The 143480-nt window shown below is 45.7% G+C and overlaps 4 protein-coding genes across 4 annotated transcripts in view; 2 read left to right on the top strand and 2 right to left on the bottom strand.

The window, feature by feature from the left end:
- The first annotated feature begins 14275 nt into the window (after positions 1–14275).
- Positions 14276–80019, top strand: MAN1A2 (mannosidase alpha class 1A member 2). Its single transcript, XM_056848295.1, has 13 exons — positions 14276–14592; positions 43706–43961; positions 49701–49797; positions 60567–60685; positions 64944–65024; positions 67759–67853; positions 68643–68766; positions 69849–69942; positions 72261–72376; positions 74803–75022; positions 76367–76539; positions 77534–77649; positions 79819–80019. The coding sequence occupies exons 1-13, from the start codon at positions 14276–14278 to the stop codon at positions 79949–79951; spliced, it is 1941 nt and encodes a 646-aa protein (XP_056704273.1). The 3' UTR covers positions 79952–80019.
- A 27696-nt stretch (positions 80020–107715) lies between these two features.
- ZNF697 (zinc finger protein 697) lies at positions 107716–108496 on the top strand. The gene is given in 2 exon segments (XM_056848394.1): positions 107716–108153; positions 108155–108496. Coding segments are annotated over 2 exon segments (780 nt in total).
- A 4444-nt stretch (positions 108497–112940) lies between these two features.
- Positions 112941–122181, bottom strand: HSD3B2 (hydroxy-delta-5-steroid dehydrogenase, 3 beta- and steroid delta-isomerase 2). The gene is made up of 4 exons (XM_056848397.1): positions 122028–122181; positions 117423–117587; positions 114668–114987; positions 112941–113435 (listed from the first exon to the last, which is right to left on the bottom strand). Exons 1-4 carry the CDS (start codon positions 122179–122181, stop codon positions 112941–112943), a joined length of 1134 nt encoding a protein of 377 aa, XP_056704375.1.
- A 9476-nt stretch (positions 122182–131657) lies between these two features.
- HAO2 (hydroxyacid oxidase 2) overlaps positions 131658–143480 on the bottom strand; it is a 12113-nt gene continuing 290 nt past the window's right edge. The window contains exons 2-7 of the mRNA XM_056848293.1: positions 142258–142409; positions 141249–141532; positions 135660–135875; positions 133286–133444; positions 132227–132296; positions 131658–131713 (exon numbers count right to left, since the gene is read on the bottom strand). Coding sequence (XP_056704271.1) covers positions 131658–131713; positions 132227–132296; positions 133286–133444; positions 135660–135875; positions 141249–141532; positions 142258–142409 — 937 coding nt within the window. The remainder of the gene's footprint in view (positions 131714–132226; positions 132297–133285; positions 133445–135659; positions 135876–141248; positions 141533–142257; positions 142410–143480) is intronic.

The raw sequence follows: 143480 nt of genomic DNA on the forward strand, positions 1-143480 counted from the left end.
TGCAGGGACCCCAAGGTTCAAAATAAAAATTCCAGGAATTTGAAAATAAACTTTAATCATAACTGTTAGTTAAACATTAAACTTAGAATAATATTTGAATATATATATATTTTATAATAGAGAACTTTTAATTGAAAATATTAATTTATTATGGGTTTATAACTTTGTTTCACGGACATTCATTTAGTTCTCGCGGACCCCTGGGGGTCCACGGACCCCTGGTTGGGAACCAGTGTACTAGAGCATGTAGTAGATTTGAAACGACGGCTGCTGGAAGTTAAAAGAGAAAGTGCCAAAGCAGGACTACAAGAAGGCAAAAGTAATGGCTACAGGAGAATGACACAACTTTGAGGTTGACAATGAGGAAACTGAAATGGTTCAAGACTTTCTATTCCTGGGCTCCGCCATCAACCCAAAGCACTGGTTCCCAACCAGGGGTCCATGGACCCCCAGGGGCCCGTGAGAACTAAATTAAGGTCTGCGAAACAAAATTATAAACCCATAATAAATTAATATTTTCAATTAAAAGTTCTCTATTATAAAAATATATATTCAAATATTATTCTAAGTTTAATGTTTAACTAACAGTTATGATTAAAGTATATTTTCAAATTCTTGGAATTTTTATTTTGAACCTTGGGGTCCCTGCACCGAACAAAAAAGTCCTAGTGGTCCCTGGTCAAAAAAAGGTTGGGAACCACTGACCCAAAGGGAGGCTGCAGCCAAGAAATCGGGAGGAGACTGAGACTGGGAAGGGCAGCCGGGAAGGAGCTAGAAAAGATTTTAAAGTGTAAGGATGTGTCACTGGCCACCAAGACTAGGTTAATTCATGCCATCGTATTCCCCATTACTATGTATGGGTGTGAAAGCTGGACAGTGCAGAAAGCTGATAGGAAGAAAGTACATTCCTTTGAAATGTGGTGTTGGAGGAGAGTGTGACGGATACCCTGGACTGCCAAAAAAACAAATCAGTGGGTTATCGATCAAATCAAGCCTGAACTGACCCTAGAAGCTAAAATGACTAAACTGAGGCTGTCGTATTTTGGTCATGTCATGAGATGACAAGAGTCACTGGAAAAGACAGTCATGCTAGGAAAAGTTGAGGGCAGCAGGAAAAGAGGAAGACCCAACAAGAGATGGAGTGATTCAATAAAGGAAGCCACAGCCTTCAGTTTGCAAGATCTGAACAAGGCTGTCAAAGATAGGACATTTTGGAGGACTTTCATTCATAGGGTCGCCATGAGTCGGAAGCGACTTGATGGCACTTAACACACACACACACACAGAATGTAGTGGCTTAGCCCATTTGGCCCATCCTCTGAAGCGCTAGCTTTCTGCATGCAGGGAGCCGTTTAATGATAGAAAAATTGCTAGGGCTTTAAACAGGGTTTGAGCTGCCAGTATTTTCATGGTGCCGGGGTGTGTGTGTGTTCTAAGAGGGCTGCCAGCTCTGGGTTGGGAAATACCTGGAGATTTTGGGGGTGGAGCCTGAGGAGGGCAGGGTTTGGGGAGGGACTCCAGTTGCATATAATGCCATAGAATCTCCAGCCATTACCTGGAGACTCAACCAAAACCAGTATAAGGCTCAAATATCAATAGAAACTTAATGCAATTTACTATTCTTAGCCTCAGTGAAACAAAACAATACTTAGTGCATAATGACATACATGGAACATGGAAACGTATATACAATATATACAGTGTTACAAACAATCTATGTCCTGGAAAAGAATGGTGTAGCGTCTTGACATAAATAAGTCCAGGCAGTTGCTGGTCAATGAAATTCAACAGGTAAGTCCAAAGGCTTCAATAATGCCTTTGCCAAAGAAGTTTTTCTTGAGGTTATTTGGCGTTCTTTGGTACTTGGTCTTAAACAGAGAAAAAATTCCCTCGTATTCTATATATAATTATCAAGCAGGCTTTAACTTGAAACTGTCTCCGGATTGAATATCTCGTTTTCACCACAACTGTGGCTTCTTCAGCCAATTCTAAGATAAATATAATACCATACCAATAATAATAATAACAACAATAATTTTAAACTTAATTTCCAGGGTTAAATTATTCTTTGTATGTTGGCGCGAACACAAAAAAGATTTTGTTTTCTCAAGACGCTATACCATTCTTTCCAGGACATAGGTTGTCTGTAAAACTGTATATATTGTATATATGTTTCCATGTTCCATGTATGTCATTATGCACTAAGTATTTTATTCACAGTGGGTAGCCGTGTTAGTCTGTTTGCAGTAGTCAAAAAGGGCAAGAATCCAGTAGTTTGTTAGTCTTTAAGGTGCTACTGGACTCTTGCCCTTTTTGACTAAGTATTTTATTGTTTTGTTTCACTGACCCTAACCCTAACCAGGTGCCTCCAGAAAGCCCATGAACAAGACGACTGCAGCTGCATCCTGCCTGTGTTCCACAGTATCTAATACTGCTCCTCTGATCCTGGAGAGAATAGGTATGCATCATGGCTAGTTGCCATTTTGACTAGTAGCCATGGATAGCCCTGCCCTCCGTGAACATGTCCACGCCCCTCTTCAAGCCTTCCAAGGTCCTCATGTCTCCCCTGGGGCCATCACAAAGGCTTTTGCTTTCTTCGTTGTTCACCTTTCTCACTGAGACTCAAGGCGGATTTTTTTTAATTTTTGCAGTCAAGTCACAGCTGATTTACGGCAACCCTGTAGGGTTTTCCAGACAGAGAGAGGTGGTTTGCCATTGCCAGCCTCTGCATATCAACCCTGGTAATCCATGGTGGTCTCACGCCCAAATACTAACCAGGGCTGACCCTGCTTAGCTTCCGAGATCTGTCAAGACCAAGCTAGCCTGGGCTATCCATGTCAGGGCACCTCTGTATAGTGACCCTGGGCCTGGACTTCCTTGGTGGTCTCCCATCCAAGTACTAACCAGGGCTGATCTTTCTTATCTTCTGAGATCTGAAGCGATGGGGCTAGCCTAGGCCATTGAGGTCAGGGACAAGGCAGAGTACAGAACTGGGAAACAATGCGGTGAAAAGTATAAGACGTGCAGCATTGGCAAAACAAAATGCGGTATGACTGGGTGACAGAATTAGGAAAGAATGCAGTGAAAAGCGAGATATTACTACAATGAACAGTGCAGTGAACAATGTCCTTGTTTCCAAGATAAAAAGTGCCCTCCTCCTGAAGAACTGCGTTTTACACATTCTGTGGAATGATAGAAATGCGGGAGCCTTCCTGACCTCCGCAGGTAGACCGTTCCAGCAGGTGTGAACAAGAGACCATGCTCAGGTGGGTAGGGTTGCTGACTCTAGGTTGGGGAATTCCTGGAGATTTGGAGGTGGAGACTGGGGAGGATGGTGTTTGAGGAGGAGGAGTTGGAAGAGAAGGAGAAGAAGAGTTGATTTTTATATGCCGGCTTACAATCACCTCCCCCTCCCCACCAAAGACACCCTGTGAGGCAGGTGAGGCTGGAGAGCTGTGACTAGCCCAAGGTCACCCAGCTGGCTTCATGTGTAAGAGTGGGGAAACCAACCCGGTTCACCATATTAGAGTCTGCCCCGTGGTGCAGAGTGGTAAGCTGCAGTACTGCAGTCCAAGCTCTGCTCACGACCTGAGTTCGATCTCTACCCTTATTTATATGTCTATTATATTAATTAAATAATGTGAGAACAGCACATACTTCTGTTCAGCACTTTCTGTTGGCTCAGTTAAGACTTGTACAGTCAAGAACTGCTACACCAGTTAATACAATCAATTAATAGTATTGACAGTTTAACTTCATTACATTTCATTATATTGGTTAACTCTGATAATAGTTTAATAACAGGTACATATAAGTTAATTTTGCTAGCTTAATCTAACTTTTTAAGAGCCCCATGGCACAGAGTGGTAAGCTGCAGTACTGCAGTCCAAGCTCTGCTCAAGACCTAAGTTCGATCCCGATGGAAGTCGGTTTCAGGCAGCCGGCTCAAGGTTGACTCACCCTTCCATCCTTCCGAGGTCGGTAAAATGAGTACCCAGCATGCTGGGGGTAAAGGGAAGATGACTGGGGAAGGCACTGGCAAACCACCCTGTAAACAAAGTCTGCCTAGTAAACGTCGGGATGTGATGACACCCCATGGGTCAGGAATGACCCCGTACTTGCACAGGGGACCTTTACCTTTACCTTTTTTTTTAACTCATGTGGAGGAGTGGGGAATCAAACCCAGTTCTCCAGATTATTGTCCACAGCTCCAAACCACCACACCACACTGGCTCTCTTGAAGAGGGGAGAAACCTCAATGGGCTATGATGCCATAGAGTCCACCCTTGAGAGCAGCCTTTTTCTCTGGGGAAAACTGATCTTTGTAGTCTGGAGATCCGTTGTAATTCCAGGAGATCTCCAGGCCCCACCTGGAGGTTGGCAACCCTATCAGGAACAGACCTTTACAACAATATCTCTCAGGATAGGATGGAAACTAGATGGACAACAAGCAGTGGTATTTCTGCACGACCATTTTTGAAAAAGCTCACCTATGTATCTCCCAGCTGCGCTGGAATAGTAGCTTCACCCAACATCCTACCCCTATCAGAAGTCAACACCAACAAACCCAGGAAACCCACAGCATCTGACAACCCCCAAGTAGCAGTACAAAGCAGTTTGGAGGTTAAATAGTGTGGAGTCCGGGCTGATGCTGTCCACAGTCTCTTGGTATAGTCCATTCCTAGGCCAGGGCTTTTCCTGACTTCTAGGAGGAAGTTTGGTTTTTGTCTTTACCCACTGGTGGAACTTAGAATCACAGAATCATAGAGTTGGAAGGGACCACCAGGATCATCTAGTCCACTGGTTCCCAACCAGGGGTCCATGGACCCCCAGGGGTCCACGAGAACTAAATTAAGGTCTGTGAAACAAAGTTATAAACCCATAATAAATTAATATTTTCAATTAAAAGTTCTCTATTATAAAAATATATATTCAAATATTATTCTAAGTTTAATGTTTAACTAACTGTTATGATTAAAGTTTATTTTCAAATTCTCAGAATTTTTATTTTGAACCTTGGGGTCCCTGCACCGAACAAAAAAGTCCTAGTGGTCCCTGGTCAAAAAAAGGTTGGGAACCACTGATCTAGTCCAACCCCCTGCACAATGCAGGAAATTCACAACTACCTCCCCCCCCACACCTCCCCAGTGACCCCTACTTAAGGTTGCCAGTTCCAGATTGGGAAATACCTGGAGATTTTTGGCATGAAGCCTGAGGAGGGCGGGGTTTAGTGAGGGGAGGGACTTCAATGCCGTAGAGTCCAATGGCAAAAGCAGCCATTTTCTCCAGATGAACTGATCTTGATCAGCTAGAGATCAGTTGTAATAGCGGGAGATCTCCAGCTAGTACCTGCAGGTTAGTAACCCTACCCCTAATCCATGCCCAGAAGATGGCAACAAAACCCTTCCAGGATCCCTGGCCAATGTGGCCTGGAACTTTAACCCAAAAATACAACACTAGGCTATTATAATATTATATACTATGTCCACTACAAATTTCTATCACACATGACAGTAATGTATAGAAACTAAAGTATTCGTACAATATTTTACAAACAATTTCACAGAACCCAACCTTCTAAGGCTGGCAACCATATTCCTTCATCTTGTAGGGTTTCCAATTCCAGGTTGGGAAATTCCATGTAGGATCCCACAATCAAAGCACTCCCGACAGATGGCCATCCAACCTCTGCTTAAAGACCTCCAAAGACGGGGACTCCTCCCCCAAGAAGCGCATTCCACTGTTGAACCACCCTTACCATCAAAAACGTTCTTCCTAATGTTTAGGTGGAATCGCTTTTCTCTTAGTTTAAATCCATTACTCCATGTCCTAGTCTCTTGAGCAACAGAGAACAAGCTAGTTCCCTCATCAACATGACATCCCCTCAAATATTTAAACATGGCTATCATGTCACCCCTTAACCGTCTCTTCTCCAGACTAAACAAACCCAGCTCCTTAAGTCTCTCCTCATAGGGCATGGATTCCAGACCCTTGACCATTCTGGTCGCCCTCCTCTGGACACGCTCCAACTTGTCAACACCCTTCTTAAATTGTAACTTTGTGAAAGATTGAAGAGAGGAGAAGAAGCAAAACCAATGCAAACCAAGCGGAACACGATTTCGGTGTTCGTTGCAATCTTCATGGCAGCCTGCTGTTGCACAGGGAAACTCGGGTGATGAGTGTGGAGTTTGGATTTCTTTGAAATTTAATATCCGCTCTGAATATTCAGGGCTTGCAACATGTACTACAGTTTAAAATGCACTTTCGTGGTGAGTCACGGGTGCAATGCTTTCATTCCGTAAGTCACTCAAAAACTGTGTGCGAGAAGTCAATGCAATAAACTTCAGACGTGGGCGTCGGGTTTCTGCGGCCACAAATGGGCAGCGGCTGCCCACTACTGGTTCCTCGCCGTCTGTGCTGGCGAAAGGGACGCCTGGGGCTTTTATCAGTGTAGTACAGAAAACACGGAGAAGCGCATCGTTTGGCTTTGCAGAAGCATCAGGTAAGAAAAGATCCTCTGCCAGGAGCATTGTTAAGTGATACACAGTGGAGGGCAGACCACTCAGAGCTTCCTGGAGGCTTGATACATGAACGCACAACTTACATTAGCTGTGACTCAGCATTAGAGCATCTGCTTGGCCTACAGAAGATCCAAGGTTCAATCCGTAGCATCGCTAGCTAAAAGAATTAGTTAATAGGTGATGTGAAAGCTTTGAAGAAGAAGAGTTGGTTTTTATATGCCGACTTTCTCTACCACTTAAGGATGAATCAAACCGGCTTACAACCACCTTCCCCTCCCCACAACAGACACCCTGTGAGGTAGGTGGAGCTGAGAGAGCTGTGACTAGCCCAAGGTCACCCAGCTGGCTTCATGTGTAGGAGTGGGGAAACCAGCCCGGTTCACCAGATTAGCTCACGTGGAGGAGTGGGGAATCATACCCGGTTCTCCAGATCAAAGTCCAATCCACCGCTCCAATCCACCGCTCTTAAATACTACACCATGCTGGCTTTGTGTGCATGCAATTATGCAATGGATGTTCTTAGCAGATGATTGGATTGGGAATAAACCCAAAATAATAAGTGACACAGCGTGTTTGCTCACGGGGTCACCTTGCCATCTGTGTGCTGCTCTATTCAATGCTGGCTTCTTTGTGCATTGTCTGTGGCACCCAGTGCCAAAAAGGTTGGGCCTGCTAAACTTGGTCATCGTGATTTCCTTCTTCTGCCCTGCTGGATGATTTTGCCTTGTTGACAGTTCTCTGATATTACACTTTTTTTGGGGGGGGAATCCCCCATGTGGTGTAGCTGCGTTGAAATTATTTATTCGTACCTATGTGGCTTTAGGGACAATGAAGAAGAAGAATTGGTTTTTATATGCTGACTTTCTCTACTGCTTAAGGCAGAATCAAACCGGCTTACAATCACCTTCCCTTCCCCTCCCCACAACAGACACCCTGGGAGGTAGGTGGGGCTGAGAGACCTCTGACAGAGCTGTGACTCGCCTAAGGTCACCCAGCTGGCTTTGTATGTAGGAGTGGGGAAACAAATCCAGTTCATCAGATTAGCCTCCGCCGCTCATGTGGAGGAGTGGGGAATCAGAGCCGGTTCTCCCGATCAGAGTCCACCGCTCCAAACCACCGCTCTTAACCACTACACCACACTGGCTCTCCAAGTGGCAAAAACAATTAAACAAGAAAGCGTTACTCTTTAAATGCAACAGTGTTTATTTAATGAGAAAATGTGCATGTTGCTTTTCCACCTAACAGACACACATACTTGCTTGTAATACTGAATGATAATACAGAACGATAACAGATTAAAACCTGCAGTTAACGTAACACCCCCCTGTCAAGAAGTTGAGGCCTCTCAATTTCTTAGATTGTATTATTTCTTTTGGTTCAGGCCTGGGAGGCCTATGAATTCTGTGTTATTGGGATTTTAGACCAGCAAAATAAGTTTCCTTTTGAAAACTGCTTCTGTGGAGGGAGTAAGCCCCAGCTGGTGCTAGTTAACCTCTCCCCTTTTTGGAATGCAAGGCCGTGCATTGCCATGGTAAGTAAATGGTCAGCCATCATGACAATGTCCAGGTGCAGGTAGTTCTGCCGGCTTCCTCACCTGAACACATCTCTGAGTGAGTCAGCAATTCTGACCAAGCGATTAATTAACAACTAAGTGCTTGCGTTTTCTCAATTGGCCTCTATGAGCTCATGCCACTGAGAAAACGAATATAAGGACAAACCAACCCTTGAGAAAACGATGCATGCTTTGGGGTACAGCAAGAGAGCTGTGCTGGCTGCATCACAACCCATTTGATTTTGGCCCTTGAGGGGAAAACTCTGGTCAACTTGACCTGCTTGGAGAAACCTTTTGGACAACCTTTTGAAACTTTTGAATGCTGGAAGCATCTTTGGAAGTTGGTAACTATAAACCTGATGCAAGAAACCTTTGCCAATCCTTTTGAATTAAAAAAGGCTTTTGAATGTATTTATTAGCTAAGCTAAATAGTTTATTATTTTCTTGCTTAACACTTCATGACTTTTTCTTTCCTGTAAACCAGCTTGAATCTTATAAATAAATTGTTAGCCTTTAAATGGCTTGTGTCTGTGATTTTGGGATTCCTAGCCTAAATTCTAAGTGCCGTGTGAGTGTAAAACCACCTACCAAAAACCTAAGACATTTTGGGAGTGTAATCTTTCCCTGGTAGGCCTCTACCTTGCAGGGTAAGCGTTGCACCCAATTTTGGAGTGAGTTGGGAGAGGATTGCCCTTATCTTCCCCCTGGAGCTCAACCTTTTGAAAGGGCTGGTGGCAGCTACTCCTTGGACTTAGCGCGAAAGCCTGGAGTTCAAGGTTTTGTCTTTTGGAAAACTTTTGACCAAACCAAAGCAGCCTCCAACTGGTGGAGACAGGTTGGGGAGCTCTTTGATACCCCCCCCCCCTGGAACATAAATTTAAACAACCAACACAATGGTGTAGATAGAGCACAAAGAAAGAGAGAGGGTGGTGGAAACTCATACACAAACAAAACTCAGTTGCCAAAGGCTCTGACAATTAGGGCAGACTTCACGTGCCTAAGAAATTATGGGGGAGGAGAACAGATAACAACACTTGTAGGGGTTCTCTCTCTCTTGAGCCAGCGTGGTGTAGTGGTTAAGAGCTAGGGTTGCCAGGTCCCTCTTTGCCACCGGCAGGAGATTTTTGGGGCGGAGCCTGAGGAGGGTGGGGTTTGGGGAGGGGAGGGACTTCAATGCCATAGAGTTCAATTGCCAAAGTGGCCATTTTTCTCCAGGTGATCTGATCTCTATCGGCTGGAGATCAGTTGAATTAGCAGGAGATCTCCTGCTACTACCTGGCAGTTTGAAAAAAATATATGCACAAGTACTAGCTGGATAGTTATAGAAACTATAGTACTAGCTCAAAAGTAATAATACACAAGCAACTATGCAAACATATATTGTGAAACACTTATAACATCTACAGGTAAGTGAACACGCAGGTGAATATCAATACAATAAGTGAACAAACAAGTCCAAAAGAGGACCACTGAGCAAAAGAGTCTCTTCAAAGGTAAATGTAAATTCTTATCTTTGTTACTTCTTAGAGCCTTGACTCAAGGAAGGTTGAAGATGGAACAATAAACAGTAACGCCGTCTGGATGTCATCAAGCGTTTTCACTGCAAAATTGCAGCTTCATCAGCTGACATCTTCATAAATATTAAATAACTTGTCTTAGTAGATGCAATAATAGCAAACTTATGCAGAAAAGTGAGTTAGTTCTAACTGCGTCAGAAGGCTGCTCCAAATGGCTGTAGCTCAATGCCATAGAGTTCAATTGCCAAAGCGGCCATTTTTCTCCAGGGGATCTGATCTCTATCGGCTGGAGATCAGTTGAATTAGCAGGAGATCTCCTACTACTACCTGGCAGTTGGCAACCCTATTAAGAGCGGTGGTTTGGAGTGGTGATCTGGGGTTTGATTCCCCACTCCTCCACATGGGCGGTGGAGGCTAATGTGGTGAACTGGATTTGTTTCCCCTCTCCTACACACGAAGCCAGCTGGGTGACCTTGGGCTAGTCACATTCTCTCAGCCCCACCTACCTCACAGGGTATCTGTTGTGGGGAGGGGAAGGGAAAGCGATTGTAAGCCGGTCTCCCTTAAGTGGTAGAGAAGGTTGGCATATAAAAGACAACTCTTCTTCTTGTAGACACCTGTGTCACTTACAAAGGCCTGGGGAAGTATCTCTGATAATGTTTCAAGGAGCAGCCATGTTCACATAGGAGAAGATGGTCGTTTAGGCACTAGAGCAGGATCCCCTACCTTTCTGAGCCTGTGGGCGCCTGTGGGAATTCTGACATGGCATGGTGTGTACAGCCACAAAAGGGCCGCTGCAGGAGGTGGAAGCAGGAGGTGGGAGAGGAAGCAAGATAATGGAGGAAACAGCTGGCTATGCAAATGGTACAGCTGGGAAGGGTTTGGTTTCTTGGCTCATGACCTGCGCAATCAGAATGTGAGATTGCTGACGACAAGAGATCGGATACACTTCCTGAAGACTGGGAAGAATGTGTTGGCGGAGAGCCTTGCAAACATGGTGGGGTATCCAAGAGACCATGTCATCTCACCAATGTGGAGGGAGGAAGAAGAGTTGGTTTTTATACCCTGATTTGCTCTACCAAAAGTAATCTCCAATCACCTTCCCTTCCGCTTCCCACAACAGACACCTTGTGAGGTAGGTGGGGCTGAGAGAGTTTGGGGAGCTGTGACTAGCCCAAGGTCACCAAGCAGAATTAATGTGTAGGAGCCACTGCTCACGAAAGCTCATACCCTGCCAGAAATTTTGAGAACGTTCTTTAAGAACGTAAAAAAAGCCCTGCTGGATCAGACGAAGGCCCATCCAGTCCAGCAGTCTGTTCACACAGTGGCCAACCAGGGGCCTCTAGGAAGCCCCCAAACAAGATGACTGCAGCAGCACCATCCTACCTGTGTTCCACAGCACCTAATATAATAGGCATGGTCCTCTGATCCTGGAGAGAATAGGTATGCATCATGACTAGTATCCATTTTTACTAGTAGCCATGAATACCTCACCTCTCCATGAACATGTATGTCCACTCCCCTCTTAAAGCCTTCCAAGTTGGCAGCCATCTCCACATCCTGGGGCAGGGAGTTCCACAATTTAACTATGCATTGTGTGAAAAAATACTCCCTTTTATCTGTTTTGAATCTCTCCCCCTCCAGCTTCAGCAGATGACCCCTTGTTCCAGTATTCTGAGAGAGGGAGAAAAGTTTCTCCCTGTCCACTCTCCCTGTACCATGCATAATTTTATAGACCTCTATCATGTCTCCCCTTAACTCCCTTCTTTCCAAGCTAAACATTCCTAAGCGTTTTAACTGCTCCTAATAGGGCTATTGCAACCGGTACTATTAGACTCTTGCTGTTTTCTATTGCTAGTGACAGACTATCACGGCCAACCATCGTGCTCCTTTGTGAAGAAGATATTTTTTAAAAAGGAGCAATCTTCTTCTTTCACGGGGAGAGGCTACGGCTCAGTGGTAGAGCATCTGCTTGGCATGCAGAAGGTCCGAGGTTCAATCCCCGGCATCTCCAGTTCAAGGGACTAGGCAAGCAGGTGATGTGAAAGACCTCCGCCGGAGAGCCGCTGCCAGTCTGAGCAGACAATACTGACTTTGATGGACCGAGGGTCTTATTCAGTAGAAGGCTGCTTCATGTGTTCATCTGTCACATTAACACATGTTTGGGGAGGGTGTGTGGCTCAGTGGTAGAGCATCCGCTTGGCATGCAGAAGGTCCCAGGTTCAATCCCCAGCATCTCCAGTTAAAGGGACCAGGCAAAGTAGGTGATGTGAAAGACCCCTGCCTGAAAACCACTGCCGGTCTGAGTAGACAACACTGACTTTGATAGACGGAGGGTCTACCGGAGGTTAGGCTGGTACGACGACCAAGGAGAGGGGCCATGGCTCAGTTTGTAGAGCCTCTGCTTGGCATGCAGAAGGTCCCAGGTTCAATCCCCAGCATCTCCAGTTAAAGGGACCAGGCAAATTAGGTGATGTGAAAGACCTCCGCCTGAGACCCTGGACTGCCGCTGCTGGTCTTGTTGTGTAGACAACACTGACTTGGATGGACCAAGGGTCTGATAATCTGATTTCAGTATAAGGCAGCTTCATGTGTGTTCAGGGCGGGATTTAGGTTTGATGAGGCCCTATGCTATTGAAGGTAATGGGGCCCTTTATAGGTCCAGCTGTCCTTTGTCAACAACAAATTGTCGCTTTTTGTGTTGAATATATGCTATATGGTAATTTATGGACCTAATAGGTATCTGAAGCCATTTGCACATAACAAAATATGTATTTTATCAAAGTAATTGTTGATTTTGGAAATGTACATCCAGTTTTTTTTTCCTTTAAATTTTTTTGGGGGCCCCCAAGAGAGCGGAGCCCTAAGCTATAGCTTGTTTAGCTTATACGTAAATCCGGCACTGTGTGTTGATGTGGTAAAATGGTTCGTAGAGGAGAAGGAGACCCAAGACCGTTGTTTGCAAGAAAACAGTTATTTATTCGGAGCAGCTACTACCCAGAGCACTCTACTGAGTAAAAATCTCTGAGCCCCGATTGTACTGAGGAAGGGATATTTATCCAAATTCAAGATATGACAACCCATCAACATTCAGGGTAAAGCTGATAGCACTCCAGACATGGAGGCAGCAGGATAGTAACAGTTTCACCCAGTTCTTGTTATGGTTTACTGTAACCCTCCATGACTCTTGCCCCAATTCCTTAGCACACACACAGAGATATTCTGCCCAGCAACAAGCTATTCCCTGGCTATCCTAATACATTCTACAGAAAGGAAAAGAGATTATTGCAAATTGCTAAATCAGTGGATCTTCCATAGTCAGGGGAAGTCTACCCTGCTGTCTCACCACCATATTCCCAGGCTGTCCTAATACATTTCAATACATTTTACAGAAAGGAAAAGAGATTATTGCAAATTGCTAAATCAGTGGATCTTCCATAGTCAGGGAAGTCTACCCTGCTGTCTCACCACCATATTCCCAGGCTGTCCTAATACATTTCAATACATTTTACAGAAAGGAAAAGAGATTATTGCAAATTGCTAAATCAGTGGATCTTCCATAGTCAGGGGAAGTCTACCCTGCTGTCTCACCACCATATTCCCAGGCTGTCCTAATACATTTCAATACATTTTACAGAAAGGAAAAGAGATTATTGCAAATTGCTAAATCAGTGGATCTTCCATAGTCAGGGGAAGTCTACCCTGCTGTCTCACCACCATATTCCCAGGCTGTCCTAATACATTTCAATACATTTTACAGAAAGGAAAAGAGATTATTGCAAATTGCTAAATCAGTGGATCTTCCATAGTCAGGGGAAGTCTACCCTGCTGTCTCACCACCATATCCCCAGGCTGTCCTAATACATTTCAATACATTTTACAGAAAGGAAAAGAGATTATTGCAAATTGTTAAATCAGTGGATCTTCCATAGTCAGGGGAAGTCTACCCTGCTGTCTCACCACCATATTCCCAGGCTGTCCTAATACATTTCAATACATTTTACAGAAAGGAAAAGAGATTATTGCAAATTGCTAGATCAGTGGATCTTCCATAGTCAGGGGAAGTCTACCCTGCTGTCTCAGTGTGTTCTTCCTAACCCCCCCCCCCAAAAAAAAACCCATCCGGAAACGCAGCCTGGAAACGGCCCCTCCCTCAAGGCGGAGCATCGAGTTTTGACCAGCGACGCCGCTCCACCCGTCCAACTCTATGGCCATCCTCGCCCAGCGCCGGGGAGAGGAGAGGAGAGGGGAGGGGGGAGAGGGAGGACGCGGCGCATCCGCTTCCGCTCAGCCAGCGCGCGCAGGCGCACTAGGGCCGCGCCGCTCTCCTGCCTGAGGAGAAGCCCGAGAGCCGCCTTCGCCCGCTTGTTGACCGACGACGGAGGAGGAGGAGGAGCAGGAGGGGCCCGGCCGGGGCCTGAGGCGACCCCCCACCCCGGGGGGCCTGAGGCGACCCCCCACCCCCACCCCGGGGGGCCAGGCATGCGGCCCGGCCCTCGCCCAGCCTCGGCCCCTCCGAAGCCCTGCCGGGCCTAGGCCCATGAGGGGCCTCCCTGCCGGGCTGGGGAGGGGCCTCCCTGCCGGGGGGAGGGGTCTCCCATGAGCTGAGCCCGGGGCCGGCTCCGGGGACCCGCTCCCTCGCCGCCGCCGCCGCCTTCACCCCCCCTCCCCTCCCCTCCCCCACCATGACCACCCCCGCCCTGCTGCCCCTCTCCGGCCGCCGCATCCCGCCCCGCAGCCTGGGGCCCTCCTCGTCCTCCCCCTTCCCGCACCACCGGGCCACCCTGCGGCTCTCGGAGAAGTTCATCCTGCTGCTGATCCTCAGTGCCTTCATCACGCTGTGCTTCGGGGCCTTCTTCTTCCTGCCGGACTCCTCCAAGCACAAGCGCTTCGATCTGGGCCTGGAGGACGTCCTGATCCCCCACGTGGACCCCGGCAAGGGGGGGAAGGGCGCGGGCGGCTACCTGGTCCACGGGCAGGGGCACGACCAGCACCGGCACAGGTGAGCCCGCCGGGTGGGCCTGGGGGGGGCGCGCGCGGGCGGTAGAGTTGCCGGCCTCCAGGTGGTAGTAAAGAAACAACAGCGCCGTGTACCTGAAGAAGGGAGCTGTGGCTCACGAAAGCTCATACCTTGCCAGAAAAATATTCTTGTTAGTCTTTAAGGTGCCACTGGACTCTTGCTCTTTTCTACTACTACAGACAGACTAACACGGCTACCCACTGTGAATGATCTCTGTCTGCGAGAGATCAGTTGTAATAGCAGGAGAACTCCAGATATTACCTGGAGATGTTCTTATATATTTTTATATTAAATATCATGTTGTTGGCCGCCCTGTGGCCTGGCCTAGAAATCTAAATAAATGAAATAAATATCTCAGCCCTCTGCCATTTCCCCTTCTGCCCAGCCCTCGGCTGCCACTTACGGAGTCTTTATTCTGTCGAGTCTTCATTCTTTTGGGTGTAGGATCCCCATTCTCCTTTGTCCGGGTGGATGAAAACATGAACTTGTATGCCTTCCCTCACGCTGCTTGTTCGGTGGGAAGACCTGAGGTGTGGAGGCCTCGAGGAATCACACAAACGCCGCTCCTTCGGGGAAGGGGCAGCAGGAGACCGAATTCTAAAAGAGAAAGTTTGGATAGTTTGGAGGAAAGTGTACCTGAAGAAGTGAGCTGTGGCTCACGAAAGCTCCTACCCTGCCAGAAAAATATTCTTGTTAGTCTTTAAGGTGCTACTGGGCTCTTGCCCTTTTCTACTACAACAGCACCGTGAGGACCCCAAGTTTACAGGAGATCCTAAATGACAATTTTGTAATGCAATCCCAAAATGTCAATGCACAGCTCTATACCATTAAAGGTAAAGGTCCCCTGCGCAAGCACCGGGTCGTTCCTGACCCATGGGGTGACGTCACATCCCGACGTTTCCTAGGCAGACTTTGCTTGCGGGGTGGTTTGCCCGTACCTTCCCCAGTTGTCTTCCCTTTACCCCCAGCAAGCCGGGTACTCGTTTTACCAACCTCGGAAGGATGGAAGGCGGAGTCAACCTGAGGCCAGCTACCTGAAACCAACTTCCGTCGGGATTGAACTCAGGTTGTGGAAGAGCTTGGACTGCAGTACTGCAGCTTACCACTCTGCGCCACGGGGCTTCTTCTATACCATTACTACTAAGAATAACATTGCAGATGCCATTCAGAATTCAAGTCCAATGTGCATGGTTGAAAATTGGAGGTAGAATTGTAGACGAAAGTCACAGGCTGAAGGCAAGCTGAAGACGACACCCCGGTATTCAGTTATTTCGCATAGCTTCCTCAGCTCTAACTATATCCACTAGAAAGGAGATGTGTATGCATGAAACATCTTCCCTGGAATTCACAGCATAAATTAACAGCTTTAGAGTTGCAGGTAGTAGCTGGAGATCTCCCGCTATTACAACTGATCTCCAGGTGACAAGGATCAGTTCAATTGGACTCTGTGGCATTGAAGTCCCTCCCCTTCCCAAGCCCTGCCCTCCTCAGGCTCCACCCCAAAAATCTCCAATTATTTCCCAACCCAGAGCTGGCAACCCTAGGGTGCTGTGGGCTATGAAGAAGAGGAGTTGATTTTTATATGCCGACATTCTCTACCACTTGAGGAAGAATCAAACCAGCGTACTATCACCTTCCCCTCCTCACAACAGACACCCTGTGAGGTAGGTGAGGCTGAGACAGCTCTCAGAGAACTGTGACTAGCCTGAGGTTACTTAGCTGGCTTCATGTGTAGGAGTGGGGCAACCAACCCGGTTTTACTTTGGGGGAGGAAAATAAAAAGGCCGAAGAATTGCTGTGTGGCATTGGATCTTGAGCACATAAGAATGCATGAAAGCGCCTTCCACTGATTTGGGTTTTTCAAGCACATTATTGTCTACGCTAGCTGGTGGTGGCTCTTCAGAGTTTCAGGCAGAGGTCTTCTGCATCCCATGCTACCTGATCAGGTCACCTGGAGGTACTGAGGATTAAACATGGGAGCTTCTGCCTGCAAAGCAGGGGGCCCTACCAATGACAAAGCCCCTCCATAAAGGTAGCTTCTTTATACTAAGTCAGACTCATTTGTCTGTTGAGGTCTGTGTTGACTACTCTGACTGGCAAATTGCTTTCAGGTAAAGATACTTCATATCACTTATGACCTGCTTCTTCTACAAAGATATGCTGGGGCTTGAACCTGGAACTTCTCAGGGCTTTACATCCCTCATCAAACCAATGGTTTTTTTGAAGGCGTCCGATCTTTTATATAGACTTGATTTAATATACTGGTTTTAAAATTGTCAGAGGTTATCCAAAACGGTCAGATTTTGTACTGTTGAAGGATTGCCCCTAATTTGTTCAGCCATATTGAAATATAAACTTGAAAACAAATCAGCCTTCGCTTCTTTTTCTAGCTCTAATGTCGGGGTTCTTTTATTTTAACATCATCTTGCAGCAGGGGATTGCCAGGAGGCTTTAGGAGGTCACAAAGATCTAACAGTTGAATTTTCAGTAGTAGGGGAAGATGGTCACTCCCCAATAAATCTCCCACCAAGAAAGCTGCCACCAGTTGGGGAGCATTCTCATTGGCCAGTATGTAATCAATGGTACTAGCCCCCATGAATTAATATATGTAAAATCACCAAGATTGTCAAGGTGAGGATGGCCATTAATAATTGCTAGTCCATTTCTAACCTGGGACTTTCTGTATGCCAAGCAGATGCTCCCCCTTTGAGCCGTGGTGGCTCCTCCCCAGCATAATGCATGGAGTTGCCTTGTAGAAGAAGAAGAGTTGGTTTTTAAGTACCGACTTTCTCTACCAGTTAAGGGAGAATCAAACCGGCTTACAATCACCTTCCCTTCCCCCCTCCCACAACAAACACCCTGTGAGGTAGGTGGGGCTGAGAGAGTTCGAAGAGAGCTGAGACTAACCCAAGGACCCAGCTGGCTTCATGTGTAGGAGCAGGGAAACCAAATCCAGTTCACCAGATTAGCCTCCGCCGCTCATGTGGAGGAGCGGGGAATCAAACCCGGTTCTCCAGATCAGAGTCCACTCCTCCAAACCAGCGCTCTTAACCACTATACCACTCTGGCTTGGAGCGAGTGAGAACGCTGGTTAGTCCTGTTTGTTCTGACTGGCAGCAGGTCTCCTGAGTCTCAGAAAGAGCTCTTTCACAACATTTTCTGCTCAATTATTTTAATTGCAGCTGGGGGGTGGAAATTGAACATGGCACCTTCTGCATGTAAAGCAGGTGCTCTACCACTGTGCCATGGCTCCTCTGCTAAATCTCGGGCCAAAACTAGGGGTGGTTGGAGAGCGGAATCATTTCTCCTATTAATGATGTAGCTGTTCCACAGGTGACCTGTTAGTTGTCAGGCGCCTGTTACAGATGACAGGTGTTCTTTCCCACTCCTGGTAAACCATGTGCTAGGACCCCAGTAGACTGGGCGTTTCAGCCCTGTGCCGAAGAAATGCCCTTTGCGGAAGGGAAGGGCTTTTTTTACTTGGAATGTGTCTGTGGTTGATATTTGAGAACGGAAGCAGTGAGGTTTGCCTGGATGGTGGTGTTCCTCTGGCTGTTCTTACGTGGACCCTGTATGAACTGTCATTGATCAAACCTTCCTCAAGTGTCAATTCTGAGAATCTGGAGTAGAGAGTCTAATTCCCTGAATGACAACTGACAAGTAACTTCAAGAAGGAGTTTGTCCAGATGAACCGCCATGTATATTGAATGGCCCTTTATAAAAGCGTGTTGTAATACGTACGTTTGTCTAATGTTCCAAGCAAATGGAATCGAAAAGTTACACTGATGAAAAGTGGATGGTGTATTTTTCTTTATTGGCCAAGATGTATAGACTACCGAAAGCAAAGGCCCACAGCAAAATTGTAACAGTGATAAAGTGGCTTATAGTCACAAAGGGCAAGACTCTTGCCCTTTGTGACTACTGCAAACAGACTAACACGGCTACCCACTGTGAAATATATATATATATATATATATATATATATATATATATATATATATATATATATATATATATATATATATATAAAATTTCAGTTTCCCAATAAGAACTGCATGTGTGCATTTTGTGTGGCTGTTTATGCTTCTTTGTTCCTTGGCTATTTACAAACAAAACATTTAAACAGCTACCTTTCTACCTGTAGGACAGGGGGGCCACAGGAAGGAAACAAGGTCGGAAGGGGGCCATGGTTGGAAAAAGGTTGAGAACCACTGCTCTAAATGATTTTGGCCCCATTTTATACATAAAATTGCTAGTGATAAAAGTTGAGTATTTCAGGTAATAAGCCTTTTTCATTTTCATAGCACACGTTTTGTGACCTTTTCGACTGAGTTGTTAAAGCTTGTGGGATAAGCTGGAAGTAGGAGATCCGCCATGCCAGGTTTCTGATGAATTTTAAATCCCTTTTAAATCAGGTTTATTGGGAATATTAGCTTCCTGAACATTTTCCAATTGTTCTCGTTTTGTGACTGCTGTTGTAGTACGTAACCTGCTTTTATCAAAAATATATTGCCGAATTACTGACTGTTGTAATGCTGAATTTGTAAATTGACAACGATGTTTGTTGAATTCATTACGCTTCCTACAGTAAACTGAATGCTCCGTCAAGAGCTTGGGAGTGGCCCTTGATGCCTCTCTTTCTTTGGAGGCACTGCCAGGATGGCATTTTTTCATCTTTGCCAGGTCCGGCACCTGACCCCTTACCTCTCCTGTACCGATCTAGACACAGTGATCCATGCAACAGTCACCTCTAGACTAGACTACTGTAACCCACTCTACGCAGAGCTGTCCTTGACACTGATCTAGAAACTCCAGCTGGTCCAGAATTCAGTGGTACGGGTCCTGACTGGCACCCCCAGGATGGAACACAGGCCAATACCATGTCTGCCTTGGTTTCTTCCCATCTCTCAGTTAACCCTTGTCCTCTCCTACTAGTAGCATGTAAATTAGGCTAGGTGGTTGTATTTAAGTTGTAGAGGTGGCTCAGTCATTGAGCTCCCTGTGAACGAGGGCTCCACAAATGTTGACTGGCCTTAGGTCCCCCCCCTAAAAAAAAACTAGTTAGGATTGCTCCCTTACAGTGCAGTCCTAAGTAGAATTACATCCTTTCTTTTCCTTTGAAGTCAATGGAATTAGAAGGGTGTAACTCTGGTTAGGATTGCATTGTTGTTTTATTTTGTGATAAATATAGAATGATACAAAGAAGTATAAAAGATACAAAGCTTACAATGATAAATATAGAAAGATACAAAGACGTATAAAAGATAAAAAAAACTTACAAAGAAAAGAAAGAATATAAAAGACCTTTAAATGCAGAGTGGTAAGCTGCAGTACATCAGTCAAAAGCTCTGCTCACGACCTGAGTTCAATCCCGATGGAAGTTGGGTTCAGGTAGCTGGCTCAAGGTTGACTCAGCCTTCCATCCTTCCTAGGTCAGTAAAATGAGTACCCAGCTTGCTGGGGGTAAAGGGAAGACGACTGGGGAAGGCAATGGCAAACCACCCCGTAAACATAGTCTGCCTAGTAAACATCGGGATTTGACGTCACCCCATGGGTCAGTAATGACCCAGTGCTTGCACAGGGGACTACCTTTATCTTTAAATGAGATCAAACTGAGATTTCAACGATACATACAGTTAATCTAGCATACTAATATTACTACTATACAGTTAAACTGACCTATTAACCTCACAATATCTAACCACCACCATCTATACATTCTTTAATAGATCCAGCTTACTACTTTAGATTTTATATATCTAAAAGGGTATTACATTATGTTTAAAATCCTCTACATTTTTCCTCATTACCTTCACATCAAGTTTATAACGTCTTGTTTACAGTTTCTGAACAGTGTTTATGCCATTAATTTTAATTGATTAAAATTTCAACAAATAAATTACATTTCTCTTAAGATTAATCTTTGCCTTCAGTTCAGATTTTAAGAGGAGTATAGGTAATAAAAATTTCCATTTATCTTGGACTGCATTGTTAATTCTCTTGCTCCTTACTTTCAGTAAGAAAGTTATGCGCTAGACTACGTGTGTCTTTGGTCATGTTCAGAATTCTCAAAAAGACCATAAATATTATTTAAAGGTAACTTGAATAATGAGCACTTGATGTTAAAGCAAGTTAGGGCAGCTTAAACCTTTTAGGCGTTTCTGTTATTATGCAGAAGCTTTCTGGTGCCATTCCTTTCTTGATTTCTGAGTACACAAACTGCAGTGATGAGTGACAGGTAGGTGGGGCTGAGAGAGCTCTAAGAGAGCTGTGACTAGCCCAAGGTCGCCCAGCTGGCTTCATGTGTAGGAGTGGGGAAACAAACCCAGTTCACCAGATTAGCATCTGCCGCTCATGTGGAAGGGTGGGGGATCAAACCCAGTTCTCCAGATTAGAGTCCACCACTCCAAACCACCGCTCTTAACCACTACACCACGCTGGCTCTTCATGCGACTACTCCCTCACAGTGAAAGTTGCGTAGCCTTCCAAATCATCAGCCTCCTTGCTGGTTGCGAACTGCTTAACCCGTTCAGTTGGTCAACTGCTTCTTTCTGCCCTCTTTCCCAGCAGGCTTTAAGGAAGCTGGCGGAGGCTAGACTGACCCTCCTGTCTTGCCTGGGACTGTCACAAGACGTCTGGGTCTTCCTGGTCTTATCGCAGTGTTGCATCTGCTCTGGGAAACTGGGTTGTTGCAGGGAGCCTTATTTTTGGTGCAAGACAGCACCACTTTTTTTTCTGTCTCGGGTGGCTGTGGCTTTGTGCAAACTTGCTGGACGCCACGGTGCCCTTGATGACTGCATCGTGCTTTCCCTTCTGACCCTCCCAAGTGGGGCTCATCATGTGACCCTGCCAGTATACTAAATTTAATTCTGGCATCATGAAAGTCATTGTGTTTGAAACGAGAGGATGCTGAATTAGATGGCTGAACTAGAGGCCTTGCTGTGCTCGGCCAAAAAGCTGTGAAATCTCATCGCAAGAGAATTTTTAAAACATTTGAACATAGATTAAAAACCTATTTTGGGGACGGAGAAAGGCAAACTGAAATACATTTCTTGCTCACTGAGTGTCTTTAAAAATGCATGCGACAGGTGGAGAAATAATTGGCTCATATAAAAGCTGGGTAAATGTGTGATTGACGGTTTTTTTGTTGTTGTTGTTCTTTTAAAGAAAGAAAATTTACCAGAATCTTTCAATCACAAAGTGCCTTTGGGTTAATGATGTGGCCAATTCTTTTCACTGGGTTTATTAAAATAACTTAATCTGTGATTCCCCCCCCCCCACTTTAAGTATGACTCTATAAAGTATTTACTCTATAAAGGAAGTCACGGCCCTCAGTTTGCAAGATCTGAGCAAGGCTGTTAAGGATAGGGCACTTTCATAGAATAGAATCATAGAGTTGGAAGGGACCACCAGGGTCATCTAGTCCAACCCCCTGCACCATGCAGGAAATTAACAGCTACCTCCCCCAACATCCCCAGTGACCCACTTTGGAGGACATTGATTCATAGGGTCACCTGAGTCGGAAACGACTTGACGGCACTTAAAACACACACACACACACACACACACTGTAAGTATGACAGTCACAACCAGTAGTGTTCTAGATTCTGGCGTTAACCTAGAAATGGAGTTGGAGGTCCAGAAGCATTTGTCACCGTGATAAATTTTTTAAAAACTCTTGGAACACTACATACATTTTCTGATACCTCCAGTTCTTACTTAATAGTTACCATACAACCCCACGTAGGGTTGCCAACTCCAAGCTGGGAAATTCTTAGAGATTTTTTTTGGGGGGGGAGCCTGGGGAGGGACCTCAGCAGGGTATAATGCTACAGAATCCACCCTCCAAAGCAGCCATTTCCTCTAGGGGAACTGATCTGTGGAGGTCAGTTGTAATTCCAGGAGCACTTACCCGTAGGGTGGCATTCCTAATTCTGCTATCTGCATTTTAGAAGAAAAGAACCTCCAACATTTTGGTCATATGTATTGCATAAACCTTTTACACATTTCAGTGAATGTGGTGATGGAAGCTAAGCTCAGTAGATCAAGAGGTTTTGCTGTGTATGTTAAGCAACTTTTCCTGAGGCTGTGCTGGGAATGGGAGCTCGACTGAATTGTATTAATTACACATGGATTGTGTGATGATTCATGTTATGTAGCCCATCGTGCTTCACAAATATCTTGGTGGTCCTTACAAAAGCCCTAAAAGGTAGTTGAATATTATCCATTCTATTACCACTGGAGGATTTGAGCGCAGCGCAGCTTGCCTGAGGCTATCTAAAATGTTTTATGGCTGAGATAAAATTTGAGCTGAGGATTTACTTCTCACGTAGCCTCCATGCTGCCCCAGCTCTGTTGGCATGCATAATCAGAATACTGAGCAATGAATCATACTGTCAAGAATTCATTTGACTTGCCTTCTGAACTGTCTTCCTGTTAATAACGCCTAGAAGTCTGGCTAGTTGGAATGTATGTGTTTGAAATCAATCTGTAGCCTCATACTGCTTCCTGGTACCCTTTTGAGGTTGCCGGATCACAACTGGCAGAATTCCCCTAACAGTGTGCCGGCTGCAGACCCAGCAACCCTGTACTGTTCTGGGTCCCTGGAACGCAGTCCCAAGCCCTCTTGTCCCCTTTATCTGCTCCTTCCTGCTGCCCGTGGTGCCCAGCCTCTCCTGTCTCTAGGCTTTGTGAGAGGTCCGCTGCTTTCTCCTTTCCTCCGTTCCATCTTTCCACCACCCATCTTTCCACTTATTTTCTCAGGTTCCTGCTTTAAAAAAAAAATCCCATTTGTCCCATTAGCCTCCATAGTACTTCCATAGAGAGCCAGCGTGTTGTAGTTAGTGGTTAAGAGCGGTGGTTTGGAGCGGTGGACTCTGATGTGGAGAACCGGGTTTGATTCCCCACTCCTCCACACAAAGCCAGCTGGGTGACCTTGGGCTAGTCACAGCTTTGTCAGAGCTCTCTCAGCCCCACCTTCCTCACAAGGTGTCTGTTGTGGGGAGGGGAAGGCGATTGTCAGCCGGTTTGATTCTGCCTTAAGTGGTAGAGAAAGTCGGCATATAAAAACCAACTCTTCTTCTCTCCTCCTGATCTTGTGGTTTGGTATTTCTGATCCTTCTTTGAGAGTTCTTTCTTGCCTGGTCGACATCCTTTCTTGTCTCTACTCATCCTTTCAGCTTCCCTGTAGCCGGCCCAGAGCATCTTCCAACTCCCCTCTACGCTGTTCCTGTAGGAGGTTTTAAGTCAGTCAAATTGACAACTGTCCCTTCCCCCACAGAAACTGGGTTGTAAACTGGTTATTTCATTGGGCAACTTAGTACTATAACCCCTCGTGCTTGTCAGAGGCCTCACCGCTGTGAGCGCAGTGCCATTTGGATTGTTTAATGTGGATTTGTTCGTTGCTGGAGCTGCTAGGTTGATAACCCCAAAAGCATTGCACAAATAAAAAGTGTAGTTGTGCAGCTGACCTTTTTCTTCCAGTCGGTGGGCATGAGGATTGTGACAGAGCAGTGATTATCCTGATCGATTATAAAGGCACGGGACGTCCGGTAACGAGCTGGTCCCAAGCACACGTCCCTTGGGATAGCTCCCAAGGGAATCCAAGAAACGCTTTGAATTGGAGTGCTTTAGCACACCAACCCTGTCCTAAATAGTGGACCGGGACGCAGGAATTCCTCTGCAGCCCGAAGAAAGCAGTGTGACTCCCACATTCTCCGAGGGAGCTTTTTTAAGCCCCCTGGAGGTGTGGATGCTTGTCCCGCTGGCATCGAGTGGAGATTGCATCGCCGCAAGCATTCTCTTTGGCATTAGGCTTGGACCTCCCTTACCTATAACCATCTTATGAACTGTTTTAATGAAGAAAAACCTCACCCACCGAAATCTAAGTGAGTAACAAGAATTCTTTTGATCTTACCGGGAATAGAAGGTTGAACTGATTAGCAGAATTAACTGGGAACTCCACACCCTTCTCCCCCATTGTATAAAAACTTCTCTGCTAAGATATCAGATAAAGCGGCAAGGACTCTGTCAAGTTGATCTGGGGGTAGACTAAACAAGTGAACTCTCTGACAGACGTGGCAAGTACCAATCAGCTCCCGTGACGTTTGAGGGGAAGGGAGAAATAAAACCGTCCCTCCCCTTGGTCACGCTACCTTTTCTGGGCCGGGAAGATCCTCCAGCCATGTTCTTAAGATCCATTTTGAAGTACCGGAAGACCTCTAAAAAACAACACTATCGCATTGCAGGACGCCTGTCGACAACAGGGAGAAGGGAAGTACAGAAGCACGCAGGACCGGAAGTGAATTCCCTTGGTGTACCAACTAAAAGGTTTGCTATCTAAAACTACAAAAAGGGGACGACGGAAGGTCCGCAGCTACACAGTTTCCGGGCGACTTCCTACTTCCTGCTTCTTGTCTACCTAGAGCGTCCAAAACTACTCGGTACTTCAAATTTTAAAAACTTATTTTCTAGCTGTTTTTTGAGGATTTCTAGGGGAACATCTTAGTGATTAGGTTCAGCATGAACCACTAATCTACCCATATTTTGGAAAAACACTTTTTAAGACTTGCCAAAATCGCTGAAATAAAACATCAAAAATATCTTCAACTCGTCAAGCCCTCACAAGTAAATATGAAAAAAAATTCAAGACGTGTTTGCTCAGCAAAATGAGACAGCTGCAAGACAGCACAAACAGCTGTCAAAACAACAGGAGCAGATGTCAAAACAGATGGAACGGATGATTATTATGATGAATACTTTTACCCAGTCAATTACTCAAAAAATGAACAAGGAAGACCTTAAAGACCTTAAAGAAGTGCCTCTAGATGACAAGATAGACGAAGAACAGAAGAATTCTGTAGAGGAAATTGGAAACTTCAATAAGCAAAGTGCAACAATCCAGCTGTCAACAAGAGATTTGAATGTGGGTGACTTTGATCTCTGTTTTTTTAACCTGCTTGATGAACTTTTCAAGGTCTGCTTGGAGGACTTAACGAGTAGGAAAACTGGAGCTGACAGGATTTTCTTTTTTGAATTTGGGATGGAACAGACTACAACGTGGATGAAGCCCATCTATCTGCAGAAGGGGCTTTACTAACAACCTCCAAGGATGATCTCCGATGCTTACTGTTAATGGGGAAAAGAAGGAAATGCTGGAAATTCCGGGCAAAGGGACTAATTTAAAAGAGTTTGGTCTTTCTTGGCGATATGATTAAAAGGAACTGGTTAAAAGGACTGGCTTAAACGGAAACACAATTTGATATTGATTTACCAGAACTACAAGATGTTTGAATTTAGAAGAGTTTGGTTTCTCTTGTGGATATGATTAAAAGGAACTGGTTAAAAGGACTGGCCTTAACGGAAATAGCACCATATATGATTATGATTTACTAGAACTGATATGTTTGAAATGAGTGCTAGGGTGAAATGCAAAAATTAATAAAGCAACTAATTTTTAATGGAAAAGGAGGGAGGTGTAGGGGAAGTTAATACGCTTTTTATTTTTTTGACTATATACAAACACTTTTTAATGGTTCCTATTTGTTTTTATCTTTTAAGGAGTACCCTAACTGTTAAACTGTGTGTTTACTTTTGGAAAAAATTAACTTTCAATGGGACCATTTTAAGAATAATTTTGATCTAATCCCTTATGTACACCTTTTATTAATTTTATATTAAGCATTGATTTAATGATGTTAGATAGGATAAGAGTATGTTAATTAAAATAGTAAAGGGATTAGTTCCGTTAGCAAAAGTTTATATAATTTATTTTTAGACGGAAGAGGGAGAGGGGGAAGTCAATTTATTGTTAATTTAGAAACCTTAATTGTGTTTTTTTAGTATTATTATTATTTTAAATATTGGATATTGTTTTATATGTCAATATGTCAAATTAAGAAAAATAAAAAAAATTATAAAAAAAATTATAAAAAAAAGATTATAAAGGCACGGGAAATGTTATTTCTCCTGTTGAATCTTGACAGGCGTTACAGTACACCCTGCATGTTTATATGTGTAGCAGACACCCTGCTGCAGCTCTTGGTTGGGCATACAGGAGGGGACATGGCTCAGTGGTAGAGCGTCTGCTTGGCAGGCAGAAAGTCCTAGGTACAATCCCTGGCATCTCCACTTAAAAGGATCAGGTAGTAGGTGATACGGAAGACCTCTGCCTGAGGCCCTGGAGAGCCACTGCCAATCTGAGTAGACCATGCTGACCTAGATGTGATAGGAGGTGAAAACGCATGGGAGATTTTGCCTTGGATTTGCCGCTCTCTAGATGCACATTTCCCCCATCTGAATTCTCAAAACTCTGCACTTGTGCTTATTTTTGAGATTTGGGAATTTGGCTGGGGAAAATGTACATTTAGAGAGTGGCAAATCCAAGACAAAACCTCCCATGTGTTTTTGCCCTCAGTATAAGGCAGCTTCATGTGTCCACATTCATACACTGGAGCACTGTTTGATATGAGTATTTGACATATTTTTTTTCCTGCTGTGGAGGGAATCCTGTGTCTAGGAGGGTTTTTGCTGGAGCTCCAGGTTCCCCTGAGTTCGTGGGCTAGATGGCTTGAGTGGCTGATGTTCAGATCTGCAGAGAAAGAGAGAATTGAACAATCTAAAACAATTTATTATACCACATAACACACTGAAAAGAAACACGCATAGCAGTTACAACCCAAGAAAACCTAATACTGCATACTATAATAAGATTAATAAGGAATGTATTCCGTCTGCATACCAACCATGAGCAACACACTTTCAACTTTGGCATGCAGCCCCAGAGTAAAGAGAGCCGTTAGTTTATGCACCCTTTTGAGCCCATAGGAGAGACAACAAATGTCAATAACAGTAGAAAAGAGTAAGAGTCCAGTAGCACATAAAGTCTAACAAAAATTCTGGCAGGGTATGAGCTTCCATGAGCCACAGCTCACTACTTCAGTTCTGAAGCTCGTACCCTGACAGAAATGCTGCTATGTGGCTCACTTAAGCTCATACCCTGCTAGAAATGTTCATAGAATCATAGAGTTGGAAGGGACCACCAGGGTCATCTAGTCCAACCCCTTGCACAATGCAGGAAGTTCACAACTACCTCCCTCACACACACCCAGTGACCCCTACTCCATGCCCAGAAGATGGCCAAGATGCCCTCCCTCTCATCATCTGCTTAAGGTCATAGAATCAGCATTGCTGACATATGGCTATCGAGCCTCTTCTTTAAAACCTACAGGGAAGGAGAGCTCACCATCTCCCAAGGAAGCCTATTCCACTGAGGAACTGCTCTGTTAGAAAATTCTTCCTAATGTCTAGATGGAAACTCTTGATTTAATTTCAACCTGTTGGTTCTGGTCCAACCTTCTGGGGCAACAGAAAACAACTCAGCACCATCCTCTATATTTTGTTAGTCTTTAAAGTGCTACTGGACTCTTGCTCTATTCTACTGCTACAGATAGACTAACGCAGCTACCCACCGTGATAAATGTCAATAAAAAATATACAGGATCCAGGCATTGCAAGAGGATGTGGCTGAGGAGGGGAGTACACGCGTCATGTGAGAATTATGGCCAAGCCCCTTGCCCTTTCTCAAAGAACGTTGGGCCACTGTCAGGTCACCATCAGTGATAATCTCTGATGCCAGTGTCTCTTGGATGTTTAAACTTTTAGGCTAGTACAACTAGCCTCTGGAGTGTCTGGAATAACTTAGCCAAAGGGCAACTTCAAGGGATGGCATTCTTGCAGTTCACAGCAGTATATGTGCAAAGGATTATAAGAAGAGGAACCAAAGGTGGAAATCCAAAGGGAGACAAAAAGGCCTAGTCTCAATACAGTAAAATCCCGCAATACCTGCACTCTTAACCAACTAGCCATATGTGACACGGCATGGTTTACGATCTCCCTCCAGCCAAAATTCAAATCCTATGATTGGTGCCTAGTAAGAGTTTTATTTGTTGGGGTCTGTGAAGGTTAGCTACTATTGCTGGCCTCCATTTTAACACAAGAACATTGCAAACCAATTTTCCTATGAATGCCTTTGTTATGGGATTTTACACAAATTCAGACACCAAAGAAAAGTTGTCAGTCTTCTCCCATAAAGGACCCCCCTCAATATTTGTTAAATTATCTTTTCTCCAAATACTGGAAACTGCAGTACAAGGGATGTGGGACAACTGAGGGGACTAAGTTTTTTGTGTCACGGGATAAGCAGAAATAAGAATCTTGATCTGGCAGAAGGCATTTGGAGGTAAGGCTTAGGGGTGTGTGAGAGTTGGGAATCACTATCCTTGCTTTGAATCACTTTGTCCACCACCCTCTTGGGAAGGGACTGTGCTTGAAAATTGTTTGCAGAGACTTTGCTACCTGATAACATATTCCAGAGGGTAGACGTGATAATCTGTTTTGACCGAACAAAGAGCCTTGTGCAGGTTTAAAGATTAACAAAAGTACTCCAGCATATAACTTCTGCGAGCCATTTCTTCAGTTGCCTGAAGAGATTCAGTCAGTAGACAGAAGTGGACCTGTGCATGTGGGCTGGGGTTCAAAATAATGTGAGCAGAGCTTGGAGAGAACAAAGAGAGTTTCCTGGCTCTCCTTTCCCGCCATTCCCTCTGGGAAGCCCGGTAGTAGGACTGCGGGGGTCCCCAGTTGGAGAGTGGTGAAAATGAGATTTGCAACCAAGCCACTGGCACAGACAGAAGACGAGCAAGGTTGTTATTTCAAAGAGAGGCCAGAAGACCTGGCAATCTGCATCCTAATAAATTGCAATACAGTCCTTTGCTGTATTGTATTGCTTTACTTTGCAGAGCACAGAAGGATAATGCTGCTGCAGTCGTCTTGTTTGTGGTCTTCCTAGAGGCACCTGGTTGGCAGCTGTGTGAACAGACTGCTGGACTTGATAGACCTTGTTCTGATCCAGCAGGGCTTTTCTTATGTTCTTATCATAATTATAATATACATATAATTATATTAGGTGCTCTGGGACACAGGCAGGATAATGTTGCTGCAGTCGTCTTGCTTGTGGGCTTCCTAGAGGTACCTGGTTGGCCACTGTGTGAACAGACTGCTGGACTTGATGGGCCTTGGTCTGATCCAGCATGGCCTGCCTTATGTTCTTATGGAAATGGGCCGGTAAAAAGAGTAAGCTGCCCACTCAGAATCTGTGCGTGGACCACTCCGGACTGGTGATGAATTTGCAAAGTAAATTTATTCCAGTACATGGCCACTCTGTTGCTGCTATGTGGAAATCTGATTCTTTTGTCTATCGGTCCTCTCCTGCTTTTATATTATACCTAACTGTTGAAGAGCCATGGAATCGCACTTTTTGTTGCCTATTATATGCAGTGCTGTGGGACACAGGCAGGACAATGCTGCTTCAGTCGTCTTGTTTGTGGGCTTCCTAGAGGCACCTGGTTGGCCCCTGTGTGAACAGACTACTGGACTTGATGGGCCTTGGTCTGATCCAGCAGGGCTACTCTTATATTCTTTTGTTGTCCCTGATGTATGAGTGGATGCAACAGTTACCATTCGGTCCCTCCTTGCATGAAAGAAAACTTGCTTACAAGAAACATGTATCTGGCTTTATCTTGTGAATTTATGGGGCCTTAGGCCAAACACTGCCAAGAAAAAGGATGGAAGGGTTGTTTTTTTAATCAACGGTTGTCATTGGTGAGACAGTATCTGTCCCTACTGCGAACATGGCAGTGGTATTTGAGTATTTGCGTCCATGGGCACTTGTTGGTGTCATTCAAGTTATCAGAAAAATACTTTCTAGGAGAAGAGTAGACGCTCTTAAGTCCTTTCTGTTGTCATAAAGTAACAACAGGGAAATTTGCCATTTATGACTTTTGTCGCAAAACCAGCAATTAAGAAGAAGAAGGTTAGGGAAAACAAGCGGAGATGTGTCCCTGGAGTTGGAGTCCCAGGTCTCCTCTGTGTCATGGAGAGCCTATTTACTGTGTGTATGGTGTGCTGGCCTGCCCTAGATTTGGCTCTTGTTAGCCATGCTCTGATCACATCCAAGTTAAGTTACTGAGGGTCACTTTATGTGAAGGCTACCTTCAAAGGCTGTCCAGAATCTTCAGCTGGGTCCAAAGTGCAGCTGCTGGTTTATTTACCTGGGTGAGCTTTAAAGGCTGCGTTGTGCCAGTCCTAAAAGAACTCTTCCGGCTGCCAGTTTTCCGGGCACAAAGAACTTGTTTTGTTTCCTGGCACCAGGCTGTTTTGAAGGGCGGATCACCTTCTCCTGTGTCAGCTTGCCCCTCAGTTTGGATTGGCATAAATGAGGTGGGTGGCAACCAAGCGGCAGGATTATTTTTCAGTGGTGGATCACTGGTGAAGAAAGAAGAAGCGTTGGTTTTTTATATGCCAGCTCCCTCTACCGCTTAAGGAAGAATCATACCTGCTTACAATCACCTTCCCTTCCCCTCCCCACAACAGACACCTTGGCTGAGAGAGTTCAGAGAGAACTGTAACTGGCCCTAGGTCACCCGGCAGGCTTCATGTGTAGGTGTGGGGAAACCAACCCGGTTCACCAGATTAGCCTCCACCACTCATGTGGAGGAGTGACGAAGCAAACCTCCAGATCAGAGTCCACCGTTCCAAACCACTGCTTTTAACCACTACACCACACTGGCTCTGTGGGGAAAGAAACACTTTCCCCACAGAGGTTTGCCTAGTGCTTGGGCTTTTACATTTTATCAATGTCATGAAAATGCCTTAAATTGCCCAGGCATCTTGTCTATTGTTTGGGCAGCCCTGCTGATTGTTTTACTTCTATTTCTGTTCCACTTTTCTGCCAGAATTGGCTCCCAGAGCAGTTCGCAGAATTTTTGTTAAAAAATGCATTAAAACAACAGAATCATAGAGCTGGAAAGGACCACCAGGGTTATCTAGTCCAACTCCCTGTACAATGCAGGAAATTCACAACTACCTCCCTTCCCCCACGCCCCCAGTGACCCCCTACTCCACTCTCAGAAGATTGCAAAAAACACAACCCTCCAGGATCCCTGGCCAATCTGGGCTGGAGGAAAATTGCCTCCTGACTCCAAAGCTGCGATCGGCATGCAAGAAAGGGCCATGAGAGCTGAACACTGATGCAAACCTTCCTGCCCTCCCTCGATGCAGATGTTCGGTAGGGAGGGGATTCTCAGCAGAACATGATCCAGGCACAATGGAGGGATGTCTGGCAGCTTCCTGTCCTTCCAGATCACAGTGGGTCTCTCAGCTGGATCCATGTGCATCATTGTGGTACCTGGTTACTCCCTCCCCCTTGACTGGTCAGAGGCCATTAGAGGCTGTTTCATTGCTAAAGCTAGTGTTCTTGACCTCCCTGCTGAACTTCTACTTTTATACCACTGTTCTGTTTTACAGTTTAGAGATCTGAATGTATCTATTTGAGGGCATATTGATTTTGTGAGCCTGCTTCAGGTATCGATTATGGAGAGGCAGGCTACATATAGTCTAAGTAAGCTAACACCTTAAACTAAAGGACTAGGAAGTAATGATGAAATGCTGCCGCAACACAGAGCGGAATCAGTCGACCGGTCATTGCAACGGATGACCAGTAAAGGAGCAACCACGGAATACTGCCCAGGCAGCCTCTATAATCTGTACTGCTGTATTTCAGCACACATTTCAGAAGTGACCAGAATGTCCCTTCTGGTAACTGGTTGTCTATGTTCAGCCTTATTCTGCGAGCATTTGCTTAGAAGTGGAACTTAAGTGTCTGGCGCTTTGTTTATCCTTTTGTTAAGTCCAAACCTTAGATCAGTTAATTGTTGCGGAACTGAGTATCTGACGGTGTATTTAACAAACTTGCTGAACTCGTATTTGTAGGAAGCAACTTTACTCCGTTGTCTTATGTTATTTATTATTGTTTAAAAAATCTGGATGTCTTGGAGAGCTCGCAAGATTTCTGAGAGGAGTTAATTTGGCTCAGTTTTCAAGTGAGGCAATCATGCCTCCCTCCATGTTTCAGGCTATAAAAATTATTCCTTTGGAGCATTTATAGCAGTGTGTATGTGAAGTATTATAGCAGTGTGTGTGTGTGTGCAGTACTCACACAACTTTTGATCTTAAATTATGTGTCTTTTGCAGTTTAGTCCGGAAAGTATCTAAGACCAGGCTCTTGAATCTTTCTGTGAATCTTGTCCCCACCCCCATTCCCCGGCCATGGTGCCCTGGGATAAAATTCAAGTGGGACTTTGTAGAATAGTCCTTAGTTAGAGAATAGTACTTAGTTATGAGATGTCAAGAGGCGCTGGAAAAGACAGTCATGCTAGGAAAAGTTGAGGGCAGCAGGAAAAGAGGAAGACCCAACAAGAGATGGACTGACTCACTAAAGGAAGCCACAGCCCTCAATTTGCAAGATCTGAGCAAGGCTGTCAAAGATAGGACATTGATTGATTCATAGGGTCACCATGAGTCGGAAGCGACTTGACACACTTAACACACACCACTTAGTTAGATGCTGTGTCCATGGTTTCAATGCATGGTCAAGACCTCCAGTGGGTCATACAGCCCCGCCTGTTGGGTTGGGGAGCCCCTACTGAGCTGCCATTTCTGGCTGCTTTGTAGAAGTACCTGCTGTTGGTGTGCCTACATAAAAAGCCACCGCTCCATAGTTCCTGCTTCTCTTGATGTGTTCTCTGAAAAGAGCTGCAGGATAGCTTTTTTAGCCCAGGCAGGGTCAGAGATTCTGGCTCCACCTCTTCCTGTCACGTGACTTATTGTGGTGCTGTGTGCTTCTGCCGCTCCTTGGATTCCATGCTGCAGCCTGCCCGTGGCTGACTGTGGGTCCTGGCTCTGCAAAGATTGAAGACCACTGTTCCATGCCCCAGGGAAGCTGTGTTTAGCCCGTCACTATTTTCCCGTAAGGGTTATTGCCATGTATACTCCCCGTTTGTGTGCCTCCTGTACACCCACACAAATGCTGAAGATTTAAGTTTAGCTTTGGATCTGCAAAATGTTTTACTAGAAACTCACCCCCATGTTTAATCTGGAAAGCAAATAGAGGAAGATGATATCCTTTCCTGTCAAGCAAGGTGTCTCGTTTTGACAGTTCATAAATACCCAAGTCATTTTCAGTTGCTAAATGTCATGAATATTGGTTCTCTTGTGATGATTCTACCTACACTTCGGCCATTCTCTTATTTTTGTATTGTTTGGGCTGATCTTTCCTATTCTGTAACTTCTGGTTAGCTTTCGGTTTGCTTTCTCTGTATTTGCATTCTGCTTGTTTTTGTTTTTTGTTCAGCATTTTCTTCTGTTTCATATCCTGCTTTGTGTTTTAATTCTTGTTATGTTTTCATATGTATTTAAGCTCTGGCTTTAATTTTTTTTAACAATGTCTTTTTTGTTTGTTTTAATGGCGATTAAGATGTGATTTTATTATGTTTGTTTTGATTTGTTAGCTGCCTTGGTGGCCTTTATGAGGGCAGAAAGATGGAATACAAATTTTGTTAAATAAAATAAATCCTTTGCCAGCCAGCTGGTTAAATAAACTATATCTTTTGCCAGCCAGTGGCCTGGGGAAGTTGTCCTTTCCTCAGGTTGTGATGAAGGGTACATAACACTGGAGGGGAGAGTCCCCTAGTGGGAGAAACAGAGTGTAATGGCTTCTACTGGATATAGAAAACATCGATTTAAGCAGGTACCTTTCACTGCTAGCTGACTGGCTCCAGTATAGTGACCTGTGCCAACCCCAGAGAGGGGAAAAGAAGAAAAAATGCCTTTGACATGAGGGATTATCCCTTTTTCTGCAGTTCTGAGTAACTTGCCCGAGAGGTGTTCAGAAAATGTGTCCAATCCCAAAGGAAAGAGAAATGTAGCATGCTTATTTTAAGTAAAAAAGTAAGGTGCTTAGGTATGAGAAAAAGAGTTAAGACCAAAAAAAAAGGCGGAGGCTTGGAATAAGTCCAGATCTAACTGTGATCTGGTGAAAAGGGCAAGAGTCTGCCCTCTGTTCTCATAAGAACATAAGAAAAGCCCTGCTGGATCAGACCCAGGTCCATCAAGTCCAGCCGTCTGTTCACACAGTGGCCAACCAGGTGCCTCTAGAAAGCCCACAAACAAGACCGCTGCAGCAGCACCATCCTGCCTGTGTTCCACAGCACCTAAGATAATAGGTATGTTCCTCTGGTCCTGGAGAGAATTGGTATGCATCATGACTAGTATCCATTTTAATTAGTAGCCATGAATACCCCTTTCCTCCATCTGCGATTGTCGGGAACAAAACAAAGAACCAGTGGCTTTGAGATTCTTTATATAGAAAAGTGACACTTGGTGCCAAGGTCCCCTTTTGGCTTAATCTTCCGTGGAAAACTGGGGCTCATCCCCTTTCATCTCGATGTACAGGAGTGTATGTGTGTGTGCCTAGTCCATTGAAAAAGTGTGGGGAGACTAGTTCACATTGCTGAGTTGTCTAGTGATCACAGCTGCCAGACTTGATAATCTCCCCAGGCTGCAATGCTTCTCCCTCTCAGCTCCTGGGCCATACTAGGGTTTGGTTACATAGATAAGCTGCTTTGTCTTAGATAAAATAGAAAAGGGGAATTTGAGAATGGAATGCTTTAGCCTTGCAGCACAAAAATACACAGAGTTGATTTTCTTCCTTTCAGAACTCCTATTTCAACTAGGCTAAGTGCCCTGACCTGAAGGCTCCAGGCTAGACTGATCTTAGAAGCTAAGCAGGGTTGGCCCTGGTAAGTATTTGAATGGGAGACCTCCAAGGAATACCAGGGTCATGATGCAGAGGCAGGCAATGGCAAACCACCTCTGTTAGTCTCTTGCCTTGAAAACCCTATTGGGTTGCCATAAGTCAGCTGTGACTTGATGGCACTTTCCATCACGAAATACTGCAGATTGCTAGAAATAATCTGCCTGACTTTCTGGCTCTGAAAGCCCTGTGAAGGCTATTCTGATGTTGTTTTCATCCAGCTGAATTAGGAAAGCCAGACAAAAAGCTGTGCCCCATGTACATGAAAGACTGTGTAACCATAAATGTGCAGGCAAACAAGAGTTGCATGATCCCATTTTTATGTCTCTGTGCCTCCAAGGAGCTCAAGATGATATGGGGTTTTACCCTCCTTCAACTGGTCTTCCCAACGATCTTCTGTGGTACCTTAGGTTAAGAAAGTGTGGCTGGCCCAAAGCCATCCGGTGTGATTTATGGTTTAGAGCAGGGGTGTCAAACATACAGCCCGATTCGGCCCCCTGAGAGCTCTTATCCGGCCTGCGATCCAGCCAAGGCAGCCACACATACCTCGGTCTGGGCTGGGGGCCCTGCTGTGGGGTCGCCAGTCAAGGCAGCCACCTCCCCCCAGTCCCTATATGGGCTGGCGAGGCATGGCCTGGCCTGACCAAGTGACATTAATGTCGTATGTAGCCCTCGTAACAAAATGAATTCAACACCCCGGTTTAGAGGGTATTTGAATTCATGTCTCTTTGAGTTCAGCATCCTAACCGCTGCACCATGTTGGCTATGTAAGCTTTTAGATTTGATTTGTCATCTCTTGGTGTTCTGCTTATTTTCCCCACATTTATTCTAAACCTTTTAGAACTCTATGGAAATGTTTCATTCTTTCAATTATTACTCAGGTGTTGTTGCTCAACCAAGTATCTATAGTGAAGTTGTGCTTTATTCATAATCTGTGTACTCTAATATAGTCATCGTTCTGTGGTTGCCAAACACAGCAACAGATTTCTGTTGATTTTCTTATTCCTTGACAGAAATAATTTTAATTTGTTCGTGTTTCACTGACACAGGGAGATAATTTGCAAAAACTCACCTGTATAAGAGGGTTTGACAAATCCCAGACACCAGTTTGCCATGGTGCCTAGAATTTTAACTTAAGGTGCCTGGTATTTTCAACAAACACAACCTGCCACTCCCCTCAGCAGATCTTATTCACTCTCTTTACCTAGTCATAAACTGGGGGGACTCTGATAGTTTTTGAAAACTCTGTCCCACCCGAACTATGAGAATGAGGCAGACAGAGCTTCCAGTTCACCCAAAGACCTGATGGCTGCCTGGGAAACAATTGCTGTTTTGCATGGGTGTGTGTGCCCTGACCTGGATGGCCCAGGCTAGCCTGATCTCGTCAGATCTCAGAAGCTAAGCAGGGTCAATCCTGGTTAGTAATTGAATGGGATTCCACCAAGAAATACCAGGATCACTATACAGAAGAAGGCACTGGCAAACCACCTCTGTTAGTCTCCTGCCTTGGAAACCCTACGGGGTTGCCATAAGTCGGCTGCGACTTGACGGCACTTTACACACACACACACACACACACACACACACACACGTGTGTGTGTAATTGAACCCAGCATTCTTCCACAAGATTCTCCATTTCATTTTCTGGGATTCATTTTCTTTCATATTTTAAGAATTATTTAGATACCCCAGTAGTTTGTATAAAACCAGACAGATGACAATTGCCTACTAGTTATTCGAAAATTGCTACTGTGATGGTAGCTTTTGTTTTTGTATTAATATTAAATTTAATTAAAACAATTTTTGAAAGAGAAAGAGGTGGAGCTGGTTTCTAAATTTTTGGGCTGTTTCTTGGATCTGAACAAAAGTTGTTGAGACTGCCTTAGGACTGGTCTAAAATATGTTAACGTGACGACCTTACATATTTCATGGTAAGTGTAATGTAAGTGTTTACACAAGGGCTCAATGTGAACTGCTGCACGCTGGGCCCAGATTGGATCATACCCTTAACTGTTGGCCATTGAAGCAACTACTGAGTGTTCCATGAATTTGCATTAAGAAAAAGCATAGGTGTTATCCTTCATGTATATTATGACGTTTTCCCCAAGTACTGTACATTAAATTTGACAGAACTGTTTGAGGTTGGATCCAGATGAAACACCATTAAGAACATAAGAAAGGCCCTGCTGGATCAGAACAAGGCCCATCAAATCCAGCAATCTGTTCACACAGTGGCCAACCAGGTGCCTCTAGGAAGCCACAAACAAGACGACTGCAGCAGCACCATCTTGCCTGTGTTCCACAGCACCTAATGTAATAGTCATGCTCCTCTGATACTAGAGAGAATAGGTATGCAGCACGACTAGTATCCATTTTGACTGGTAGCCATGGATAGCCCTTTCCTCCATGAATATGTCCACTCCCCTCTTAAAGCCCTCCAAGCTGGCAGCCATCACCACATCCTGGGGCAGGGAGTTCCACAATTTAACTATGCGTTGTGTGAAAAAATACTTCCTTTTATCGGTTTTGAATCTCTCACCCTCCAGCTTCAGCAGATGACCCCGTGTTCTAGTATTATGGGAGAGGGAGAAAAACCTTTCCCTGTCCACTCTCTCCAAACCATGCCTAATTTTATTGATCCTTATCATGTCTCCCCTTAGCCGCCTTCTTTCCAAGCTAAACAACCCTAAGCGTCCTAACCGCTCCCCATAGGACAGTTGCTGTTGTTCCCTAATAATTTTGGTTGCTCTTTTCTGCACCTTCTCAAGCTCTGTAGTATCCTTTTTAAGTGTGGTGACCAAAACTCTACACAGTATTCCAAGTGTGATCTCACCATAGATTTGTACGGCAGTATGATATCAGCAGTTTTATTCTCTATTCCTCATCTAATTATGGCCAGCATGGAATTTGCCTTTTTTGCAGCAGCCGCACACTGGGGTGACATCTTCATTGAGCTATCCACTACCACCCCAAGATCCCTTTCTTGGTCTGTCGCTGCCAGCACAGATCCCATCAGTGTATATGTGAAGTTGGGATTTTTTGTCCCAATATGCATCACTTTACATTTATTCACGTTGAATCTCATTTGCCATTTTAATGCCCATTCTTCCAGTATGTAGAGATCCTTCTGGAGCTCTTCACAGTCCGATTTTGTTTTAACCACCCTAAATAATTCGGTGTCATCTGCAAACTTGGCTACTTCACTGTTTAACCCCAACTCCAGGTCATTGATGAACAGGTTGAAAAGCACCGGTCGCATCACATCCCTGAGGCACCCCACTGCTCACATCCCTCCATTGTGAGAACTGACCATTGATTCCTACTCTCTGCTTCCTATTTTTCAGCCAGCTCTCAATCCATAAGAGGACTTGTCCTCTTATCCCATGACTATGAAGTTTGCTTAGCAATCTTTGGTGGGGGACTTTGCCAAAAACCTTTTGGAAATCGAAATACACAATATCCACAGGCTCATTCCTGTCCACATGCTTATTGACGCTTTCAAAAAACTCTTAATAGGTTAGTGAGACAGGACCCACCCTTACGGAAGCCATGTTGGGTTTTGCCCAGCAGACCTTGTCCTTCTATATGCTTGACAATTCTATCTTTAATAATGCTTTCCACCAATTTACCCGGAACAGACATTAAGCTAACTGCCTGTAATTTCCTGGGTCCCCCCTGGAACCTTTTTAATAAATGGGTGTTCCATTGGCCATTCTCCAGTCCTCTGGTACAGAGGCTGATCGAAGGGACATATTACGTATCTTTGTTAGAAGTTCAGCAATTTCCCATTTGAGTTCTTGAAGAACTCTAGGATGAATACCGTCTGGTCCCTGTGACTTGTTAGTTTGCAGTTTGTCTAGACATTCTAGGACTTCCTGCCTTGTTACCACTATTCATTATATTGTATATGTTGTGGTGGCGGCAATCTTGCCAGATATAGCATTTTTTCCCTTCCAACATAAGAGCGGAGAGCTTGAAATTGGCTTAGTGCCTGGGTGTAGAAAGCCTGTTGTGTAAAGGAACACACCAGTGTTATATTAAAGCCGTTTTTTCTATTCTATTTCTTCTGTTCCTTGTTAGTAATGAAACAAAGAACAGTTTACATATGTAAACCTTTTGATTTGGCTTGTTTCCTGGGCTTATTCTCAAAAAAATATGTTTAATATTACAGAAAAGTTAGAACTTGGAGGTTGATTCAGCTTATTCTTAGAAAAGAACCAAAGTAAATGTTAATTGAAAGCCAGAGCATTCTAGTTTTCTTCTTCTTGGACCTTCTTCTCTAAAGTTCTTGGGCCTTTCAGAAGTCAGTTTATTCGCCACTGTATCTCTACTGCTTTTGAAACCATAGTAAACATGTCAACAGTATTGGCTTATTAAAGGCAAAGTCTTGTATTCTGGTGACAGATCCATTACCTTTCCAAATTATCTGAATGAGTTTTCCTGAGCAGTGGAAGCTCCCGGGCAAGTTCTTTCTTTGGGGAGGGGTGTGGCTCAGTGGTAGAGCATCTGCTTGGCGTGCAGAAGGTCCCAGGTTCAATCCCCAGTATCTCCAGTTAAAGGGATCAGGCAAGTAGGTGATGGGAACAACCCCTGCCTGAGACCCTGGAGAGCCGCTGCCAGTGTGAGTAGACAGTACTAACTTCGATGGACCAAGGGTCTGATTCAGTGGAAGGCAGTTTCATGTGTTCATGTGAGTAATTTTGTATGTGTGCATGCATGCACACAGACCAAGGGTTGGTTGGATCCAGAGGTACCCTTCTGATTATGGAATTCTTTGTCTTCTACATGTGGAAGGGCTGTTTGACACCTTGAGCAAGAGCGTTGCAATGAAAAACGTGTGACTGAATCTAAGTCTGTCTCCTAACAGTGCATGAGAAGAGATTTCAGGGCTCTTGTGAACCCTTCTGCTAGTCCTGGGGAAAGCATTTGCAAAAGTGTATCAATGGCTAGGTTTTCTTCCACTGACACCATTTTGGATCTGTTCGAGTTAAAGGGACTGTTCTCACCTCTGATCTTGAAAAGCTTAGATTTGTGGTCTTAATCCCAGCTCAGGAAAATTAGAACCGGAATCTTTGAGGATTTGTTCTATATCAGCATTTTTTAAATTCACTGCCTTGCGGCCAGAAAGGCCCCACAACTACCTGAGGCAGCTAAAAATAAAATCAAAGATTTAAAACATCCAGTCCATTAAAAATCATCCTGTCATCTCTCGGTTGGTCATTTAAGCTCCAAGGTCATTTTGGAACTGGAGTGTCATTATGTGAGAGGACTGTAGGGACATATCACTATTGAGAGCCAGCGTGGTATAGTGGTTAAGAGCGGTGGTTTAGAGCGGTGGAGTCTGATCTGGAGAACCGGGTTTGATTCCTTACTCCTCCATATGAGTGGCGGAGGCTAATCTGGTGAACTGGGTTTGTTTACCCACTCCTCCACATGAAGCCAGCTGGGTGACCTTGGGCTAGTCACAGCTCTCTCAGCCCCACCTACTGTGAGGGATTGCTCTGTTCCGTGTCTGGACTGTCCGTACAAGCGACAGCCCAGGTCTCTGTCAGGTCTCTGTCAGTAGAAGGGTTCAGGCCTTGGCTGGACCGTTTCCCATTTAGGCCCCCGCTGGTTAGGCCCCCGCTGGAATGTCCCGCTCTCTTTCCTTTTCTCATTCTCCCTCCTCCCTCCTCCGACCTTGGCTTTCTCAGGCTTGAGTTAACGAGCTCCTCTGATGTCTTTGATGTGTATTCAGTAGTTTAGCCCAGCGCTGTTATCTCTTGGTTCTCAAAACATGTAACCGACGTCTGCATTATAGAACTGTTTATATTCTAGCCCTTTTGACTATGTGAGCACTTGTAGCTTTGGACCATGTAGGCCCTGACCATACCTGATGCCTTCCAATAAACTTACCTGCTTCTGAACGGTCGTCTGAGCGAGTGATTTTATGGAAATTGCCCAGGGAGGTTGGAGAACCTCACACCTACCTCACAGGGTGTCTGTTGTGGGGAGGGGAAGGGAAGGTGATTGTAAGCCAGTTTGATTCTTAAGTGGTAGAGGAAGTCAGCAGATAAACACCAACTCCTACTCCTCCTCTTCTTCCTTTTTTCCCCCATAGAGGGAAGGAGTTGGGGGCGGTGTATAGGTCCTGACCAACTGCATGTCAAAGAACCAGCCATCCTTAAAGGACCAAACAGTGCTTCAGACACCTGTATCACATGACTTACTGACAACTGGCATCTAAAATCTCCCCAAACCACGCAGACTTCATCAGCAAACCATTTGTGCAGAAGTATCACAGTTAATAGCCGAATCACTCTTTTGAGACTCCTACCTTTGGGAATCAACTTTCCAAGGTCTTGCTCTGAGCACTCAGACACTGTTCTAGGGGCTTCTCAGGAACCTGCACACGCAGCCCCTAATCTGAGCAGTCCAGCTGGCAGTGGGGTTGCCCCTTCTGGCCATGCTGCCTTAAAGTCATGATGCAAACCTATTCCCTCCAGGATCAGAGGAGCATGCCGAATATATTAGGTGCTGTGGAACAGGTGGGATAAAGCTGCTGCAGTCGTCTTGTTTGTGGGCTTCCTAGACGCACCTGGTTGGCCGCTGTGTGAATAGACTGCTGGACTTGATGGGCCTTGGTCTGCTCCAGCAGGGCTTTTCTTATGTTCTTAAAGTGATCTTTTTTTTCCTGGTTGAAAGGGGGAGGAAATGGAGCCCTGCGGAGCCAAGCTCCGCTACACTTCCCCCCCCCCCCCACACACACTTGAATCGCTTCTGTAACTTCAAATAGTTTCTAATGTCTCGTTTCTACAGTAAAGCTAATTTGCATGCATTGTTCTTATTAGCAGGGACCCCCCCTTTTTTTAGTAGTGGAGGGGGTATTTTTATCTCTCCCCCCCCTTCCTGTGCTGCCTGGAAAAGCTTCTGGGAGAATAAAAATTAGAGCTGGCAAGTACACAGCTTATGGCATGCACTGCATGGTACTAATTCCTCATCCAGTCGTTGCAAGGTACTATAATCCGATAGGGCTCCGTTTCTCTCCAGCATGTTTAATTGGATTGGAGGAAATGCTTTTTCTTGTATCCTGCCTAACCTTTGCCCTCCGGGACGCTTGTTAGCTTCAAAGTGCTCAAATCTTATAGCATCTTTGAGGGATGGGGGTGGGGGGTGGAGGGTGGGGATTAGTTTCACGAGTCGTGCGTTCATTCTTCTCCCTTCTCCTCTTACCCTGCCGAATGCTGTACATTTTTACGTGTTTGAGCATGGGCTTTTCCACTCTGCCCCACTCCGCTTTTCAGCACTTCCTGGGAGGGAGGGAGCACGCTTCATCCTCATGAGGCCCTGGTGTGGTTTTCCACTTAAAAAAAAGTTTCCATAGTAATATTTGTCTGCATCTTTGGAGGTACCCCAGTTATGCCTGTTTGGAGGTACCCGTGTCTTGGTTGTGGATTGCCTCATTTCACTACTCTGTTGATAGGCATGGGACCATCAGTTTGTTGCTAGAAGGGATGATGATGAAACAGCCTGTTTTTAGTGGGGGAAGGTGTAAAAATTGGGATTTAAGTAGTTGGTTAAAGAAATTAGTGTGGACGATGCATAATGAAGAAGAAGAGTTGGTTTTTATGTGCCGACTTTCTCTACCACTTAAGGAAGAATCAAACTGGCTTACAATCACTTTCCCTTCTCCTCCCTACAACAGACACCTTATGAGGTAGGTGGGGCTGAGAGAGCTTGAAGACAGCTGTGACTAGCCCAAGGTCACCCAGCTGGCTTCATGGGTAGGAGTAGGGAACCAACCCAGTTCACCAGATCAGTGCCCGCCACTCATGTGGAGGAGTGGGGAATCAAACTCGGTTCTCCAGATCACTGCTCCAAACCACCGCTCTTAACCACTACACCACGCTGGTGATATTTTGAGCCCTCCTTTCTCTTCTGGTGTAGAGATCCGTACATGGATCGGTAGATCTGCAGCTGTGCAGGAGATGCAAATGTTGTCTGTTGTTACGATGTTGCATTCACATCACCTGAACATGGTATTTTTGGGTGGATACTCTCAGCATTGAGCTGCGAGTACTGAAAAATGAAATGAACTTTTGCATTTGAGGAAGAGCTCTCTAAATCATGGGCATTTCCTGAGTTCTGATGTCAGCTACCTCGATTTAGAAGCTTGGAGTTCAACATATATAGAACTTCAAAAACCTATTAATGTACTGTTGGTAGATATTTAGCAGAACCCCTAACATTTCAGTTAAAATAAAACATATACTATTGCTTCATAACGGCAAGTGGTCTTCATCACCTGCTATTTTGGTACCTTCCATAATATTTTCCCAAAGCAGGGCTTTAATTTCCTTTAAGAAATTAATCTTCTGACTCCTTTTTTAAAAAAAACAACAACAGGGAAGAAGAAGAACGTTTGAGGAATAAAATCCGCGCAGATCACGAGAAAGCTCTTGAGGAAGCGAAAGAGAAGTTGAAGAAGTCGCACAGTGAGCTCCAAGCAGAAATTCAGACCGAGAAGAACAAGATAATCCAGAGCCTGAAGAACAAAGGCAGCAAGCCTTTGCCCCCAGTCCCGGTGCCGAGTCTCGTAGGCATCAAGAGTGGCGACCCCACGGACCCAGACATTCGAGAAAAAAGGGACAAAATTAAAGAGGTAACAGAGATTGCGCCGTCGCTCCTAGCTTTGTTTTCTGCTACAGACCTCTCATACTGTTTGGCAGCTGTGCCTCCCCCCCCCCCCCCACACACACTGAGGTGTGTTCTACATTGTGAGTTGCTATGTTGTGTGTCTTGCTTTGGTTTGTGGGTTAAGGCAAGAGCAGACCACAAGAAACATGCCAGCCTGTTGGTTAAGAATGGTGGGGTGCTTAACACCAGCCGCTGTGGAGGCATCTTGAAAGTGACGAGAGGTATAGCCATCTTCAAGTACTTGAAGGGCTGTCATACATAGAGGACGGTGCCGAGTTGTTTTATGTTGCCCCAGAGGGTCAGACCAGAACCAACGGATTGAAATTCAATCAAAACAGTTTCCGTCTAGATAGTAGGAAAAACTTTCTAACAGTTAGAGTGGTTCCTCAGTGGAACAGGCTTTCTCAGGAGGTGGTGAGTTCTCCTTTCCTGGAGGCTTTTAAGCAGAGGCTGGATGGCCATCTGTCAGCTATACTGATTCTATGACCTTGGGCAGATGATGAGAGGGAGGGCATCTTGGCCATCTTCTGGGCATGGAGTAGGGGTCACTGGGGGTGTGCGGGGGAGGTAGTTGTGAATTTCCTGCATTGTACGGGGGGTTGGACTGGATAACCCTGGTGGTCCCTTCCAACTCTATAATTTGGTGATTCTGTTCTGTGATTCTGTGGTAAGTTCAGGCTTGCCTCTTGCCTTCTCTCGCTGAAAGCGTTGCCCACTTCATTGTCTTCGGGCAGCCCCACAGTTGCCTGGCGTCACACAGACCGCAGCCGCGGAAGTGTCCTCGCGAGCCCAGGATGGTCTGCTTTCACTTAACGTGGCGCTTCCTCTTCAGTGCTGGCTTTATCTAGCCGTAATTGGAAAAATAAGCAGTATGCAGATAGGAGGGCGTCGATACTTAGACATTTGACGTTATAAAGGAAGCGTGGCCATCTGCACTTCATTTCCCCTGGATTAAATCCTGTAATTAAAGATCAGCCTTTTTTAAAACAGAAATTCAGTATTTCAAAATCGCACGAATAATTTTTGGAGGCTATGTGATCGTTTACCTTATTGATTCATTTAACATGTTTTTATCTCTTTTCCACAATGCTCAAAGCACTTTCCAAATAGAAACCAAACATCAAACAGGTTTTAGGACTTGAATCGGCCTTTAGATGTCAAATTAAAACCAGTGCCAAAAGTATTGTAACAATTCAAACCAAAAAGCCCCCCCCCCCAACTTTGCGGCTTTATTCTGCCATCTGAATTGTAAGATAGATAGTGCTGGATCATGAAATGGGTTACAACCGTCATACAAGGTGTATGACAGTGATTCTGCCTGAGGCAATTCATAGAATCATAGAGTTGGAATGGGCCATACAGGCCATCTAGCCCAACCCCCCTACTTAATGCAGGATCAGCCTAGAGCATCCCTGACAAGTGTTTGTCCAGCCTCTGTTTAAAGACTTCCAGTGAGGGGGAGCTCACCACTTCCCTAGGTAGCTGATTCCACTGTCGAACAACTCTTACTGTAAAAAGTTTCCCCCTAATATCCAGCCGCTACCTTTCCATCCTCAATTTAATTCTCCAATATGTGCAAACCTGGTGACTAGCTCCCTGAATTCCATATTCCTATCAAGCACCCGTATGTCTAATCTAAATTCTTGTTGCCTGCAGGTTTATACTGGAACAAGCAGGGAAACCCACAAGGACTTGTGGGGGTCCTCTCTTTTCCCCCTGTATCTGCCTCTCTGCTTGATAGCCTCTCCCCTTTTCCTCCCACCCACCAACTTACCTACCTTGATCTGCCCTCTCTCTCTCTCCCTCCCCCCATCTTTAGCTTTCGCTCCTCTTCCCCCACCCGGGGGGAAAGTCTGGCCAAGTTGTGAAAGCTGTGCTGTAGTAAGTCGCTTTGGGGGAAGTTGACCTCCTGCAGGCCTGGCCAAATTGTACAAGATGCATGGTGGCAAACTGCCCAGCAGCTGGGCCTGGTTGAGTCATGAACACATGGAGCTGCCTGATACTGAATCAGACCCTTGGTCCATCAAAGTCAGTGTTGTCTACTCAGACCGGCGGCGGCTTTCCAGGGCCTCAGGCAGAGTTGCCGGGGATTGAACCTGGGACCTTCTGTATGCCAAGCAGAGCCTCTACCGCTGAGCCACTGAACTCATGTGAGTTGTGTGGTAGTGAATCTCCCTGTAGGTGTCACCAGGCCCTTGCAAATGCTTCCTTCACTGGGGAGGCAGCAGGGCCCTTTCCAGTCTCCCCCCACTGCTTTTGATTTAACAGAAACCAAGGCTTGGCACGCTCAGAAATATTGTGTCAATTGGAGTTCTTAGAGGGAGTAGGCTGAAGACTGATGGAATGGTTAGTTTTAAGGTAATAACTGTTGATTGGTTGGTTTAATGTTACGTGTGTTTAAATTGTTCTAAAAACTACAATTTGTTGTGGTTGCCTTCCTAGTAAGTTCCCAAAAATGGCCACCGAGATCTCAGAACTTAGTCTTGTGAGAGCTCAGGGGACCACCTGTGAGGAGCGGCTAAAATGCTTAGGGCTGTTTAGCTTGGAAAGAAGGCGGTTAAGGGGAGACATGATAGAGGTCTATGAAATTATGCATGGTGTGGAGAGAGTGTACAGGGAGAAGCTTTTCTCCCTCTCTCATCATACTAAAACGTGGGGTCATCTGCTGAAGCTGGAGGGTGAGAGATTCAAAACAGATACAAGGAAGTATTTCTTCATACAAGGCATAGTTAAATTGTGAAACTCCCTGCCCCAGGATGTGGTGATAGCTGCCAACTTGGAAGGCTTTAAGAGGGGAGTGGACATGTTCATGGAGGAGAAGGGTATTCATGGCTACTAGTAAAAATGGATGCTAGTCATGATGCATACCTGTTCTCTCCAGGATAAGAGGAGCGGGCCTCTTATATTAGGTGCTGTGGAATACAGGCTGGATAATGCTGCTGCAGTCTTCTTGTTTGTGGGCTTCCTAGAGGCACCTGGTTGGCCACTGTGTGAACAGACTGCTGGACTTGATGGGCCTGGGTCTGATCCAGCATGGCCTTTCTTATGTTCTTATTTGTTTCTTAAAGCTGCAGATGCTGTTTGTATTATTTGGGGGGATTTTTAATCCTCCAGTGCATTTTATTTAGATCTCAGATTTGTCTGCAAACCTGGGGCTTCCCGTAGGTGTGTAGAGAAATCCCCCAAGCCTGTCCCTGGCTCTATTGTGTGGATTTTTGATCCAAACTATGGCCCAGTTCAGAAATATATATCTGATGGGCTGATTTCAAGAGAAAGCCATATGCAACGTGGCTTATGGCAGGTGCGTCTGAATATGCCACTGTTGTGTGATCGTTGTATTTGATGGATAATTTGATTCCTCCTGTGTTCTTTGTATTCATTTTATTGCTAAGATGTCACTTCTACATATACAGCAGCTTGAATCCTTCCTCTGGGCTAAGCCACGTTTGTAGGGTCTCTGCCACTGGAGGACGGTTTCAAACTTGGCTGAGCAAAGTGGTAGGATAAAAGCCAGCCCTTTCTCTCACTTTCCTTCAATTACAACAGGTTCATTTTTATCTCCTGACTTTTCTCTTGTTGAACCATCCAATTTGTTTGGTTTGTGTTTGTGTTCCGTGGAGTTACCATACCAATAAATGGGTTGTGTAATGACTTCCCTTAATTCAGATTGTTATGATTGCAGTTTAATTTATTAAAAAAAATTGTTTTTATTTTGGGATCATGTTTTGACTACTGGGTAGGTTATTAAAAAAGAGAGAGAGAGAGAATGGAGAGTATCCCCCTTCTTACAAGAGCTTATGGGCTGCACCAGATTATTTAGCACTCCATGCAGTGGTGATAGATCAGCTTCTGACTTCTGCAATGTCATGCTGCAGAATCCGGCACTGAATAAAGTCTAGTAGCCCACTATACTAAAAAATTAAAAAGGGGGGTTGGAATCCGCAAGAGAACAGAGAAAATACTCACTGATTATTGTCGAAGGCTTTCACGGTCAGAGTTCATTGGTTCTCGTAGGTTATCCGGGCTGTGTAACCGTGGTCTTGGTATTTTCTTTCCTGACATTTCGCCAGCAGCTGTGGCCAGCATCTTCAGAGGAGTAACACTGAAGGACAGTGTCTCTCAGTGTCAAGTGTGTAGGAAGAGTAATATATAGTCAGAAAGGGGTTGGGTTTGAGCTGAATCAATGTCCTGCAAAAAGTAACAAAGGTAATGTGCTAACCATTGTCCTGTAAGTATCAAGATAATGTGCTAATGAGGGTGTGGTATGTACTCACTGATTGCTGCTGTATCTGGAGGAACCTCTGAATGTGTCTTTTTGTTGCTGCTTATACTCAAAATATGTCATAAGGAAATATAGAAAAAGTTTCCGTCCAGACATTAGGAAGAATTTTCTAACAGTTAGAGCGGTTCCTCAGTAGAACATGCTTCCTCAGGAGGTGGCAAGCACTCCTTCCCTGGAGGTTTTTAAGCAGAGGCTAGATGGCCATCTGTCAGCAATGCTGATTCTGTGAACTTAGGCAGATGATGAGAGGGAGGGCATCTTGGCCATTTTCTGGGCATGGAGTAGGGGTCACTGGGGGCATGGGGGGGAAGTAGTTGTGAATTTCCTGTCTTGTGCAGGGGGTTGGACTAGATGACCCTCGTGGTCCCTTCCAACTCTACGATTCTGTAAACTCTGAAATAATGGATCTTTTCTTGTAATGGCTTGACATTGAAAGTCATCTCAGAATATTAATGGACTAGTGGTGAAAGCACTCTTACACAAAAAAACTCAAGTGAATCCCAGTTCTGATTTCATAATGGAGTGTATAATCCGTAGACAAAATGGCAGTTGTGGGTGGAGAGCCTTGTCAGTTACATCTGTTTCCTTATAGCGACGTCTTGTTTTTTGTTCCGTCTGTCTTGTTGTGATTTTGTACAATATGAAATAGTCCTGAGAAGCTTTTTGGGATCAAACCTTTAAAAATATTTAGTGAAAATATTAAAATATGGCATTAAAATATGTTCAGCTAAACTCGTTATGTTCCTGATTGCTGGTTCAGTTTTACAGCTCCTTTGGAGAGGAAGTTACGTTTGTTGAGATCAGAGTTGGTCCAGTTGCCCGAAACTTCTTCATTATGCTTGTAATTCTTTGCTGTGTGCATTTGTTATTTTATCAGTCTCCTTTTCGCACTGCAGCTTCGATCTGTGATTGCATCTTTTTATTACCGTTTGAACCAAAAGCAAACAAAATACAAAGTTGCTCAAAGTAAATGAACCAGAAGAGGCGTATTTTTTGAAGGCCAATGTGAAAAGAAAGCTCTAACCATGCTTTGGGCTGAATGTCAAAAATCATCCACACAGGTGTTTCTGCAGCTCTTCTGCCCACCTACTGGAATGTATTGGGCTAGCAGCTATTTAGATTAACTATCTCTTGTCCGCTTTCCCCTATGAAAAGGAGCATCATCATTTGCTTTGACAACATAGTATATTTTGCAACATGATAATCATATTGATTTGGAAACACTTCTAGACTTCTTTCAAGATCCATTTCGGTTGCCCAGAAAGCTGGTCCTATGTTGCTTACCTCCGCTGACAGAGATGGAAGCCCATACATCTGTTAGGATGAGTGTCTGAATCAAAGGATTTGACTGAAAATATCGATGGAGGATACCAAACATTGGTAATCTGTTGAATGATCCCAACTTTGTTTTCTGTTCCCTAGATGATGAAACATGCCTGGGACAATTACCGACAATATGGATGGGGACATAACGAACTGAAACCCATTGCTAGGAAAGGACATTCCACAAATATATTTGGTAGGTTGTTTATTCCAAAAGCTATTCGTAAAAAGTTCCACATTAACATCCTTTGTTCATACCATAGAACCATGGATATGTTTGAAATAAAGTGAATTAGAGAGTGCCATTGAGCCATTTAAGGAACTGTTACTCAGCAGGTTCATGGAAGTTATATTTTTTTGAAAAAGATATCTTGGATAGGGTACACGTGGATCTAAATCACTGCTCCTCTTTGTAGGTTTGGTTCAGATCAAAATCCAAATATGTAACTCCACCGATGAAGAGTTCTTAGAAGATGAGGAACACCCATGGGGGTCGGGTTGCTTCTTCAGTTTCTGGTACCCCAGAAAACTTCTTTGCTCCTCTGTGACTTGAAAGCAAAACAAAACTGGGAGGTGTCATGTAGTTCCTTAGGCGCTGTTGCCCATAAGTGCTAACTTGGCTACTAGATTTCCGCCTCCTTCCTTCCCCTGGGTCCTTTCCCTTAAATGTTTTCATATTGTCCCTTCCCTTCGGGGTGTTTCTTGTTATTTTTTTTCCATCTCCATCCTCCCCCCTCCCCAGGATTGAGACACACCAGTGAAGGGGCATGGAGGCATGACCACCTCCAGATATCATCCTCCTCAAATGTGGAGTTTCCAGATGCCATCGGGGTGGGATTGAACTTGTTGAATTTTAAATTGGCTATGCTGTATTGTATGACGTTTTTGTTTAATCATGATTATATTGTATTTTATGTGGTGTTAGCCGCCCTGATCCCAGTTTGACAGGGCAATTTGGGATACAAATAAAATAATAATGATGATGATGGTTACTATGATTGCTATTATTACTACTATTACTATTATTACTATTACTCATGAACACATGAAGTTGCCTTATACTGAATCAGACCCGTGGTCCATCAAAGTCAGTATTGTCTACTCAGACCAGCAGTGGCTCTCCAGGGTCTCAGGCAGAGGTCTTTCTCATCATAAGAACATAAGAAAGGCCCTGCTGGATCAGACCAAGGTCCATCGAGTCCAGCAGTCTGTTCACACAGTGGCCAACCAGGTGCCTCTAAGAAGCCACAAACAAGACGACTGCAGCAGCACCATCTTGCCTGTGTTCCACCGCACCCAAAATAATAGGCATGCTCCTCTGATACTAGAGAGAATAGGTATGCATCATGACTAGTATCCATTCTAACTAATAGCCATGAATACCCCTTTCCTCCATGAATATGTCCACTCCCCTCTTTTTTTTTTAAAATAAATTTTATTGGTTTTTAAAACTATAAATTCTTCATAATTTTTAACAACAATTTAAAACTAATGTCAAAATCACTATTACATCAATTGTTGTCTTGATTACAAGTAAACATAAAAGGAACAAATTGACTTCCCCACCACCTCCGTCTACCTCTTAATAAAGTATTACAATCCGTCGTTAATATATTCTGATCCTAATATTAATCTCATTATAAAGTTTCATGTCATATAAAATTTTACATTCTGGAGCAGAGTAAAGAGTAACCTTCCATTTTTCCCAGATCTTATACATTTTCACAATAATTCATCCAAGCCTCCCATTTTCCCATAAATTATTCATTATCTCTTTGATTTAATGTATCGTATTAATTTCTCCCTCTCCACCAGCTCTAACATTTTAATAATCCAATCCCTTTTTTCTGAAACATTTGTCCCTTTCTATTTGGCTGCATAAGATGATCTTGCAGCCATTGCAACGTAAATTTTAAAATGTCCTTTGAATTTAAATGTCATTCAAAATCATACCAAGTAACATCATCTCCAATATTTTAGGAATATTTTTCTGTATAATCAATCTTATTTCATTGTAAATCATATCCCAAGTCTTTCACCTTATCACAAGTCCACCCCTTATGAGAAAGGAAAAAAGAAAAACCAATATCCTTATTACATTTCCAACATATTCCTTAAAGTGATATTCACATTACTATTGATAATTCAAAAATATATTTATATCTCATCCATAATCTATATAAGGAGGACTTGATTACATAATCCCGAAATGATGTCTAAATCTTCACTACACCGTAAATAGCCATGCCTCCCATCCACACTGTCGAAGCCTTCCAAATCCAACAGTCATATTTAAACCAGTCCTTTAGCCATGGTCTAATATTTCCTTCTGCATTTGAAGTAGGTCAGACAGATGTAAGAACAGGGTCTCTTTATTCTCTCTCATCTCTTCAGGCAGGTTGCGTAAACAAAGGTAATTTTCTCTGACCTTCATCTCCATCATGGCTTCAATCTGTTTTTCTTGACCTTCTATCTTCTTCTTTGTTTCCTTACATCCTTCCATAACTTTTTTAACTGAAAAGTCCATTGTTTGCATGTCTGCTTTCATAGTCACAGGCAGGTTACGTTCTTGATCTTCTATCTTCTTCTTTGTATCCTTGTGTTCTTCCATAACTTTTTACAGAAGAATCCATTACTTGCATGTCTGTATTGGTAGTCATCATTTGAGCCTTAACATCTTTTATGTCTTCTGTAACCAGATCCAACTTCTGATTAAATATTTGTGATGATTGGTCAAGAGTAGTCATCATTGAAATCAGTTGAGCCATCTGTGTTGATATCTGTTTTAATTGTTTAACTGTCGCCTCAGATTGTTTGGCTAACATGTCCTGCACTTTTTTTTCCATGGTAAAGTTCTGTAAAGTTTCCTTTGATTTTGTAAAGGCAGGGCTATGTAGTAAGCCGGAACAGGGACGAGTTCCAGACATTTACATAAGTAACTAAGCTGAAAAATTGATGTTCATCTGGCAGGAGTCCATTACATGTAATTAGTAGAGAGTGTTTCTTTGACCAGCTTAAATATTTTTTCGGGTTGAAGAGATTAATATTTAGCCTTAAAATAACTTTTTAAAATTAACAGTACCAACGAGTTTTACCAGACGCTCTAGGTCGGCAAAACCAGGAAGTATTCTGGAAGTTACCTCGTCGCGGACCTTCTATCGTCTCTTCTCTATGGTTGTTACCTTCAGGAATGATTTTAATGTAGCACGAGTAAGACGAATTTCCGGTCCTACGACCTGCTTCCTGTTGATTTGCTTGCCGAACAATAGAGAGGGATAGTGGATGAAGCGCAGAGTCTTCCGGTTTAAGATATCCCCATTGTTATGAAACGTGGCTGGAGGACTCTTTTTACACCGGACAAGTTCTCAAAGGTTTCTCCCTCCCCTTCCTTTAAGAACGCGTCGGATTGGCAGATCTTAAGTCAATCATTCAAGCTCGTTGTTTTAGTTTAAGCTGATCAGTTTGATAAGGTTCCTGCTGCTTTATCTGATGGATCTCATACAGCAAAGTCATCCAGTTCAATTAAGGGAGGAACGAGGTTACCAGGAATGTTTTCTTCTATCCCCCTGTTGTTCGATAATGCCAGTGAAGAACGAAATATTCTTATCTACTCACTTGGGCGTCTGGAGGTGAGGTTCTAATCTTAATGTAGTCCTTATGATGTTTATAAGGTGGTGGAGGGTAGAGTCTAATGCCGAAGTTGCGCTCTGGCGATTTCAATCCCTTCGTGCCCGCGGGACCAGCATCTAAATCGCCGGGGGACTTAATGAAGCTCCCTCGGAGTATTTAGGAGATCAAACCGCATAAATGGCTGCAGGGAGTTCCTGCTTCCCAGCCCACTTGCAAGGGCTGGGTTGGGGTGCAGTAAATCACCCCAAATTAAACGCAAACTTGGATTCCCCCCAGGAGCCCCTGGGAGAACGTGGCACTCAGCCCAGCGTCACCACCGGAAGTCATCTCACCACCGGAAGTCATCAGTATGTCCACTCCCCTCTTAAAGCCCTCCAAGCTGGCAGCCATCACCACATCCTGGGGCAGGGAGTTCCACAATTTAACTATGCGTTGTGTGAAAAAATACTTCCTTTTATCTGTTTTGAATCTCTCACCCTCCAGCTTCAGCAGATGACCTCGTGTTCTAGTATTATGGGAGAGGGAGAAAAAGTTTTCCCTGTCCACTCTCTCCAAACCGTGCATAATTTTATTGATCTCTAGCATGTCTCCCCTTAGCCACCTTCTTTCCGAGCTAAACAGCCCTAAGCGTCTTAACCGCTCCCCATAGGACAGTTGCTGTTGTTCCTTAATCATTTTGGTTGCTCTTTCCTGAACCTTCTCAAGCTCTGTAATATCCTTTTTTAGGTGTGGTGACCAGAACTGTACACAGTATTCCAAGTGTGGTCTCACCATAGATTTGTATCAGCAGTTTTATTCTCTATTCCTCGTCTAATTATGGCCAGCATGGAATTTGCCTTTTTTACAGCAGCCGCACACTGGGCTTCATTAAGTTATCCACTACCACCCCAAGATCCCTTTCTTGGTCTGTTGCTGCCAGCACAGATCCCATCAGTGTATATGTGAAGTTGGGATTTTTTGTCCCAATATGCATCACTTTACACTTACATTGAATCTCATTTGCCATTTTAATGCCCATTCTTCCAGTATGTAGAGATCCTTCTGGAGCTCTTCACAGTCCGATTTTGTTTTAACCACCCTAAATAATTTGGTGTCATCTGCAAACTTGGCTACTTCACTGTTTAACCCCAACTCCAGGTCATTGATGCACAGGTTGAAAAGCACCGGTCCCAACACAGATCCCTGAGGCACCCCACTGCTCACATCCCTCCATTGTGAGAACTGACCATTGATTCCTATTCTCTGCTTCCTATTTTTCAGCCAGCTCTCAATCCATGAGAGGACTTGTCCTCTTATCCCATGACTATGAAGTTTGCTTAGCAGTCTTTGGTGGGGGACTTTGTCAAAAGCTTTTTGGAAATCCAAATACACAATATCCACAGGCTCATTCCTGTCCACATGCTTACTGACGCTTTCAAAAAACTCTAATAGGTTAGTGAGACAGGACCTACCCTTACGGAAGCCATGTTGGGTTTTGCCCAGCAGACCTTGCCCTTCTATATGCTTGAAAATTCTATCTTTAATAATGCTTTCCACCAATTTACCCGGAACAGACGTTAAGCTAACTGGCCTGTAATTTCCTGGGTCCCCCCTGGAACCTTTTTTGTAAATGACTGTTACATTGGCCATTCTCCAGTCCTCTGGTACAGAGGCTGATTGAAGGGACATATTACATATCTTTGTTAGAAGTTCAGCAATTTCCCATTTGAGTTCTTGAAGAACTATAGCATGTATACCGTCTGGTCCCTGTGACTTGTTAGTTTGCAGTTTGTCTAGACATTCTAGGACTTCGCCTTGTTACCACTATTTGCCTCAGTTCCTCATTTTCCCCTCTCCAAAATCTCTGTTCAGGAGAAGGAATCTGCCCTGTATCTTCAACAGTGAAGACATATGAGAAGAATTCATTTAGTTTTTCAGCAATCGCTTTATCCTCCTTTAGAGTTCCTTTACTCCCATTGTCATCCAATGGTCCAACCGCTTCCCTAGCTGGTTTCCTACTCCTAATATACTTAAAGAATTTCTTATTGTTTGTTTTGATGTGTTTAGCAATATGCCCCTCAAAACCTTTTTTTGCAGCTCTAATTATCTGCTTGCATTTCCTTTGTGCAAGTTTGTGTTTGCTTCTGTACACCTTCGTTTGGGCAAACCTTCCAGTCTCTGAAGGAAGACTTTTTTTCTCTAATTGCTTCCTTCACCTTACCCGTTAGCCATGGTGGTAACCTCTTGGACTTGTTACTACCTTTCCTGACCTGCGGTATACAAGCTAGCTGAGCCTCTAGTAATGTGGACTTGAGTAACCCCCAAGCCTTTTCAAGAGATTTAACCCTCCCAACTGTTCCTTTCAACTTCCTCTTTACCAGTTTTCTCATTTTAGAGAAGTTCCCTCTTTTAAAGTCAAAGGTAATTGTGTGAGATTTCCCAGTCACTTTCCCACTTACATATAAAATAAATTTTATGCTATTGTCATCACCTACTCGCCTAGTCCCTTGAACTGGAGATAGAGGGGATTGAACCTGGGACCTTTTGCATGCCTAGCAGATGAACTACCGCTGAGCCACAGCTCCTCCCAATAGTACTACTGTTACTACTATTATTATGTTAGAGAGAGAAGTCTGGGAGGTTCAGGGCTGGGTTTGGTGAAAGAGAGGTATCAAGAGTAGAACTAGAGTGAAACAAACCCATTGGCTTCTAGTTTGATTTAGGGAATCCATCGATATTTGCCTGCTGGATGAGAGAGACCCTGCTCTGAGTAACAAAATGAGAACAGTAGCATAATATGGTGGGTAAGGCTGACCAGGATTGGTGGTGCATGCTGTCAGTTTGGTAGCATAAGGACACTGCATGACTGATGCTACACCTCTGGGCTCCATGTCAACCAGGTCAGAATCACCAGTTTCCCTGACTGACTGGAACGATCAGATACCATTTGAACTTTTTTCTTTTTCTATATGTTGAACTTAGACTCTTGAAATAAATTTGTTTCTAACCAAGGCCACATTGAAATAATCAAAATTATTCAGTTATATAAGACTTCAAGTGCCAGTTGTTTTTCAGTCATCTTTGTCCACATGTCAGTCTTAGAAACTCCTTTTTATTCCAGTGTGAATAAGTGGAGAACTTAAGCTGTTCATTCTAAGTCAAACCATATTCTTGATTTTGGGCTGCAGCTGAATTTGGAAACTAGGGCTTACTAGGTCCACATTCACCATTTGCTTGACTGAATTAGAGGCAAACGATGTGTGTAGTCACTCCCTTTTGCTACGTTTCTGACAAGCTGCAAGAATCTACTGTAATTTTAGAAGAAGAAGGATAGGAGTTGGTTTTTATATGCCAACTTTCTCTACCACTTAAGGGAGAATCAAACCGACTTACAGTCACCTTTACTTTCCCTACCCACAACAGACACACTGTGCCAAATTTTAAGTTCTACACTGAGTCACTGGTGTTTACTTTTTTCTCACAGGCGTGAGTGACAGCCATTCACAAATGGGAGAAAGTACATGGTGCATTAACTGTATACTAAACCTGCTTCCTACCCTTAGTGAACCTAGCCTGTCCATCAAGTCTGTGTTTGTTGCATATCTCCGCCCCTCGTCTGCATGAATGACCGGTCACGTTAGAGCATGATGGACGTGGCTGACATGGATGGATGACGGATCCTGCGTTTTAAACTATTGTGTTTCCCAATAAGGTGGACAAATGCAACTTAATATCCAGATGAGGTTTAATGATCTTGTATTTGATCAGCGATCAATTAGTCACCTCTTCGGGGTGTATCTTCAGTTCACATAGCTCGTCTTCGTCTACGCCAGAGCTGTTAAGGTCTTCCTCATCCAGCACAACATTGATCTGTTTTTCCGCTCCTTGACAGAGTTGCGTCTCTGAATCCTGCGGCGTGCCTGAGTAGCTGATGACTTTTAGCGAGGGAGGTCGAGACAGGTCGTCTGCAGAGCCCACCCCTGTCCAAAAAATAATCACCTCCTTGCGACAAACAGCAACAGCCAGGCTTGCAATGAGTATGCAGGGTACCAAGTATGGAAGCGTTGACTGACTCGCCTGCCTGAATGTTGCCACAATAAACATTGCCAGCAGGCCATAGCTATAGGCCATAGCAGAAGCTAGAAAATAGATGCCCGAGGACTCAACTTGAACATCAAATCTGTGGCAGTAAGCCACTAGCAAGCCTGGAAGTACAATGTCTCCGAGACTTACAGCAGTAAAAGATGTGCCATCCAGATCCGACGATGAGGATATTGTTGGTACCTTCAGCAGAAAGGGGAGCTCTTCAGAGTTCGAGGGTGCAAAAGTCGTCATGTCTGTGCCACCCCTCCCAGTTTTAGTTAGGAAAGAGGCAAGGATCACACAGAGCGTGTCAGAAAACAAGTGTACAAATAAGAACAAGCTACAGGTCTGCAGGGTGGGCATGTGGACCGCCCTCAGAATGTAAATGCCGATAGAGATCGCTAGCACGTCTTGCAAAACCCAGCCCCACCTGTCGTCCTTCCTGAAGATAACCCATGTGGCACTGACAGACAGACAAAGCCCTGCCAGAAGCAGTTTTCTGATCTCCAGACGTTTGTGAAAATGCGGCACACGGATGGCCTGTTTTCCAAATGGGAGTTGGTTCACGAATGGAGTCAGGCAGCTGTATAGGCTGAAAGATGCATATAGGCCAAAAATCCCGGTTATTACATGTGTTAAGTAATCGTAGAAGCAGTAGAGAGTAAGAAGCATGAAAATGGCCATTCCTGTGCAGTCAATTGTGAAGTCAATTGATATCTCAGCAAAGTTATCTTCGGTTTGGGCCTGGCTTTCAGTGTATTGCTGTTTCCCCCTCTCTGCGCTTCCTGCCCAGTAGCTTCCTATGGTCACTATGGTCATCGACAGTAGATAAATGACCCCGGTCTTGTACAGCAAGTCCCTGAGTAGGTTCTTGAACAGTAAATAGAGAATCTCCCCGTCGCTGAGCAGAATGCCCGGGAGAGTGATCTCCTCGCAGTGACCCCAGTTATAGCCAGATCTCCGGTCTATTGCGAGAGGTGGAGCGTCCCCACCGAGGGTCAACAGCCCTTGGGTTCTGTTGATCGGTCGGAGCCTAGCGTTTTCGTAGAGGTTGCAGCTGCCCTCCCTCACGGATGCGATTCGTGTGCTGAATCCCCCGCCATCGGAGTCGGCCTCCCCCAGAGAAGACGGAAGGCAACACATGGCCGAATAAGTGAGGTTCTGAGTCGAGAGCTCGAGTGTAAGCCGCTGGGCATTATCCTCGTCGCTCAACGTCGTCCACTGCGAAGGGAAGAGGAAGCAGTAGTCGCCTCCTTTTTCGGCGCTGACATGGATGATTCCCGGGGCCACAGCGGCTGCAAACGAGTTAATGAGGAGGAGGAGCAAGCTTGCCAGCTTTAGCGCCGCCTTCGGTCTTCCAGAGTCTCGCTTCATCTTTATTAATAAATTTCATCGTGTTCTGCCCCCTTTGCTTAGTGGAAAAGAGAATCTTGGGCCCTAGGGGCCGAAACTCTGCCCGCTGTATGGCCGGCTCCTTCCTGCTAGCCTTGCTTGGCTTCACCATTGAGGTCACCCTCAACCTTCTTTGTTACATAATTAGCCCAGCTGTTTAACCATGGAGACAGACCCCGCCCCTTCCTGCTATAATACAAGCTCTCTCCTGGTTATTCGACTCTTGCTTATCTAGCGGTTCTTTCCGTTTTCATGTCAAGGTTGTTTTATCCCCTTCCTTCTCCTCCTCCTGGATTTGGAGGCACAGTTGCCAACGGACAGTGGGATCTTTTTAGAAAAATATATTTTTATTGTTATATAAAAAAGGGGCACAAAAGGGAAACATAGGAATATCAACAATACAGTTATTAAGAAAAAAAGCAGAAACTTGTATTGCCATGCTTTTCAGCACCGTTGTGTCTTCAATTAGTGACCCAAGTTATTAAAAATAGTTTTAACATTGCTAATTATAACATCAAAAAAATAATAACCGCCTTATTGTGCTTATCAAACTTATTTCCTATCTCTACAATCTGGATCTAAGTTAGGGGAAGTTTCACTAGTGAAACGTGACAGCGGGATCTTAATTATTGCTGTTGTGACTTTAGCTGTCATTTAATCTGCTTGCGCTGGTCAGGAAGCTCTCCCTTGAGCCGTGTCCCCTCATAAAGGTTGCTGTTGCCCACGATTTGAATAATGTCATGTCAAATACCCTCCACTTTGGTAGTGTCAATGTGTGTGATTCAGCCCCATCATGAGGACTGAGGAGAAGGAAATGAGTGTATGGAGAACATACCTTTCAGAGGCCGCGCTGGAACTGGCTGGCAGGCTTTTTTGGGGGGGAATATCCTCAGAATCCCATCTTTCCTCCCCCCCTCCAATCGCAGCTCCAGGCCAGCGTGGTGTAGTGGCTAAGAGTGGTGGTTTGGAGTGGAGGACTCTGATCTGGAGTACTGGGTTTGATTCCCCACTCCTCCACATGAGCGGCGGAGGCTAATCTGGTGAAAAGGGTTGGTTTCCCCACTCCTCCACATGAAGCCAACTGAGTGACCTTGGGCTAGTCATACTCTCTCAGCCCCACCCACCTAACAGGGTGTCTGTTATGGGGAGAGGAAGGGAAGGTGATTGTAAGCCGGGTTGAGTCTCCCTTAAGCGTCATATAAAAACCAGCTCTTCTCCTTCTCCCCTCCCCAGCCCTGCTCCATTGCTAGTTTGCCCAGGGCTGCTCCGGGCAAGCGTGACGAGACCGCCTTCTGCCCGCCCTATTGCCGTCTTGTCTAACACTTCTGGCAGCTGTTGAAGACCAAAGAGCATTGTCTGCACAAGCGCAGACAACAGTTCTTTAAAAATCGGGGGAATTTAAACCCTTTTTTTTTTTTTTAGTTTTCACTGCAAACTTGGAGAGTGCCTCCAGTTTGAAGAAATATCTGTTGGGGTGAGTGTCCCCCCTATCTGCGGATTTAGCTGTCCACAGACACATGAGGGGGCACATGAGGGAATTAGATACATAGATAATAAGGATAATACATAACATTTGAAATTTTCCACTGTGGAATGGTTGGTTGAATGTGGCAGCAGGGTGACTTGTTGGAAATGGAGTTTGTCATCGTTGGAATTGTTTGGGGGAAAGAACGCACCAGATATAGTGAAAAATAAATCGTGCTTTCCGTTGTGTCTCCTGTTCTTTGCTCAGTCTTCATTTTGATTTATACTGGGAGGAACTGAGCAGTTGCAAAGCACGTCTCCAGCTAATTGGTAATAAGGATGGCATCAAAGGGAAAGTGCTTCCTGTCCATGAAACAGCTACTTACGATAGAAGTTTTTTTTTTTTTTGGCCTCCAGGAAACTCACAGCTGGGCGCCACTATAGTAGATGCATTAGATACACTCTACATTATGGGCCTTCACGAGGAATTCAAAGAAGGACAGGAATGGATTGACAATCATCTTGACTTCAGCGTGGTGAGTAAAATGTCTTCTAGTATCTTACGTGCGTCTTCTTGGTAGAAGTTCAATTCTGATGAAGGTTTAGAAAACCCTTCCCGTCGTGTGCACCTAAAAGATTCCTTGAATAGGTTCTTGTAGGTTATCCGGGCTGTGTGACCGTGGTCTTGGTATTTTCTTTCCTGACGTTTCGCCAGTAGCTGTGGCAGGCATCTTCAGAGGAGTAACACTGAAGGAACAGTGTGTCCTTCAGTGTTACTCCTCTGAAGATGCCTGCCACAGTGTGTCCTTCAGTGTTACTCCTCTGAAGATGCCTGCCACAGCTGCTGGCGAAACGTCAGGAAAGAAAATACCAAGACCACGGTCACACAGCCCGGATAACCTACAAGAACCTATGAACTCTGACCGTGAAAGCCTTCGACAATAGATTGCTTGAATACTTTAATTTTGGTGTTTTTCACCGAAGGCTTTTTTCTTTCCGATGACTATACTGAAAGATAGAGGGTTCTGTAATGATATGGAGGAACGAGTTTACGGTAAAAAAAAAAAAAAAAAAAAGGAGAAGCCCCCCCCACCAGAATGTTCACCCAAAAAGAGACCTGAATATCTAGCAGTGCCATTCTAAACAGTTACACCCTCCTAAGGCCATTGACTTAGAAGGGTATAACTCTGCTTAGGGTTGCCTGGTCGATAGTGTCATCATAATGATCTTGCTTTAGTATTTTCCCACTTGGCGTCAGTCTCTGTGAATGGTCGGAAGAGCAGTCATAGTGAGAAGAAGATTGTTCACACTTTCACATTCCCTCACCCCCTAATCGAACTTTTCCTTATTTGGACCCTGCTCAACCAAACTTATTTAAGGGTCAGATGCAGCAGACTGGGACACTTGACTGACCCTATTAGAACCTATAGAGGGGTTAGACAAGGTTCTATATTGATTGGCACCTATGCTATTTGCCCTCTACATTAATGATATGGCAAGTCATCTTCAAACACTTGATTGTCTTCCTCCCAAACTTGCAGAAAGGCACACACCCATGCTGCTTTATGCAGATGATGCAGTTATACTCTCCAGGACCCCCATAGGTATGACGAGAGCCCTGGGAAGGTTAATCTCTGGACTGTATTCATGAAACTTTTGACTCCCCACCCATCACTGAGGTTAACTAGCTTAGCCTAACTAGGGCACAATCTCAGTATTTCTTCCTAATTTAATTGGATTTTACATAAATACATTTTTCTTCTCCTCTTCTGCATTTTATGACCCCTTGACCCTAAGGTTGCATATTGGAGTACCACCCCTTCCAGAACGGGAGGAATTCTGCTTACCATCAGAACCTATCTTCTCTCAATTAAGTGTCCTCATCTAAACCATTGCCAGCCCTAACAGTCTGTTTAGAACATCAAGAACTTCTTTCAATAACGTAAGAAGAGCCGTGCTAGATCAGACCAGTGGTCCGTCCAGTCTAACATCCTGTCTTATGCAGTAACCAGCCAGTTACTCTGGAGGTCCAACAATAAGGCATAGAGGCTGAGGCCTTCCCCTGATGTTGCCTCCTGACACTGATTCGATTCGGTTTATTATTACGGCATTAGCCAGAAAAGATGCAAACCTTGTCAATAAAACCGATTACATGATCAATAATCTCTTTGTACAAAATACAGATAAACTTATATCAGTTAAAATTCACCTCATTAACACTAATACCCTTTTCCGAGCGGATTTTAATTGCTGCAGAGCAATACTTGGCTACCTGCAAAGAACACTGAGAGTCTCCCTCCCATAAGAGGAATTTAATTTTCTCTTTCTCTGAACTGGCTTCCATTGTGTTAATAAGAGGAAGAATTAGCTTCTGACGAATTCCCTCATCATAGATACACCTAAATACAGCATGACTTGTACTTTCCATTTCACCTGACCCGCAAGGGCATGCCCACTCAGATCGTGATAACTTCCTATACTTTCCCTCCAGGATTGCTGAAGGCAAGGCCAACCCTCTAGCCAGGGGTTAGGGCCTCCTGACACTGGTATTCAAAGGTTTACTGCCTCTGGATGTGGAGGTTCCCTTTAGTTGTTACAGCTAGTAGCCACTGAGGGATTCCTCCTCCATGGATCTGTCTAATCCCTTTTTAAAGCTGTTTGTGCCTGTGGCCATCACTACTTCCTCTGAAAGCAAATTGTACATTTTAATCACTCATTGCGCAAAGGAGTATTTCCTTTAGTCCTTCCTCAATTTGCCGCCCATCAGCTTCATAGGATGCCCCCAGGTTCTAATCTTTTGGGAGAGCGAGAAAAAGTTCTCTCTGTTCACTCTCTATACTGGCGTTTCTCAACCAGGGTTCCCCGAGAAATCGCTAGGGGTTCCGCGAGAAATAGTGATGAATAGGCTATTCATATGTAAATCATACGTAGGTGTTCCCTGAGACATGAATATTATTTCAAGGCTTCCGCAAGGGTAAAAAGGTTGAGAAGCACTACTCTTCGCACAGGACACAGTTTTAGAAGCCTATATCACGTCCCCCTCCCCACCCCAGTCGACGTCTTTTCTAAACCAAAAAGTTCCAGAAGTCATGGAGACAGACAGTGATCCTCCAGCACTGCCTTCAGGAGCCTGCCTAAGACGTAGGAACTGAACTTCCGGAACTGAGTGCCACCAGTTCTCAGATCAGATGGGTACCGTAGCCCAGGAGCTCCTGAGAGAACAGAGAGAGTCGACAAGGTCATATCCTTCCTGTCGTAATGCAGGCAGGCTGTCAGGGCTACAAAACCTGCCTTAATTCCAAAACTGTGCCAGAAGCCAGATTGAAAAGGATTTAGAAAATAAATCAGCATCGTCCCAGAAGAGTCTGGAATTGTGCATCCATCACCTGCTCAGAAAAAAAGAGATTACCCCACCAGTCTGTAATTAGTTTGCTAGGGTTCAGTACAGCTGGAAGCATAAGTTGGCCTTTGCCATCCCTGGTTCCAGCCCACGATACTCCCCTCCAACCATGCTCCCCCCCCACTAACATGCCAAGGACAACGATCAGTAACCCATCTGTGGACACATACATGAACACATGAAGCTGCCTTCTACTGAATCAGACCCTTGATCCATCAAAGTCAGTATTGCCTACTCAGACGGGCAGCAGCTCTCCAGGGTCTCAGGCAGGGGTCTTTCACATCACCCTTCTGCCTGGTCCCTTTAACTGGAGATGCCGGGGATCGAACCTGGGACCTTCTGCATGCCAAGCAGATGCTTTACTGCTGAGCCACGGCCCCTCCCCATCAAGTGCACAGTTAGTTAGGCCCCTTATCAGCATCCTCAGGCTGCACTAACTAAACCCATCCCCCAAAACTTGGTGCGACACTCTTCTTGGAGCCTCCTGCATTTGTACTTATATCCATTACGGAGTCTGGATCAGAATGGATGTGAACGATTTTAATGTACAAGCACTTTGGCAAACCACTGTCAGTTGGCTGCTGATCTTGTAAGATCCTCACTTTGGGACTGTAGGCGAACGAGCCCTTTCATCCCTCAGAAAACTTCTGCTGGACATTACTGAACAGTTGTGATATCGGTCGAGAAGTCATTTCTTTTAGCCACAAACACAGGAGCCCATTTGGGCAGGCTCCCATGAACACACGAACCAGACCCTTGGGTCCATCAAAGTCAGTACTGTCTAATCAGGGTCTCAGGCAGGGGTCTTTCCCATCGCCTACTTGCCTAGTCCCTTGAACTGGAGATGCCGGGGATTGAACCTGGGACATTCTGCATGCCAAGCAATGCTCTACCACTGAGCCACAGCTCAGGGGATGCAATGCATGTTTGTTGATCGGGAAGGCTTTTCTGGAACACTAGCTTGGAGCACTTAATGTGTATATGTGGGGAGGGGATACTAGTCCAGGAGGGGTGGGGCTTTTTTATCTCTTTCCCCTTAAGACTGTTTCCCCACTAAAATCACAATCTCCAAGCTGCTTTTTAACCTGAAAGGGGGGGGGGGAGGGATAAGAATACCCTTTAGTTTTCTCCAGCGTGGGGCTAAAAACAACTTGGCGATGACTGTTTTTGTCTGGCAAATGATCTTGGGGAGGAAGGTTCAAAGCTCCTGTTGTCTGCTCTGGCCCTCTTAAATGGCAGCTCCAATGGGTACTTTCTGCAAAGCCAAAAATACTTATAAAAGGGTCAAGGAAACGTCAGGTTCCACCATAAATAAATGTATTAAACGTAACTATACTGTGCAAACATCTAGCATATATCTGAAGACTCTTTTTCTCCCCCTCCCCTCTTCCAAGAATTCAGAGGTATCTGTCTTTGAAGTCAACATCCGCTTCATCGGAGGCCTGCTTGCAGCCTATTACCTTTCAGGACAAGAGGCAAGCTAATATATTTGTTTATGGAAATGTGTGCATGTTTGCTGACAGTGCTGTTTCCCTGCCACTTCGTAGATTGCTTGTGTCGTAAAAAAAGCAACGTTTGAACGAAAACAACAACACCAGGCTAAAGAATAGAACAGTATATAATGAAATAGACAAGGAACAGACACAAAATGCTACAATGTATAGCAATCTATATAGTGTCTAAGTACACACATAAACAAACATTACAGTCCAACCTCATGTGGAGGTAAATAAGACAGAGAAATCCAACAAGAAGTGAAGAATACTGGTGATCAGGTAAGTGTGGATGCTCAACAGTGATCCAAAATGAATACAAATTAGGAGTCCGTTTCTGCCAAAGTCTTCATCAGTCATTCAGTCTCAGAAGAATCTGTGCATAGTCTTCCTTCCTTCCTTCCTTCCTTCCTTCCTTCCTTCCTTCCTTCCTTCCTCCTCCCTCCCTCCCTCCCTCCCTCCCCTCCCTCCCTCCCTCCCTCCCTCCCTCCCTCTCTCTCTCTCTCTCTCTCTCTCTCTCTCTCTCTCTCTCTCTCTCTCTCTCTCTCTCTCTCTCTCTCTCTCTCTCTCTCTCTCTCTCTCTCTCTCTCTCTCTCTCTCTCTCTCTCTCTCTCTCTCTCTCTCTCTCTCTCTCTCTCTCTCTTTCTTTCTTTCTTTCTTTCTTTCTTTCTTTCTTTCTTTCTTTCTTTCTAGAGGGGGAATATAACATTTCATTTCGTATCCATGCTCAGAGTAACCCACTTTCTCGCTCCTACCCCCAACTGAAATCTCTTATTAAAATGCCAAATAAAAATTATCGCCCTAACTCCTATTGTTTCGTCTCTGTTCTGTACATCCTCATTTACCATTGTAGTTTTCTTGAAAATTGTTGTGTATTCAATTCTTTCATAGGACATTTAAGCCTCTTGCCATATTAGATTCGAAGCATTGCCCTTGGCATAATAAACTTCCTTTTGGATCACTGTTCAGCATCCACACTTACCTGACCACCAGTATTCTTCAGGTCTTGTTGGTTTTCTCTGTCTTATTTATCTCCACATGAGGTTGGACTGTAATGTTTGTTTATACGTATTGCTTAGACACTGTATAGATTGCTATACATTGTAGTATTCTGTGTATGTTTCTTGTCTATTTCATTATATATTGTTCCATTTTTTAGTCTGGTGTTGTTGTTTTCGTTCAAACTTCATAGATTGCTGACAGAAGTAATCGTCACCAAAAGGGTATAACTGAGGCTGTGTATTCTGTGATTCCCCACAAGTGTAGGAATGCCCCAGGACTTGGGTGTTGGCCAAAGAATTTAGCATCTCGGCTTTCATGGGGGGAGGGGGGCCTTTAAAGTAAAATCTCTGAAGCCAGAGTGGAGCTGTGTAAGATTTGGGGCAGGGGCTTGGGCGTCTTGGAAATTACTTGTCCCTCCCTGTGTGAACTAAGAAAATCTGTGTCAACTTGTTCAATTTATACATTTTACCCAGGTTGCAAGAAACAGCTGCTATCTCTGTGCAGCATCTGGGTTAAGGACAGGTTACTGCAAGGGGGATGCTGGGTGCAGAATACGCACCGCCTTTTGGATGTAGCTTAACAGCTTTGCTGACCTTGCATGGCCAAATGTGAATACCAACAGCTTTGGGTCGGATCTTATCAGCTTTTCCACTTGATCTCATCTAATTTCCTCTCTTCACTGCAGCCCGCATTCTACTTGACTTTTGTACACAATTCCTAGTGTAGTGTTTTTGATAGTCGGAGGAATCCTCCTTTTTCACCAGCAGAACAGCTGGTAAGATACTGTGATGGATAGGCAAAGGTCCTGCACCTTTTTTTGGGGAAAAACCCATCCCTTTCTGTCCATTTTGGAGTGAGCTGAGCCAGTCAGGATCCATGGAAAGGCTGGAGTTTAAGAAGCTTTGCTCTATATGACAGCCCTTCAAATACTTGAAGAGATGAAAACATCTTTCTCTGGAGAAGACTGAGAGGGGATATGATAACCATGAGGGGCTGTCATATAGAGGATGGTGCCGAGTTGTTTTCTGTTGCCCAAGAAGGTCGGACCAGAACCAACGGGTTGAAATTAAATCGAAAGTGTTTCCGTGTAGACATTAGGAGGAATTTTCTAACAGTTAGAGTAGTTCCTCGGTGGAACAGGCTTCCTCGGGAGGTAGTAAGCTCTCCTTCCATAGAGGTTTTTAAGAAGAGGCTAGATGGTAATCTGTCAGCAATGCTGATTCTGTGACCTTAGGCAGATGATGAGAAGGAGGGCATCTTGGCCATCTTCTGGTCACTGGGGGTGTGGGGTGGGGAGGTAGTTGTGAATTTCCTGCATTGTGCAGGGGGTTGGACTAGATGACCCTGGTGGTCCCTTCCAACTCTGTGATTCTATGAGAGCATTGTTGAGTTTAGGGTGATTCAGGATTCTGAAGAACACCAGAAGGGGGCGGTATCATCTGTGTCAGGAGACTCTTAAGTCTTCTAATTTGTGGGGTGGGGGCTTAGAAGTGATGCTTTGCAGCTTTTCGCTTTAACAAGTGCTCGGAATCTATCGCAGCGACCTTGAAAGCAGATGCTATGGTCCGATTCTCCTATTTATATGTCAGCTTTACTTCACTTCTTGTGATCATCTTACGTGGGTTCGTGTTGTAGCGCAGGCCTTTCTCGTCCCATAGCTTCTGTGAAATATGCATTACGTAATGGATAACCGCTCGTCCTTTCTCTGTTGCAGGTGTTCAAGATCAAGGCGGTGCAGCTCGCAGGAAAGCTTCTCCCTGCCTTCAATACACCCACTGGAATTCCTTGGGCGATGGTGAACTTGAAAAGGTGTGGGTCTTGGGGAGAGCGTCGTACTAGGGATCAGCAGTGCAAACATATTTTGACCTTTCCAAGTAGATTTGGGCAGCTCAGAGACTGGGTTTTTGTTTTTTTTGGCATGATGAATTTCAAGAGTCTGCCTGCGTCATCTTCCTTTCCCTCTCTGCTTTAAGCTGTGCTAACAGATAGATAGATTATTTATTTGCGGCCCCTAGCCAGATAAAACAAGATAAAACAGGAAACATGGACTAAAATACTCTTACAAGCAAAAAATTACAGTCCGAGTCTTATAACACTTAAAAGTAAAAAATTACAACCGAGACACATCTGTCAATTGGGCTAAGAGACTGTTCTATGGCGTCGAATTTTCATTGGTGCCGTGCAAAATTTCGCAACCTGCAGAGTGATTGAAGGATTATCCCCTTGTAAGAGCACCTCAATCCTTTCTCCTCTCCTGTCAGGCCCCATGCTCGATAAGAGGGGGTGTGCTAACATTTTATACAGAGCTCAAGATCACAACAATGTTACATGTTCATATTTCCTCTTAGATCGTCTCCATCGATTTCCAGATGAGCTTTGCTCGAGGTTACTTAAACTGTTCCGCTGCCTTTTATCATCCCTGCTGCTTGGTTGCCTTCTTTGGTGTTTGCAATTTTAACCCAAATAATCGTATTGCCTTTTTCTTTTGGCTGTATGACAGTGAACGATACCATTAAACAAATACAAAAAAGGCTGCATGTTCACACTTAAGTCTCTTATTCCGGACTCTTTCCGATGATAATTTTTGTTCCTTTCCAGCGGTGTTGGTCGCAACTGGGGATGGGCTTCTGCTGGCAGCAGCATCCTGTCTGAATTTGGGACCCTTCATATGGAATTTGTACACCTGAGCTACCTGACGGGCAACCCAGTCTACTATGACAAGGTTTGGCTCCCTTTCTCGTGTGGCACATTTTAAGACACTGCCTGACTGAATGTCATGAAGAAATAACATGCTTTTATCTGTCTGTCTGTCTATCTGTCTATCCAATCTGTCTATTTTTGGACTTGTATCACACATGAAGCTGCCTTCTACTGAACCAGACCCTCAGTCCATCAAAGTCAGTATTGTCTACTCAGCGGCTCTCCAGGGTCGCAGGCGTCTTTCACATCCCCTGCTTGCCTAGTCCCTTTAACTGGAAATGCTGGGGATTGAACTTGGGACCTTCTGCATGCCAAGCAGATGCTCTACCACTGAGCCACAGTACCTCCCCATCCTGCCCTCTACCCTGGCCGAAGCTGGGCTTAGGGCAGCTAACATCCATTAAAATGCTGCAAAACCCAATAAAATATACACAATTTCAATTCGGGACTAATTAAAAACCCAGCAGTTTATAAAGCTAAAATCAGATGGTGCTCACTTATCGGTGCACAGGGCCCCAGCCAGCGGCAGTCAGGATCCCGTATTAATTGATCTGATGGAATATAACGAAAAAGAAGGGAAGGAGGCCAGCTATGATTGAGAACCGTTGCTGCCCTCAACCATAGGCCTGGCGGAACATTTTGGTCTTACAGGCCCTGGGGAAATGTGCCAGATCTCTCAGGGCCCTGGTCTCACTGGAGAGAGAGTTCCACCAGACACCTTTCCCGGGAGTTTTGTTGTGGTAGAGTGATGAGTTTATGACCTGGAACATAAGGTTAATATTAAAAGAAGTATTGAGGTTTATTGGGATATGTTTAAGGCTGTGGCTCAGTGGCAGAGAATCTGCTTGGCATGCAGAAGGTCCCAGGTTCAATCCCTGGCATCTCCAGTTAAAGGGACTAGGCAAGTAGGTGATATGAAAGACCTTCTGAGACTCTGGAGAGGTCTGAGTAGACAATACTGCCTTTGATGGACCAAGGGTCTGATTCAGTATAAGGCAGCTTCATGTGTTCAAGGCAACTATTTATACTTGCCATTGTTGTGGGAATTCCTGATTTCCCGTTTCCGTTGAGAAGAAACTGGTAATGTTTTCTCTTCTGGTTTAGGTCATGCATATTCGTAAACTGCTTCAAAAGATGGACCGCCCTAATGGCCTTTATCCAAATTACTTGAATCCAAGGACTGGGCGCTGGGGACAACGTGAGTATTTTCCTCACATTTATGGCAAATCGAATTAAATATGTGAGACAACTTGGGTTTGCTTGTGGGGTGTCAGCATTGTTTAGGCTCAGGGTACCTCCACAGATGACGTCTGGTGAAATCTGGTTACAAGTGTAGTTAGCCCTGGGCATCCTATTACTGAAATCTGAAATCTGAGAGAGAATCTGAGATCTTAAATCACACATGTGCAGAAGACACTTAAGAGCTAAGAAACTTCTTTTATGAAGCATCAGCCTGTTTAGAGGTGTACCTCATTTTATTGCGCTTCGCTTTCTTGCCTTCACAAATACTGCGTTTTTGAGCAAGTCGATCGGCTTCAGTTTCCCAACAGCATGTGCTCACTCCGTGTCTCTGTGTCACATTTTGGTAATTTTTGCAATATTTCAGACTTTTTAAAATTACCGTATTTTTCCATGTATAAGATGACCCCTGTTGTCGGGTGGGATGAGTGGCAACCGGTTTGAATGCCAGACGCCAGCTGGCAAGGGCAACTGGCCTCTTTCGCAGCTCGAGAGCCAGCGTGGTGTAGTGGTTAAGAGCGGTGGTTTGGAGCAGTGGACTCTGATCTGGAGAAGCGGGTTTGATTCCCCACTCCTTCACATGAGCAGTGGAGGCTAATCTGGGGAACTGGGTTTGTTTCCCCACTCCGACACACGAAGCCAGCAGGGTGACCTTGGGCTAGTCATACTCTCTCAGCCCCACCTACCTCACAGGGTGTCTGTTGTGGGGAGGGGAAGGGAAGGTGATTGGAAGCCGGTTTGATTCTTCTTTAAGTGGTAGAGAAAGTAGGCATATAAAAAACCAACTACTACTCCTTCCATTTAATCCTCACAAGCCCTGCCTTGTGAGGTAGGTGCGGCTTGAGAGTATGTGATTGGCCCACAGTCGCTCTTCAAGCTTTCAAGGGCACAGGAGGAATTTGAACCCGAATCTCCCATATCCTAGCCTGGCACTCTCTAACCCGCCACACCGAACTGGCTGTGTTGTGTTCTTGTTAGATTTTAGCTGTTCTCTACCAAGACAAGATACTTTGTAAGGCAGTTTTTGTATGTATATTTTAAGGGTATATCTGTTTTATGTTTGCATCAGTTGACGAATGCAGGATGTAAGTTTTCAAAATGAAGAAATAAATAAGAGTGCAGAAGCACCATAACAATTTGGGGAAATCTCCCATTTTGAAGAAGCAGTGTAGAAATGCCCCTTTCTCTCTGGGTGTTGCAGCTCTGATCTAGGGGAAAGTGCTAGGAGTTGAATAAAAGCATTGTATTAAAAAAGGAAGAGGTTGTTCCTCATTTTGATGGTGGAAGATTTAATCTGAGCAGTTAATGTTTTTTTGAAAACTACATTGCCAGATTTGTGGGGAGGGGGAATAAAAAGAATAGGTTAATTCCGTGATGTGTTGAAGCTTATTAAGCTGTTTCAGCATGATTCTGAGGTTAATTTTTGCATTATGGAGCCAAAGGTTTATTAATTGTATTGAGACAGGAGAAGGAACTATTCTTCAGGAGCAGTGAAACCAAAATGAGATGTGTCCCAACGTACTGATTATGTAAACAGCAGTGCTTGAGGAAGTAGGTTCCAGGAAAACAACTCCCCAAGGGAACTTCAGTGGGAGCCAGCATGGCGTAATGGTTAAGAGCGGTGGACTCTAATCTGGAGAAGCGGGTTTGATTCCCCACGCTTGAAGCCTGCTGGGCGACCTTGTGACCTTAGTCACAGTTCTCTCAGAACTCTCAGCCCCACCTACCTCACAAGGTGCCAGCGTGGCATAGTGGATAAGAGTGGTGGTTTGGATCGGTGGACTCGGATCTGGAGAACCGGGTTTGATTCCCCACTCCTCCACATGAGCTGCGGACGCTAATCTGGTGAACTTGATTTATTTCCCCACTCCTACACACAAAGCCAGCTGGGTGACCTTGGGCAAGTTACAGCTCTTGTTAGAGCTTTCTCAGCCTCACCTACCTCTCAGGGTGTCTGCTGTGGGGAGGGAAAGGGAAGGTAATTGTAAGCCGGTTTGAGTTTTCCTTGAGTGGTAGAGAAAGTCGGCATATAAAAACTAACTGTTCTTGTGGGGAGGGGACGGTGATTGTAAGCCGCTTTGAGACTCCTTAAAAGGTAGAGGAAAAGCCAGGTATGAAACCAACTCCTCTTCTTCTATTAAGTTCATTGCTAAAATTGGCTCGAGACATTTCATTGCAGTAATCACTTTGGAGAATCTGAGAGTTTTGCCTTGGCCAGTTCGGGGGGGGGGGTTAATTGCGGGTGAGTGATTGACGCGCTCCTGTTCTTCCTCCTAGATCACACCTCCATGGGCGGCCTGGGTGACAGCTTCTACGAGTACCTGCTGAAGGCTTGGCTGATGTCAGATAAGATGGACACGGAGGCAAGGAAAATGTATGATGATGCTATTGAGGTGATTACAGTGCGTTGATATCCCCCACCCCCAATCGAAATGCTTTTTGGTTTGGCCTTACAAGCCCTTGGTCTGGGGTGAGCTCCTTTTCAAGGCAGTAAGAGAATATGTCATCTGTCTCTGTCTCAATACCGTTTTGAAGCTGGTCTTGTGAATAAACTTCTATCTTTCTTTGGGCACCACAATTTAAGAAAGATGTAGACAAGCTGGAAAGTGTCCAGAGGAGGGCAACAAAGATGGTGAGTGGTTTGGAGACCAAGTCCTGCGAGGAAAGGTCGAAGGAGCTGGGTATGTTTAGCCTGAAGATAAGTAGACTGAGAGGGGATATGAGAACTATCTTCAAGTACTTGAGGGGCTTCAAGTATAGAGGAGGGTGCCAAGTTGTTTTCTGTTGTTTTCTGTTGCCCCAGAAGGTCCGACCAGAACCCATGGGTTGAAATTAAATCAAAAGAGTTTCCGTCTAGACATTTGGAAGAATTTTCTAACAGTTAGAGCGGTTCCTCAGTGGAACAGGCTTCCTCGGGAGGTGGTAAGCTCTCCTTCCCTGGAGGTTTTTAAGTAGAGGTTAGATGGCCTTCTGTCAGCAATGTTGATTCTATGATCTTAGGCTGATCATGAGAGGGAGGGCATCTTAGCCATCTTCTGGTCACTGGGGGTGTGGGGTGGGGAGGTAGTTGTGAATTTCCTGCATTGTGCAGGGGGTTGGACTAGATGACCCTGGTGGTCCCTTCCATCTCTCTCTCTCTCTCTCTCTCTCTCTCTCTCTCTCTCTCTCTCTCTCTCTCTCTCTCTCTCTCTCTCCCCCCCCTCCCCCCCCCCTTTACAGCCGCTAAAAACACTAAACAGGCCTGGTCGAAAAGACTTGCGGCTGCCCTCAGGTGTAGGCCTGGTGGAACAGTTCTGTTTTGCAGGCCCTGCGGAACTCCTTCAGGTCCAGCAGGGCCCCGATGTCGCTGGGAAGACCGACAGTGGCGCAGTTCTGCTTGAGAAAGGAAAGGTCATTCAGGCCTCATCCTGGATGCTCGGGAGCTCAGTTTCCTGCCAGGTGGCTGGGCCTTGTGGCCTCCTCTGCCTCCCAGCTTGGTGCATTAGGCCTGGGTGCATAGGGGAGACTCCCTCCCATCCCGTTCCCCAGCAGGACATGGGGCTCTTGAGAATTCGGGGAGGGGGGGCCAGCCTGGCCTTTCCTGTTTCCAGTGAGCTGGTAAGCGGGACTCCAGTGAGCTGGACTCCTTATGGGATATAATTTCCAAATCCGGGGCGGGGGGGTTGTATTCCAAATCTCTCATTTCCAAAATTCACTGCCTTCACTAGTCAAAGGTTGAGGAGACTGGCGTTAAAAGATCAGCCTCTCTCCTTGAATATCCCCCCCTCCGGCGGTTCTGTAGAAGGCACAATTTACCTCTTATTGCCCTGTGATTGATTCTTTAAAAGGTTTGGTTTTGCAGTTCCAATGGAATTCCAAGGAATGCCAGGGTTGATACGCAGAGGCAGGCAATGGCAAACCACCTCTGAACGTCTCTTGCCTTGACAACCCTGCGAGGTCACCATAAGTTGACTGCAACTCGATGACCGGGGGCGGGGGGAAGGGAAGGATGGATGGATGGAAGGGACTCTTTGGAGAACTCCCATCTTCCTAAAGGCCGAATGGATTAACATCTTTCCCCCCCACCACACACACACACACAGCGAGGGAAAAAAGGAAGCAGCGCCCATCTCATTTAGAGGATTCCATTCTTTTCTCTTTTTTTCACGGCTATTCACCTCAGTTAGTATACAAACATGTTAGGGACTGTTTTACAGGAGAGACAAATCTGGCTTGGGAAAATAGTTACACTGTGGAACTCCCTGTCCCAGGATGTGGTGACGGCTGCCAACTTGGAAGGCTTTAAGAGGGGATTGGACATGTTCATGGAGGAGAGGGCTATTCATGACTAACAGTAAAAATGGATAAAAGTCATGATGCATACCTGTTCTCTCCAGTATTAGAGGAGCATACCTATTATATCAGGTGCTGTGGAACACAGGCAGGAGAATGCTGCTGCAGTCGTCTTGTTTGTGGGCTTCCTAGAGGCACCTGGTTGGCCACTGTGTGAACAGACTGCTGGACTGGATGGGCCTTGGTCTGATCCAGCAGGGCCTCTCTTACGTTCTTATTATAATATATATAATTAGGTGCTGTGGAACACAGGCAGGATAACGCTGCTGCAGTAGTCTGTCTTGTGGGCTTCCTAGAGGCACCTGGTTGGCTACTCTGTGAACAGACTGCTGGACTGGATGGGCCTTGGTGTGATCCAGCAGGGCCTTTCTTATATTCTGATGTTCTTTTATTTTTGAAATTAACCCAAGCTGTAGGAGGTACGCCTGCAGGTCTGGAAGGCTTCGACCCTTACAAGTAACAGGAGCTTGTCCTTCTCTCCCTGTAGGCCATAGAGAAGCATCTCATCCGAAAGTCCAACGGAGGCCTCACTTTCATTGGGGAGTGGAAGAACGGGCACCTCGAGAGGAAGATGGGCCACCTCACGTGCTTCGCTGGGGGGTTGTTTGCCCTTGGCGCAGATGGCTCCCGAGAGGACAAGGCCGGGCACTACCTGCAGCTGGGGGCGGAGATTGCGCACACCTGCCATGAGTCATACGACAGGACAAGTAAGAATCCTGGCCCGCCTTCACTTTTTCACCATAAAACTCCTTGCCCCTTACCCCTTTCTCTTGGGGCCAACTGCAAGCCCCCAAAAGTGAGCGCAGCTGGTGTCAACTTCTGAAGAGCTTGGTTCCGAGTCAGATGTTTAGTTGTGAAGAGAGAGCGTGTGTGGAGTTCTCAAACAAGACTTGGCGTGTCAGAGTGCTGCACTAAGGAACCAGTGGCTTCTAGGAGCTCTCAAGCTGGAAAACGAGGCTATTGAATCCCATTTGTGTGTCTTGTATATAGCTTGGGATTCTTACTATCAGCTTTAAAGCGTTGCCAACCAGATCAGTGAACATATTAAGCTGCCTTATACTGAAATCAGATCCTTGGTCCATCAAAGTCAGTACTGTCTACTCAGACCAGCAGCGGCTCTCCAGGGTCTCAGGCAGAGGTCTTTCACATCACCTACTTGCCTAATCCCTTTAAATGGAGATGCCGGGGATTGAACCTGGGACCTTCTGCATGCCAAGCAGATGCTCCACCACTGAGCCACAGCCCCTCCCCAAAGTGGGCAGTACCACCCCCTGGGGGAGCGGGATTACCTAGGGGGGCTCTAAGAGGAAAGAGGGCAGCGTGGGGGGGGGAGCGTTAAGGTGGGCCCCTCCGACTGTTTTGTTCACTAATTTACAATAGCTCAAGCTATGGCACCATGTTGGCAAATTTGGTGGAAACTATCAGAATTTTTTCCCAGACTTCGAAGAGCTGGTACCACTGGATCAAGTTCATCAGTTTTGTTGAATAAATTTCAACTACAAAGTTTTAATTTGATTTTGAATAGATGTGCATTGAATTGTTACTGCTTTGAAATTGTATTATTATTATCTTCTTTAGAGAGTCATGCAAACCCCTATTTTTAATAATACTTTTTATAGGATAGGGTAGGGGGCGCTGGGGTTGAGTTTGTGGAACCAAGGGGGCAGTGGCCCGAAAAGTTTGGGAACCACTGAACTAGATGATAAATGGAAAAATGTCCAACAGTATTTGGAGATAAATAATACCTCTCCATCCCTCTGAAAGTGGAAAAAAACTATTCAGAGGGGAGATGGAGAGGTATTATTTATCTCCAAATGCTGTTATACATTATCTGTAAAGGTGATTCCTTCTATATTACTTGTAGTAATCTCACCTTTTATTATAGCTAGTTTATATTCTGGTTTTTTTTTTAATTGTTACAAAATAAAAAAATATATATATAGAAAAAGAAAGAAACTTCGTTTTCTGTTTCACAGACATGCTTGGTACAGCGATTCCAAATAAGTTTGAAAGACTAAAAGGTTTTCTTTTTCTCCTTTTTTCCTTGGCAGCATTAAAATTGGGTCCTGAAGCTTTCAAATTTGATGGTGGCGCAGAGGCAGTAGCAGTGCGGCAGAATGAAAAATACTACATTTTGAGGCCGGAGGTGATAGAAACCTATTGGTACATGTGGCGGTTCACACATGACCCCAAATACAGGCAGTGGGGCTGGGAAGCAGCACAGGTAACTGTTTTTTCTACAACGAGGTCCAAACATATGAACACATGAAGCTGCCTTATACTGAATCAGGCCCTTAGTCCATCAAAGTCAGTAGACATTAGGAAGAATTAGAGTGGTTCCTCAGTGAAACAGGCTTCGTCGGGAAATGGTAAGCTCTCCTTCCCTGGAGGTTTTTAAGAAGAGGTTAGAGGGCTATCTGTCAGCTGTGCTGATTCTATGACCCTAAGCAGATGATGAGAGGGAGGGCATCTTGGCCATCTTCTGGGCATGGAGTAGGAGTCACTGGGGGTGTGGGAGGGGAGGTAATTGTGAATTTCCTGCATTGTGCAGGGGGTTGAACTAGATGACCCTGGTGGTCCCTTCCAACTCTATGATTCTATGTATTGTCTACTCAGACCAGCAGCGGCTCTCCAGGGTCTCAGGCAGAGGTCTTTCACATCACCTACTTGCCTAGTCCCTTTAACTGGAGAGGCAGGGGATTGAACCTGGGACCTTCTGCATTCCAAGCAGATGCTCTACCACTGAGCCACAGCCCCTCCCCACTGAGCCACAGCCCTTCTCCACGTTTGCAAACAAGCCATGCACAAAGTATGCTGAGCATTGTGTTCCTAGGGAGTAGCCTAGAGGCCTGTTTCACACAGGAAGAAACAGAAGGGCATGCAGGAAGAATGGCTTCACTACAGCATCAGACCAGGCCTGCCTGATCTCGTCAGATCTCAGAAGCGAAGCAGGGTCATCCCTGGCTAGTGTTTGGACGGGAGCCCTCCGAGGAATACTAGGGTTGCTACACAGAGGCAGCCATAAGTCAGCTGCAGCTTGACGACGCTTCCCGCCTCCACCACAGTGTCAGACATTGGCGGAACTAGGAAAGGAAGGCGTAGTTTCTAACTTCCTGTCCCATGTCAACAAGCCAGACTTCACAAAGCTTTGCCCTACACTAGAAAAGTACACTGGCTGGTAACCAGTATTCATGGTGGGCTTTCCCTGTCTCCTGCAGGCCATAGACAAATACTGCCGAGTGAGTGGTGGATTTTCGGGGGTCAAGGATGTCTATTCCTCAGCTCCCACGTACGATGATGTGCAGCAAAGCTTCTTTCTTGCTGAAACACTCAAGTAAGCACACTTTTTTTTTTCTTGGCGGTGAGACAAATTGTACTAAAACAGATCGTCCCAGCACAGGAGATCACAGGCATAGGACGTAGGTTCAAGGTTCAAGTTTTATTGCATAGGGCCAAAGGCGGTTACAAGAAGTAAAAAGGTAAAGGTCCCCTGCGCAAGCACCGGGTCATTCCTGACCCGTGGGGTGACGTCACATCCCGACGTTTACTCGGCAGACTTTATTTACGGGATGGTTTGCCAGTGCCTTCCCCAGTCATCTTCCCTTTACCCCCAGCAAGCTGGGTACTCATTTTACCGACCTCGGAAGGATGGAAGGCTGAGTCAACCTTGAGCCGGCTACCTGAAACCGACTTCCATCGGGATGGAACTCAGGTCGTGAGCAGAGCTTGGACTGCAGAACTGCAGCTTACCACTCTGCGCCACAGGGGAAGTAGACTCCCCTTTTAAAGCCTTCCAAGTTGGCAGCCTTCACCACATCCTAGGGCAGGGAGTTCCACAATTTAACTATGTGTTGTGTGAAGTTTTGCCCACTCTCTCGTGCAGCTGTCTTTGTTGCATGGTGTTGAGGGGCTTCCAACTCTTAGTATTGCTTTTTTTGGGGAGGGTGGCTCACAGGGAGCTGCTGGTGGAAGGGGGGGGAAGCAGGAAAAGCCCCCCCCTGCACCTTGTTCTGGCACCACACAGAATCGAGCCCCTTGTCTTTAATGCTTGGAACATTGCAGCTCCAGTGGAACTGATTCTAATTGACCAATCAGACTGCAGATTTATTGTTTATTACAGCAAGCGTTTACCAAAACTGTGGCCACTGAGCACCACCTTAGAAGAGGCACCTCCTCTTGGGCTGCAGCATATGCCTCCATCCTCTTAATAAAAAACACCCTTTTTTATGTGTCGCAGAGTGGTAAGCTGCAGTACTGCAATCCAAGCTCTGCTCACAACTGGAGTTTGATCCTGACGGAAGCTGGTTTCAGGTAGCTGGCTCCAGGTTGACTCAGCCTTCCATCCTTCTGAAGTCGGTAAAATGAGTACCCAGCTTGCTGGGGGTAAAGGGAAGATGACTGGGGAAGTTACTGGCAAACCACCCTGTAAACAAAGTCTGCCTAGGAAACGTCGGGATGTGATGTCACCCCATGGGTCAGGAATGACCCGGTGCTTGCACAGGGGACTAGCTTTACCTTTTACCTCGGAACGATTGTGCCTATGCCAATGCATGCAGGTTTTTTTTTAAAAAAAAAAAACTATTTTAAGTTTATTTTATAACAACAACAAAATAAAAATACAACAGTAGGTTAAACATCGTACATTTGAGATGTTTCAATACTCAGTTCCAATATATAGTCTAATATTATACATCAGTGCTTTTTACAGAAATCATACCACTTAACAGAACTTAATAAATGCAAATCATACGATAGTTTCGTGGGCATTGTTTACTTCTTGATGTCTCCTTTCCCACATATTCTCGAAAAGGCAGCCATCTATTTAAAAAGTTTGTAGAGTAAGATAAGTTATTTATTACTTTGAGTTGTGAAGCTATCTTATCTAAAATCAAAAGGTTCCACGCCTTCTCATACCACTGCCCAGTAGAAGGCATCTTTGCTTTTATCCAGTACAAGGCAATCAGAAATTTTGCTCTCAGCAGCAGTATTGAAATCAGTTCCCTTTTTGGGGTAGAGGGTTGTTGTGTATTAAATTTTTCTAGTAGGACAATTAAGGCATCATGAGGGACTTTGTATTGCATGATTAATTCTATCTCTCGCAAGATCTTGTCCCCAAATACACTAACTTTTGGGCGTGTCCACCAGCAGTGTAGAAAATTAGCTGAGTTGCCACAGCCTTTCCAGCACAGACCTGAGTGCCCTGGTATGATATGATGAAGGCGAGAGGGCGTGAGATACCACTGGCTCATGATTTTATAAGCTAGTTCTTTAATGTTGGTAGAAGCTGATTTAAGAGGATATATCTTCCAAATAGATGTCCAAACATGCAGGTTTAATCGATGAACTGGGAGAGTTCTTTAATCAGAATATAAACCTGAAATTAGTCAGAGGGCATGTTTCTAGACTTGATTGTGGGGGGCGGCAAACCTTTTGTTGCTTGCACACTTGGCAAAGGAAGAAGTCGATCCAACACGTTTTTTCTTTTCTCTTTCCGATGTCTCAGGTATCTGTATCTGCTATTTTCCAATGATGATCTCCTACCTTTGGATCACTGGGTTTTTAACACGGAAGCGCACCCCCTGCCTGTTCTACATCTAGCCAACACGACACTTTCAGCAAATCATGTGTATCGATAGAATCTATTCCAGGAGAAGGACGAAAGACTTCCTTTTAGCTGTGTTTTGTTTACATGGACCACTTTGGACTTGAGAGAAGACTTGGCCATTTGTTTAACGAACCCAGGTCCTCTGAATGAAAAGAGGACCAAAAACTTCACTCTTGAGCATGTAGATAAATGAACTATTTGGGGTGGGGGGGAGAAAGAATTCAATTTTATACATGACCAAAACAATCTGCTGCGGCGTGTGCTGGGAAGAAGTGACCGTGTATATTTGCGACTGAGAAAACGGAGCATGGTTTAAGATTTCAGAAGCCCGGAGACGCATTTCCTACCCATGGGCAGGAGGGAGCCGTGGCTGCTACGGAGCGGTCTTGGCTGCCCTGCTTCGAGGACAGGGGTTTCTGGTTTTTGTCATTTTGCTTTTTTCTTTCGGCAACGGCATGAGCAAAAACGATGGCAGGCCGCAGGAGCACACGACTCACACCCGGCTGCAGGGCTCCTCTCTTCCCGTTTTGAATTTTCTATCAGTCTGCCCAGACTGGCAGCCATTCCCAGTGCCTCTTTTTAAGAACAGTGATGGTACCAATCAAACAGTTTTTGCCCTTGTACTCTTCTTCACCTCTCGATAGAACATGGAACGGATCGGCAGCTTCCTCTCTGGTTTTAGGATCCGGAAGGTGCCGTTTTCTTGCACCGCGCCAGACAAGACTCCCTCCCGCGCTGCAGTCTACCACTTAGTTGAGATCCCCTTCCAACTAGATGGCAGTAACTGGCATATGTCTGCGAAGCCTGGTGCTCTTCACTCGGCTCTCACTCTTTTTATTTTGTACAGCGTTCAGAAATGTGATGTTCATTATGAACCCTGTGAATCAGACTCTGTTGCCTGGATCTGTCGGCACTTGCTTTTGGATCTTGCGGAGAAGGAAAAGTCTGTCAGCTTTCTCAAACACCCCACACATGCACACAAAGTCCTACCATTTGACCTGCAAGTGAAGGTCACCACAAAACCCCAATGGCCTGTGGTAGTAGAGATCTGATAAATAGGAATTTGAGAGAGAATTTTAATTTACACTATATTCTTCTCATTCGTTTCAGTTTTGGCCTTGGCAACAATTTGGTTTATAACTGCTCCATTAATTACAAAAAATTTGACCTTTGAACCCCCCTTCCCACCCCTCCAATCAGTGGGAGCCATTCGTCCTCTTCAGCTGGATATTTAAAGGTCTTCTGTGAATATGGTACATGTACGCTGGGATTTGGATTTCCTGGTAAATACAAACAAGCATTTATTTATTTGTTGCCAGCACTCATCCCTTCTAGCAGAGTGCTGGCATTCATGTGACTAGGGGGGGTGGAAACTTTTATGCTGGCTAAGTTTTTCACACTCTTTCGGTCGTTGCCATGCTTCAGAGACGCACAAGATCTGCCGCCAAGCGAGCACGTGTAATCCAGCCACTGTTCACATAAGATCCGGTTGTAGCGAGAGGGATGGAATTCTGGGTAAGGGACTGACATCCCCCCGGTTTGCATTGGCATGCTCGCTGCAGGCAGGGCCTGTGGGAAGCAGCCTGGCCAGGAGCAGGCTGCAACCTACCGTGTCATCGAGTATTTCGTGTGCATCTTCTAGCTTACGTAGTTGTAGCTCAGAGAAGCCTAAAAACAAAGGGGTGGTTTTTAAGGAAAACCTTTACCATAGGTGTCTGGAAGGGGTTCTTGCAGAAACCAGGAGGGCTAGGGCTTCCCGCGTTTAGCCCCTTAGTCGTTCTCTGGGGCCTCCCGTCTGTATTTTTGGCCGCGGCCCGTTTTCCAGAAACGGTCGACTTTTCCCTGTTCCCCCGGCAAACACAGAATTCAGGCCCCGCGCAAAACTTCAAGCCAGGTACACAGATGACGAATATGTGCAATGTTAAGCAATATTGTCCCAGCTGTAGAATGGGGGACATTTTAAATTCTGAATCTGAGCTGCTGTGTCTAGAATAGATCTGTCCGTGAAGCGGTTAGGTCGCTCTTGTTGGATTTAACGGCTTTCTTTATGTGTTCTCGTTGGAATCAGTGGCAAAACTGTGTGGCGCGTGATGTGGGTCCAAAGTGTCTTGCTTTGCCAAAGAGTAACGTGGGGTGGGTGTAGTGAAAATTTGTTCTCAGCCTAACTAGAAGGGCGCTGGCTTGGAACTGGGCTTTCAGCCGCCTCTTCTGTGTATGGAAGCAGGGCATATAACACACAGAATCCTTGTATTTTAAAAGCACCACGTTACTGCTAAATTAGTCTTCTTAAATTGTTCTTCCTTTCTCTGTTTTGCGGTAGAACGGTACTGTACAAACAATGCTGTCACAATCTGGGATGCTTACAGAACTCTCCTCGTCTGACATTGGGGGCTTCCAGATCTCGCCTGTTTTTTGCAGAACTGCCCCCAAAGTGATCCACTCAGTCCTCTGTCATTTCTTTTAGTGCTTTGTTCAGAACGCAATGCAGGCGTGATTTGCTACAATGTCCTCTTTCCCCCCACCAGTATCGGTTATCAAAAGCACACGAGCGTTGTGTGCACTGATTAAAGCATGTGCAAAAAGAAATCTTTGTGTGAGAGCATGGTGCACACGGGGGCGCAAAAAAAGTACCCCAGAGCGACGGATGGGACCGCGCCAAAAAATCCCCTTTTGTGCATCATTCTGTGTCCATAGGTAAGGAGTGGGGGGGGCAGGTTGAAAACCGGGCAGGCTGCAATGAAAGCAAATGTGAAACTAGTTTTTGAATTTCTTCAGGTTGATGTGGAGGGGCTGGCAGAGCAGAATGCAGAGGCAGAGCGAAGCCCCAGAACAGTGAAATGGGAACACGTGCCCCTGAGGAGTGTTTTGTCCAGGTGGGGACAGGTGTAGGGACGAGGAATGGTATTCCGTCACAGCTCAGGTGTTAGTGCACCTTGGGAGACAGGAAGAGAGAATCCGCAATCAATGGCAACCTTTACATCAACGTCCCTACCTACCCAAAGATAGCTGTAGTCTGAGCAAATGGAAGGAAATGTTTGCCTCCAGAGGTGAAGATTGATTTGAGTGGGGGGGGGGGACACATCTGAGAAACTCCTGTGGAGAGCTTTCCCTACGGCACAGGTGAACCCATGGCTGTTGTGTACATAACCGCAACGATAAAACTTGAAGTTCAGAATTATGAATTACGGCCGTGCTCAAGTAAATGGTGACTTCATTTGCTGAGAACCAGAAGCTGGCTGTAGCGCTCTCCTAGCATCATTCAAACTAATTACCTAATTGGTATTTAATGACTTATGGCAACTTTATCTGTGTTCCGTTCTGAAGGACCGGCTTAAAATTAGATTTTCCGCTCTTGTTGTAATTGCTAGTAATTTGAACCCTGCTTGCAGTGGGAGATTATCTGTTTGTATCGGGGAACTGAGGGAAAGCATGGAGTGTTATCCCTAAGTTCTCTAACGTTCCTCTGAATGCCTCCCCCCCCAGAATAACCCCACAGAGTATCTGCTTTGCTTCTACAGAGAGAAGCAAGGAAGGACAGAGACGAGAAAGACAGCATTAGGCAGAGCCAGAAACAGAAAATCCAGACTCTGTTTGCACAGTAGCGCTTTCTCATTTATTGCTTTGCGGAATTTCTGCTTGCATTCATTTCCTCTCTAAGGATCCCAGGATTAATGCGCGGCCATTATGTAATAAACTGCAAATAAACATTTACTCAAATCGAGTTTGATTATAGTACTTGCTGGTTTCCCTAGCTGGAATATCATCTCTGTTCCTTCCTTCTGAGTTAAAATATGTACAGCCTACGGAGAAAACTATGGAATTGTTCGTGCTCCTTTTTAAAATTTGGCCGAAGTGAACAGTGGCAAGTACTGAGCAGCTGTTCTGAAACAAAATCACGGCCGCAAAGGATGGCTCTTCTGCTCTGGCTCCAATGCTTGTTGCATTTCAGAAATGCAGATAGGCTGAAGGGAATTAATTCATACACAATTGCTTGTATGTTGCCTGCAGTTATCACTTGATAACAATGCTATGGAAATACTAGCAAGTGTCCACCACAGATTCACAGGAGCCTAGCGCATTATGCACACACAACCGATGATAACAATTGTTTGAATAACACATGAACTCATCCTGAATCTAGCTGTAAGCAAGGGGTAAATTACTGAATTTGGGGGGGGGGGGTAAAGAAGAAGAAAAACAGGGTATAAGTTTAAAGGTTCAACAAGGATACCTTAGAAACACGAAGGTTTTGTTGTCTTTAAATTCTGCCATTGTAGTCTTTACTAGGGGTGAATGTTTTAAAACGGATCTTTTGCCTTTGGTTATTTCCAAGTCTTGCGTTTGGACCCTTCCGTCTCAGCCCATAATTTTACAGCAGTTTTACTTTCCCTCCAGATAAAATCCCGAAAAGCCTGTTATTTCCTTAACATGACCTTGCTGCGGGATATCCATAGAAAACCTAGTTTGCGGGAGCTGCCAGTTTACTTTTGCGCGGGCATCCGTTTCTTATTCTTAATTACGGGGTGTTTCTGGACTGGTAGCCAATCGGTTGGGCTGACTCCATTCAAAAGCCTCGTGTTGGAGGTGAGACTCTGGTTCTTCCCGTGGTGGCCCACTTTTACCTGCAAGTCATCACTTGACGGTCCAATCTAGCATTGAGCATGCCTGCGTGAACCAGGCTTTAAAGCCCCCATAGGGTGGGAAAGTGTGCCTCAACCTTCTTTCTTCCGTTAGCCCAAAAACACATGACTTAAACTGAGCTGCAGAATTGTTTTTTTTAAGTGCTTTTTAAAAAACACGTGGATTACTAGAGCTCCAGTTTAGTACTGTCAGCCAAAAGCAGATTCTCTCATCTGCTCATCCTGTTAAAGTATGTCACATTAAAAAAATAAATCAACAGATACTTTTCTCTGGAATTTCATTCTTGACTGTCCAGTGAGAAGACCTGGAAATCTAGAGTTTGGTGGCCTTAAATGGGTTCTCATTAGACATTGAAAATTGGTAGCTAGTTGAAATAATTCATACACACACACACCCTGCAGCAACTTTCTTACATGTTGAAAAGCCATAAATATCTGGGGCATAACTCCTCTAAGAGAAGCCTGGGTCCCAATGAGCAAAGATTGTGCCTGTTGACTAATTTTGCTTGGCTTAGTAATTTATAGACACACTTTCTGGATCTCTGTTCTACCTTTCTTAAGGCCAAACTGCTTCCGCCTTTTCAGGGCTAGCTGAACTTGCCCCTCCAAATGACAGTCACTGACGGCTGGTTTAGCCCCATTTAACACTACAGAGGCATTTTGGGGGGGGGGGCTTTCTGTGGGCTCAGGCATTCATCCCATTGCTGGGTCAGAGCTTTTTATGCCATTAAAAACCACATGGAGTATTGTTTTAGTGGGGCGGTTCCTGAGTAGCATTCAAAGGCGTGTTCCTCATGCATCATGCTGGCGAATTATGTTTTTAACCGGCGCACGTCGGATTGCCGCAACCGATTAATCGAAGAGGAGTCCTGGCTGATATTTACAACTAAGACCTCAGGCTGTAAGCGGTGCGGTTGTTGATAACCACTGGCCAAGGGGTAAACTCTGCTGATATAGTCGATCTGTCTTTTAAATGTTGTTATTCATAGGGGACGTTGACCTGTCATCCTGCCTCTAGTCATTTTCCTAAAATTTATAATTATTTTTTTTCTTTCTGAAATATTAAAAGGGCAAGAATTCAGCTTTGTGGACTGGGAAGCGTCCAGCTCTCTGAGCTGGTATCCTGCGTATGTAATTTTTAAAGGTTTAAAAAATATTGTATATAAAAATAAAGAATGTCTTTAAAAGAAAGCCATTTGCTATGTCCTGATCTCTGTCTGGCTGTCTTTTCCTTTCCTTTCCTTTCCTTTCCTTTCCTTTCCTTTCCTTTCCTTTCCTTTCCTTTCCTTTCCTTTCCTTTCCTTTCCTTCCCTTCCCTTCCCTTCCCTTCCCTTCCCTTCCCTTCCCTTCCCTTCCCTCCTTCCCTCCTTCCTTCCTTCCTTCCTTCCTTCCTTCCTTCCTTCCTTCCTTCCTTCCTTCCTTCCTTCCTTCCTTCCTTCCTTCCTTCCTTCCTTCCTTCCTTCCTTCCTTCCTTCCTTCCTTCCTTCCTTTTAGAAGAATAGACAGAGATATTTTGGAAGTGGTGGGATGAACTTCATTCATTTACAGTGTGATCCTGTTGGCTGGTGACAGTTTTTCAACCAATAGTTCGTCTGCGGTCTTCTGTGCAGTCCCACATTGGGGACTGCGCTTGCGCAGGCCAACCTCGGAAAGGATTCTTCTAGCTTCTTAAAATCCGATAGGGGGCGCCGTACGCCAGTGCACATGCGTCAGCCTTCCCGCCTTATGACGTGGCGTCACGGCGCCCCCTACCCAGTTTGTTCTTTGCCGCCGGGAAGAAAGGACGTTCTTCTTGCAGCTTCTCGTCTTTTTTCTCTCTAAAATAAAATGAAAGGAAACGTTACGGTAATGGCGCAGGCAGCTCTATTCAAAAAGTGTCTGCAGTGCGACACTAAAATGACTAAAACAGATGAACATTCGCTCTGCATGTTCTGCCTGGGTGAGTCCCACAATGTGACCTCCTGCAAGATTTGTTTGCAATTCACACCGAAGGCCCGTGCTGACAGGGCTTCCCGTCTGAAAGTGTTGCTTTATGAAAAGGTTCTATCTGGATCTCAAATGCCGGCCTCGAAGTCATCGGCCGAGCGAGACCATTCAGTACGTTCCGAGTCGGTTGGTTCCATGTGCTCGGATCCGACCCCCGTACCCGCTCCCAAGTCCCGCCCCCATTCTCCTACCGCAGAGAGAGCTAGGAGCGCTTCGGAACCACTTCCAAAGAAGGCGCGAGCTAAGACCAAGCACAACAAAAAAGTCAAAGGAACCGAAGGCATCCGGTTCCAAGAGTGCTACCGATCCGATTACTAGGGAGGACGATCGTACCCCGCCTCCTCTTAGTACCCCCTCCCCTCATTTTGAGAAAGAGTCATCGGATTCGGAGGTTGACTTGCCTGATCTGTTTTTAAAAGAGATCCAGGACTCTTCTCATTCATCTCACCATGATCAACCGGTTCCACCTACTGGTTCCATGGGATCACAGCAACAGGCTATGCCTCCAATGTCTCAGTGGTGCCCCCCCCCCCAGTGGTATGGTCCGATTCAAGCAGCTCCCTGGCAAGGATACCCCTACCCACAATGGAGTCCGCATTTTCAGCAACCCCAACAGTTTCCATCCTGGTCTGGCGACCAAATGCAGCCTTTAGCTACACAGGAGGCTGTACCTCTCTTGGATCAGCAGTTGCAGTTCAATCTGGAAGCTGACCAGGATGCACAATCACTTCGCTCTGAATTAGGCTTGGATGAGCCGTCTGAATCTACACCAGATCTATCTACTGGTGACCAGCTGCCTGGCCCCTCTGGGGAAGAAATTTCTAAATTTTCAGAACAAATGACCAGAGCAGCTAACGCTTTGGGACTCAAGGCCAAATCACTTGTTCCTAAGCCAAAAGAAAATTTTTTATCTCCTCTTTTTTCCCAAGCCTCCACATCTACAGCCTTTCCAGTACTTGAGGACTTTATGGACATGGCCAAAAAAGTTTGGGAGAGTCCTTCCACCACCCCATCTACATCTAGGAAAGTAGACAGCATGTACAAGGTCCTTCCTTCAGGATGTGAGTTTTTGTTTTCTCATCCAGCTCCTTCGTCAGTGATTGTAGCCGAGTCTCAAAATAAACGTTTGGGCAGCCATTCCTCACCGTCTGATAAAGACAGCAAACGTATAGATGTTCTTAGCAGGAAAACATACTCTGCAGAGGCGCTTGGGTTCTGAATTGGAAACTATCAAGCAATAATGTCAGCCTATCATCTATTTTTATGGGAAAAGATGTCTGCTTACCTGAGTGACTTACCTGACGAACAAAAGTTGCTGGCTAAAATAGTGATATCAGAAGGAATTCAATTAGCCCGCCACCAAATGAACGCTGGTAGACACGCATCTGAATCGGCTGCTCGGGGCATGGCTGCCTCGGTCTCCCTGCGCAGGTTTGCTTGGCTCCGCTCCACTGCTCTGTCCCATGACGTGAGAGGTACCATCGAAGACTTACCCTTTGACGGCAAGGGTCTGTTTGCAGCCACTACTAATGACACTCTCAGCCAGTTGAAGAAAGAGAAACAAGATGCCAGGTACATGGGGGTATCTGTCCAAGTTCCTGGCAATTTCCATAGGCCACGCTATGGTTATAGGGGTACTTCTTTTCAATCCAGATTCCAGAGACCACCTCCCCCTCCGCTCATTCCCTACGGGCAACAACGGGGTTTCCAGTCCTTCCAACATCAGAACAGAAGGAGGTTTCCAAGGTCCCGACCCTCCGCCCCGAGATCTCAGTCTCCAAGGAATCAAGGCCCCAAATCTTCTTTCTGACTGTTACAGGATGGGGAAAGCGTCCCCTGTGTATTTGGCGACCGTTTAGCCTCTTTCTTCTCAGCCTGGTCAAATATAACTTCTGACTCTTGGGTTTTACACCTTGTGTTGTATGGTTATTCGTTAGAATTTCAATTTTTACCTGTTTTAGGTCACCCTCCCTTGGGCACTGGCTTAGAACTATCTCCAGCCTTACAAGCCGCTTTGGCGGAATTGATTAACAAGGGTGCAGTTCAACCGGTTTCAACTTCTCTGAGAGGTTTTTACTCTCGTTTATTTGTGGTTCATAAAAAAGATGGTGGATTACGCCCTATTCTTGATCTGAAGTCTTTTAACAGATGTTTACAGTACAAAAAATTCAATATGCTGACTGTTCATAATGTTTTGCAGTTATTAAAAGTTGGTTGGTGGTATATGGTTATTGATTTAAAGGATGCTTATTTCCACATTTCTATCCGGGAGGACCATCGGAAATACTTGAGATTTGTTGTGGGTGGCCAAGTATTCCAATATGCTGTGTTACCTTTTGGTTTGTCCACAGCTCCCCGTGTCTTCACTAAGTGTATGGCCGTGGTAGTGGCACACCTTCGTACCAAAGGTTGTGTAATTTTTCCTTACTTGGACGATTGGTTGGTTACAGCTCCATCTATGGAGCAGTTACTGGCCCCAAAAGAGCTCATTTTAAATTGTTTAGGTTCTCTGGGCCTCATAGTTAATTTTAAAAAATCTGTCCTCGTTCCGACTCAAACAGCCAGATTTATTGGCACTTCCCTGGATTCTACTTCGGGTAGGGCCATTTTACCTGCGGGTAGGGCCACCAAGCTATTGGGTCTGGTAAGGCTATTTTTAAGGAAAAGACATCAATCGGCCTTACGTATTCAAACACTCTTGGGTTTGATGGCTTCAACTACAGCAGTTATTAGAACTGCTAGGTTGCACATGAGACCCTTGCAGAATTGGTTTGTCAGAAAATTTAAACCTCTCCTTCAGTCCCAAAGAACTAGATTTTCAATCTCTAGACCAGTGTTGCATACTTTGAAATGGTGGTCCCAAATGCATAATTTGACTTCTGGCGTTTCTTTTGGTGTGTTTACCCCGGATGTGGTGCTTACTTCTGATGCCTCTTTGGTGGGTTGGGGTGCACACTGTCAGGGCTTCTCAGCCCAAGGTTTATGGTCTTCTCAAGAGGTTTCCCTTCATATTAACGTTTTAGAACTGCGAGCAATTCGTTATGCTCTTATGTCTTTTGCAGAAATCCTGTACAACAACGCGGTGCTCATCCAGACAGACAACACCACCGCAATGTTTTATCTAAACAGACAAGGGGGTACAGTCTCCCTCACCCTTTGCAAAGAAGCAGAACATATTTGGGAATGGGCACTCCTGCACAACTTGTCTCTGCAAGCCATCCATATTCAAGGTGTACACAATATCAGGGCGGATTCCCTAAGCAGGGTTTTCTCCCCTCATCACGAGTGGTCTCTAAAATGGGACTACATTCTACCCATTTTTCAGGAATGGGGATTTCCCGAGATAGATTTATTTGCCACATCTCGAAATACAAAGGCAACCCTTTTTTGTTCTCGAGCGGGCCACGATACAGGGTCTCTAGGGGATGCGTTTTTGATACCGTGGGTGGGGGCTCTGTTTTATGCCTTTCCCCCAATTCCGTTGGTTACCAAAACACTAGCTCGGATTCACGATTACAAAACTCATTGCATCTTAATAGCTCCATATTGGGCCAGACAAACTTGGTTTTCGGAGCTCCTCAATCTTGCTCAGAACAATTTCAGGCACCTTCAGATAGCGCCGGACCTTCTATCAGTGGGCCAAATGCGGCACCAGGACCTGGGTATACTTCAATTGACAGCTTGGCTTTTAAATCCTCCTCAGTAAAGCTGTCTGATCAGGTTCTGGAAGTAGTTTTAAATTCAAGGAAACCTTCTACTCGGGTTTCTTATGCTTTTAAATGGGAACGTTTCTCTAAATGGGTGATGAGTACAGGACATTTTCCGTCATCATGCCCTTTGCCAGTCGTGTTAGATTACTTACTATCCCTCAAGAGAACTGGTCTAAGTTTTTCGTCAGTTAAAACTCATTTAGCAGCCCTGTCCGCCTTTCATGTGGGAGTGGACGGGTATTCCCTTTTTTCCCATCCTACGTCTAAGTTATTTTTAAAGGGCCTATCAAACATGTTCCCAGTTAGACATGAGCCTGTTTCATAGTGGTCTCTGTCTCTAGTTTTGGCTCAACTAATGTTCTCTCCCTTTGAGCCCTTGGGAAAAGTTTCCCTGGCATGGTTGTCCTATAAAGTGTGTTTCTTAGTAGCCATCACATCGGCTCGAAGGGTGGGTGAGCTAGCAGCGTTAAAGTGTCACCCTCCTTTTATCCAGTTTTACCCGTCTAAAGTAGTTTTACGTACCAGTCTGGAATTTAGACCCAAAGTGGTGTCTGAATTCCACTTGGGACAGGACTTGTTTTTACCTGTATTTTTCCCCACTCCGCAGTCTACAGCGGAAAAAACTCTTCACTCTCTAGATGTTAAACGAGCTTTATTATATTATTTGGATCGTACAAAACAGTTCCGGAAGTCAGATTCCCTGTTCGTATGTTTTGCTGGTCCGAAGAAGGGACTGGCAGCATCCGTCCCAGTCGTTATCTAGATGGCTAGTGCAGGCTATACGTCACTGTTATAGGAGGGCTGGAAAGAAGTGTCCTAAATCCTTACGAGCACACTCCACAAGAGCCCAATCTGCTTCAGCTGCCTTTCGGAGGAGAGTTCCTATCAAGGATATTTGTAGAGCAGTTACCTGGTCTTCGTCGGAGACTTTCGTTAACCACTATGCCGTCGACGTCGATGCCAGACAAGATACGGCTGTGGGAAAAGCAGTTTTACAGTCATTATTCCTCTGAGAGCTCACCCCCTCCTCCAGGTGAGTGTGTTGCTATTTAATCTCCCAATGTGGGACTGCACAGAAGACCGCAGACGAAAACAGAGTTGCACTTACCTGTAACTGCTGTTCGTCAATATGTCTTCTGTGCAGGCACACATCCCACCCTCCTGCCCCTCGGAGAGCTCTCATATATTGTTTGTTCTTAGTTTCCAGTGTTTCAGGCTCTTCGAGTGGGCAAGGAACAGAACTGGGTAGGGGGCGCCGTGACGCCACGTCATAAGGCGGGAAGGCTGATGCATGCGCACTGGCGTACGGCGCCCCCTATCGGATTTTAAGAAGCTAGAAGAATCCTTTCCGAGGTTGGCCTGCGCAAGCGCAGTCCCCAATGTGTGCCTGCACAGAAGACATCTTGACGAACAGCAGTTACAGGTAAGTGCAACTCTGTTGTTCGTCCCTTGGTGTCCTGGCCCAATAAGCCCACCAAGGAGGAGAAGGTTTAAAGATTTATTATTCAGCTGAATAACAGGCTCCCGGCCAAAGCAGAAGCAACCACTTTTAGTCCAACGTAAGATTATATACTTGCCAAGATGTCAGTCGTTACAAACGTCATGTTCTCCTCCTCTTTACATCATTCTTTCCCCACCGTAGACGTACAAAGTCATGTTAAGCCCACATCACATCTTTCCATATGACCCATGATCAGAAAATGGAGGCAATTCTGCCTTCAGGGCCTTTTATGCATGGGTTGGATCTCCCTGTTTGGACCTGGGTTCATTAGTTACTTCAGTATGACGATTTTCTTACAGTTCCTTGAAATTCCCCTGACTGCATTAGTGCTCATACGGGCCACCTTAATCCTCTGGCGCATGTGCTGAAAGCCTGTGCAGGAGGATTTCAGTTGCCTACAACTGGGTTCCAAGGAATGTGTTCATGGAGCGTGGGCAAGGGCAGGATTTAGGAAGTCCTCATGACATGAGCCCTGTGGCGCAGAGCGGTAAGCGGCATTACTGCAGTCAAAAGCTCTGCTCACGACCCGAGTTCGATCATGACGGAAGTCGGTCTCAAGATGGACTCAGCCTTCCATCCTTTCAAGGTCGGTAAAATGAGTACCTAGCTTGCTGGGGGTACCCAAGTCAAGCTTATTAATATGGTCGACTGACCAATCACGTGCCAACACACATCAAAATTTCCAGACACAATAGTTTTGCAGCTTGCTGGGGGTAAAGCGTACATGAATGGGGAAGGCAATGGCAAAACCACCCCGTAAACATAGTCTGCCAGCATGGTGTAGTGGTTAAGAGCAGTGGTTTGGAGCAGTGGACTTTAATCTGGAGAGCCGGGTTTGATTCCCCACTCCTCCACATGAAGCCAGCTGGGTGACCTTGGGCCAGTCACAGCTCTCCTAGAGCTCTCTCAGCCCCACCTACCTCTCAGGGTGTCAGTTGTAGGGAGGGGAAGGGAAGGTGATTGTAAATCAGTTTGATTCTTCCTTAACTGGCAGAGAAAGCATATAAAAACCAACTCTTCTCCTCCTCCGTATGTGAGGAGCCCCCATGCAGAACTCTTGAGAATTCGGACGGGGAAAATGTGCATCCAGAGAGCGGCAAATCCAAGGCAAAACCTCCCATGGATAAATGGCCACAATGTGTGATAAGTGCCATCAAGTCACTTCTGACTCATGGCAACCCTATGAATCAAGGGCAAAAACGCATGGTCTCTAGCCTCCTTTATTCCCTGTTTCAGCCAGGATTGAACACATGCATTTCACTGAAGTGCTTTTGATCCTGGCTGAAACAGAATAAAGGAGGCTAAAATGACCATGATTTTTCGCCTGAAGTCCTCCAAAACGTCCTATCTTTGACAGCCTTGCTTAGGTCTTGCAAACTGAGGGCCGTGGCTTCCTTTATGGAGTCAATCCATCTCTTGTTGGGTCTTCCTCTTTTCTGGCTGCCTTCCACTTTTGCTAGCATGATTGTCTTATCCAGTGACTCTCGTCTTTTAATTTCAACCAAGATCAGGTTAATTCATGCCATCATATTCCCTATTACTATGTATGGGTGTAAGAGCTGGACAATGAAGAAAGCTGATAGGAAGAAAGTAGATTCCTTTGAAATGTGGTGCTGGAGGAGAGTGTTACGGATACCCCAAATCGCCCCCAAAAAACACATCAGTGGGTTTTAGATTAAATCAAGCCTGAACTGACCCTAGAAGCTAAAATGACTAAACTGAGGCTATCTTACTTTGGACATATTATGAGAAGATCATGCTAGGAAAAGATCATGCAGGAAAAGAGGAAGACCCAACAAGAGATGGATTGACTCTATAAAGGAACCCACTGCTCTCAATTTGCAAGATCTGAGCAAGGCTGTTAAGGATAGGACACTTTGGAGGATATTGATTCATAGGGTCGCCATGAGTCGGAAACGACTTGACAGCACTTAGCACACACATATACCCCCGATTTTATCCCCAACGGGAATCCAAAGCAGCATACAATATTCTCCCCATCTCCATTCTCCCTTTATAGGACAATTTCACACATGCCACATAATTAGGGTTGCCAGGTCCCTCTTTGCTACTGGGGGGGAGGTTTTTGGGGCGGAGCCTAAGGAGGGCATGGTTTGGGGAGGGGAGAGACTTCAACGCCATACCGTCCAATGGCCAAAGCGGCCATTTTCTCCAGACGAGCTGATCTCTATCGGCTGGAGATCAGTGGTAATAGCAGGAGATCTCCAGCTAGTACCTGGAAGTTGTGCAACCAAAATCAATGTCTAGTGCCGAATAGGGTAGTATGTCAATCAAGATAGCAATTATGGCCAAACAATGCAAGAATAAGCACACTTATGCCAAAAACATATATTAGACTATTATAACCAAAAGTTACACATACAGTTATAACATTTCCTACTGTACTATAACATATACTCTTCCAAATATAATAGTCCACCATTCATTCACAGTATAAAGCCCATTCTTTCAAATTATCATAATTGTGAAGGTAACTTAATAAACGTCCATAGATGCCAAAAACTATTCTTGCATTATTAGGGTTGCCAGGTCCCTCTTCGCCACCGGTGGGAGATTTTGGGGGCGGAGCCTGAGGAGGGCGTGGTTTGGGGAGGGGAGGGACTTCAATGCCATAGAGTTCAATTGCCAAAGCAGCCATTTTTCTCCAGGTGATCGAATATCGGCTGGAGATCAGTTGAGTTAGCAGGAGACCTCCTGCTACTACCTGGCAGCTGGCAACCCTATGCATTATGCTTATTCTTGCATTGTTTGGTCATGAGTGCTACCTTGATTGAAATACTACCTGGAAGTTGGCAACCCTACAAACAATGCACTTTCAGTTAGGGTTGCCAGGTCCCTCTTCGCCATCGGTGGGAGATTTTGGGGGCGGAGCCTGAGGAAGGCGGGGTTTGGGGAGGGGAGGGACATCAATGCCATAGAATCCAATGGCCAAAGCGGCCATTTTTCTCCAGGGGAACTGATCTCTATTGGCTGGAGATCAGTGGTAATAGCAGATCTCCAGCTACTACCTGGAGGTTAGGTAAATATAAGTTAGCCTGCTGTGCAGTGGGTTAGTAAACAAAAAACAGCAGTAAAAAAGAGAAACACAGTATGACAATGCAATATTACTCTATTAGTAAGCTAGTTAAATAGTAACATAATAATTTCATTGTATATACGGAAACACATTCAATTGAAGGTAACTGACAACACAGTCCAATGTAATTATAACACTCTGTTACTGCACAGGCGCTTGGACGTTGAAATAAACCAGAAGGTTCTTGCGACTATCGCTGACTTGCTTCAAAGGAGCGTCGGTTGCAGTCACGGAGCGTCTTATAGCTTGTATTAGAGATAATGATTTTCTTCTGTTTATGCTATTAAGCTTCACGAAATGTAAACAGAAGAAAATATAATTACATTATATTTCTCATAATTACTTTGTACTGTGTTGTCAGTTACCTTCAATTGAATGTGTTTCTGTATATGTGTGTGTGTGTGTTAAGTGCCGTCAAGTCGCTTCCGACTCATGGCGACCCTATGAATGAAAGTCCTCCAAAATGTCCTGTCTGACAGCCTTGCTCAGATCTTGCAAATTGAAGGCTGTGGCTTCCTTTATTGAGTCCATCCATCCCTTGTTGGGTCTTCCTCTTTTCCTGCTGCCCTCAACTTTTCTTAGCATGTCTGTCTTTTCCAGTGACTCTTGTCGTCTCATGATGTGACCAAAATACGATAGCCTCAGTTTAGTCATTTTAGCTTCTAGGGTCAGTTCAGGCTTGATTTGATCTATAACCCACTGATTTGGTTTTTTTTTTTGGCGGTCCAGGGTATCCGTAGCCCTCTCCTCCAACACCATATTTCAAAGGAATCTATTTTCTTCCACTCAGCTTTCTTCACTGTCCAGCTTTCACACCCATACATAGTAATAGGGAATACGATGGCATGAATTAATCTAGTCTTGGTGGCCAGTGACACATCCTTACACTTCAAAAATTTTCTAGCTCCTTCATGGCTGCCCTTCCCAGTAGGGCTGTTGAAAAAAAAATTCGGTATAGTTCGGATTCGGCCGAATTCGGCCAGTCTGGATTCAGGATATGTTGAAGTCCGAACTCCCCCGCTTCGGGTCCGTGCAATTCGGCGCAAATTAAAAGTTCGGGGAAAAAATTTGGCCGAATAAAGCCATTAAAAACACAACCACGCCTTTCCACGGCTCCAGGGGGGGCATTTTTGGGGGTAGAGGTCCCAAACTTTCAGCAGAGCTTCAAAGGACCCTTCTTGCAAGACCCCCCAAGTTTTGTAAAGATTGGATCGGGGGGGGGGCTGAGATATGGGCCCCGAAAGGGGTCCCCCCACCCTTAATGTGCATCTCTGAGTAGAGCTTGCCACCCACGCACAAAGCTCCCAGCCCCGACAAACAGCTGATGAGAGCAAGGGCGGGGAGGTGCTAAGAAGTTTGCAAAGCAACAGAACTGCAAAGCAACACTGCAAAGCAATACCCACAACTGCAAAGCAACACCTTTGCAACCATGCAAAGCAACACCTGACACCTGGGAGTTTGCAAACCATGGAAAGGGACAGAGGCAGCTAGCTATGCATAATGAGCAGGAGGGGGTAGAATTTCTCCTTTTGCATCGGACCCGGGACCAGGCAAATGCATTATTTAAGTAACCATTTGAAAAACAGTTTTGAGCAAGCATCAAAATAGACCTAACCGATCTTATGAATGAGGGAAAACCTGAGGACACACAACTGAAGCCCCCCTCAAACCAGGGAGAGAGAGACTCGAGGGGGCACACACACCCCAGGCAGAACGGGCGAAAGCCCCCTTTGGCTTTCCCCCCCACCCACAGAAACTGCTCCCTCCCCCCCCACACACAGAGATTCTGCTTTCCCCCCCCCCACACACACACACAGGAGAAAAATTATAGATTAAAGCCCCCAAAGGGGTCTTACTGTGGCTGTCTTCTGTTCCATCAGGAGGGGCTGGGAGGAGGACTGGGTAATCCAATATGATTCCATTTAAGCACGGAAGGTTTTGCCGCTCTGGAGATGTACAGTATCCGGTGATCCATTCATCCCAATAGGGAAAAGGGGAAAGCCCATATCTCGGGACCCCCTGACCCAATGTTTACAAAACTTGGGGGGTCTCTTACGAAGGCTCGTCTGAAGCTATGCTGAATGTTTGGGGACTGCACCCCCAAAAATGCACCCCCTGCAGCCACGGAAAGAGAAAAGGGGGGAGCCCATATTTCTGCCCCCACTGAACCCATCTTTACAAAACTTGGGGGGTTTCTTAAGAAGGCTCGTCTGAAGTTATGCTGAAAGTTTGGGGGCTGCACCCCCAAAAAAGCGCCCCCTGCAGCCATAGAAATGGAAAAGGGGGGAGGGAAAAGGGGTGGAGCCCATATCTCGGGGCCCCTGACCCAATGTTTACAAAACTTGGGGGGTCTCTTAAGAAGGCTCGTCTGAAGCTCCGCTGAAAGTTTGGGGTCTCTACCCCCAAAAATGCGCCCCCTGCAGCCACGGAAAGGAGCGAATGTGCACAAGCACCCCCCCCCATGAGGATTTCTCTCACTCTCTCTCTCTCCCCGGCCCGGCCACGCAGCAGCTGATTCCTCCAGTACTCAATCCTGACTGATTGGCCAGAAGAAGACCCAGCTTGGCCACCGATTGGCCAGGGGAGGAGAATGCTGCTTACTGACGGTTATGCTTCGTGAGCCACAGCTCACTTCTTCAGAACTTCTGTACTCTAGGGATAAACTGGCAAAAATGGATTTTACTATTTTAATTAGTGAGTTATAGAAACTAGTTTTAATACCTTTATATTTTACTGTTAATAGATATTTTTAAAAACTGTTTAGACACTTCTTCGGAAGTCGGGTGATGGGTCACTTTTTAAGGTGGGTGGAGGGTCGAACTTTATAATTTTGTAACCATGAATGTATTAATAAGTGTAACTTTTTGAACTTCATAATTTTGTAACCATGAATGTATTAATAAGTATATATAGATACTCTTTTGTATTTTCTTTTTAAAATTTTCTTTATATTATTATTATTATATTTGTTTTGTTTTGTTATAAAAATTAAAAACAATTATAAAAAAAAAGAAAAAAGAACTTCTGTACTCTGGACAAGAGGCCACAGTTAGAACAGAATATGGAGAAACGGAATGGTTTCCAATTGGCAAAGGTGAGCTGTGGCTCACGAAAGCTCATACCCTGCCAGAAAATATTTTTGTTAGTCTTTCAGGTGCTACTGGACTCTTGCCCTTTTCTACTAATGCTGCTGCAGTCGTCTTGCTTGTGGGCTCCCTAGAGGCAATGTGGCAGTGTTTTGCCGAAATAGCTACCCAGTCCGACCAGTAGTTTGGTGTACCCAACAGGTGTATGCAGATAAGAACAGGACTGTGATGGACCGAGGGTCTGATCCAATATAAGAAAAGAGCAAGAGTCCAGTAGCACCTTAAAGACTAACAAAAATATTTCCTGGCAGGGTATGAGCTTTCGTGAGCCACAGCTCACTTCTTCAGAACTTCTGTACTCTGGACAAGAGGCCACAGTTAGAACAGAATATGGAGAAACGGAATAGTTTCCAATTGGCAAAGGTGAGCTGTGGCTCATGAAAGCTCATACCCTGCCAGGAAATATTTTTGTTAGTCTTTCAGGTGCTACTGGACTCTTGCTCTTTTTTACTACTGCAGACAGACTAACACGGCTACCCACTGTGCATTACCTGGAGGTGAAGTGCCATGTTGTCTTATAGAGTCCAATGAAGACAACTAGGAGGAGGTTAAAAAGAGCAACAGTTCTTTATTTAGCTAAACACAGACCTGGGGGTGAAATAACCCACAAATAAGATGCAGAGTTACCCGAGAAACAAAGGAAAGTCAGTATCATTTATGCCAGGGGTGGGGAACGTCAGGCCCAGGGGCTGTATAAGGCCCGCGAAATCATTTGGTCTGGCCCTTCGTGGGTCCTGGCAGATCTCTAGCTCAGAAGGATCTAAGACTGGCGATCCGCCCCCTCCCACGGCCAGGAATAGCCTCTATTCAAGGAGGATGTGGGTTTGTTTTGCTGAGAAAAGGAACCTTCTTTCCCCCTTGCAGAAGAGTCATTAGCTATGAAGCTGCTAGGACCGCCCAAGAAACTATGTTAACCTTTTCCCACCTGGGCTGTGGAGAAACGTATTTCCTCTGCACTACAAGTGGGTTGGGGCGGAAGTGGCAACAATGGAGGGGTTAGAGGGGGCAGGGCCAGATTGTGCTGCCCGCGAATGATGTTATAAATATTCAAATGGCCCTTGGCAGAAAAAAGGTTCCCCACCCCTGATTTATGCATTCACATGGGGCAGGCCCATGGCTGCTGACAAGCAGATTGATACATAAAAGCACCAATGCACATTAGGTGTCTACTTCACTCTAATTAGCACAGCCATAGATATTGGCCGAAGGCTGTCTCTAAGCAAGTTCTAAGTCTTGTGATCTTAGTAACTAGAAACCACATACCTAAAGATGAAGGTAATTCAGAACTCTCTACTGGTGAAAGGCCGTACCAAGCACAGAGAGCATGATTTGTTGGTTCATGGCTCCCGGATGCCAACTTCCTAAAGCTTCCATGTGTGTGCATATGAGTACATAGTATTTTATACCAGCCCTTATATCTGGGCATCACAGAGGTTGGCAACCCTACTTTCAACCCACTCTCAATGCACTTTTAACAATCGCCTGCAAGCGGATCTTGCCGTTCCCCACAGTGGATTGCATTGCTTTTATTCATGTAATACAATATATCTATTGCTTCCATCAAATCCGAAAACTATTCGGGCAGGGAGGGCTTCCGCGGGGCCGACGAGCCGGTGGAGGGAAGGGGGGCTTTGGTTTCGAGGGGGCGGTGGCAATGGCGGCGGATTCGGCCTTTGAGGGAAAGGCCGGCCTCGGCCTCTCCCCGCGCCACGCCCAGGCGGAGCGGCGCCGCAGGTCGCGGGGCCTCCTCGGGGTTTCCCAGGGCGAGGCCTGCGGGGACCCTGGAGGGAGGGACCACGCGAGGCCCGGAGGAGGAGGACCAGGCTGCCCAGCCGGCGTTTGCCCGCCCGCCAACCCGCCTCCGCCGGCAGGGAGGAGGGAGGCAGCCGGGCCTAGGAGGGATCCGAGCCTGGCACTGGGCCCGAAGCATGCGTGGAAAGAAGGCGGCTCAGGGGGGACGCGGCAGGGGTCCATAACACTATGCCTGGCGTGGAGAGGGTGGGCAGGGAAAGGCTTTCTTCGCGCAGCGTTGAACTGTGGAACTCCCTGCCCCAGGATGTGGGGACGGCCGCCAACTTGGAAGGCTTCAGCAGGGGAGTGGGAATCTTCATGGAGGAGACGGCGTGGCTACTAGTCAAAATGAGCACTAGTCATGATGCATCCCTATTCTCTCCAGGACCAGAGGCGCATGCCCATTGTATTAGGTGCTAGGATGGTGCTGCTGCAGCCGTCTTGTTTGGGGGCTTCCAGGAGGCCCTTGGTCGGCCACTGGGTGAACAGACTGCTGGACTGGATGGGCCCTGGTCTGATCCAGCAGGGCTTTTCTTATGTTCTTATTATAATTATATTATATGTATTTATAGGTGCTGTGGAGCACAGGCAGGGCAATGCTGCTGCAGTTGTGTCTTGTTTTTTGGGCTTCCTAAAGGCACCTGGTTGGCCACTGGGTGAACAGATTGCTGGACTTGATGGGCCTGGGTCTGATCCAGCAGGATTTTTCTTATGTTCTTATGTGTGTTCGGGAGACCATGCAAGCGTGTTTGGAGCAGTGCGGGATTTGGTCTTCACTCCCAGCGGGCGGGTTTGGATAAACGAAGGTCCTGGGAAGACGGATGGTGGAGGGGGCACAATGCCATTCCCAAAAGGAGGCCTTCAGAAAGCGCTCGCGCTCACACACACACACCTCTGGTCACTGTTTGTGGGTTTGCCAGCCTGCCTCTCTAGTTGCAGAGTGGAAGGTGTGTAAATCCAGTGGCATTGGAGAGATGGATGGAATTTACTCGGGCGTAAGTGTTCCTGAGTCAGGGCTCCCCTTCATTCATGCGGTGCAGTGAATGCACGTACATCTCGCACGTGTGTGCGCACGTCTTGCATGTGTGCATGTACATTTCTTTTATATACATTCCTTTTATATTTTATGTATATATATATATATGTATATATATAAAATATATATGTATATATACACCATATATATATACACACACACACCATATACACACACACACCGTGTGTGTGTGTGTGTGTGTGTGTGTGTATATATATATATATATATTGCAGCATCTTGAAATTCACTAAAAAAAAGGAAGGATATATTCCGTCTCTTAAACCTAAAAAACAAATCATGTATCTTAACTTCTATCAGTTATCTTAAGCATGCATTCAATTTATTTATCACTTCAGTATCTCTTATTAGTTGCTTTCTGAACGATTAAATATTTAATTGTCACAAAAGTAGTAATCATTAAAAAGCTGCCATTTCTGCTCAGATTCATCCACTGATTTCATATGAACCAGTTGTGTTAATTTGGACATCAGTGGTTAATCCGGGAGTTTGTTAGACCATTCTGAGATGTCAGGAATTATGTTAGATTTCCAATATTTAGCATATACAATTCTAGCGGCTGAAGTTGCATATTGATAAAATTCTTTACAAGTATGACTAAGTTGGCGAGGAACCAGTGTTGGGAATAAACATGTGCGCATACGTTTCTTAGTAAGATCACGATGGGTAGCCATGTTAGTCTGTCACTAGCAGTAGAAAAGAGCAAGAGTCCAGTAGCACCGTAAAGACTAACAAAAGTTCTGGCAGGGTAGGAGCTTCTGTGAACCACAGCTCACTTCTTCAGAAAGCTCCTACCCTGCCAGAAATGTTGTTAGTCTTTAAGGTGCTACTGGGACTCTTGCTCTTTTCTATTTCTTAATAAGAAAGAGATAACACTGGTGACCAGCCCCTGGATGAATGCGGTGTTTAAATCACACCGTCAGCTCTGCATGCCTTGAATGTAGAATGAGAATTACTCAACCCGCGTAAAAGAAAAATCAGATGTACTCTGTACACAGATTGTACGTACCTTCACTATAAATTGTTGAACTGAGTACATTCATTCGGTGAGTATGTTTACATTCACTATGGAAAGGGTGGGGAGATGCAGCTAAAGAATAGATAAACGCTTTTCATTCAGTACATGGAAGTGAGGAATGATTATGCTGGAGTAAATATTGTTCACCTTTAAGGCATCACTAGACTCCTGTTTGATTTTCTCTTTAAAAAAAAACCTTGTTATGAACATTTTAAAATATTATTTCATATAGGTTGACCAAAGATAATTACATCTCTCCATCCCAAAGTAGTGTGTTATCGTGGTTAAGAATAAATATTGTTGATTTTATCCTTTTTCTTTGCGCAGTGGGGCCTGGTGCAAGAATCATGGAATACAGAGGATGCATAGCAGCATAACATCCTGACTTAAAAAAAATGTTCTGTAAGAGCAAAGTAAGTAAATTTGTAATGGGATAAAAAGGACCGATCATATTGGGCAGGTTGTCCTTATTTGTCTGTTATTAGATGTGTACTGACATTCATAACTTGGGCAGTGGGGCCACTGCATATCACACTGAAAGCTAGCTATTGTTCGAAGAGGATTCTGAAAACCTGTCAATAATGGGGGGGGGGGGTTCCTACATTTATTTATTTGGAAAATTTCATGGCTGCCTTTCCGGGAAACCTGCCCTACATCTGAAGAAGTTAAATGTGGCTCACGAAAGCTCATACCCTGCCAGAAATTTTGTTAAGGTCTTGAAGGTGCTACTGGACTCCTGCTCTTTTCTACTGCTAGTGGCAGACTAACACGGCTACCCATCGTGATCTAATCATGGGGCAGGTTGAAATGGGAGCAGAGGTGGATCTGGTATACGAATATAGTTTCTGCTCACATGGTGGTATTGCTTGTGTCTCTGTGTGGTTTGTTGCATCGGAGAGCCAGTGCGGTGTAGTGGTTAAGAGCTGTGGTTTGGAGCAGTGGACTCTGATCTGGAGAACCGGGTTTGATTCCCCCACTCCTCCCCATGAGCGGCGGAGGCTAATCTGGAGAACTGGATTCGTTTCCCCACTCCTACACACGAAGCCAGCTGAGTGACCTTGGGCTAGTCACAATTCTATTAAGAGCTCTCTCAGCCCCACCTACCTCACAGGGTGCCTGTGGTGGGGAGGGGAAGGTGATTGTAAGCCGGTTTGATTCTCCCTTAAGTGGCAGAGAAAGTTGGCATATAAAAACCAACTCTTCTTCTTATTATTGTTCTTCAAAGAAATTTAACAGATCGTTGCAAAATTGACCCTTTGGTTTTGGTTTTCTTTTCCTGTTGGTTTGTTGTTGCCCTGGACAGAACACCTGAGCCTGGTGTCTCTGGATGGAACCAGTAGAGGACTTATGTGTGTCTGTGCTCCAGGTCTCCACGGACAGAAGTCCCCGCCGACTTCCTAGGTAAGAGAGAAGAAATATGACCGCTTTAAAAAAGAGGGCTCTTTCTACCATCTCTGAATGGGTAAAATCTATTGGTTTTTTCAGATCTCTGGCAGTTTCCCCCACTCATGCCAAATGTGTGGTTGTCCCTGTCTGTGAGCATTTCCCCCCCTAGTGCTCTCCACTTCTTTATCTATGATAGCTGACAGTGCAGCTATATTTTCCTCATAGAATCATAGGGTTGGAAGGGGCCATTCAGGACATTGAGGGCTGTCACTTAGAGGAGGGCAGGGAGCTGTTCCTGTTGGCAGCAGAGGATATGTGTGTGTGAAGTGCCTTCAAGTTGCAGCCGACTTATAGCAACCCCTTCTGGGGTTTTCATGGCAAGAGACTAGCAGAGGATAGGACTCGCAATAATGGGTTTAAATTGCGGGCGGAAAGGTACCAGGTGGATATTAGGAAAACGATTTTTACAGTAAGAGCTGTTGGACAGGGGAATCAGCTACCTAGGGAGGTGGTGAGCTCCCCTTCACTGACAGTCTTTAAGCAGAGCTGGACAAGCACTTGTCAGGAATGCTCTAGGCTGATCCTGCATTGAATAGGGGGTTGGACTAGATGGCCTGTATGACCCGTTCCAACTCTATGGCTCTATGATTCTATGAACTAGCAGCAAAGAAAGAAATGAGCACTCCTGTCAAGCTGTTACCAGAACACACGGCTGGTTTTTCTGTCTTCCAGGAAGTTACGAGATCCCAAGTGTTGGGTCTTAGATAGCGAGATTCGTTACATGTCAGACAGTCAAAGGGTTAATTAGCCAAATGGTCAGGAAGAGCAGATCGCCATTGCTTCCATGTCATATGGTCACGTAGGCAAAGTAATCTGCATTTTACTGCTTTGGTATATCCTTTGTTTGAAAGGGAAACTGTAGCTCAGTTACTTGTAAGTTACCAACCTGCAAGCATGGAGGAGCACATTCTCCTTGTGAGAATGGCTACTCGTGAGTAAGCGTAGTAACTGCTAAAGGAGTTTAGCAAGTCTAGGAAACTTAGAGATGTAGGATGTTTATTGTTTAATCCATGTACCCTACCCTTGAGATTAGTTAGTAAAGAATTGATTTGATTAAGAAAACGACTCTGTGGTATTTTTGTGTGTGATTAACCTTTATTATCAATAAGCCAAAACCAAGATTCATCGCCCTGAATGGTAGCAGATTAATTAAGTGAGTTTCAGATCCTAACAAGTGGTATCAGAGTGGATGGTTTATTCTTGGCTATTGATATAAAGTCACACAGAACAATTTTTGATTTTTGAATCGTGTCCCATCGGGGAACTGAGGAATACAAAGGACCTTACAGACGCCTGAGGGAATTCCTGTAAAGAAGCCGAGCAGCCGAGTCTGTGGGGACGACAGGAAAACTCAACCCTCACGCCTGTGAACTGGAGGAGGAGAGCGACAAGCTGCAAGAATGGGAGAGGACGCGAACCGGGCAGCCACGCCAGTAACATCGAGCACAAACGCAGGAGCCGTGAGTGTAAATGGGAAAGGGATCCAATCAGTAATAATTCCCCACATAAGTCAGTCATCCTTCCCAATATGGAAAAGATCTGTCGAATTAGCATTTAAGGCACTGGGGATTAAACACGTACTAAATGAAGATCCCCCAGATGAGACTGACAGAGATAAGTTTAATGCCTTTGATAAAGCTGATGCCCAGGGGATGTGCCTTCTGGTGGGAGCAATATCACCAACAGAATCATCCATCATTTTAAATAGTAATTCAACGAAAGATATGATGAAAGCACTCAATGAAAAGTATGGTGTTTTGTCCAGAGGTCAGAGGATGAGCCTCAAGGCGAATCTACTCTCATATAAGATGCCTGAAAATGTAACTCTCTTACAACATTTAAAGCATATGCAAGATTTGGAATCAGAGGTGAAATTTGCAGGAGGGGAAGTGAGCTCAGAAGATTTTTTAACAATATTCATTGCCAGTCTCCACCCACGCTTTAATGCAGAGAAGCGAAACCTGCTAGCCAGAGAGGATTTAACCCTTAATAAGCTGATCACAGCCTTGAAAGAATTTGAAACAGACAGAGCACGCGAAAATGAACTGTCTAATGGAATACAGGTATTGCATGTGCATGAGAAAAAGTTCCAATGTTTCACCTGTCGCAAATTTGGCCATAAATCGTATCAATGCAAGCAGAGGGAATCAAAAGGGGGAAAACCCCCCTCTCCGGGGGAAAAGCCCGCGAATTTTAGACAAAGACCAGATTCAGCCACAACAGGAAGTCAAGGCTATAGCAAGCCCAAGAGACCAGATCAGATCGCTACGCTTTTGCTAAAAGATCAATCAACTCACATTTTACCAATAAAAGATGACCCAAAGCGTGTACAAAAATTGCTTTTAGATTCAGGGTCAAGTAACCATACATGTGGGATCATGGAAGCCTTTGATTATTTGGAACCATGCGCTGAAACATTCATAATGGCCAATGGTGAGAGACAAATATGCACCCAGAAAGGACAAATTTCTGTTTCTATCCAGTCTCTCTGTGGAAATGTAATGGGCTTAAGATTACAGAATGTACTTTATATGCAAAAATCTGAACATTGTTTACTGTCTGTGAAAAGGCTAGCAAATGCTAAGTTCCAAGTGACAATAAATGAGAACGGTTGCTATTTGTTTGATTCTCAAGCAAGGGAATATGAAGTTTTGTCAGAAGGTTCTCATTACTACTTGGAGAACGTTGCAGACCAGATTGTGGATTATACTGAGGACAGTGTTAATTCTGATGAACTGTATCAGTGTGAGAAAGACAATGGACTTTGTGCAAAGGAAAATACTGTTGTTGATGAGAAGGAATGCTTTGTTGACTGCAATAAGGAGATTAAAGGTTTAAATACTGAGAAATGTAAACATGAGAATTGCGTGTACTTCTGGCATTTGAAATTGAAACACAGAAATATGGAGTCTGTGAGGCAGCAACTACATGAGTTTGGCTTGCCAGTAAAGGACTGTGTGAAGAGTTATAAGCAATGTGAAATTTGTATTGAAGCATCAGAGCATGTGCAGAGTGATTCAACAGAACCTCTAGCGCCATCTACTGATGAAGGAAATGCTAGCATCTCGGGAGACAAAAGGGGAAAGGAAATTTCCATTGTAAACGAGATGAATGCAACTGAGAGAATGAGTGATGCAAAGGTTGGAAGAAGGGAAACCGAGCCGGTTACATCCTCAGCATGGGAGCTTAGGCCGCCTGGTGCAGCAAAGTGTCTACAGGATACAGCATCAGAAGAGGGCAGTCCTGAAGCTGATGGAGATGTAAAGGTTTCAACCACCTTAAACCATTCTGAAGTGAAAAGTAACTTCTCAAGCTGGGAGAACAAAGAGCAAAAGTTTCTCAGTGGGGAGAAGAAATCACTGCAACAACTTACAGCGATAAACATTCTTTTAAACATTGCCACTTCAAAGAAAATGACAGTGATGATGTTTACTGTTACAGATAGCCAAAAGCTTACTTCACAACTACAGAAGCAAGGCTTCAAAAGGGGAAATAAAGAGAAATGTCTACTCAGCAGAAAGGAAAATGGCCTATTGCAATACATTTTAATAATAATGGACAATGTTTTAATTTGCTGTGATACTGAGTCAAATGCAAAGAAAATTGCTGAACAACTGGAGAAATCAGCAGGATCCAAACTCTTTGAAGAAAGACACTGTTTTGATATGGAAACAGAAAGAGACAAAATACTGGAATTTCTCAAGCAAAGAAAAGTGCAAGAATGCAAATCAAACAAGACAAGGAAGAAATCTTCAACTCAAGATTAACTCAGTGAAAGACAAGAAACAAAAGGGACTTATTGATATGATATGATGTGTTAATAAATGTGATGAATTATGTTTGCATGTCTGAATGTAACTGAACCTCGAAAAGGGGATTTGTTGGGTCTTAGATAGCGAGATTCGTTACATGTCAGACAGTCAAAGGGTTAATTAGCCAAATGGTCAGGAAGAGCAGATCGCCATTGCTTCCATGTCATATGGTCACGTAGGCAAAGTAATCTGCATTTTACTGCTTTGGTATATCCTTTGTTTGAAAGGGAAACTGTAGCTCAGTTACTTGTAAGTTACCAACCTGCAAGCATGGAGGAGCACATTCTCCTTGTGAGAATGGCTACTCGTGAGTAAGCGTAGTAACTGCTAAAGGAGTTTAGCAAGTCTAGGAAACTTAGAGATGTAGGATGTTTATTGTTTAATCCATGTACCCTACCCTTGAGATTAGTTAGTAAAGAATTGATTTGATTAAGAAAACGACTCTGTGGTATTTTTGTGTGTGATTAACCTTTATTATCAATAAGCCAAAACCAAGATTCATCGCCCTGAATGGTAGCAGATTAATTAAGTGAGTTTCAGATCCTAACACCAAGTGAGTATGAGGAGGTGATTCCTTCTGGGGGAGTTCCAGAGATGGTGGAGCAGGGTGAGATTTTACTGGGGCAGGCGGAAGGAAATGCTCCCACGGAGGGAGAAGGCTTTGTGGACCGGCAAGCGGAAGACCCTTGTGCTGGTCAGCAGCAGAATGTATCTCTCGATCCAGAAGGTGGCCTGGGGATCCTCCAAGACATCGCTCCACCACCTGAGATTCCCCAGCCAGTGGGAACTTTTGGTTACAGTGAACATGGGGGGAGCGTCCAGCAGAACTCAAGCCTTAACACCCCGCCGGAGATCTCTCCGCTGGGAGAGAAGCCTCACAAATGTACCGCATGCCACAAGAGTTTCAGCTGGTGCTCGGACCTCATCAAGCACCAGAGAATCCACACGGGAGAGAAGCCCTACATCTGCAGCGAATGCGGGGAAAACTTCATCGTGAGCACTCACCTGTTCACTCACAAGAGAATCCACACGGGGGGAGCAGCCTTTCCTCTGCACCGAGTGCGGGAAGTGCTTCAGCCGGAACTCACACCTGGCAAACCACCAAAGGACCCACACGGGGGAGAGGCCCTTCGAGTGTGGCCAGTGCGGGAAGAGCTTCGGCGACTGCTCGACCCTCACCCAGCACCAGAGGACCCACACCGGCGAAAAGCCTTACATGTGCGTCGAGTGCGGGAAGGGCTTCATCCAGAGCTCGCACCTCGCCTGGCATCGGAAGACCCACACGGGAGAAAAGCCATATAAGTGCGCCGAGTGCGGGAAGGGTTTCCAATACAAGGCCCACCTGGTGGAGCACCACAGACTTCATATTGGGTAAGAAAGCGGAGGCTGGACAACCCTGCCCACAGGAGCGAACGAACGATTGCGTTCTCCGGGGTAACGAAGTAATGAGAAGGAACCGAAGGAAAACTTGCGGGTGTTAATAGCAGCCAGCAATGGCAGCAGCTCTTGTGTTTTAAAACCAGGCAAAAGAAAAGAAAAACAAGTGTTGTACACAGGGAAGCCAAAATCAAACAAAACAACACCAGGCCATGGAAACTTACCAATCTATATTAGCAAAAACTAAGCATGATATATAAAGGCAATATAAGGATCAAACGTCTCAGAGGTATAACATCAGAACATACAAGCGCAAACGCGCTAACCCAACCTCCCAATAGAGGTAGAAACAGGTATGGTCCAAAAAGTCCACAGTGAACTCCAAAATGAAGTGTCTTCTGCAGGGAATAATCACCGAGATGATAAAGAAAATGTACTTCTTCAACAGATAACCGGCAATGGTGAAGGTAGATCAAGGGAGGCGGACGTTCCAGATAGACAATTAAGATCCATTTGCGCCGGTGGCTTCATCAGTCGCTTGATCCCCGTAACGGCTGGTTATCTATTGAAGAAGTACATTTTCTTTATCATCTCGGTGTTTATTCCCTGCAGAAGACACTTCATTTTGGAGTTCACTGTGGACTTTTTGGACCATACCTGTTTCTACCTCTATTGGGAGGTTGGGTTAACGCGTTTGCATGTTTCTATGTTATACCTTTGATCCTTATATTGCCTTTATATATCATGCTTAGTTTTTGCTAATATAGATTGGTAAGTTTCCATAGCCTGGTGCTGTTTTGTTTGATTTTAAAACCAGGCAGCAGCTCTTGTGTTTTAAAACCAAACCGGTTCTGGCGTGTATGCCGAATGCCCCTCCCCACAGCAAACGTCTAAAGTATGGTTGATATAGACTCATGAATGCACATCTGGGGACGCAGTCCGATTTCCCAGAAGCATGTGCACAGGGCTTTCTAGACGCATGTATGCACTGGTGTGTTGTACATGTTTGCTGCGGAGAACACTAGGGTAGTGCAATTGTATACACAGTACTGAGGAGCTGCCCCGAGAGAAATGTAGTTTGTGAACAGAATTGTTGACACTTGGTTTGGGGACAGAGGGACAGATGCCACCATTGGGGAGAGTGGCATAGAAGGATACATAAATAAAACGAGGACTCTGGATTCTGTAAGACTGTGGTGCTAAAGCATGTGGATTGTTTGAAGAACAGTAGGTGAGAGATATTAGGGAAAAATATATATATCTTGTGTCCTTATTCAGCCAGGAGAAAGAAAGCTGCATTGTGAGGTTGGTTTCAAACGATGTTTTTTGGAAGCATTTCTTTTTTTCCCCCATCTCTGGAAGAAAGAATCCTTGTTCTTTCTCACAGCCTCTCTTGCTAATGTATTGACTTTTTATATATCGTATTTATGATATAGGCTATTTTAAGCGCTCAGCCCAACCTGCTGGGGGGGTATGTACCAGGTTTTGAATTCGCTATTACGATGTTAACTGTTCCTTCCCTTTAAATAAAAAACCTCATTAAAAAAAATAATCACCTATTTCCCAATTTTTAATCCTTGCGACTGGTAATTTTGTGTGAGTCATTTGGAAGTATTTTAGCAGACAATAACAGTCTTGTTGTAGGTTGCAGCCGGTGACCTTGGACTACTGGGGTAGAGGAATTCTACACCGCTAATCCACAAAATGAATAACAATTGAAAATAAAACGACGGCCTATCTCAGAATGTGCTTTTGTGGGCTTTGTAAATGCGCAGTTAATGTGCCGACCATAACAAACCAGTCCTGAGTCAGCAGCATCACACCGACAGCCATGAAACACTCCCAGGTCCACAGAACAACAACAAAAAGCCCACCCTTCTCCTCCCACCTTCACCAGGGCTGTAGCTCAATGGTAGAGCATCCGTTTGGCATGCAGAAGGTCCCAGGATCAATCCTCAGCATCTCCAGTTAAAGGGGCTAGGCAAGTAGGTGATGGGAAAGACCTCTGCCTGAGACCCTGGAGAGCTGCTGCCAGTCCGAGCAGACAATACTGACTTTGATGGACCGAGGGTCTGATTCAGTATAAGGCAGCTTTGTGTGTTCAGGGTGCAGTAACAGCGCGAGGACTTCCATCCGAGAAGAAAGAAGCCGTATCTTATGAAGGATGAAAAAGTCCAGCTGCCCACTTAGGCCAAGCAGCACACGCCCATCCCTCCAGCTCATTGCCTGGCGCAAAGGCCCCTACTGTTCTTCTGTGTCTTCCAGTTCTTGGATATTCCTAGAAAGCCACCGTGGTGTAGTGGTTATGAGTGGCGGACTCTAATCTGGACATCCAGGTTTGATTCCCCACTCCTTCGCATGAAGAAGAGTTGGTTTTTATATGCAGAGTTTCTCTCCCACTTAAGGAAGAATCAAACCAGCTTACAATCACCTTCCCCTCCCCGCAACAGACAACCTGTGAGGTAGGTGATGCTGAGCGAGCTCTAAGAGAGCTGTGTCCAACCCAAGGTCACTCAGCTGGCTTCATGTAGAGGGGTGGGGAATCAAACCTGGTTCTCCAGATTAGAGTCCGCCGCTCATGTGGAGGAGCGGGGAATCAAACCCAGTTCTCCAGATCAGACCACCGCTCCAAAGCACCGCTCTTAACCACTACACCATGCTGGCTTCCGTGGACTGTGTTGCTTCAGAGTGCTTGTGCGGGGTTGCCCGTTTCAATAGGAATAGACGAGGCAGAACGCTCCTCTTTACCTCCTCCCCCCCGTATGTGTGGGGAAGTAGCATCTTAAATGTAAATAATAAATAAATCTTTTGCTAAAGGGGCCTTTTGGCACCACCCCTCTTCGCGTCCTCTGCGGTGTGTCACTCCGCAAGCATCTGTGTGACTCCCTCGAGTCTATCAGATAAACTGGACTGCAAAGTCATTTTTAAAACAAAGAGTACTTGCAACATTATGCTATGTGAATCCTCACAGAAGTCTGGGACTTAGCTAGAGGTCAGCCAAGTTCCCGTAACACTCAGAGTGGGGAATGGAAAGAATTAAAAAGTTTAGCAATGAGTGACATCAGTTATGCAATTTACCCAACCATTTTTTAAAAGTTATATCTGAGCGTATGGGATCCGCACACATACACATGGCTCCCCCTTTTCTGATGCTGGTACAAATAAGTGCTCTTGTTGTTTTCAGTTCTCGGCCAGTCATTCCTGTTCTGATTTCCCCGGGAGAGGCCGCAGATTTGAGAGGCTGTCTGAGAGCCAGCGTGGTGTAGTGGTTAAGAGCGGTGGACTCTGATCCGGAGAACCGGGTTTGATTCCCCACTCCTCCACATGAGCGGCAGACACTAACTGAGCCGGGCTAGTTTCCCCACTCCTCCACATGAAGCCTGCTGGGAGACCTTGGGCTAGTCACAGCTCTCTCAGCCCCACCTACCTCACAGGTTGTCTGTTGTGGGGAGGGGAAAGTGATTGTCAGCCGGCTTGATTCTCCCTTCAGTGGTAGAGAAAGTTGGCATATAAAAACCAACTCTTCTTCTTCAGATACGCCTGCACCCCAAATTGACTTTCCTGCAGCGTCGGAGGAAAGCGCCTCTGCTTGGGGAATGGGTGCACAGGATTTAGCCCTTTGCCTCTTTGGTTGCTGTGAGCCTTGGTATGTACAATCATGCCTTAGCCTTGCCGGGATGGGGATGATCCTTCCTAGAATTCTTGAAGAAGATTAGGGAGTGTTTGGGCAAACTTCTCCGTGATGATAAAAAGCAGATTAGTGGCATCGGACGGTATCTCGGAAGATTGCCGTTTGTCTGGGGAAACAGTTCTACGTGATGAGGCTAATAAATTAATTACTGGGAAGAACTGAAGAAGAAGAATCAAACCGGCTTACAATCATCTCTTCCCCTCCCCACAACAGACACATTGTGAGGTAGGTGGGCCTGAGAGAGTGTGACTGAGAGAGTGTGACTAGCCCAAGGTCACCCAGCTGGCTTCATGTGGAGGAGTGGGGAATCAAATCCGGTTCTCCAGATCAGAGTCCACCGCTCCAAACCACCGCTCTTAACCACTACACCATGTTGGCTGAGCCCCTATTTGACTGCCCTTGTGGATTTTGGGCAATTCAAAATGGCAGCCATAGTCAGCTCCGTTGTTTATCCCTGCTAAGAAATAAATAGTGCAAAGAACCAGTGTCTATTTTGGATTCCCCAGCAACGGGGCTTTAAACAGTAAGATGAAGTGGTGAATGAACCAAGCAAGGGTGTTTGTAAATAACTTATTAACAGAGTAGCTTACTCATCCTGTGTACAATGAAGCAATATGGGAGATTCCTTATCATTTATTCAGGTATTTCAGCACTTTGGCTTCCCGCTAAGCCTGGTCCATTCCATTCCCTCCTAACGGTTCACTGACCGGCTGGCTGTGGCTTGTTCATCCTGCTGCCCCAAAGCTCTGCTTTAGACTTCCTTGCTTTTCAGGTAGGCGATCCTCGACGGGATCACCTCGGCAATCCACCGGCCGGTGCGCTGCTTGGCTTCTTCCCAACTGTAGCGAGGCGTATAGCCGAAATCCCGCTGCGCCTTCTTGTACGAAAAGGTGAACGGGGTGTTCAGCAAAGTCAGCAGCTGGCGATTGATGACGGGGACGTACCGGACGAAAGGCCAGAGCAAGAAGCTCACGATCTCCAACAGCAGAGCGTAGCAGTAGAGCATCGTCAGGGGCATGGCCAGCTTGGGCTCCACGCCAAACCCTAACTCCTTGCCCAGCTCGTGGTTGAAGTCTGCGTAGCTTAAATGGGGAGAGTCGTCCGAGATGTAATAGAACTGTCCTCGGATCTGCCTGACCTTTGCCGGATTCCTCATGGCCTTCGCAGCTTGGATGTGAGCCCAAGCGATATTCCCCACGTAGACAGGGTTGACCAGGGCCTCCTTCCTGGAGATCCTCAAGAAGACCTTGTGGTTTGAAATGAAATGGTTTTTTTATTACGGCGTTGCCATTCTAAAAATACGTAATACTTAATAAAACTATCCACGGTTCACGTTTATACATTGATTTAAAATGCAAAATACAAATGCATCAGATTAGGTTTTACTTAGCCTCCTAAATTAAAATTAGACCTATCTATGAGGAAACCTTTGAGAGGCGAACTTTAAGTCCTATTGCGCAGAACCTAGCTGTGGCTAAGGTGTGTGTGTAAAGTGCCATCAAGTCGCAGCCGACTTATGGCGACCCCTTTTTGGGGTTTTTATGGCAAGAGACTAACAGAGGTGGTTTGCCAGTGCCTTCCTCTGCATAGCAACCCTGGACTTCCTTGGTGGTCTCCCATCCAAATACTAACCAGGGCTGACCCTGCTCAGCTTCTGAGATCTGACCAGATCAGGCTAGCCTGGGCCATCCAGGTCAGGGCGTGGCTAAGGTAACCTGTTCTTTTTCCCCCTCCAGAAGAGTCCGCAATATAACTGATTCTGAGGGCTCTCTAGGGCCCTTCAGCGAAGGGAGAATGTACTTGGTACGCGCCTCTACGTACCAGGGACATCTTAATAGCTCGTGAGCCACTGTTTCCACTTCTCCACGGACAAAGCCTGCCACTGATCGGGGTCCTTTTAAAACATCCCTCTACCGTTGCTGAGGGGAGAGCTTGGAAGCAAGTCAATGTGAAGACTCTCCTAAGACTTGGACAGTCTAACTGATACAAATAGGATGCTGGAGCCACTTGATACTTATTATTTGAAGAGATCCTATAATCCGGGCATTTTTCCCAGGTCGTCCTGTCTTTCAATGTCCCAAATTCTTTGTTTTATGAACCTTTTGGCTTGGCCGTAGGCCATTTTCTGCGCAGCCTGTGAATCGATACCCAGACTGTCCATTTTCCTATAGACCGCCTGAAGCCAGGGAGATCTAAAACTGTCCTGCAGTATCAGAGGGGTCAGACCCTGTGGATTGGTGGTCACCTTAAGCCACAAAATAAGGGAGGCCAAGTTCACTCACCATGCCCAACTCCAGCCTAATGTTAGCATTTGAGACAAATTTGGGGACTTGCAATGCTGCTCTTAAGAAGTTTGACTGCACCCGTTCTAAGGGCAAAAATTAGCGGTGGGAGGCTCCCAACCATGGCCCATATAAAAGCTGTGCCAGAGATTTTGCTCTAAATAATTCAAGAACGGTGGGGACAGAGTGACCAGACCTTGTGGTTTAAGATGCCTTCGTCGACGTGCTTCAGAAGGAAAGGACTCCCTTCTCCGAAAATATACATGGACCTCAACGCGCACGTCACAAAACTGCTGCCGTCCTTCAGGGGCAGTCCGTCCAGCTCCAGGACAGATTTCTCCGCCTCTCTCTTAGTTTCGGCGTAAGTAAATCCGGCGGTGACGTGGTAGATTGAGTATTCGTCCCCGTTGTACATGGGGTCCCCTTTGTGATTGGGACCCGTCACTTCAAGGCTACTGGTGTAGATGAAGCACTTGACGTCATGGAGGAGGCTTATTTCCAGCAGCTGTTGGGTCCCTTTCCAGAAAGGGAAAGCCAGAGGGAATGAAACAGAAGAAGAAGAAGATTGGTAGATTCGTAGCAACCAATCTACGTCTAACACTTCTGTAAGAACTAGAATGTAGACATAGGCTATTAATTGGTATTTAGCAGTACAAAATGATGATTTTAGCTAATGGTTAGATTTAAGGTAATCAACATATACCGAGGTATTAGAAAGTAGTTGAGTAATCATTATTTAAGAACATAAGAACATTTAATCATCATTCTTAAATATCACGTAAAACAATGCATTAAACTTAACCTAAACTATTTTAGGGCAATATATAGATCCAGTCTTAGATTTTAATGGGTGAGACTGAAGTTGTGGAATGAACGTATTACTTTGTCAAAGCTTGGACACAGACATGTCTGTCTTCTTTCTGTTACTGTATAAAATAAAATAAAAAATAATAATATAAAAGAAACAGAATATGTTAGTTTTTATACCCCGCTTTTCTCTACCTTTAAGGAGTCTCAGAGCAGCTTACAGTCGCCTTCCTCTCCCTGTAACAGATATCTTGTGAAGTAGGTGGGGCCGAGAGAGCTCTGAGAGAACGGTGACTAGCCCAAGGTCACCCAGCCAGCTTTGTGTGGAGGAGTGGGGAAACCAACCCGGTTCTCCAGATTAGAGTCCACTGCTCTTAGCCACTATGGCATGCTGGGTTAGGCAAAGTGGAAAACTGCCCCAGGCCTGGACAAAAGTTGTTTCGAGAAATGGCGGTTGTGGAAGAGCACTAGGGTTGCCAGTTTATTTTTGCTTTTTGGTTACACGCACCCTCCTCCAAGTTTGATCTATACAAGTCGTGGGCAGAGCCCACTGCTCTGCAAGGAAGTCAGCCTATCAATGAAATAAATAACACTGTAGAAGCCCTTCCTTCCTGGAGATCCTCGTGAGCGAAGAGTGGTAAGCTGCAGTACTGCAGTCCAAGCTCTGCTCACGACCTGAGTTCAATCCTGACGGGAGTCAATTTCAGGTAGCCGGCTCAAGGTTGACTCAGCCTTCCATCCTTCCGAGGTTGGTAAAATGAGTACCCAGCTTGCTGGGGGTAAAGGGAAGATGACTGGGGACGGCAATGGCAAACCACCCCTTAAACAGAGTTTGCCTCGTTGGGATGTGATGTCATGCCATGGGTCAGGAATGACCCGGTGCTTGCACAGGGGGCCTTTACCTTTATCTTTTTTAGAAGCCCTTCACAGATTCCTGGCTCCATTTAAGTGCACCCATCCCCATTCACATGGGAAGTCAAAAGCCTGAAATGGGAGACTCCCCCTGTTCATTCCCGTCTCATACTGATGATGGTGTGTCGATCAAGCCATAGGATTGGGCAATGATAGTGGAGTAGGGATGCCAGCTCCGGGTTGGGAAATACCTGGAGATTTTGGTGGTGGAACCTGAGGGCGGGGTTTGGAGAAGGGAGGGACTTCAATGCCATGGAGTCCAATTGCCAAAGCGGCCATTTTCTCCAGGTGAACTGATCTCTTATCGGCTGGAGACCAGTTGTATTTCCCAACCCGGAGCTGGCAACCCTACCCCTGTAGTATACCATCACCCTCTTCATTGTGCCACTCAAAGCAGTCTTGAGTATTCTGGCTGAAGAACTGCCCCCCCCCCCCCACCTCTAGGTTTGACATTTATTTATTTTCGGATTTTTATCCCGCCTTCGTCCCTGGCCACATTCCTGATCCTTCTAAGGAAAACCCCTCCAGTCTCCAAAAATATTACACAGGTCATGAGAGGGAGGACAGGAAGGGTTGGTCAGGGTTTTGCTCTTATGGCCCTTTCTTACATGCCCAGAGTAATGCCAAACGCCACTTTGGGGTCAGGAAGCAGTTTCCAATCTGGCTGGGATCCTGGAGGATTTTTTTGGCCATCTTCTGGGCATGGAGTAGGGGTCACTGGGAATGTATGTTGGGGGGGAGTTAGTTGTGAATTTCCTACATTGTGCAGGTGGTTGAACTAGATGACCCCGGCGATCCCTTCCAACTCTGTGAGGAGGAGGAGAAGGAGAAGAATTGGGTTTTATATGCTGACTTTCTCTACCACTTAAGGGAGACTCAAACCAGCTTACAATCACCTTCCCTTCCCCTCCCCGCAACAGACACCCTGTGAGGTAGGTGGGGCTGAGAAAGCTATGGCTAGCACAAGGTCACCCAGCTGGCTTCATGCGTATGAGTGGGGAAACAAATCCAGTTCACCAGATTAGCTGCCGCCGCTCATGTGGAGGAGTGGGGAATCAAACAGGGTTCTCCAGATCAGAGTCCACCACTCCAAACCAGCGCTCCTAACCACCCCGTCTAGGTGGGTCAGTTTACGCAAAAAGGCCCTCCTTAGCTTTTCGGGGGAATTAAAAACCTCTTCGCCTAAGCCCCTTGACGAGTGTCTCCAACACGCAAACACACCGCTGACTCACCTCCGACGTTGATGTCCCACAGTACCTGCTTGTCTACCAGGCCCAGGGTGTCAATGACGCAAGCGGAGTGGATGACGATTGTGATCCCTTGGACGGCTTCCCGAAGGAACGCCGCGTCCCGGATATCTCCTTTCATGATTGTCAAGAGAGTCGAACTCTTCAGATCTGGAAGGCACGGTGTCAGACAAAGCAAAAATCAGCGATTTGCCTCCGTTCGTCCGTCCCACAGCAAGCCGTGACAGCCCCCCTCTGGCTAAGAAGGGCTGGAGAGGAACCCTTCGCTCTTAAAGAGATGCTGTTGGAAGGAGCAGCCAAAATACAAAGGTGGGTTTTTCAGAACTGTAGTATTAGGGCTGCCCTGACGGGGATAGCCCAGGCTGGCCCGATCTCATCAGATCTTGAAAGCTCATCAGGGTCAGCCCTGGTTAATACTTGGACAGGAGAACACCAGGAAATCTCTATGCAGAGGAAGGCAACGGCAAACCACTTTTGAACATCTCTTATGGGGCACCGTCAATTGGCTGGGACTTGACAGCAAAAACAACAAAACAAAAATTAGGCCCAATGAAACCATAGCCCCACACAACAGGAAAGGGTTAAATGCTCTTAAACCCAAATTTTTCGGAGGCCTTAAGCATGCCTTATGCTGTGTTAACATAAGAACATAAGAAAGGCCGTGGTGGATCAGACCAAGGTCCATCCAGTCCAGCCATCTGTTCACGCAGTGGCCAACCAGGTGCCTCTAGGAAGCCCACAAAGAAGACAACTGTAGCAGCACCATCCTGCCTGTGTTAAGAATATAAGAAAGGCCCTACTGGATCAGACCAAGGTCCATCTAGTCCAGCCATCTGTTCACACAGTGGCCAACCAGGTGCCTCTAGGAAGCCCACAAACAAGATGACTGCAGCAGCAATGTCCTGCCTGTGTTCCACAGCACCTAATATAATAGGCATGCTCCTCTGAGACTGGAGAGAATAGGTATACATCATAAGAACATAAGCAAAATCCAGCTGGATCAGACCCAGGCCCATCAAGTCCAGCAGTCTATTCACACAGTGGCCAAGCAGGTGCCTCCAGGAAGCCCACAAACAAGACGACTGCAGCAGCATTATACCGCCTGTGTTCCACAGCACCTAATATATTAGGCATGCTCCTCTGATCCCGGAGAGAATAAGTATGCATCATGACTAGTATCCATTTTTACTAGTAGCCATGGATAGCCCTCTCCTCCATGCACATGTCCACTCCACTCTTAAAGCCTTCCAAATTGGCAGCCATCACCACATCCTGGGGCAGGGAGTTCCACAAGTGTGTTAGTTTTTCATAATGGATTTAGCACATCACAACTGGCTGACCTCAGTGTCAGTAGAAAACTCTTTGATTTTACAACCAGTACTGGGAGGGGACGACGACACTGATATGTTATCATCCTGTTAATTGCCAGTAACCCTGGGGCCAAGTATTTCTTCCTGGAAGAAAAACATTGCCGGCTTGGCATTCCAAAACTGTTTTGTTTGCACGGAAATATTTCATTTCGCTTAAAAAGAAAGACACCTTTGAGCTTTCTCATGCGTAGTCAAGTTCCGATCCCCTGTAAACCGTTTTGCTAATTCTGAATCCAAGAGGTCAGCTGGAAGCAGCCTTCTGCGGAAACCAGGTCGCTGCAATTGTCCCCATGACCCCTGGAGAATGGTTGAGATGGTGAAAGTTTGTTGTTTGAGTGCCAGCGGTCAGGTGAATGCAAAGCAAATCAGAGTTAGGAGCGAGTCAGTCCCACAGGGGTACATGCCCATGACTGAGAAGAGAGAGAGAGGCCATTTATTCATGGAAGGTTTTGCATTGGATTTGTCACTCTCTAGATGCACATTTTCCCCATCTGACTTCTCAAAACTCTGCATGGCGGCTTATTGTTGAGTTTTGAGAATATGGATGGGGGGAAAGTGCATCTAAAGAGTGGCAAATCCAATGCAAAACCTTCCATGAATAAATGGCCAGAGAGAGAGTGTAAAGTGCCATCAAACCCAGTACGGTTTTCAAGACGAGACGCTCAGAGGGGGTTTGCCATTGCCTGCCTCTGCGTAGAGACCCTAGCATTCCTTTGAGGTCTCCCATCCAAGTATTAACCAGGGCTGATCCTGCTTAACCTCTGGGATCTGACAAGATCAGGCTAGCCTGGGCCATCCAGGTCAAGGTGAAAAGATGTATGGAACAATGCAAAAGGATCAGCATAATCTTTGGGCTGGAATATCAGAAGCCTGTGAGATTCTGATTACCATCTAATGCAGAGGTGCCAAACATACGGCTCGCGGGCCGGATCTGGCCCCAACCGAGGCAGCCACCCCCAAATCTTGATCTGGGCTGATGAGCCCACTGCGAGCTCGTCAGCTGAGGCAGCCCCCCCCTCTCAACCTGGGCTGGCGACCTTGCTGTGGGCTCACCAACCAAGGCAGCCACCGCCCCCCCCCCCAAGTCCCAATCTGGCCTGACAAGGCCCAGCCCAATCAAGTGACATTTATGTCCTATCAGGCCCTCGTAGCAGATGAGTTTGACACCCCTGATCTAATGGATATGGCAGGAAGCAGCAGGAAAGCATTTAGGTTGGGGGAAGCAGGCAAGCGCTCTGGGGAGGGGAGAGCCTCTTCCCATGTTCCCAAATGGCAATAGATATTCAAGCCAGAGCTTGGAAGACAACATCATCGTTAGAAGAAACCCTAAGCAGTTTGCAAGACGAGATTTCCCCCCAAGATACATGCCTTCAAAAAAGGGGGGGCCTCTCACATTTATATACAAGTGGTATACAAGTCATGTCCGATAATAGTTTGTGTATGCATAACATTTTTAAGGGGGTCGTCTTGCTTCCTTGTAAATACTGTATCTGAAAACCGTCTGCCTGCTCCTGACGACTGCCTTTAAAAACTGGCTTTCGTTTGTTAACAGCTGTTTGCTGTATTTGTTTAATTTTTTTTGCTTAAATTTTCTGTCGACTGACCCTGGAATTCCAGGGCAAAAGCTCCAGAGAAGAAATATTTAGTGAATTACAGACATCTACAGTAACCATACTGAACAAGGTTAAAAGTCAAAAACATCTGGTTAGATTTTTTTTCTAGTTACAATCACAGTCCATGATTTAGTTTGTTTGTGAATAGCGTAACTATCAAACCTTGGACCTCCGTTGTTAATACAATGAATGTTTTAAGAATATTTGGCCGTTATCAGTTACTCTGCTGGATAGGCTTTAGCAATCATTGTTAACCAAAAGAGGGGAAACACTGTGAGCTTGCAAACTGGTGGAAGGCAGGTGGTTGGTTACAGAGCAAATAATGTGTCCCATGGAACACCGGCTTCCTTGCTGTGGCTTTTGGGATATTATAAATTCACCCGCTTTCCATGTAGGAGTTTAGAATTAGGGGCTGAACTTCAACATGGCTCTCCTTTGGTTTTAACTTCCTCATTAACACTGCCTGGAAGAGGCATATGTCTAGAAGTCCCTCTGCATGCAGCCATTTATTCAAGGGTCAGCTCAACTCATGTAACTGTGCCGGCCTTTAACTATGCGGTGTATGAAAAAATACTTAACAAATTCAGTGGGGTATAACGCCATAGTGCATTGAAGTCCCTCCCCTCCCCAAACCCCACCCTCCTTAGGCTACACCCCCAAAATCTCCAGGTATTTCCCAACCCCGAGTTGGCAACCCAATCCATTGGCCTAGTTCTTGTTGGGCGGGCCAGGCCTATACCGCTTCAGCCTGCAATGGAAGCTTCCATTCCTCCAGACCAAAAAAAGAAGCCTAAAACCTGCCAGTCTTCTGCATGCAGGGGAATTTTTGAAAGTGTCACGAGCCCCCACCTGCAGCCAGAAGTGGTATAGCCCAGTCACAAGTTCATCCTCTCCCATTTTCATGAGATGGGAGATGCAAGCACAGGGAGGGGCCATGGCTCAGTGGTAGGGCATCTGCTCCGCATGCAGAAGGTCCCAGGTTCAATCCCCAGCATCTCCAGCTAAAGGGACTGGGCAAGTAGGTGATGGGAAAGACCTCTCTCTGGGACCCTGGAGAGCCGCTGCCGGTCTGAGTAGACAATACTGACTTGGATGGACTGAGGGTCTGGTTCAGTAGAAGGCAGCTGGGTACCCAAGGTTGGGCGAAAAGAAAATATATAAGTCTATGTATAAATACTGAAAGTATAATTGATTAGAAGCGCTATGTGAAAGTTAAAATTATTTAAAAGCATTAAAATAACACAATGGCATATCCTGAGGTTGATATCTGTAACCACATACCAAACGCGTTTTGGCCTATGGGGCCTTCATCAGTGGTTAATTAAAACCCTTTCTTAAGCCGGCACACATTTACAGAAATACATGAATGAATACAAATACAAACAGTTCAAACCCAACCAGGCATGTGTATATGTTGTCTGAAAAGATAGAACAATAATGGGTTAGTTACCATCTATTTGAGAGCGCATTATATAAGTCTTGGAAGAGATGTTTGAAAAATGCTTACAAATTCTATTCCCAATTACTCAAACGTCTGGTATAATAGGTTCTTGTTGTAATACTGGAAAACGTAATTATACAGATTGGAATCCTCAATTCATCATTACCTCCAAAATGCTGAAGTGTCTCCGCGCTGAACGCTTTGTCCAAGGCGCGAACCTCAGCCAGTTTCTCTCCTTCCTCCAGCAACTGGCAAACAATCGTGCGGCCAAGAAACCCGCCTGCTCCCGTCACCAGACACTTCAAGCCAGCCAGGGACATGGCAGCGGGATGGTAGCTGGCAGCGCTTGGCAAAGGCGGGCCCCTCCTTTGGAGAGCGAAGGGAATGAAGCAAAGAATTATTGGAATGGCTGGGGAGAGTAGGGTTGCCAACCTCCAGGTGCTAACTGGAGATTTCCTGCTATTACAACTGATCTCCAGCCGACAGAGATCAGTTCCCCTGGAGAAAAGGGCTGCTTTGGCAATTGGACTCTGTGACGTTGAAGTCCCTCCCCTCCCCAAACCCCGCCCTCTCCAGGCTCCACCCCCTCAAATCTCCAGGTGTTTCCCAACCCAGAGCAGAAACTCTACCTCCAGGTGGTGATTGGAGATTTCCTGGGATTACAACTAATCTACAGCAGATAGAGATCACCTGGAGAAAATGGGCACTTTGGCCATTGGACTCTATGTCATTTAAGTCCCTCCCCAAACCCCGCCTTCCTCAGGCTCTGCCCCAAAAACCTTCTGCCAGTGGCGAAGAGGGACCTGGCAACCCTAGGGGGAGACTCAGGTACAGCTGTTGGCCCCCATAGAGAGTCTCAGTATTCACTGCTGCCAGGGCTGCTTCAAGGACTTTTGGAGCTCCAATGCGTAGGGTTGCCAACCTCCAGGTGCAGCCTGCAGGTCTCCTAGAATTACAACTGATGTCGAAACAACAGAGAGCTGTTTCCCCTGGAGAAAACAGCTGCTTTGGAGGGTGGACTCTAGCCTCAAACTAGGGTTGCCAACCTCCAGGTGGTGGCTGGAGATCTCCTGCTATTGCAACTGATCTCCAGGCGACAGAGATCAGTTCCCCTGGAGAAGAGGGCTGCTTTGGAGGGTGTGACATTATATTCGGCTGAGGCCTCTCCCCTCCCCGGTCACCACCCCCAAATCTCCACACATTTCAACCCAGAGTTAGCAACCGTGGTTCCCCACCGCCAGGGACGAGAATTAAATTCCAGAATAAGCAAAGAATAAAAGCCCCATCGATCAATGCTTACAGTGGATTTGCTGAGAAGCAAATGAAGATTCAACTGTGCGTTCTTCTGCTTCTGGCCTTGGCCAAAATTCCTCCTGCTGAGAAGGCGTCTCTTGGTATTTATCTCTCTCTCCTTCTTCTCTCTTGAATGACAGAAACCAATAGGGGAGAAGTCCCACCCCAGATCAGCAATTCCTCCTGGTCTGGCCTCCCCCCTTCCTCCCCCCCCCCTTTGGAGAACATCCTTGAAATGTTAATTCATGGAAGCCACTGTCAAACTTATCTTTTCTTATCTGTTTTTGAAAGGGAAACAAAAACACACAGCCTGCCCATCATTTGTTCCTTTTGGAGGTTAAAGCTGCAGGAACTTTACTCTCAAGGAGCTATGTGCCATTTATGCATGGGAGGTTTTGCCTTGGATTTGCCGCTCTCTGGATGCACATTTTCCCCATCCGACTCCCCAAACTCAACAATAAGCCCCCAAGCAGAGTTCTGAGAATTTGGATGGGGATAAATGTGCATCTAGAGAGCGGCAAATCCAAGGCAAAACCTTCCGTGCAAAAATGGCAGTACAGAGTTGGCATTCCAAACATGCTGCTGTTCCATTTTCTCCCAATCTGGCCCACTTAGTCTATGTGACCCAGACTTGGGGTGGGGAAGAGAAGTAAGTTGACAGGTAGGATAGCCAACCTCCAGGTGCAGCCTGGAATTCTCCAAGAATTACAACTGACCACCTGACTGCAGAGATCAGTTCTCTAAAGGAAACATCTGCTTTGGAGGGCAGACTCTATGGAATACCATAAGAGTCTAGTAGGGTTGCCAGGCCTGAGGAGGGTGGGGTTTGGGAGGAGAGGGACTTCAATGCCATAGAGTCCAATTGCCAAAGTGGCCATTTTCTCCAGGGGAGCTGATCAGCTGGAGATCAGTTGTAATAGCAGGAGATCTCCAGCTAGTACCTGGAGGTTGGCAACCCTAGAGTCTAGGAGAAGCACAAGTCCTAGAGTGACATCCAGTGGCCACTGAGCTACCTCCCAAGTTCCACCCTGGAGCTCCCTTGGAGAAAATGGCTGCTTGGGAGGGTGGACTGTAGGTAGGGTTGCCAACCTCCAGGTGGTAAATAAGAAACAACAGAATGGCCAAACAACAAATGATATGCAAGGGTGAGTGTTGTTATAAGTATATCAAAAGAGGGCAACAAGGTGCGTAAGCATATAACAAAATACAGCTTATATACAAAATACAAAAGTACAAAAATGTCCAAGAAAGATAGTCCTTTTAGTTCACAATGTGAACCTAGTTAAGGTGCCTCCAGGGCTATTCATCCGTTTGCTTTATAGCATATGTTCTTAAACATAAAGAGCTGTTGTAGAGTTCCCGTGAACTGTATCAAGAGTGTAGGAATACAGGGATCCGGTAATCTTCCTGTTTCGATAATTAATCTTCCTCAGAATAGGCTATGTATTAAGGGAACATAACATAAAGACTACTATATAACATGTGATCTATAGAAATTTTTTAGCAGAAAATTTTAAACAGCCCAATATTTTTATCATTTAAAATACATTTTAAACATATTAGTCATATAAATATGTTATTAAACTAACAGTATTACTCTCTATATATAATACTCACACGTGGACTACTCAATGGGTAGCTCACACGACAAATGAGAGAAGTTCTCTGCTACAATTTTGTGGAGGAACTAGAAATAGCGTTAAGACTACTGTAACAGCTGAAGGCGCTTGTTGGATGATTAATTACTAGTAGGGGTAATTTAAAGGAATAATACCTAAATAAAACAAGATAAATCCCAAGATGTATTCAGTCCTTTGGGGTACTGAGAAACCCACAGATCGGAATACATTGCTCCATTATGAATCTTTTCATCCAACTCATCTACGTAATAATTTACCATATGGACAATTCCTCAGGTTAAAAAGAAATGCTTCTAAAACACAGGATTTCATAAAAGCAGCTGATTCCCTTACTGAAAACCTTCAGGAAAGACGGTATCCAGAAGCTGTCATTAGACGAGCGCGGCTTCGAGCAGAGGCTCTTGGGACACGACAGCAATCAGTCACAAGTGGATTTCCCTTGCAGGCAAGCTGATTCAGAAGGTGACCTATGGCTACTGCACAAGGAGAGACCAATAACCTAGAAATGTGAGCAAAAGAACATAAGAAAGGCCCTGCTGGATCATACCCAGGCCCATCAAGTCCAGCAATCTGTTCCCACAGTGGCCAACCAGGTGCCTCTAGGAAGCCCACAAACAAGACAGCTGCAGCAGCATTTATCCTGCCTGGGTTCCAAGGCACCTAATATAATGGGCATGCTCCTCTGATCCTGGAGAGAACAGGTATGCATCATGAGTAGTATCCATTTTTACTAGCCATGAATACCCCTCTCCTCCATGAACATGTCCTTTCCCCTCTCAAAGCCTTCTGAGTTGGCAGCCATCACCACATCCTGGGGCAGGGAGTTCCACAATTTAACTATGTGTTGTGTGAAGAAATACTTCCTTTTCTCTGATTTGAATCTCTCACCCTCCGGCTTCTGCAGATGAACCCGTGTTCTGGTATTATGAAAGAGGGAGAAAAAAAGCTTCTCCCTGTCCACTCTCCATACCATGCATAAATTTATAGACCACTATCATGTCTCCCCTTAACTGCCTTCTTTCCAAGCTAAACAGCCCTAAGCGTTTTAACTGCTCCTCGTAGGGCAGTTGCTCCAGACCCCTGATCATTTTGGTTACTTCTTTCTGCACCTTCTCAAACTCTGCAATATCCTTTTTTAGGTGTGATGACCAGAACCACGCATAGTGTTCCAAGTATGGTCTCAATATAGGGTTGCCAACCTCTAGGTTGCGACCCCCGAGCGGTGCCTATAAGGCTCATGAGCATGGAACTTTGAATCGCAAAATTGTGATCGGATGAAATTGTAATTATCTGAAGCAGAAATCCAGCGAAACAAGGCATAACCGGTTGCTTGTCATATTATCGTTGCATTAGCCTGCATATATTCACTATGGTGGGTATTGAGTATGGATTATTAAACAGCTGTGCAAAAGAGGAATCCTATTGGTCAGCTTGTCAGCTGACTTTTAACGACATATTGCAAGACGACACTGTGCAACAAGACATCTGTAATTTCTCTTTAAGGACTTGGATTGCAGGATATTGTGGACAAATTATCTTGTCTATGGTGGTTTAATATTGTAAATCGTGTTATGAAAACTTTGTGAACTGGTATTTAAAGAGATACTAAGCATGGGAAAAATATAAAAATAACAAAAGAATTGGAAGTGGCTGCGTGTTGGGATATTTTTCCTTAACAGGAGATTAGCCAACCTCCAGGTACAAGCTGGAGATCTCCTGCTATCACGACTGATCTCCAGCCGACAGAGATCAGTTCAGAGAAAATGGCTGCTTTGGCCATTGGACTCTATGCCATTGAAGTCCCTCCCCTTCTCAGGTGCCACTGTGACTAGCCTAAGCTCACCCAGCTGGCTTCATGCGGAGGAGCGGGGAAACAAAGTTCACCAGGTTACCCTCCGCCGCTCATGTGGAGGGGTTCTCCAGAACCTGGTTCTCCAGATCAGAGTCCACCGCTCCAAACCACTGCTCTTAACTGCTATACCACGCCAGTGTACCTGTCATCAGTAGCCTTCCAAAGCTGGTGTGGGGAGTGATGCAATGAAGGGTCAGCCAAAGAGAGGCTGTAGTGGCAGAAGGATGCTGGCGCTTGTTGAAGCTCGGTCATGCCCCTTTATGATGCAGGCAACAGGCCCCTGTTTTAGGTGTGGATCGGGCAGATTGTGGCATCACACGATGGCTTGGCCAATAGGAAGTGGGAAGAGTTCTGAAGCCGCAGCAGATTGGAGGCCTGGTCACCCTACTTTCCCCGCCTCCCAGTAGAGTTGCCAACTCCAGGTTGGGAAATGCCTGGAGATTTGGGGGTGGAGCTTAGTTAGGGGAAAGTGTGGGGAAGGGAAAGACCTCAGTGGGGTATAACGCCATAGATAGGTTTGCCAACCTCCAGGTACTTAGCACAGGAACAACGTTAGTTAACAAAAGTGCAAAATTATTTATAATCTACTTAATAATACACAAACACACCATAGTGAACATATACAGACATGACCTACAATATGACCAACAATTAAAGTGACAAGTGTACTATAAAGTCAAATGGGACACGTCCCTGAATGGGACGTGTGATGTAACCTGCAACTTGTTGATGGATATGTAGAAATATAAGAAGACCATTGATTGAAGGACTGATGAAGAATTATTAATTAAGAATTTGAAATGGCCGTATCCTCATCAAGACCTCGGCTTCTACAAGACTACATGATATCTCATTTCAAGGAACTTACTGTACTCTTTCAAGAGACATTTTTGAATCCTTTTGACTTTATAGTACACTTGTCACTTTAATTGTTTGTCATATTGTAGGTCATGTCTGTATATGTTCACTATGATGTGTTTGTGTATTATTAAGTAGATTATAAATAATTTTGCACTTTTGTTAACTTAACGTTGCTCCTGTGCTAATTTCCTAATCTTGTAATAGAAGAAGATCTCCAGCTAGTACCTGGAGGTTGGCAATCCTACCTCCACAGGACACAGTCTGAAGTCTGGTCAGGATCACTCCCGCCCGGCAGGGAACCTAGCCCCAGTAGGCCAGCTGTGAGCCCTCAAACTGCTGATTCAGAGGGTTGCCACCCTCCAGGTCTTAGCTGGAGATCTCCTGCCATTACAACTGATCTCCAGCCGATAGAGATCAGTTCCCCTGGATTAAATGGCCACTTTGGCCATTGGACTCTGTGGCATTGAAGCCCCTCCCCTCCCCAAATCCCTCCCTCCTCAGGCTCCGCCCCAAAAACCTCCCGCCGGTGGCAAAGAGGGACCTGGCAACCCTCCCGACTCACCAGAGGCAGAGTCAAGGGCTGACAGGTGGAGGCAGCGACGGAGAAAGTCGCTCGCTGCTAAAAGGCACAGCGCAAGGCTTGAAGCATACCGGGCGCAACAGAGCAACAAAAATGCAGAGTCCTCGTAGGATGAAATCTAGCCCAGGCAGTCCCATTAGAAAAGAGGGCCGAGCAGGGAAACAAGGAGGAAACAATGTGGGACATATCTTGCAGCTCTCTGACTCCCACTCTGAACAATGCTCTCTTGGACCTCGGACCAGCTTAAGTAACTATGCGTGTGGATTCTGATTTGGCAGGACTCTGGTTTGTGGCATTCTGACCCGCAGACGGGATTTTTCCTGGCTCCCCTCTGCAACTTCCCAGCTCCGACAGAGTCTCTCTCCGGTGCTCCAGAGACACTGTGGCCTGACACCTGGGAGTTGGCAGCCAGCCTGCACATTCAGAGGAGGGTGGTGGTGGCTCAAAACAGATAAAAGGAAGTATTTCTTCACACAACGCAAACTGTGGAACTCCCTGCCCCAGGATGTGGTGATGGCTGCCAACTTGGAAGGCTTTGAGAGGGTAGTGGACATGATCATGGAGGATAGGGCTATCCATGGCTACTAGTCAAAATGAATACTAGTCATGATGCATCCCTATTCTCTCCAGGATCAGAGGAGCATGCCTATTATATCAGGTGCTGTGGAACACAGGCAGGATAAATGCTGCTGCAGTCGTCTTGTTTGGGGGCTTCCTAGAGGCACCTGGTTGGCCACTGAGTGAGCAGACTGCTGGACTTGATGGACCTTGGTCTGATCCAGCAGGGCCTTTCTTATATTCTGATGTTCTTTTCTTATGTTCTTATGGCTCGTGGACCAGATAAGAGCTCTCAAGGGGCAAGATCCGGCCTGCGGGCCTTACCTTTCGACACCCCTGGTGTAACTCATTCCCGCTTAGTCTGAATGACTCGTGAAATCCGCTATCGAGTATGATTTAAAACCAACCCTTCAGATAGGGTTGCCGGGTCCCTCTTCGCCACCGGTGGGAGGTTTTTTGGGGTGGAGCCTGGGGAGGGCAGGGTTTGGGGAGGGGAGGGACTTCAATGCCATAGAGTTCAATTGCCAAAGCGGCTAATTTCTCCAGGGAAACTGATCTCTATCGGCTGGAGATCAGTTGTAATAGCAGGAGATCTCCAGCTAGTACCTGGAGGTTGGCAACCCTACCTTCAGGTGATAGAAAGCCTAACACATGCTCCCATAGTCCAAAGAAACTCTGTGCAGCCCTTGGCAGAAGCAGCCCTAGGGTTGCCAACCTCCAGGGAGTAACTGGAGGTCTCCTGCTATTTCCCCCAGGGAAAAGGAAGCCTGTGCCCTTGACTGGGGAATGCACCATTTGTCAGATCAAGATTGTCCTCCAACGCAAGGCCGCCGGGCCCTTTCAGAAGACAGCAGAGACAGAGAGAGATTTTGGCAGGATTAAGGAACGCTGCCCTGCAATGCAGAGACACTGAAGCTACTTGCCAGTTGATCTGGGCTGATCTTAGTTTGTGTGACTGGGACCCAGGTCGCCCCAGCAGACACCCAACCTAGCAGTTTTCATTAGGGTTGCCAACCTCCAGGTGATGGCTGGAGATTTCCTGGAATTACAACTGATCTCTAGGCGACAGAGATCAGTTCCTCTGGAGGAAATGGCTGCTTTGGAAGGTGGACTCTATGGCGTTAAATCTCTTTGGCAGTCACAGTGGAACCCACAAAATTCATGTAGCTAAAAATAGCTCAGTCTTTAACTGTGACTGCCAAAGAGATTTAATGCTGGCTGAAGAAGCCAATGTATATTGGTTCAAACGCTATACATCCAGAAGGTGTTCCCGGGCTCCACTTTGAGCTTCGCTGGGCACTTTGTGCCGCGTTCTTGCATATTTCAAACTTTTGATAGGTGGATTTGCAATTTGTGGTCCAATTGAGACGGTTCATTGTTTGAGGCTCACAAGCCCCTTGCCAGTGGACTTCTCCGTCCTCCCTTGCGGACTGTTTTGTGTTGTTGTTTTGTGTAGTTTTGGCTTATGTTGTTAAAAAAACGTTTGTTTGCACATTCACATTACTGTTACAATGTTTGTATTGTCTTATAATTGTTGAAATTCACAAATTGTTGTTCATTGAATTCTATTTATATATTGGCTTAGTACTGGTTCTTCTTAGTAACTAACTTAGCAGTACTGGTGATATTTCAGTACCTGGAGGTTGGCAACCCTAGTCATAGTCAACCAAACCAAAAGCCTTACTGAACTTAAGTACCAATCAAGGGCTTGAGGGCTGTCATCTCCCAATCAATCCTCATCTACTCAACTCCTTGCCTTTCTGGACTTCAGCCAAGTTCTTCCCTTCACTCAAGCCAGAGCAGGGGTGTCAAACATAAAGCCCGGGGGCCGAATCCGGCCCCTTGAAAGCTCTTATCCTGCAGGCGAGCCAGCCAAAGCAGCCACCCCCCCCCATTCCAATATGGGCTAGCATTAGGATTGCCAGCTCCAAGTTGGGAAATACCTGGAGATTTTGAGGGGAGGAACCTGAGGAGGGCAGGGTTTCATGAAGAGAGGGACTTGAATGACGTATAATTCCATAGAGTCCACTTTCCAAAGCAGCCATTTTCTCTTGGCCAGCATGGAGTTAGTTCAATCAATCAGTCAATCAAGTTTTATTTCGATACAATATCAGCTATGAATACAAATCAAAGTTAGGTTAAAATAATAAAATAAAATAATAACAGTTGATGATTCTGGGAGGGATGTTTTGAAGAAGAGGAGGAAAGATCTTCTATGGGGAAAGGTTTTGAGTTAGCCGTTTACGAATCCCACTAGACCAGAGGCAGAATTTGGCTACTTGAGTGGTTATCTCCCGAGAGGAGTCTGGTAAGAGAAGGGAAATTTTAGCTTCTTCCGATCTCCCAGGAAAAGATGACAATATACTGCGATCTTATGTCGTTGTAGAAGGGACGTTGCAGCAGAACATGTTCTATTGTTTCCACTTTCTCTGTTTTGCATGGGCATAGTCGTTGGTGAAAGGGAGTGCGGAGATACCTGCCTTCCAGGAGAGTTGAAGGTGAGGCATTGAAACGCGCAAGAGTAAAGGCCCTTAGATATTTGGATACTTCCAGGAATCCAAGGTAGTCTGCAGGGTGGAAAGGTTTGATGCATTGCAAGATGGGTGAATATTTATGAATCTGAGCCCTATCTGATTGAAGGGCGTGGTCCAAGAGTCTCTGTTTGATTGTTTGCGTGGAGTTAGTTAGGATGACAGGAAAGAGAGAACAAAGAAAAAAAATTCAGTGGCTGTGGCAAAACTGGACAGACTTCTGGATCCGGACACAACGAGAACCGTGGTTTACATCTGAGCCCAGCCTTCGGATTTTAGCAGCAGTCAGGTGCAGAGTTAAGTGAGTCATTGACCGGTGCTGGACCAGTAAGCTACAGCCTTTCCCTAACCCACAAACTTAGTAGCAGGGAAAGTCATTCTGGCACTGAATGGCCGATCAGCTGCTTCTCTTCTGTCCCCGCGCAGCAAGTTGGCCCAACGGCCCTTCGGCACATCTGCTGAGCACTGCCAGGAAGAGCCCCTACAGTCTGGAGGACTGAACCAAGTGCCGGCCAATTTCGGAGACGTTGCGACAACCTGAAAGAAAATGCACCCATGGTTAAGAACGACGGACGACTCCGATTCATTATTTAATTCACTCAATCAATCAATCAATCATTCTTACAGCCTTCTCTACCCCAGCAAAGCTGGGCTCGGAGCGGCTCACATAAACCACAAATGCACAATAAGACTATAAAATCACATAAACGGCCCTAACAGATTAAAATCACATTTAGTAAATGGCACATAGAGTTGTGATATAAGGCCAGCAGGCAGTTCGAAACAAATCCATAGCCTGCACTCGGCTTCCCAACCTCCTGGTAGTAGCTGGAGATCGTCCGCTATTACAACTGATCTCCAGCCGATAGAAATCAGTTCCCCTGGAGAAAATGGCCACTTTGGACTCTATGGCACTGAAGTCCTTCCCCTCCCCAAACCTCGCCGTCCCCAGGCTCCGCCTCCAAAATCTCCAGGTATTTAGACACAGGAATACTGCAGGAGCTCATAAGAAGGTGCAAAATCGTAGGCGGAAAGGAGGAAAGGGTTTACCTGTTAGAGCCATGGACAAACGAAATTCATCTTTTAATACCTGCAGCACTTCTCGAAGTCCCTCTTCGCCCTGTCCCGACAGATCAGGGAAACGATAAGTAAGGTGGGCAGCAAAACGTGGTTCTTCTCAAAGACACAAATGTTCTGCAACAGCAACTGTTTCTTCTTCTGTTGTTCTTTTTACCCAGCAGTGTAATTTTGAACTTAATGCGAGGTAAGCGCTTCTTCTACGGACTTGTTAGATAACTAAAGGATCCCTCTATGACTAATTTGTAACACTTTATTCCATCTAGCCTTTATTAAGCACACTGAGGAAAGAACTGAAACAGTTCAATATCTAGAATAACCGTTTGTGCTTGGATTTGAATTGCGCTATTCGGCTATGGAATCTGTGGAGTGAAATTGGCATATACTGCATTTCCAGTGAGGACACAACAGGTCAACCTGCAAGCTACGTGGGGACATTGCACCACTCTACTGGGAATATTTGTTTTCTGTGACAGAAACAGTGGACTTTTGCAGAAACAGTAGACTTTTGCAACTCAAGTAATTGCAACTCATGTTTTGCAACTCATGTAATTGCAACTCATATAGAGGGATTGGATCCTTTCTGTTTATTTTTGTTGCATATGTCATAAGTATTACTTGGTTGTTATGCAAAAATCATGATAGATATATTTAGCAATATTTTGGAGAAATTTTTGTAAGTGTGGCACACCTTTTCCAATTCTGCTTTTTGGGTTGAACCTCCTACTCTTACAACTGATCTCCCCTGGAGAAAATGGCCACTTTGGCAATTGGACTCTATGGCACTGAAGTCCCTCCCCTCCCCAAACCCCGCCCTCCTCAGGCTCCACCCCAAAAACCTCCTGCCAATGGCAAAGAGGGACCCGGCAACCCTACTCACAAGGGTACAGTGCAGGCCCAATGGGGTGATGCGATTCAGGAAATGCAGGCTGATAGTAAAGGAGAGAGATACAAGATCCTTTGGTTCCCCTCTGGCTTCACCTTATCAACCCATCACCATTACTCCGTCAGACTCCGGGTTTGCTTATTCACCTTATAGGCGAGACCCCATAAGGCCGGCCTTCCAATGAAGACACACTTGGCCCCCAGGGCCAGAGCTTTCAACACATCGCTTCCGGTCCGTATCCCACCGTCCAAATAAACTTCAACCTTGTCTTGCACAATCTCCTTAATTTCCACCAAAGCATCAATCTACAAAGAAGTAGAAGAAGAAGAGCTGGTTTTTATACCCTGCTTTTTCTCTACCTTTTAAAGGAATCTTAAATCCCATTCCCAGGATATCTCCAGGTACCACCAGGAGTTTGGCAACTAGGGTTGCCAACCTCCAGGTACTAGCTGGAGATCTCCTGCCATTACAACTGATCTCCAGGCGACAGCGATCAGTTCCCCTGGAGAAAATGGCCGCTTTGGCCATTGGACTCTATGGCATTGAAGTCCCTCCCCTCCCCAAACCCACCCTCCTCAGGCTCCGCCCCCAAAACCTCCCACCGGTGGTGAAGAGTGACCTGGCAACCATATTGGCAACCCTATTCAAAGAGCTCTGAAGAAGAAAAGCTCAGAAACAGCAAGGCTTCTCCTTGGAAGAGGAGGAATTTATCCTCACGCTAGCTGCTTTCTTTCCTTCCAAAGGTTTACCCGAGTGCTCATGCCAGAGCATAGGAGGGAAGATTTCAAACAGAACATATCTGTTTGAAATGACGAGGCATCGGGTGTGGGGTGGAGAAAACTGGCCCATGCAGCTTATCTGTTATTTGGGATTCGTTCCTCCGAAAGATCACAGAGGACTTTGACTGATAAGACCATAACCGCTTGCTCCAGGAGACCCTGGACGTGCGAGAACTTTCTGATCTTGCAGTAGAAAAGGGCAAGACTAAGAGTTCAGTAACACCTTAAAGACTAACAAAATTTCTGGCGGGGTATGAGCTTTCGTGAGCCGCAGCTCACTTCTTCAGATACAGCTAGAATGTGATTCCATCTATCCTTAAGTATTAGGTTGCTGATTTAACAGTAGCAGTTCTCTTACAAAGGGATTTTAAAGGGAGATGAGAAAGAAACTGCTGAATTACAGCTAATAATGGGCCAAAACGCATGTCGCTTTAGCCTCCTTTATTCCCTGTTTCAGACAGGATTCAGCCAGGATCGAACACATGTGTTTTCGCCGAACGTGCGTTTGATCCAGGCTGAATCTGGCTGAAACAGGGAATAAAGCGACCATGCGTTTTTGACCAATGAAGCTCAAGACTATTCATTGTCTGGGACTTAACAGTGATCTGGGATTCCTGTCTCATTACCAGTGCTGATTTCTCCACGCCTACTACCCCTCTGCATATCACGCCTAATCCAATCACGCCTGCTAGTGTCACTTACTTGCTTTTGACATTTACATTGCCATTGTGTGTCTAATTCACCTATCTCTGCTTAAGAATAGATGGACTCGCTTTCTAGCTGTATCCGAAGAAGTGAGCTGCGGCTCACGGAGGATCATAAGCCTGCCAGAAATTTTGTTAGTCTTGAAGGTGCTACTGGACTCTTGCTCTTTTCTACGGCTAGTGACAGACTAACACGGCTACCCATAGTGATCTTTCTGATCTTGGAAACAGTTCTGTGATCATCACCATCGTACAAGTAGCCATTTCCTCTCGTCCAGTGGGCTGGCCTTGGAAAGGAACTGCATTCATCCACTGTGTGTGTATGTGTGTGTGTGTGTGTGTGAAAAGGGACCCCTGAGCACACACTGGACGGAAATGAGATGCTACCTTGTGGGGTAGGGTAGCCAGGTCTCCCGCTATATGATTTTTACCATAGAGTTTTTGTAAATCCTAGAGCGTCTCATGACATCACTTTCAGTTTTTACTGGAAGGGACATCGGCTTGCCAGCGTCACATAGTGTTGCCAACCTCCAGGTGGTGGCTGGAGATCTCCTGCTATTACAACTGATTTCCAGCCGATAGAGATCAGTTCCCCTGGAGAAAATGGCCGCTTTGGCCATTGGACTCTATGGCATTGAAGTCCCTCCTTTCCCCAAACCCCACCCTCCCCCATCTCTGCCCCAAAAACCTCCCACCAGTAGCAAAGAGGGACCTGGCAACCCTAGGGTGATACCAGCATGCCAGTCCTCACCCCCTCATTTGTGGTAGGAGTTCATATTAGGGTTGCCAGCTGTGGGATGGGAAATACCTGGAGATTTGGGGGGGTGGAGCCTGAGGAGGGAGGGGTTTGGAGAGGGGAGGGACTTCAATGCCATAGAGCCCAATTGCTAAATCAGCCATTTTCTCCAGGTGTGCTGATCTCTGTCACCTGGAGATCGGTTGTAATAGCAGGAGATCTCCAGCCACCGCCTGGAGGTTGGCAACCCTAGTTCACATGTGTCAGGAAGCTGCGACTGTGGGCATGGCCAACCACTCACGGTTGCCGGGACCCCGTCCAGCTGTCTCCCACCGTGGTTGGAGACAATGATCCCTTGGACTCCGTGTCTCACGGCCAGATCCGCATCTTCCTTTGTCAGGATTCCCTTGAGGACGATGGGCAGGTGGGTCAAGCTCTGGAGCCAGCGGATGTCTTCCCAGCTAAGGCGGGGCTCCATGGAATTGGCAGGCAGGCCATACTCTGAACGATCGTGGTCCTGTGGAAGAGGGACAGAAGCAGGGTTGTCAACCTCCAGATGGTGGCTGGAGATCTCCCGCTATTTCAGCTGATCTCCAGGTGACAGAGATCAGTTCACTGGAGAGAATGGTCTCTATGGAAGGTGGACTCTATGGCATTTTTCTCCACTGAAGTCCCCTCCCCTCCCCAAACCTGGCGTCCTCAGGTTCCACCCCCAAAATCTCCAGTTATTTTCCAACCCAGGCAACCCTAGACAGAAGGGAACCTCACTGTGGATGACACGATTAACACATCTCTTCAAAGTTTCTCCTTCAGGCCAGACTTCGGCATATTGGCCCGGTGAGATACTTTTAACTCTATTTCCCCCTCGCAATACATAGTGGGGCCAAGTCTGGATATGTTCTCTAGTTCCTGTTTTGCGAGGGTTGACTATTGATTTTACTAATCTTTTTCCCCTGTAGGGCCATAGGTTTTCAAGCTCTCTCCTTTCAAGGGATCCTTTTTACAACCACTGATCTGTCATGGAATCTCTACATGCGGCAGAGAATTCAGGGACACATTTTGAAGAGCACACCCATTGTTCTCTGGATGTGAACCAGGCCTCTTGGCCCTTCTCAACACCCATAAGAACAGGGAGTGGATCCTAGGACGCACATCTAATCTTTCCTAAAGCGTCATGTTGCTGAGGACATTAGCAGTTGAAAAGTTCTTATGCCATGACATTTAGCCATAGGGTTTAGGGTTGCCTCGTGCTGGTTGTTGGTTCTCCAGGTACTAGCTCCTGCTATTACAACTGATCTCCAGCCGATAGAGATCAGTCCACCTGGAGAAAACGGCCGCTTTGGCAATTGGACTCTATGGCATTGAAGTCCCTCCCCTCTCCAAACCACGCCCTCCTCAGGCTCCGCCACTAAAACCTCCTACTGGTAGCAAAGAGGGACCTGGCAACTCTAATAGGGTTGCCAGCTCCAGATTGGGAAATATCTGGATATTTTGGGGGTGAAGTCTGAGGAAGGCTGGGGTTGGGGAGGGGAGGGACTTCAACGCCATAGAGTCCCATTGCCAAAGCGGCCATTTTCCTCAAGTGGACTGATCTCTATCAACTGGAGATGAGTTGCAATAGCAGGAGATCTCCAGCTAGTACCTGGAGGTTGGCAACCCTCGTTCCAAACCAGAGCCAATTTAGGCCCAGGAAGAGATGGGTGTACTTTGCTGAGGCAACAAAAAACCCCATAAGAGCAATATAACTCTCTGTCTATGCCAGGGCCCTCTTTTTTGTTGTTGCATGATCAGGCAGGAAATCCAGTTCTGCAAAGCACTGCAGTCAAAGGTCTTGGCTCTTTGGCCAAAGAAGCAGTTTGAAAAGAATCCAGGCAAAGACTTCGAAAACTTCCCAGCCCCCAAGCTGGGGCTCCTTCCCACAGGGAAAAGGAAGCCTGCGTCCTTGACTGGGGAATGCACCATTCGTCAGATCAAGATTGTCCTCCAACGCAAGGCCACCGGGCCCTTTCAAAAGGCAGCACTCGCAGCAGAGACAGAGAGAGGTTTCAGCAGGATTAAGGAACTAGGGCTGCCAACCTCCAGGTACTAGCTGGAGATCTCCTGCTATTACAACTGATCTCCAGCCGATAAAGTTCCGTTTGCCTGGAGAAAATGGCCTCTTTGGTCATTGGACTCTATGACATTGTGGGATGTGTAAGATTTTAATTAATTTAATTCTAGCATATTGGAAAAATGTTATTTTTCTATTATATTTGTAAGCTGTGGTTATTTATATAAGTCAGTAGAAAATAGTCCTGTCTAACTTAAACTGAACAAAGCAGGTGATTTTTCGTATCTGGTACAGGATATCACCAAATAACAGATGAGATCATATACATGTGACCACAAAATGAAATCAGAGTTAGGGTGGATTAGAGAGGAGGAGATATTCAAATCCTCTTAGAACAAAGAACTCTGGAAAAGTATAAATATGAGAACTAGGCGGAGTCTGTTAGGAGACTTTCACTTTTGAACCCGAAAAGGGCTGAAATGTCTTCCTCTTTTGCCTGGCAAAATAAAAAAAGCTTTTTTCTCCCTTTGCTTCTTAAACCTGGCGTCGTCTCTACTTTGTGATAATAAATCTGGTCACAGAGGAGAGTGTATATTTACATCCAACAACATTGAAGCCCCTCCCCTCTCCAAACCCCGTCCTTCTCAGGCTCTGCCACCAAAACCTCCCGCTGGTGGTGAAGAGGGACCTGGCAACCCTATAAGGAACGCTGCCAGGCAATGCAGAGACACTGCAACTACTCTCCAGTTATTCTGCGCTGATCTTAGTTTGCGTGATTGGTAGGGTTGCCAACCTCCAGGTACCAGCTGGAGATCTCCTGCTATTACAACTGATCTCCTGCCGATAGCGACCAGTTCACCTGGAGAAAATGGCAGCTTTGGCCATTGAACTCTATGGCATCGAAGCCCCTCTCTTCCCCAAATCCCGCCCTCCTGAGGCATTGAAGTCCCTCCTTTCCCCAAACCCCACCCTCCTCCATCTCTGCCCCAAAATCCTCCCTCCAGTGGCGAAGAGGGTCCTGGCAACCCCAGTGATTGGTCACCCCTGAAAAAGGATACACAAAAGCCGCAAGAGATTGGGAGAGGAACAAGAACATGTAAAGTACCTGAAAGCCTTTGTGTATAAAAACAGGGGTACTGTGTTATCTTCCAATGCCAGCATTTCTTCTGACAACTGAAGAGGGGTGTTGCCTTCAGGGAAACCTACTGAAAACCCCAAGCAGACACCGCCTCCCATTCACACAGGGAAATGAGTGAAACTTCCTACGAGGGTTGCCAACCTCCAGGTACTAGCTGGAGATCTCCTGCTATTACAACTGATCTCCAGCTGATAGAGATCAGTCCCCCTGGAGAAAATGGCCGCTTTGGCAATTGGACTCTGTGGCATTGAAGTCCCTCCCTTCCCCAAACCCCACCCTCCTCAGGCTTCGCCCCCTGATACTACTCAACCTAGGGTTGCCAACTTCCAGGTGGCTCTAAACAGTAGTTACGTATGCTGAACAAACACTAGTTAACGAGAAATACAGCTCATTAAATGTTGATCAATACCTTAGCATAAAACAATATTGATATTTCATACATAACATCAACCAGCTGACCCTAAAGGGCTCTGTCGTCTCTCTGAGTGCTGGTACCTATTACTTTGGATACCGACATAAATGCTACATAGCCCAGCTGTATTGCAATTTATGTCGATATCCAATTGTTTTATGCTAAGGGTTGATTATGAATGGTTATTATATTTGGGTTTTGGTTCAATTTTCTATAGAGGTCTTTGTACCCTCATAAGTTGTGAATCAACTGAAGAAGCTTTTGGCGAAACCCACACAAATCCGGAGGTGGCGTTTTGAACGCTTGAAGGAGCCTGATTTCCTTATAGACACTGGATTACCCTGCATTGAATTTGGAGTTGGGAAATTGGAACTTGGACGTTGTACTGTGGACCACGGAAGATGGATTATGAAATTTGATTAATTTGGACAGAATTACATGGACTATATTTGAGGCTTGCATGCCTCCCTTATTGGTGAAGTAACCATATATATTTCTTTATACATTTTTTGTTTTGACTGAACATATAAGCAAGGTGTGCTTGAATACATTATTGTGTTTGAACTGTTTTTGAGTTGCACACTTACTTACCTTGATCATTCTAAGTGGTGGATTTTATTTTTGGTATTGATCAACATTTAATGAGCTGGTGCTGTATTTCTCGTTAACTTCCAGGTGGCAGCTGGAGCTTTCTAGCTATTGCAACTGACCAAGGTGAGTTCAGCTGGAGAAAATGGCTGCTTTGGAGGGTGGAATCTAGGGCATTCCACCCTGCTGAGGTCCCTCCCCTCCCCAAACACCAACCTGCCCAGGCTCCACCCCCTCAAATCACCAGGTATTTCCCAACCCAGAGCTGGCAACCCTAGACTTCATCCTTTCCAGACCAGGGATTCCCCAGATGGCACCATGGGGCGTAACTTTGGTGGTGGGAAAATCTCTCTGTCACTTCAATATCAGCTGACTCCCTACCTCACTCTCCCCTTTCCTGCTGGCCTTCTAAGCCAGACAATTTAGGTCCCAGAAGAGGAAGAGATATTTCAAATTATTATTTATTTATTTCCAATATGGAACAATTAGAATAACGACGCCCAAGAAGGCAAGAACAGGGTAATTTCAGCTCAGATTTCGAAAAGTTAATATGCGAATGCCAGGGCTAGGGTTGCCAGCAACAGGTTGGGAAACACCTGGAGATTTTGGGGGGGTGGAGCCTGAGGAGGGCGGGGTTTGGAGAGGGGAGGGGCTTCACTGCCATAGAGTCCAGTTGCTAAGGCAGCCATTTTCTACAGGGGAACTGATCTCTGTCACCTGGAGATCCGTTGTAATAGCGGGAGATCTCCAGCCACCACCCGGAGGTTCAATGTACAAACACACTATAATATAGACCGACTCATATAAAAAAACATGTAATACAAAACCACCAAAAACCCTATCATATACGACACTAAACACATAACAACAAAGACAACGCAAGGTCCATATATATGTCACAACACCACTTAGCGAAGATTCCAACTCATGGCTACCCTATGAATGAAAGTCCTCCAAAATGTCCTGTCTTTGACAGCCTTGCTCAGATTTTGCAAATTGAAGGCCGTGGCTTCCATTATTGAGTCCATCCATCCCTTGTTGGGTCTTCCTCTTTTCCTGCTGCCCTCAACTTTTCCTAGCATGACGGTCTTTTCCAGTGACTCTTGTCGTCTCATAATGTGACCAAAATACGATAGCCTCAGTTTAGTCATTTTAGCTTCTAGGGTCCGTTCAGGCTTGATTTGATCTATAACGCACTGATTTGTTTTTTTGGCAGTCCACGGTATCCGTCACACTCTCCTCCAACACCACATTTCAAAGGAATCTATTTTCTTCCTATCAGCTTTCTTCACTGTCCAGCTTTCACACCCATACATAGTAATAGGGTGTGAAGCTCCCAGAGCAATTATTAAATGCACAAATCCGGCATGCAGAAGCCAATAAAGTCCAAAAGCAGAACTGTTAAATAGAAACCATCCTCTCAAACCCTGTGAGACACAGAAACCCGCAGAGTTATGTGTTTAGTTTTATATAGGATAGGATTTTGGGCGGTTTTGTATTACACGTTTTTTCGATATGAGTCGGTCTATATTATAGTGTATTTGTACATTGAGCCTCCATGGTGCCTTTTTCTATTTACCGTTCCTTTTGCAGCATTGGCAATTTCTCTGTTTTTGTAACCACCTGGAGGTTGGCAACCCTAGTGAAGGTGGAACCTCTGGCTGGTCCACAGCTGGTTCTCTCCTGCCAGGAGTTTACGCACCTCAAAGCTGCCTTCCAAGTTCTTGACAGACAGGTGCGGCGGGAGTTGGAAGTCGTTGCGGAGGTCTTCACGCCTCTTCCCGCTGTAGGGGACGTCCACCGTCAGCACCACGGCCTGGAAACCCAAGGCTTCGGCCCGCCTCACCAGCCACTCCGAGGCCGACCTCTTCTGATGAATGTAAAGCTGGAACCACCGGAAGCCCGTGGGTGCCGCAGCAACTATCTCTTCCATTGAGCAAGTGGCGTACGTGCTGGCAATGTAGCAGGTGTTCATGGCATCGGCAGCTTCAGAAGATATAGGGGAAGGGGAGAAAGTCATCGAATGCGAGAGAAAGAAGGGCCTTGTAGGCCACCGAGCTAGGGTAGCCAGCTTCCAGATGGGGCCTGGAGATCTACCGAAATTTCATCTGATCTCCAGATGACAGATATTGGTTCTCCCCTGGAGAAACTGGCTGCTTTGGAGGATGGACTTTAGGGCAGGGGTGTCAAACATAAGTCCCGTAGGCCGGATCCAACCCCTTGGGAGCTCTTATCCGGCCCGCGAGCCAGCCTAGCCAGCCACCCCCCTCCATTCTCGATCTGGGCTGGCGAGGCATGGCCAAGTGACATTTATGTCATATTCGGCCCTCCTAACAAATGAGTTCAACACCCCCCCCCCCTCTATGGCATTATACACTGTTGAGGTCTCTCTCCTCTCCAAACTCCACGCTCCCCTGGCTTCATTCCCAAATCTCCAGGAATTTCCCAAGCCAGAGTTGGCAACCCTATCTGTATTAGTTTTGGACCCCCATTTTCCCCATGATGAACCAACCCTGTCATAAGAACATAACAAAAGCCCTGCTGGATCAGACCCAGGCCCATCAAGTCCAGCAGTCTGTTGACACAGTGGCCAACCAGGTGCCTCTAGGAAGCCCACAAGCAAGACGACTGCAGCCGTATCCTACCTGTGTTCCACATCCCCCCAGCAATGACTGATGGTTTTGTTTCCAGGCAAGGAGACCCGGGCATACCTTTGGCGGTGCTCTCCTCCCCATCAGGCCAAGCCAGCTTGTGAAAACCTGTGGGCGCAATCCCTACGGGGAAGCTGATTTCCGTGCCAAGGATCATGGTCTTGGTGTCTACCACAGACACGTCGCGTAGCACACGGGGCCGCAATCGGATCCTGTGGAGAGAAGCAGAGGGCTGAGGAGGGAAGCAGAGCTACTGTAGCTGCAGCCCCCACAGGGGGCCAGTGAGGGGGGGAGGGTTGCCAGCTCCGGGTTGGGAAATACCTGGAGATTTTAGGGGTGGAGCCTGAGGAGGGTGGGGTTTGGAGATGGGAGGGACTTCAATGCCATAGAGTCCAATTGCCAAAGCGGCCATTTTCTAGAGTTGCTCGGTTTCGGTCTCCTTCTTCAGTTCCATACTCTAAGAATCCCCTTAATTATTCATAATGTTATACATTGATCCAAAGCCTTCAGGCTTACATCTCTCCGTTCCATTGTTGGACACATTTTAATTATGCAAGTTGAATATTAGACCTTCAGATCATAATTCTGTTTCTGGTACTCGTATTTTGTTAGCCCGTCTATGTTGAGTTTCTATTTGGGTAAGTTTATGTGGGCAGAAAGCCACCTGAAAGCACCTGCCCTCAGTTCACCTGGAGAAAAAGGCCCCTTTGGCAATTGGACTCTATGGCATTGAAGTCCCTCCCCTCCCCAAACCCCGCCCTCCTCAGGCTCCACCCCAAAAATCCCCAGGTATTTCCCAGCCTGGAGCTGGCAACCCTAGGAATCACCCATCATTAGGACATGAACCGATTAACTCATATGTAACGCAACTAAAGAAGAAGGCAAAGACCTGTGAATCCTAAGATCACGAGGACATGACTAGAGACAAAATTGTCTTCAGTGCCAGAGATAAAGGACTCAAGGGCCATTTATTCATGGAAGGTTTTGCATTGGATTTGCCACTCTTTAGATGCACTTTTTCCCCATCCATATTCTCAAAACTCAACAATAAGCCGCCATGCAGAGTTTTGAGAATTCAGATGGGGAAAATGTGCATCTATAGAGTGACAAATCCAATGCAAAACCTTCCATGAATAAATAGCCAAGGAGTGACTGCTCACGGAGCCTGATCTAAACCTGCAAAAGGCAACAGACATCTCGAGAGCTGCTGGGAGTTGTCCTTAAAGCAACAGTTCCAATATACCCCAATCAGATCTCTTTTTCTTCTAGCCACCAGATCAGAC

The sequence above is a fragment of the Euleptes europaea genome, chromosome 4, assembly GCF_029931775.1.
Source record: "Euleptes europaea isolate rEulEur1 chromosome 4, rEulEur1.hap1, whole genome shotgun sequence".
Taxonomy (NCBI): domain Eukaryota; kingdom Metazoa; phylum Chordata; class Lepidosauria; order Squamata; family Sphaerodactylidae; genus Euleptes; species Euleptes europaea.

Bases quoted from the DNA above. Each gene is read 5' to 3' on its own strand.
- MAN1A2 (XM_056848295.1), top strand. From the start codon at position 14,276: ATGACCACCCCCGCCCTGCTGCCCCTCTCCGGCCGCCGCATCCCGCCC. The intron at 14,593-43,705 runs GTGAGCCCGCCG...AAACAACAACAG, and splicing joins CACGACCAGCACCGGCACAG to GGAAGAAGAAGAACGTTTGA. The intron at 72,377-74,802 runs GTGATTACAGTG...CTCTCCCTGTAG, and splicing joins TGTATGATGATGCTATTGAG to GCCATAGAGAAGCATCTCAT.
- HSD3B2 (XM_056848397.1), bottom strand. From the start codon at position 122,181: ATGTCCCTGGCTGGCTTGAAGTGTCTGGTGACGGGAGCAGGCGGGTTT. The intron at 114,988-117,422 runs GTGAGTCAGCGG...CTTTCTGGAAAG, and splicing joins GTGGGACATCAACGTCGGAG to GGACCCAACAGCTGCTGGAA. The intron at 113,436-114,667 runs GTCTGGTCACTC...TCAAACCACAAG, and splicing joins AAGGCATCTTAAACCACAAG to GTCTTCTTGAGGATCTCCAG.